At 49.3% G+C, this 143,533-nt stretch overlaps 4 long non-coding RNA genes across 5 annotated transcripts; 3 read left to right on the top strand and 1 right to left on the bottom strand.

Annotated features, from left to right (window-relative positions):
* Positions 1–45,211: 45,211 nt before the first annotated feature.
* On the bottom strand, positions 45,212–47,525 carry LOC140691152 (uncharacterized). The gene is made up of 2 exons (XR_012066658.1): positions 47,474–47,525; positions 45,212–45,413 (listed from the first exon to the last, which is right to left on the bottom strand). It is a non-coding gene; the product is annotated as an uncharacterized lncRNA (long non-coding RNA).
* A 1,260-nt stretch (positions 47,526–48,785) lies between these two features.
* Positions 48,786–56,542, top strand: LOC140691149 (uncharacterized). The gene is made up of 4 exons (XR_012066654.1): positions 48,786–48,860; positions 54,096–54,206; positions 54,888–55,065; positions 56,275–56,542. It is a non-coding gene; the product is annotated as an uncharacterized lncRNA (long non-coding RNA).
* Positions 50,158–51,568, top strand: LOC140691151 (uncharacterized). Its single transcript, XR_012066657.1, has 2 exons — positions 50,158–50,365; positions 51,229–51,568. It is a non-coding gene; the product is annotated as an uncharacterized lncRNA (long non-coding RNA).
* A 5,877-nt stretch (positions 56,543–62,419) lies between the features above and the next one.
* On the top strand, positions 62,420–103,325 carry LOC140691150 (uncharacterized). 2 transcript variants are annotated; one of them, XR_012066656.1, is made up of 5 exons: positions 62,420–62,522; positions 63,020–63,306; positions 73,724–73,843; positions 96,784–96,876; positions 102,832–103,325. It is a non-coding gene; the product is annotated as an uncharacterized lncRNA (long non-coding RNA). The 2 variants fall into 2 exon arrangements; XR_012066655.1 differs by lacking the exon at positions 63,020–63,306.
* Positions 103,326–143,533: the final 40,208 nt, after the last annotated feature.

Here is a 143,533-nt window from a genome sequence, read left to right as displayed (position 1 = left end):
CGCACAGGAGGACTCAGTTCCTATGGGAGGCTGTTCCTTGTTCCCATCACTCCTGTGGACGGTCTGAGCAAGAGTGTTGAAAAGTGCAGAGTGTTTTGTTTTCTGTTGGCTGGAGCCAGCGGGCATGACGGTGATCTGGAGTGAAGGAGCGGAAACCTGACGCTCCTGGTGCAGAGGGGCTGGAGGAGGAGGGTGACCCTCCAGGTCCAGGGCGGGGCTACAGCTCTGAAGGAGGGGTGATAGATAGTAGGGGGGAAGCACCCAGGACCCGCTTATACAAAGAGGGTTCTGCAAAGGTAGCTTCACTTTCCTTCCTCTGTTGAATGTGAAACATGATGAGAATGGATGGAGTCATTTTTTAAACCATGGAGCACTGCGAACACATTGGTAACATTTTTCTCCTGGGCCATGGGTAGTATTTTTTCTTTTTTTCAGATTCTTAGCTATTTAGCAAACACAGGCTATCTTCCACCAAATGTAATTTTGTGGATGGATACATTTAAAAATGTTCTGCTCTGGTCAAATCTGTAATGGCTATTTTTCTCTATTGATAACTTCTCCTTTCAGTGGTTCACTGCCAAGAAACCTCACCTGGAGGCCAGGACTGTCTGTAATAGCGAGTCCAAGATGAGCATTGCAGCTTGAATCCTTTTCTCCCAGGCCGTAAACTGCCTGGGAGCAAGGACTGGGTCTCCCTCGTCTCTTATCTCGAGGGACTGGCAGGGTGTCTGACGCAGGTGGGCCCTTCAGGGACAGCACTGGGGATTCTGGGTCTGGAGCTCTACCACTTGCTGTATGAACTTGGGGGAAGTTATTGCATGCCTTTGGGTCTCAGTTTTCTCATCTGTAAAATGGGACTAATCCCAGTAACTTCTTTTTATAGGGTGAGTGTGCTGATTTCTCCCTCCCTCCCTCTCTCTCTCCTTCCTCACTCTCTTTCCCATCAAACTGAGCCCAAATAGTGGGTTTGGGAGGAAAAATCCCATGTGTTCATAGAGCACCCTGCAGTCCACAAGCCCCTCTCAAATATGTTATCTCATTTTTTTCTGAACAAAATAAATATTAGCAACTCCGTCTTCCAGATGCGGAGACTGAGCTTAAAGACCTGGCCAGGAACACAGAGTGAGCAGTTAGCATAGCTGGGACTCAAACCAGGTTTTCTGACACCAAGACTAGATTCCTTTGGATGAAAAGAAACCAAGCAGTGGTTCTAAAGTAAATGGCACTTGCTTGGGCTCGGTCTAACACAGCTCTCAGATAGCCCGTCAGGTCAGACGGGAAGAAGTCAGTCAGACTGGGTGTTTGACATCGAGGGAAGCAAACATCCAGTTAAGAGGCTGAATTTTCCCTTTTTCCTCAGGCTGCTTTTGGTGGCAGGGATGAGGGGGGCAGCTGATGGAGGAGGAGGCTCAGTTTGATGTTCATCAAGAAAGAGCTGTGGGTATGTCTGCGAGTGACCTCTGTGGATCCGCTGCCTCCGGGTTCTGGGTCCTTTGAGATGAGTCGGTGAGGGAGGGGCCGCTCATTGAGGGATTTCCCTGTGCCAGGAGTGTCCCCGTGTGTGAGGGTCCCTCACCACCTCAACCACTTTCTAAAGAGATAAGACAATCACTGCTATTCTCTTTTCCCCATTTTTAGGACGGAGAAACTGAGGCTTGTACTGTTCAAGGTCATGCAGCTAATAAGGAATGGCACTGAGATTCAAAAGCACAGCTGTCTCATTTCAAAGCCCGTTTTCTTTCCACTCAGCTAAATGAGGTGGCACTGGGGACAGCAGAAAGAGATAGGAGGCTTGGGGAGGGAAAGTTAGGAGTAGAAGGAGAGAGGCCCTGAGCGAAATATCAATTAAGAGAACCAAGTTATATAGAAAACCATTTCCACAGTGAGACAAAAGGCTATTTTTCTCTTTTTATTTATTCTAGCCTGCGTGTTTCTTATTGTGATAGCTGGTCTCCAGTGACACCTGCTAGCATTCACGCCCTTGGGTTGTCCCTCCCCATGAATCTGAGCTGGCCCCGTAACTTGCTTTTGACCAATGAATTATGGTGGGTGTGATGCCAAGTGACCTCTGAAGCTGAGTCATAAGCAGACTTGCAGATTCCTCTGAGCCTTTTGGAGTGCTCCCTCTGGTGGAAGCCAGCCACCTTGTAGGTGGTCTGAGCCCCCAAGGCTGCCATGCTGTGAGGAGGCCCAAGCTGGCTGTGTGGAGAAGCCTAGCCGGTCCCCAGCTGTTCCAGCCTTCCTGACCAAGACACCAGACACGTGACTGAAGGAACCGTCTGGGATGGCCAACTCCATCCAGCCTCCATCTGATGGTAACTGTGCGAGAGGCCCCAACAAAAGCCATCCAGCTGTTTGCTCAACACACAGAACTATGAAGCTAATAACAAATTGTTTTAAGCTGCTAAATTGTTCTCTGGGTGAGATGTGATAAACGCTTGCCATCCATCTCCATGCATCTCGACAACTCTCTCGACCTGGAGAAGTTCAAGGACACCCTGCGTGGCTGCTCCACAGCTCTCAGCTGGACCTGGTCCTCTGTGCCCTGAGAGCTAGCCCTCTGCCGAGGGCCCCGCGTTTGCTCCCTGGTTCCCCCATACCAGCCGTGTGATGTTAGACAGGTCAGGGCCCTCTCTCTGCCTAATTTTTCTTATCCACACAATTAGGTTGTGGAGTCAATGAGCATGAAAGACTCGCCCACTTCTCTGACTTGTGAAATAACACTCTGCCTGAGAAATGAACTTACCAGCCCCGAGGTGCATCCTTTCTCGTTCTGCAGTAGAAAGGAGCTCCTCCTGGCTGTTTCCGGGCTTTAGAAGGGGCCCTGTGGATGCCACGTATCTCCAGACACCCAGCGGGTCTGCGAAGGGCCAGGCGTGCAGGGCGGGTACCCAGGTTCCCAGCCCCCTGCCGCCTCAGCCGATTTCCAGCACCCCAGCTGTAAGACCCAGGTGGTCCTGGACTCCTAGCTCTCCCTGAGTAGGGGAGCCCCAGCCTGCAGGGAAGAGGGAGCTTCTAAGAGGAGCAAGCTTCTGGGGTGGCTGTGAAACGTCTGGTGACAATATTTGTGTCTAAAAATACAGCAGCCGAGAACCAGTTAATTACAGCCTCTGGAGTCATTCATAACTTGGCGTGTCCCCGTCATACCTGCGCTCTCCCAGCATGCCTAAGCAGCAGCCACGAAGGAGGCCACTTGTAGGTGGAAAGCCAGTCAGGAGGGCCGAGGACTGGGCCTCCAGTCCAGCCATCCCTCTGCCCCGGGAGCCCACTGGTACCTGGTGTGGAGTTGGCACCTGTGAATGAAGTACAAGGGAGTGAGAGTGTTGGAATCAGCCAAACCACCCCCCCACACACACACACACATAGATGCCCTTGGCCACTGGCCCCTCAGAAATCCATTCAGACCTGCTGGGACCCACCAAAGGTCAACGGTGCAGGTGTAAGCAAGCTCATGATGGTCATTTTTTCAGGAGAGAAGCTCAGGGCCCAGGCATTCAGTGCTGGAAGGGCTTCTCCCCTGGGGAGGTGGCCACGTCCCAAGGCTCTGGCCAGGACCTCTGCTGGGCTGGAACCTGGACTCAGCAGGCACTGGGAGGACCCCACACCTCCCTGCTCTGGACCCTCCTCTCTCCGAGGCCCTCTCAGATGATTCGAGTCTCTTCTACCAGGAGGAAGACTGTGACTCAAGGTTGCGGGGAGGACTGAATGCTCTAAATGCTCCCATGGCCCAATCCCTACTGTCCCCTGTGCCCCCGTTCCTGCCTGAACACTCACAGTGGACAAAAGTTGTGGCAAAAGTGGGAGAAGGAATCCTGCCTGGGGGGGGGGGTCTCCCTAGTCCAGGCAGAGCGATTTTTTTTAAATCAGGAAGGTATTTTGAAAGTACAAGGCTTAACTAACATTTGGATAGTGTATTCCACCTGGCAAAGTGCTGTCACATACGTAGTGCTGTGTGGTTTCCATATTAATTAGACAAGATAGTATTTATTATTAAGTCCACTTTATAGATAATTAAACTGAGATTTAGAGATGCAAAGTCATTATCTCAAGGTTGCCCAAGTAATGACAAGCCTTGAACTCAAGGCTCAATCTCAGCTCCAGGAATCTTCCTGCTGAGTCAGCAGACCCAGCTTCCTCCTCCCAGGCCCACCTTCAAAGCTTGGATAGCGAGCTGTGGCAGGTCCCAGAGTGTCAAACATGCCACACTTGCTCCTCGCTCCATACAGCCCAGAAGTCAACCTAAATCCAACCCTGTCTGGCTTCTGAAATATATTTTAATCTCATGCTGAATCGGAATCTATTAGCCTTTGACCTGCAAGAAATAAGTCAGAGCCTAAGAGAAAGCAGGCAACGAGAGAATAAGCAGGGAGTAAAATGTAGCAGTTTTCCAGGGTGAGGAGTGTCTGCTTGCTGGTCAGCACCTCCTGTGCACCTGGGCCAGGTCAGCGGGAGCTGCCGGGGGCCGAGAGAGCACCGGGCTGGCCTCTGGCTGCGAGAAGCCGGGCCCGGGACAGGACCTGACAGCGCATCTTCACGTCCATCTCCAGCCCTGCACCCAGGAGAGCAGCAGTGACTGAGAGGCCATTCTGCACTTTCTTCCTAATCACTGCCGGGCATGATTGAGCACCTTGACATTCTCTAGAGAAAGTTCAGCTCAGCGGCGACTCAGGGTATTGCACGAGGAATGAGGTTTATGTGGAATCCCAGAATCACAGAAATTAGGGATGAAAAAGGACGCTGAGGTCCAAGGCAGCCGGTCCTCGGGGTCTGCGCCATAGGTTCTTCTCTGTAATAGACTCTCCCTTATTCCTGCAGCCTGACGTACTTACTGCCTCCCTGAAGGCCACTCTTCGCTGTTTCCAGAGAAGACATTGTTTATAGAAATGAGAGGTCTGTGCAGATCCCTGCATGATTTGCTTTGAAATTTATTAATCATTCAGAAGCCGGTGAAGAGGGGAAAGCTGAGAATTTAAAGTCACTTGTAGGCAGCGTGCCTGAGCAGGGAAGGGAGGAGGCTGGAGCGCTCTGGAGCTGGCTGTAGCTCTGAGGCAGTGTGGAGTGTATCTGACCACTTACTTGCTGTGTAACCTCTGGCAAAATTTTAACCTCTCTGAGCCTCAGTTTCCTCATCTGTAAAATGGGAGCTAATGATGCCAATAAACAGGGCTTTTGGAAAATTAGGGGAATTGATGTAGGAAGAGCATCTCACTTTGTGGCTGGCCCAACAATTAAGCCTCAAATTATCATTATCTTTAATCTTCCCTCTTCAAATCCATCTCCCTGTTTATAAAACAGAGCTTAAGCAGGTTTTTTAGCCACTGGGCTTCATCCATTCAGCATTCCACCAAGATTTGCAGAGCCACCCCTGCGTGTCACGCTTACAGCTCGTGATGACCAGGACAGGGTCTCTAGCCTCACTGAGCTTACTGTCTTTGTGGGTTTCCCAGAGGAAGGGTGCTAAGAGGTTAACAAGGCTGCTTCTCATCTGATCTGATAGTTCTTCTGCACAGGTTGGGACCCTGTGACTCCTTGGGGACATAAGAGTGGTCATAGAAACAGGATGGCATTCCACAGACAATGAAAGATATGGTGGTGCAGTCTCTCCCCTCCCAGGGGCACGATCCAGCCCCATCTCATCCCACCCGGCTCCCCTTGGGTCCAAGGTCACTGTCTTCACTGGCTGCGCCTGTGCTGCGCGCGCGCACACACACACACAGCATCTAATAGCATCTAAATCAGTCACTCTCAAACTTGCTGCACATTCGTGGTCCCTATGGATGGCTGACACCCAAACCACACCCACGTCAGTTGAGTCAGAATGTCTGGGGGTGAGACCCAGGCAGTAGAATTATTTCCATCGCCCCAGGCTGAGACCCAGTGCTCTGAGCAGACGTAGCTGTGAGGGGAAAGGGCATTGAACTCCTGCCCTTCACTGATTTTTTGGTATCACTGGACAGCCTCAGTTTCCCTGTCTGGGCGAAGAATGTACCAACGCCTCCCTCACCAGTCTGCAGAGTGGGTGCGAGAAGGCTTCGTGAGACGGTGGGTGTGAATGTTTCCATGGGGGCAAAGCTAAGTGCTGAATGCACAAGGGTTTGCTCTGCTGAGGGGGCACCAGGGGGCTCACCTTGGTGACTGTCGCATGCAGAAACCCCTGTCTCACCCTGACAATTGTCCTGAAGCTGAACCGTCAGCCTGGCACCTCGGCTCCCCCGCCCTCCCTCATCCTTTCTCTCCTTCTCCAGCCGGCCAGAGTCCTACTATCTCTAGACGCTGCATTTCCAATACCTTCTGCCCGATAAACATTTGGTGCTGGCAGGTGTCAAGGTTTGAAAAGGGCCTGTATTAATCACTGAGAGATGCACACCTGTCAAGAGTCCAGCCAAAGTCCTTCAAAGAGGCCTGGAGGAGAGCTGGACCGGCTCGGGGGTGCTTTCCACGGGCCGGCGTGCTGAGGACTGAGGAGAGGCCGCAGCCCACCTGACGGTGCAGGGAGCCTTCCCTGTGGGCTCAGGCCTGAGCTGGCAGCGCGAGGGGCCACGGAGACAGTATAGAATGGTGCCTGACCTCACCTCCTTGGTAACCTATATTAGGAGCAACACACACCAGGCTTTAAAATGCTTGCAAAGCAACATACAGACAAGTGCAAAGCAGTGAATCAGCGTTGAGGGAGTGGGTGAGGAGAAAAAAAGTCAGGTGAGAAGCAGACCTGAGAGGTGGGAGAAAGGGGTGGGAAGAGCCCCGGATTTGGAGTGAAAGAGGGGGTTTGCCCTACTGGTGGGGAGAGAATAGACAGAGAATGAGGGGAGGGGAGGGCAGAGGAGGGCAGAGGAGGGCAGGGGAGGGCAGGGGCGTGGGGAGTATTACATGTAGTAAGAGAAGTATTCTTTTATGAAATTTTGTTTCAGTTTTGTGGGGTGTGCGCGCATGTGCGTGTGTATTTGTCCTGGGCCTTGATATAAAATTGATTTCTTACTGTGAATCATGGTCTAAACAGTGTGTGCATCACAAGAGTCAGAGCTCCGTGTCTGAGATCAGCATGGTGCCTGACGTCGGCCCATGTGACTCGGGCAAAGACACTTTACCCTTCAGAAACTCTCTCCACCGTTAGAAAAATGTGAATGACACTCCCTGTCTCAGCCCTTTACCTTCCCGGGTTTGCTGTGCGGCTGAAATAAGACAACATATGTGAAAGTAAACTGAAAATTCCAAATAAGGGTAATCCATTCTCATTAGGGGAAGTCAATCAGGAACCTATTCAGAAGGGGTGAATCTCGATCTGGATTTTGAAGAAGATGATGATGATAATGGTGATCGTGACAGCTGACGCTTAGGAAGGCACTTGCTAGGTGCCTGGCACTGATCTATAAGGGGACAGAATACGGACCGTGGGCGAGGAGGGGGCTGCCCTCATGACCAGGCCACTGGGACCAAGCTAGGTAACAAGAAAGCCTGGTTGCTAGGCCAACAGCATATAACAAGTCACACCAAACAGAAATGGTAACGTTGGGTGCTGGGGGCTCCCTGGCACAGGGACAGCTAACCTGGCGTAAGAACCGCCTACACTTGGGTGTTCCCAAAGTCCCCAGCAGAGATGTGCTGAAGTGGCCCATGGGGTTCATTTCCTGCAGGAGAGAGGAGCAGCAGCCTCGCGTTAAAACACGCTGTTGCGTACATGGATGGTAAGGCTATGAATGCACTGCATACGCAGACGTTAAAACTATAAAGAAGAGCAAGTAAATGATAAAAAGCAAAACAAACAAGCCAGGATGTTATCCCTCAGCAAGTGGGAGATGACTTGGTAGATGTCAATCTACCTTTACCCAGAGTCCATGCTGAGAGGTACCAACCTCTCCCATCCTCAGAAAAATCAGAGGCATTGCTCTGGACAGATGGGCCCATCTGTGACCTTGGAGGCCCCCTTCTTCCTCGCCAGAGGCCCCTGCCGGCTTTGGATGGGCCCGGGAACCTGAAATCCCAGACCCTCACTGGAAGGTTGTGATTAGGGAGCCATCGAAGACGTGCTGCAGGAAATTGAAGCTGCCAATCTCCAAGCAATTGGGATTTTTTTTTTATACTGTGCATTTCATAATGTATGGTAAGTGCCAGGGAATCACAGAGGTCCTATGAGTGCTTCGTATTATAAGTCAAATCCTGTTACTGCAAGTACCATTGCAATGCGACTTTCCGGACGACAAAAGCAATTTCCATGTCCTAGTCGACGGCCCACTTATTTCAAACAATATTCAATATGCTGACAGTGATAGCTCCCTTCTCTGAGCACTTCGGCTGGCTGATTGTCCGTCCTGCTCGCTCTGTAACGCACACATGCACCATCTTGTACCATTCACCAGTGTTTGATGCTTATTATTCTTGCCTTCCCATCCAGAAGAAGTCCTCAAGGACAGGGCCAGCCCTGCCCTGGGGACCAGCATGCATGGACATGAAGCTTGCTAGGCCTTTGTTGGTTCCTGCACTAAATGTTTCCTGCTCGCCTCCTATGGATGTTCTACCAGATATGAGACGACCACGCCAGGAAGATGCAGGTCCTGCTCTCAAGAGGCTCACAGGATAGCAGAGGGAGCAGGCAAGTCAAATGCCATCAGGAGTCAGTGTAAGAGGTCCATCCTGTAACAGGCTCAGAGCAGCAATGCATAACTGAAGGGGCCCTGGAAGACTTCCTGGAGGAGGTGACATCTAAAGTTAGACTTGAAAGATGAGTGAGAAGTATCCAGGCAGGTGGGAGAGGGGAAGGCCCACCCAAGGCAGTAGTGGGAGCCAGATTAGAGTTTCAGGTGGATGTTCAACAGACATTATTGCATTTAAGCCTCACATCAACCCTACCATCCCCCTTCTACAGACGAGAAAACTGAGGCTTTGAGAAGTTAAATATTTTGCTTAATTAATTTGCATAATCTGAGCATTAGCTGTCATTATTACTATCATAATCATCACTGTTTCCTCAAACTCCAAGTCTAAATTCACCTCTGCTGGACAATTAGGTTTCTGATTAACGGCATCCAATGCCAAGGTCGCACTGCTAGTAATGGGATTTGAATGCAGTGCCTGACACTTCAGAGGTGGGAGAACGTCATGGGGAGAGGGGATGGCTCAGTCTGGCCCGGGGCGGGCAGGAAGGGGTGAGGTGAGCAGAGTGGGACAGGAGCAGCATGAAGGCTGTGAAAAGGCAGCCACCTAAGTGGTCCAGGTGGGGAAGGACACACCAGCCCGTGGTTTTAGAAAGATTCCTCCAGCTTCATTATAAAGGATGTATTCCAGGGACATGGCTGGAAGCAGGGAGACGTGTTAGGGGCTGTTTTTCTTTTTCCCTTTTTAAAAAAATTATTTATCTGTTGAGGGGAGAGGTAATTAGGTTTATTTATTTATTTCTTGATAGAGGTCCTGGGAGTTGAACCCAGGACATAGTGCACACTAAGCAGGCACTCTACCACTGAGCTCTACCCTCCCCCAGGGGCTATTTTCTCATCTAAGCAAGAGATGTACGCAGCCTGAATTCAGGCTTCGTGTGCATCAAGAAGTGAAAGATAAGACCATTTTAAGAGGTGGACCAGATGGGACCCCAGCCCCAGAGGCTTGTGGGCAGGAGAGGCGACTGGGGCAGGCAGGGTGGGGCAGGGAAGGGATCCAGTTATAGAGGCTGGCTCTGGGGGATGGGGAGGGTGCAGAAGAGGCAGGAGGAAAGGAGGAGCTCTGGCGGCGACGTGGTGGGTGTTTGGGTGGCAGGCGATGCTTGGAGCCAGGCAGCAATGGCTTGGTGGTTCAGTGGGAGCAGCCCCGTCACTGCAGGTGAAGCACCGCCCCCCCAGGAGGGGGAGGGGGAACATCAGGTGCTGCCTGGCAGGCTGGTTTCCAAATCATCGTCAGGAGTCAGAGGGTTAGGTCTGGATCCCGTTGGGCAGGTTGGGGTGGGAAGTGTTAGGCGTGCAAGTCCGGGCTTTCAGGAGTGCCTGGGAGGCTCCACAGGGAAAGACTTTAAAAGTCATGACGCACCTGGGCCAGCTGACCACCTTCCTGAGGACCAGGGCACCAGTGACTCCATCTGGGGTGGGGGTGGGGGGCTGACATTGCAGCATCCTTGTTCTGAGCTGTCTTACTTCCTTCCCCAAGGCCCAGCCCAGAGGTGGGAATGAACTGAGCCCTTGGCAAACACTGGTTAAAATTGGAGTCCACCACCATGTTCCAATTTACGTCCCAGCCTCAACTTTTGAAGTCTATGCTGTTGACACTGCGTAGAGTTTGGAAATCCTAGAAGGAGACAAAGTGCTCAGGGTAATGATTCTAAAATAGGTCGTGATGCTCCCCAGCCAATATTTTGTGTGTTGTGGGAAGAGAAATATTTCCAGAGATAGTGACATCAGAATGCTACAGGAAAGCTCTAGAGGATTTAATGCCTCTACGCCTCTTCTCCCTCTCATTAGGAGAGAGCAGTGATGTTTTAAATTCTTCAAAGTGGCTCTTCAGTCAAGGAGGAGTTTATAAAAATCATTTCTATGGCAGAGAGGACAGAGGGTGCCAGGCAGCAGCTGGGCGTGGGGTTGAGAGGGCCAAGAAGGGAAGCCAAGGAGGTTGGAGGCAGTTGCTGTTGGATAAACAGGGCAGAGTCCCTAACACCAGGGTTAAACAGAAGAGGTTCCCCCACATGCAGCAATAGGTGGCTAAGAAGCCTGGAGCAGGGAGAGGCTCAGCAAGCTGATGGCTGGTAAGTCCCCACTGCTGGCCTCTCAAGTCCTCTCAGGGCCAGAACCAGGTATGGTCACGCCTGATCCACGCAGACCTTCTGCAGGCATCAGGGCAAGGAGAACCCTCTGGGCAGATGCAGCTCTGCCCTAGATGCAAGGCTCAGCAGGCCGGGCAAAGCAGAATCTAAGTACCCACCCCAGCCAGGTGCCCTGGCCCAGCAGTCTAGGGAGAGATGGGGATACATCCTGGTGAAGCACTAGAGAGCAGGGCCTGAGCACAAATCTGGAAATCATGCAGCCCAAGAGGAATGAAAACATTTTAAATGGGGGAAAAAAGTATATTTTAAGATCCAGCAGCAGAGAAGGCTCCTGATTGGCCAAGGCAACACTGAGGCATGGTATGGGGCACCGGGAAGGCCATAGCAATCTTTTCCCCTCTGCAGCAGGCTGGCACTGGCCAAGAGCTTTTCCATGCATGGTCTCACAAATCCACGATCGTGAAAGCTGGTGGAGGGGATGTTAGAGAAGAAGGAGCCATGACCTAGAGGTCTCATGACTTGCCCAACTCTCAAAAGGAAGGTGGGAAATGGGACTCAAAATCCAGTCATCTGACTTCAAAACTAACTTCTATCTCAGGCAGCCTCAGTGTGGCAGACTGTCTGCCAAGGTGGCCATCAAAATGTGTCCCAGCCCTGAGTATACCTGCCTCTCTCCATCAAGAGGAGAGGTTTATCTCCCCTCCCTGTGACCTGGGCTGGGTTGGTGACCTACTGTGGCCAGTGGAATGCAGCAGAGGTAACCCCGTGCCAGGTCCCATCCTAGGATCCAGTAGCCTTGCAGGGACGTGCTGGACCATCGGCTGCCAACAAATCACACAGTTCAGTGGACAGGACGAAGCGGGGCAGCCCTCCAGGCACGCCAGGTGCCCGACATGGTAGTGAAGCCATTTTGGATGATCCAGCTCCAGCTAAATGCAGCCTCACCTCAGGAATGAGCCAATCTGGCACCACATGGACCAGAAGAGCTGCCCAGTGGAGCCCAGCCACCCCAGGGGATCTCTGAAGCTAACATCTCTGCTGTTTCCTGTACCACATTGCATCACTGAGACCCCCAGATAGTGCCACCCTCTCCCCTGGGGTCCTGATATTGGAAGGACTTGCCCAGGCTGCCTTCCTGGCTCTGATAACTGAATGACACCCACCAAGATTGATCTATAGTGACTCAGCTGTCACTCATCATGTCCTGGTTTATCTGGAGAGACCCTGCTCTGCATCTAGGACCATGCCTGCCCTGCCCCTTCTCCCTCTACATCCTGTCACCCTTCCCAAGGACAGGGCAGTGCCCTCCTCGAGGACAGACTTAGGGACAATTCTCTACACACAAAGCGTGCTTGGTCAGGATGTTGGTCCCTCGTTCTGCCCGTCTAACTGGCTACTAGGTTAAATGCCCAAATCAGACTCCACTGGAAGCAGCTCTCTAGTGGGTGACTTATTTCTGTGGGCTAATTTGATTTCATTTTGTATTTCGCTGTTAGCCAGGAGAGGCTGGTCCTGCTGAATCGAGCAGGCTTTTGCCTTTTGCTGTATTGGCCTTTGCTCCATGGAAGCCATATTAGGAAGCTGAGAGGTTTCAGAACATGCCCCCACCTCTACCCGACCATCTCCTAGCTAGCTGTACCTTGTCATGCACACTGTGGCCCTGCTAATAATATGTTGTTGCGTAAATTAATTACTAAATGACTCATGTCAATTTCCCTTTCATCAGGAGAGGCAGAGGATAGGGGACTTGAGGGGAGAGAAAAGGACTGTAAATGGAGACACATCTTTTCCATGGAGGAAAAAACGCCACAGGATCTGGGCACTCCCTGCATTTCTGTACCTCCAGCCACCTCAGTGAGCCTCTGTAGGGAGATTTTTCTGAATAATGGAACATTTTCCTGTTTTAATCAGATGCAATTTTGCAAGCAGTTTTTATGATTTAGCAAGTCCATTAAAACTGGCATTTGTTCTGCTCTGACACTCGAAAGGGGCTCCACAGAGCATAAACATGGGAAATTACTTGTAGGGAAAGACAATATTAAAATTCCCCAGCCTGGGCCTGTTGTCTGAGAAATTCTGTTGTCAAGCATCCTGCCAGCTACCATCAGAGGCACTTGAGATATCTGCTGCTTCCTCTTTACGCACTAGCTGGGGGCGCTGGAACTCGGGCAGCAATAAAGACTGGATGCTGTTCTCTCTCAGCACTTTGGGCTTCAGGAGGCAAGTGGGTCTTAAAGGGAACTCGCTGGAAGGGCAGGTCACAAAGTGCAAAATCTCAAGGAAGAGGGTGGGTGAACGCACGGCATAAGGGCAAGCCCGAAAATTGCCTTCCTGCCCACAGTGAATGGGAGGGTGTATTAGCACATAACTGAGAAGGTCAGTTTATCAAGTTCACTTGGAGTCAGTTCTCAATTATCCATGTACCGACAGATGACGGGGGTCAAATGAAAACTATGCTGAAACTCTCCTACTGCTCGCTCTCTGCTTCCTGCCAGGGCCTTCTCTCCCCAGAGACCCAAACAATAGGAGCAGGCGAGTTTGGGGGGAGCATTGCCACTCTCCCAATCAACGTAGGAGCAATAGAAGAATATCACAAAAGGTAAAACCTGGCAGACCAAACTACATACAATTAAGAATTTATGTGAATAACAAACTAATAAAATACTTTCATTAAAAAATGAAGACCAAAAAATATGTATATTTGCTTCCAACCTTTTAGGCCAAGAATTAATGTTTTAATAGAAATAATTGATACATAAATTGAAGCAAATATCTTAAGAGTTAAGATGGGGTGGGGGTGAGTGAGAACAACAAACACAAAATCGGTAAAGAATTCACATTAAGAATGACACAATAAGTTTTTCAAAATGGACATCTGTCAGAAAGTGCAACCTGGCTTTGGATGAAAGAAACATGAAGTTACGATACTACTTGGACTTTCTGCTAAATGTGGAGGATTGAACACGTGTTTCTTTCCTCTCCCTTCCAAATCCCCACTAAAATGAAAATAGAGAGTAAAAGAAAGGCATAAACTCATCAGAACCCAAAGAACAGGAGAGGAGACAGCAGCATAAGAAGACATTGACCAGTTTCCATAAGACGGAGAGCAGGTGGAGGAGAGGTGGCTGGTGGAGAAAGCCAAACATTCAGGGTCTGCGGGAGGACTAGCAAGAGCCTGGAAGTCCACCAGGAGCCCCAGAGGCACAGGAACTAGAGGGCACTGGGGCTCAGTAACAGGCCGGGATGGTCTCAACTGCCAATCAGAGGCTTCGTGTGCTGGAGAGAAGGATGTAGCCGTTGTGTCACGGTGGGATTGGAGGCTAAGGAAGAAGGGGCGGGACTTTCAATTCAGCAGTGTAGTGGCCTAGATGACATGCCCAGGACAAAGACCTAGAAAGCAAATATCTCTGAAGTGCTTAACTGACCTTTAAGAAAGTAAGAACACTCACCCAGGAGCCAGACACCAAGAACCTGTAGCAGGAAGCACTTGGAGTGACACTGCGGCCGCCATATGACTTTGCAGTTTTGGTGACCCAGGCACACGAGGTTAGTGCTCATGAGGGGTCCAAGGACAAGGCTTTAGGTCTTCTGAGGAACAAGTTGGAACTGAGATCTTTGCATAGAGCCTTGATGCCAAAATGGTTACATTCCCACCAGAAAGGGATCGAAAAAGCCCACGGCTAGTCCAGGAAGATGACAGGGAAGTTTGTCTGTCTCAAGAGTGGGATAAAGGTTATATCCAGTGATTTATAACCATAGACCAACTCCTCATGCAGAATCGGTCTTTGACTTTACACTAACTTCACTGTACAGAAACAATTTGGTAATTTTATCTTAAAAAGTGGTCCTGGGTTAGTAGACACATTTGGGACTCCTAACATAAGCAAACACAAGATGTCCTTAGAAGAACATGTTCTCATCTGTGTTTGTCCAGGATTCTGGAGAGAAAATTCTGTTGAATGCATTTACAATCCAATTTAAAAACACATGAAGAACTTAGGTTGTAAAAGAAGGAAGGAAAGGAAAGATGGTCACTACTGAAGTCAGGACAAAGGGGAGTAGCTGTGAAAAAGAAGGGCATGAGGAGGATTTCTGGGTTCTGGAAATATTCTATTTCCTGAAATAATTGAAGACATAAAAGAAGGAATTGAAGACATAAAAGAAGGAATTTAAAACATAAAAAGTCAGCAAGAAAACATGACAGGTAGATTTGACTCCTTAAAAGTTCTAGAAATGAAATACATAGTTATCGAAGTTAAAAATTCAATGGAGAGCTTAAATAATAAATATATTAGACATAACTGAAGAATTAGTGAACAAAAAGTAAATCTTAAGAAGTTATCCATAAGACAACACAGAATATAAAGAGATGGAAAATATTAGGGATTGAGAGACACAGAGACCAGAATGAGAATGCTCAGCATATGTCTGACAGTTAAAGGAGGACAGAATGGAGGAACTAGGGAAGAGACAGCATTCCAAGAGATAATGACTGAGAATTTGCCAGAGTTGGAACCCTCGTGTTCGTGAAGAATCTCAGTAAGATAGAGAAGACTGAATGCACACCTCGAAACATTGCTGTGAAATTTCAGCACACCAAAGGCAAAGAAGATCTTTGAAACAAGCAGAGATAAAAGACACAGATTATCTAAAAGAACGTTTGTACTGACTCCAGAAAATAGTGGAAGAATATGTCTAAACGTCTGAGAGAAAATGCCTGTCAACCTTGAGTTTTATACGTAGCTAAATCAGTTTTTCAAGACTCAGAGTGAAATAAAGGCATTTTTAGATATAAAATGATTGAGAGTTTTTAACTCCAGAGCTTTGTTAAAAGTACTACTACAGGATAAATGTAAGAAAATGTAACAAAACCAGTAAAATCATGGCACATGTCAGTAAATTGAAACATGCCTTGGCTGTTCTTTAAAAGAAAAAAAAAAAAGACCATATACAAAATAATGGCAAATTTGAGGTATCAATAAAAGTGAAATTAAAATATGAGCAAGAGAATATACAATTTGGAAAAATGATTATGGAAGTTAAATTGAGGAGTCCTGAGATCCCTGCTTTATTTGAGAGGAAAACAGAAACACTGATGAAATTTGGATTTCATCTTACATACAGATACAAAAAATTGAAGAGTACATACTCTAAAAGGTTGACATAGAATGTATGACTTCCAAAGCTGTCAGCAGAATAAGAGAATAATTTTTTTTACAAACCTCAATTGTTTCGATAGGAGGCAGGGAAGAAGAAAACGAAGCAATTAAAAAGCAGAGAGTATGGTAGATCGTATTTTCTGAAAATGCCCACAGCAGTATTTCTAATCCCACGTGCTCTTCCAGAACTCCCCACCAAGAGATAAAGTGTGTTCTTCCTCCTCTTGAGCCTGGGCAGGACCTTGTCACTACTACCCTGACAAATAGAAAGAGGTGGAAGTAATGCTGTGTTTTCTGAGGCTAGATCATAAAAGGCAATGTGGCTTCCACCTGGCACTCTTGCCCTTGGAATTTGGCCACCATATGGTAAGGAACCCCCAGCCAAGTAGAGAGGCTATGGTAGGTTGTTTGGACCAATGATCCCAGCTAAGGTCCCAGCAGACAGCCAGCGTCAACATCTAGACATGTGAGTGGGTGAGTCTTGAGATGCATTCCACCTTCAAGGCCCCAGACAGGGTGGAGCTGTGCCCCATCCAGTTCCTGACCCACAGAATCTGTGACCATATTAATGCCTGCTTTGTATCACTAAGTTTTGGGAAAATTTGTTATATAGACATAGTAACTGAATCCAATTTAAGTGAAAGAAGCACAAAATAAAATGGTAGCATTAAATCTAACATATAAATAATCAACAGAATACAAACTGACTAAACTCACTTGTTAAAACAAAGATTGCCAGATTAGGTTTTTTGATTATAAGAGATAAATCTTAAAAGAAGGACACAGAAAAATTGACCATAAAAAATTGGGAAAAGTTAACACCAGTCACATACCAATCCAAAGAACACTGGGGTAGGAGTCTTTTGTTGTATATCAACATAGATTTTATTACTAAGAACAGAGATGGACTCCACAAAATATTAAAAGGAACAATTTGCCATGAATATATAGAAACTCTAAATTTGCACAAAGCTAGTAAAATAGCCTTAAAATATATAAAGTCAAAACTGACAGAATTCTGAAGAGAAATTTGCATATCGAAAATCATAATGACAATTGTAACATAGCTCTCAGCAGTCAATAGATGAAGAGATAAAAATGAGTAAGGGCAAAAGGTTTGAAAAATATAATCAACAAAATTGAGCTGCACCTAACAATTGGAGGAGAATGCACATTCTTTTCAAGAACACATGGCACAGCTACAAAAATAGACCACGTACGGCACCTGAAAACAAGTCACAACAAACACCAAGGAACTAATATCATAAAGATTATGCACTCAATCCACAGTGTAATTAAGCTAGAAATACAGTTTGAAAATCTTTCTAGAATATTCCGTACAGTCATAAATTTTAAAACACACTTTTAAATAACTCATGGGTCAAGGAAGAGGTAATAATGGAAATTAGACAACATTTAGACCTCAAAGATGATAAAAATAACACCTCAAAACATGTAAGGTACAACTACAGTGGTAATTTGCGGGAAATAGAAACCTCAGATGCTTGGATCATGAAAAAGAAAGATTAAAAAGTTAATGAGCTAAGAGTCCAATTCAACAAGTTGGGAAAGGAAGACAGGGTAAATCCAAAAAACAGGTAGAAAGAAGAAGATAATAAAGATAAAGGCAGAAAATAATGAAATAGAAAATGCTATAAGGGAAGAGTTCAATAAATCCAGGACCTGGTCCTTTGAAAAGACTAATATAACAGACAAACCTCTGGCAGGATTGATGAGAGAGAGGCGGGGAGGGGCCCACAAGTGAGCGTATTAGGATGGAAAAAGAAGATGTCACTCCAGATAGAGCAGAGAATTTTAAATTCATGAGATTAATGTGAATACCTTTTTGTAAATACATCAAGAACCATAGATAAAACTCACAGTTTTCTTAAAAAAAAAACTTATTCAGAAGAAAAGAAAAAATTAGAATGGGCCTATAATCATTAGAGAAATTGAATAAGTACAAACTTACCTACGTCAAACACAAGAGCTATGAATAACAAGACATCATTCTTGGGTGGTTGTATAGGGAACTTTCTACCAAACATTCAAGAGACAGAGAAAATGTTCTAAGTCAGTGCTTCTCAAATTTAAATGTGCGATCAAATCTCTTGAATCTTGTTCAAATGAAGATTCTGATCCAGTGGGTTTAGGGTGGGGCTTTGAGATACCACATTGCTAACAAACTCCCACATTATGCCAGATATAATGACTTCTATAACTCATTAAGGTAAAGATAACCCAAAAGAAAATCGGGCAAAACATATGTACATGGAATCCACAGAAGAGGAAGCTTGAATGCCAATAAAAAGATGCTCAAATTGATTGCTATAATCAAATGCAAACTAAAAGTAAGATATTGTTTCACGCTGATCAGATTAGCAATCTGGTTTGCTGACAGTATGGACAGCTAGCAAATACGTGGAGAAATTAAAACCTGCTAACGTTGCTGACGGATGGGAGAATAAATTGATGTATCTACTTTTTGGAGAGCAATTTGCCAACATGTAGTGAAGTTAAAGAAGCGTATATATTCTGACACAGCATACATGTCTAGAGAAATTTTTGCACATATGCTCAAGGAAGAAAAGTACAAGAATGTTCAGATTAGCACTGCATGTGACAGTGAGAAACTGGAAACAATCAAACTTTTTATTAACAAGAGAACAACTGAATAATTAAACACCATACAGCAGTGAAGCTCCCTGTACATTGACAGACCTCGAAAAAATGTTGAAAGAAATAACTGGAAGGTTAAAAGGTATACTTTGATTCCTCTATATAAAAACGCAAGACATTCAATGCAATAATATATATTGTATATCACATATACATAGCAAAAGTGTAAAAACTTGCAGGAATGAAAAACACTAAAGTCAAAACAGTGGTTACAATTGGGGAGGTAGGGAAATAGGATGAGGTAGGGGTGTATGCCAACTGAATCTATCACGTTTTATTTTTTAAGGTAGGAAGCAAATAGAGCAAAATGTTATGAATGAATGATAGGTATATGAATATTCTGACACTATTCCCCATCATTTCCTATATGTTTGTAATAATAATAATAATAATATAATAATAATGAAGGCTTATAACAAAAAGAATGAAAGAAAGTATATCAGCAAATGAGATATATCTTTATAAATGTTTTAAAGACAGCAGACTGATGAAGCTAAGAAAGGAGGAGGCTGCTACAGAGAATGCAGCGATATTTGGACCTAAATTAGGGAGGTTGGTTGAAAATCCACGTACCAAACAGTAACTACCTATCCCCACATTGCGTAGAATTCCTGGCAGCCATATTTTTACCCCCACACTAAAAACAAGAAAAAGATAAAAATAAATTTCTTCTAAAAAAGAAGCCACATAACCCTAAAACAAAGATTCTGCTTTATTCTGACCCTTAGGTGACTCCCTGTGAAATGGCTGGCTCACACCCCAATCACCCCAAGGTGAAGTCCATCTGTCAGCCAGTCCTGCCTATGAACACATATCTCCTAAGTGGCTTTTTAGCCTCTCATTCTTATATATGAAAAGATATCCAAGAATTCCAAGTACTTCAGATTGAAAAAAAAAAAAAGAAAAGAGACACTGATCCCAGAAGAAGATAATTCAGGCAACTAAAGGTAATTGTAAAACAAATACTAAAAAAGACTCTAATTAGTTCCTCAGGGAAATTAAGAAGACATTGTATACATATAACAAGAACAAGATGCTATAAAAAGGGAAAAAGCAAAGCACAAAGGACCTCTTGAAAATTTATTTATATGTATTTAATATTTCCTAAATTTAAAAATTTAATAGAAGATAAAGTGAAAGAAATAGTCCTGAAAGAGAATGAAAAGACATGGAAAATGTGAAAGAAAAAATAACAGACATATTGGATCGATTTAGATGGTCCATCATCTGGTTGAGAGAATCCCAGAAAGAAAATCAGAGAAAATGGAGGAAAGAAAAATGTCCAAAAACACTACAAAAGAATTTCCCAGAACTGAACAGAATATTCAGATTGAATGGTTCTATGGGGTACTCAAGAAAATGAATGCTGATTGAGAACCCTAAGGCCAAAGAAAGATGGGGTCGTGAGAACGGTGAGATCGGTGGGAGGAGAAGGCGACCCATTGTCCACACGAGACTAGAGTCAGGCAGCACATTTTTCACCTGGAACATTGGCTACAAGAAAGAAGACATTGGAGTAAGGCTTCAAAGATCTGAATGAGAATAATTTTCAACTTAGAAGCCTAGAATCCTATACTTAATTGAGTACAACAACAGAAAAATATATATTTTCAGGCACACAGGACTCAGATAATTTCTCTCATGCACTCTGTCTTGAGAACTTACTGACGGTACGCTCCTGAAATACGCTATAAATCAAGAGACAAGATACGGGCCGAGGAAGACATTGGCTAACTTAAAAAAGCATTAAGGCACAATCTCAGGACTGATCCCTGTGCTGGTCGTCCAAAAAGCAACAGCAAGTCTAGACTGGAACAGGGGGACTGAGGCCCCTGCAAGCGGTTTTCAGGAAAAAACAAGCGAGGCTTATAGAATGCCTGATGTGATGAAATACTAGAAAATAAAAAACATGAGGAATTCTACAAAGACAAACAATGCAATACAAAAAGAAAGGAATTAGAAAGTCTAGGGAAAATAAAAAGCTATCCAAAAAAAGATGCTCAACTAATTTGATGAGGCAGGAAACAAAATTTCCATAAGGAAGCAATAAATATTGTTTATTGATTTTCCCCCCAAAATAGTAATAGTAGAAGCTATTCTTCTGTAGGGAAGGGTAGGTGTGGGTCAAGTAAGAAAATAAACACCCAACCAACATTTCAGGGAATCAGTAGATAATGTGTAAAGTACATAAAACAAGATGTATCAGTAAAAACTTATTTAGAGATATGAAAGTAATTACCAGAATAAATCAACTGAAAAGATAAAAATGGTGGGCCCTAAGGAACAGGACTGAAATTGTCGAGAGGGGTTGAATCAGAGACTGCTGCATTTCATTATAAGCCTTTTGGTACTTGCGGCTTTTAAATCATTTGTCCTATTTTTATTTTTAAAAACAGTCTCTTTTTTTTTCAGGCCTTGGCAGGCTTTGAATGCTTCCAGACGAATGAGATTGCATTCTACTCTGTATGCACAGGGGAGCCATGGGAAGTTTTGGAAGATTGGAGGGGCTAATCAGATCTAGACCCCGGTACAGCAAAGTCCTTCTCAGAATGGGACTCTCAGGGCTGACCATGGTCACCCAGCGTGTCCAGTATACAAACCAAACGAATCCTTAGGGCAAAGCAAAGACTCTAACTTTTTCTAATACGATCTTTTACGCGTTGAATGTGGTCAAAACAGTTTTCATGGGGGAAAGTAGGATTTTTCTGGACCTACTCTCATTTTGGGTTTACTATTGACTTGAGTTACGTAGGAGAGTTTGGGAGTGGGTGCACCATTACACTTTTAGTGCTTAGGGTCTCATATATAAAGTTTCAGTTCAACTCTGTCTCTAGGCAACTCTAGGTCGTCTTTACCTCTTGTATTCTCAGTCCTATAGTTCCATTAACGAAGCCTAAGATTGTATTGACCTCACCAACAGCCACACCCATTACTCTATGGCTCAGGTTGAGCTTGTGGTCAGCTAACACCTCATTCTCCCATTTCATGAGCTGCTACCAAGTCATATCATCACCGTTCTGTTCTTGCAATTCCTTTTTAAACTCAAGTATGGGATTATACGTGCTACTGTAAATTTACTCCTTGGCTTCTGTCCCGTGTTATAATCTGGTCAGATTGTTTAAAATTTTGACACTATCATCCTTCCCTTCAAACTTCAGTCATTGTAAACCAGACACACATGTTTTCTAGGTTTGCATTCCAATCATTGATAAACATGCTAAATAGAATTGAGTTAAAAATATGCCTGAGACTTCCCTAAAAGTCAACTTTGCCTAACAAGTTTCCACTGGCATGTCTGTTCTGACCTTGGTTAATGGCTGCTTGGAGCCCTATGCTGAGAAGGATTCTGAAGCTCCATCTGGATTCAGAGAAAAAGAGTGATGCAGTTAACTAGCAATGTCATCCTAGGCTGGGGTGGGGACAATGGTGGTATGAGTGTCACAAATTGCCATCCCTGCTCCAGAATAGCCTTGAATCCATTAAACTGCATTTTCTGCATTTGTTGCTCAGTCTCCTTTAAGTCCACCTTACACTGCTGTCTTCTAGCCCACATTCTTCCACCTCGTTCAGAAGGACGAGAGAGGCTTTGTCAAATATACTGCAGAATCAATCCGATTACATCAGTAACAGTCTCCTTATCTACCAGTCTAGTAACCCCATCCAGGAGGAGAAGGAGGTGAGTTTGAAATGCTTCATTCTTGGAGAACCCAAGGCAAAGTTCCTAATGACCACCACTTTTTTTTTTCTAAAATTGGGTGCAACACTTTAGATTTCCTGTCTCCTGGATATTTCCCCAGCTTCCAAGAGTTCTCCAGATTTTTAGACAATGGCTCTAACATCCTATTAAGAGTTTTCAGCACCAGAGAAGTAAGTCATTTGAACCCAGAGCTGTGGACTGTGAAAACAATTAAGAATTCCCTAAATAGCTCCATGGCTATTGACAACCATTTTTGTTGCTGCCCTATTCATTATAAAAATAATTCATGTCTATTATAGGAAACCTGGGGATTATGGAAAGATGGAAGGAAGAAAAACATCCACTGTCTCAACTTCTTTTTCCTTGCCTGATTTTTAAGAGTTTGCTTTTGTGTCATTTTATGCAGCTATGACCAAAATGTATGTGCAATTTTGTATTTGGGGTTTTCCCATAACATTATAGCTTAAGAATTTTTCAAGTTAGTATTAAATTTTTATCAGCATAATTTTTAATAGCTGCATAATATTCCATCTAGGGGATGTATTATAGTTTATTTAACCATTTTGCTACTTCTGTTGGCCACCTAGGCTTTTCCCTTCATTTCCCTACTTAAAGTAAAGTGCTCATTCTTTTGTGTACTCATTATGTAATAAATGTAGATTATGAGCCAGGCTCTATGATAGATGCTGGAGATGCAAAGATGAGCAGAGCCTCAGGAGAAAACAAATAACAGCAGTCAAAGGAGAACATGTGCAGAGGGCAAGGGGGCAGCAGGCATAACCCCCTCCCTATGGGCAAGTGTGGTGGATGCAGATCACTACCAGCTTCGGAAGCCCTGGTAAGGACTTGAGACTCAAATGTGAGGGAGCTGTTGAAGGACTTCCAGCGGTGGTCAGAAGACCCCTTGTGACTTCTAGCTCTGCTCGTACAAGCTGAATGCCTTTGGAGCAATCACTTAACTCCCAAGCGTCCTTTTCTTTTTCTGGGGAAATTAAGGATGCTAATTCATCTGCTCCCTGCCTTTCAATGTTACGGTGAGAATCAAAGAGAAGTAATCGATATGAAAGAGCTTTATTAACTAGAGACACCATAGAAAATGGGAAACACTATGGGAGAGGCTGGAGAAATCCTTCTGGAATTGAATTCAGTTCTCTTGTTTTCAAAAACCTAGCCAAGAGTAGGGTGGGGAAGGGGCGAGAGAGTTCAGGGCACAGGTGGGCAGTGTCTGCTCCTCTTGGGCACCTTAGAACACTGATGAAATGTTAAAGGAATCTTGGTCAAAGTAAGGCAATGAGTCGGAGGGCTCCTCTCCAGGTGCACCTTCTAGACACAGTCCCTGCCCTGCACCTCCCTTCCCAGGTGTCAGAGCCCGGCGACACCTCTAGTGTCTCACTTTCCTTTCTGATGTCAGGGTGGAGTGAGAATATATTTCTTCAACAGCTGGCCTTCCTCCTGATCCTCTTTCTACCCCAATTAATTTTCACCAGGAGGTATTTAAGCTCTTCTAACATCTCCAGTCCCCAGGGGTAGCAATTTACACAGGAACCTTGGACAGACACCTTGTGGGAACCGCTTCTCTCTGCCCCAGTGGATCATATATGGTACACACACACACACACACACACACACCTTAGAAACTTTTGAAGATAGGGCTTTTTATAGGCATTATCTCATTTGATCCCCCCCTACCACCGGGGGAAGAGATTAAATGAGACTATTATCCCCATTTCACATAGGAGGAAACAGAGGGCTCAGAGAACTGAAACACCCTGCCCAAGAGCATTTAATAAGCAGTCTCCTGACAAGATTCTGTGAGTTTTCTTTGCTCCCCTCCATACTACATCTGAGCAGGCAGGACTTAAACCAGGGATAAAAGGATGCTGGGAGATCAACCCCAAGCCCAGGTCAGCAGACTCCCCCTGCATCCTCCTTCTGTTTCCCCGCCACCCCTGGGATGAGGACTCTCAGGATGATGTCCTGAGTATGATAATCTTCCTGTGGGAGCCTGGAAAGGTTTGCAGTGACCCCAGCAACCCAGAAAGAGCCGTGCCCCCCTTCTCTTGTGTTGGACTTCGCACAGCACAAGAAGCCAGCAGAGGAAAGGGAAAGCAGGATATCTGGTGTGTTGCAATAGCAGTGTAAGACTCCAAATTGTCTTGGCAAGATCAAACCCCAGGGCTACGTAGGTAGCTCCATCCCGAGGAACGTCTCTTGTTTCTTTGTTCTGGTTTTCACTTCTAATTTGAGGCAATAGGATAAATAAGCAAACAAAAGCATTCATGCAAATCTCAGAGTCTTATGGAAGGGGAAGCCTTGGGCTCTGACATTCTCTGCATTTTTGTCCCTCAGCTTTTGGAAGCCACAATTGCCCACTGAGGGGACTTGGGCTGTAGGTTCCAGAAGGCCAGACTGCCTTTGTCCTGAACAGAGCCATCCCTGTGGGGTCTGAACTCTGGTCAGAAGTACTGGGGGTGTTGATGGGTTCTCATTGCCACCTCTGCCCAAACTCCCTGCTCTGATTGCCTCAAGGGCCAGATGGGAGCTCTGGGGCCCATCTGTTCTCTCTCCCTTCCCCACAGGTGCGGTGGGAAGGGCACCTGGATAGACCAAAAGCCCTGGGGTCCTGTCCAGCGCCCCACATTCACATCCCCTCTTTGCCCACGTCAAGTGGTGGAGTATTAAAAAAAGATCACTGTAACCCTCTGTGCTTCAGCATCTATTAAAAAAAGCTACCCTTGGTCAATGACTGGATTCATCATTTGCAGGGACTCTGTGCTGTTGCCATAGGGTTAAGCTGTGGGGGACACGCGTTAAGAAGGTGGAATCTCACCAGGAGAGGGTGGGTAGTGCTGCTATCAAAGAAAAAGATGGTCTTCCTGCAGGAACCCTGTGACTGTGAGGGAGACTTAGGTACGTGAGATGGGTCTGGATATTGAGGATTGTAAATACCCTACCTGGGCCCTTCTGGGTTGATGGCCATTAAAATGGTGTCTGCCCCGTGCAGGCAAATCCAGAGATATGGAACTCTTGGGACCAGTGAGGATGGGGTAGAGCCTCCAAGCCCTGGCAGGCCAGTCACAGCTGGTAAACCAGATGGCCCAGCTGTATCTCATTTTCTGTATTTCCCCCTCTGTTATTCCTTAGCTTCTTGTGAAATATTATTTGAACCAAGTTCCAACTTTGTCATCCCTATGCCATGGGGAAGAAAGGAGAATTCCATTCCTCCCTTGAGGCGGAGTGTTAAGAGAAAGCAAGCGAGTGTCAGCAGAAGATCCCAAAGGGAAGATGGCTCTTAGACACAGAGTCAAGGCTCATGGGCCATCCACCCATTGTATCGAGAAAAGCCCTTCCCATAGCCACTTTGGAGGTTCTTCGCCATATTTTTATTAAAGTAAAATGGCATTTCTTTATTGTAATAAAATGTATAAATTGTCCATTCAGAATGATTTTGTTCTTGAACAAAGGAACAATGGGAGGTAGAGGGGGTAAGGGTCAGAGATCACCCCAGCAGATATGCTGGTTCCCAAACTTTTATGTTAGCAGCAGAAACCTCTCTTCTTACAAAAATCTTCTTTGGGGTATCAATATCTAAAATTGACAAAACTGGTTGAAGAGGGAGATGAGGAAAAGTCTTTCCCATGTGGACCCCTTCATCCCAAAGCATCTCTTGAGGCCCTTCCCCAGCATTAATTTTGGACAAAACGGACAAGCATTGATTTTACTCAGATTCTCCATTTATAGATGAGGGAAACTGAGTTCAGAGAAGTGAGGTGACCTGCCCAAAGACACAAAGCTATTTAGCATACTAGTGGGAATCCAGCCCAAGGGTTCCAAAGGAGAGCTTCCCAAATGGTGGGCCATGCCGCACTGATGTGCTGCCCTTGGATCTCAAAGCTCTGCAAACTGACAGACGAGGGCGGGGGCTGTTGGACTTCTGTTGCCAAGGTTCCTGGGAGAATAGCAGGAATGGAGCAGGGTTATGATGGTGTGTCCTATGGTCCCCTTGGCAGTGACCCTGAGCAAGTCCATCACACTCTGCTGCACTTATGTGCTAAACATGGTGCAGGAGATGCTCCTGCACCTGGGTGTCTACTTGAATTGCCATCTCAGAGCAAGCCATGGCCCTATGGTTGCTGGAGGACTTTTGGCTCCGAGTGCCCACCTGCATGGTGCTATGTTGATGGCAGGGAGCCTGGGTGGCATTGCTGGTAGATGCAGCTCCAGGAAGTGGCCCAACTCTCTGTCTTTACGAGTGTCAAGTGCTTCTAAACATTTACAGCTCCTGTGCCCTTTTAGTGGCATCCAAGCTAGCCGCAGGGTGACTGCTCTAACAATGCACACACCTGCTACAAATTAGAGCCTCAGCATTATTTTAAAATACTTGATATGAAAAAGCTGATAGCATTCAAATCCATTAGCATTATCACAAGATATTTTAACATTACATTTGTCAATAAAAGAAAAGGAAGAGCTCTGAGAGTCTTTAAATATAATTTCAACTGCTATAAAATTTTGAATGTGCTTCTGACTTTTGCATATGAAGTTTCTTGTCAATGGAGATTATCAAGAATTTGAAGAGATCAGTACTGAAAGCTGGAACAAGAATTACATGGAGTCATTTGAAACATAAAACCAGATATTAAAACTTATGTTCATGGAAACAGTATTAAGTTATTGTCTAAAAATTAAGATGTTTTCCAATTTCCAAAATCTAAATTCTATGCAGATTGAAATTTTTAATATTATCCTTAAGATTTTGTATTTTTATTCACTCCTTTAACAAATATAGTTTGAGAGCCAGGTAATATTCTAGCTCTGGGGAATATATCCCTGAACAGACAAAGACCTCTGTCCTTGTGGGGATGATAGTCTAGTGGATAGAGGCAAAGAATAAATAATATTATAGCACATGAGGTAATGAACACTATGCGAAAGACTGAGCAGAGTGAAATAGATTGAGAAAACAGGATGGTCAAGACAGGCCTTACTGAGAAGGTAAGCAAAGACTTGCAAAAAGAAAAAAAAATTGAGCAAAGACTTGGAGGAGGTGAGCAACTAAGCCATGAGGACATCCAGGGAAAGGTATTCAGGCAGAGGAAAGAGCAAGTGCAAATGTCCGGAGACAGAGCAAGCTTGGCATGTTCAAAGAACAGCAAGGAGGCCTTTGTGGCTGGAGAGGAATGAGCATGGAAGAGAGTACTGGAGGTCAGGGAGGTGATGGAGACCAGACCGTGAGGGGGGCTTGTGGGGCATTTTAGGAACATTGCTCTTTACTCTGAGTGAATTAGGGAAGCCATACAGAGTTGGTGGCAGAAGAGTGATGTTATCTGACATGCTTTTTAAGGCTTACTCTGGCCACTGGATTGAGCGAAGCCTGAAGGGGTGGAGGTGAGGACAGGGGAACTGGTTAGGATGCTACTGTAAGAACCCAAAGGGGAGGTGACTTACGGAGCGTATTCTAAAGTTAGAGGTCAGAAGATATTCTGATGTAGAATGTGTACATACCTATTGCATAACACATATGCAGAATATAAAAGAAAGAGTCAAAGATGAAGCCAAACGTTTGAGTAACTAGAAAGATAAACAAGGCATTAACTGAGTTGGGAGAGAGTGCAGGTAAAGCAAGTTGCTGGTGTTGATGGGGAGACCAAGTGTTCAGATATAGATACGCTATTTTTGAGATATTTGTTATACATCTAAGTGGAAATGTCAAGTAGGCAGTTGGATACAAAAGCCTGGAATTCAGGGGGATTTTATTTTTTTTATCATAATAATATATAATGTAAAGAAAACATAATGGCCTTTTCTCCTCCAAACCATGTATCTTTTTATATATCTATATCCCCTCCCTTCTCTCTCAGTTCTCTCACATTTACCCTAGTGTGCCATCAAGCATTAACATTTTCTATGGAAAAGTTTGGGAAGCATGGTCCTAATAGCATGGCCATTGGCCTGGGCAGCAGTGAGCCCTGAGTTCTAATTTTGCTTTGTTGTGTGTAGAGGCATCTGATTGGCCAGAATCAGTGGTCTACCAGTTGCTGATATTTTGGACTTTACCCCTGGCAGTGGCAGGAAGAACATGATTTGGAGCCAGGAAGACCTGGCTTTGCACTTGCTCAGATTCTCACCAGCTGTGTGATGGTTGGGAACGCTGGTCTTGTTTGCCAGTTCATTGATTCTTGGCCGCCGATGTTGGGACCCTCTTCCTGTGTTAGGGAACCCATCAAGTGATTCTCGGCAGGGCTCGGGAGCAAGGGTGTAATGGGTACATGGTTCATTTACCTTCAGATGGTACCACCTGGGAATCTGGATTTTAAGACAGGGATGTAAAGACACAGGAAGAGTCTGGAATGCATTTGGCAGTAGTGGCCGAACTGACATCCAGTGTCCGGTGTGGTCTCCTAACAGACGCTTCCGGGTGTGGTCCTGACCCATGCTCTGCCATCCTGGTTGATGCACGTGTTCTAAGCTTCATGTACCTTCTGTGAGCTATCACTGTCTTTCCCCACATTTCCTTTTCTGTTTGAGTTAGCTAGCCTCAGCTTTTGTTGCTTGCAGTCATGAATTCTGACAGAGAAAAACTGACCGAGGGCAGGCTGCTTGCTTTCTCTGAGTTTGATTTCTCTTGTTCTCAGTTATGTCTAAGTAGAGATAATACCTATTACACAGAATTAAATAAGAGAATAAAATGTCAAGCACCTAGCCTAGTCCTTGGCAAACAGCAGATACTTAAAGAATAATAGAATTCTCTTTCCCTTGGCTGGCCTTGGCTGCTTCGTCTTGGAAGTGAAGATGACAGAGAATGGTAATTCATCTCATTCTCTCGAAACCTCTTAGGAAGACAGCAAACCGGTACATAAGGTCATAAGACACGGGCCTGCTTAAAAAGGCTAGAGAATTGGGTACAGGGTAAAATTAGGGCAGTCGAGGGCTTGCCGGTGTCAGAAGGAGTCTCATTAGCTAGTCCATAACTCAGCAGATCACAGCGTATGTGCCCTTGGTTCCTGAGCCTTCTGCAGCGCGGGGGATGCGGCCTCATCCATCAGCCCGCCTCGCCGGCGCTCAGACAGGAGCTACTGCAGTTGACGGCCTGCGTCAGCGGCCGAGCAGTTAGCTCTGTGCTGGAGGCTGAGGCGGAGTGAGGTGTCGGTTCCACCAGCACCTGGCATCTCCAAGGCTGTATTAGCAGGGGGCTGTCAATCTCCAGGCAGAAAAACAAGAGACAGAAAGGAGAAGAAACAATCAAGAATCAGACAGCAACAAGAGAGAGGGAGCGAGAGGCTAGAGGACTATTTTAGGTAATGTTTGATAAATTACCTGCCTGTCTTGGCCTCTCCATAAAGGAGATGCTGTGGAGTTGATGTTTGCATTTGACAACTCACCAAAACAGCGAGCCATGGGGAGAAGACAGACCAGAGCTAAAAGAGACAGCTGTGTGCTCTCTGAGCCGGGACCTGGGTGGGGGGCCATGTCCACTGGTCACAGGTTCACATGTGACCACACATGCAGCACTGCACACACACAGAATTGTCTATCCACACAGGGAATATGACAGCCATGCTCTTTTTTATGCACAGGCACACATAATGCCCATAGGATGCCCAATCCATGCTCCGTGCACTGCACATGGGACCCTGCCCTACCAGTTAAAGGACAATGGCAAAATGCATTCATTGGCTACGGTGCTATTTCCAGGGAGGCAAGAGAAGATGCCCAAACTGTGAGTAGGCACCATAACTTTTAGGGAGAGAAGATGGGAGCACTGCAATTTTCCAGACGTTAGCTGCTCCCTCCTGCATCTTGTCTATATCTTTGTGGTACCCTGGGAAACTCTCCAAAGCCTATTTAATAAAGATAATTAATTAATTTGACAGTCTTTCATAAAAGGGGTAAGATTGCCATAGGAAGGGCTTTTCTAAATAAGGTACCTAGGTCTGGCTGGATGCACAGCTTCTGAAATCTCTCCTGTATTTCCTGCTATCTTACCTGCCATCCCTGCCTCCCCCGAGAGCACTATCTGGGCACAAGGTAAGCATGTCAGATTCTCCATCTGTAAAATGGGGATAAAGCCACCTAGTTTTGTTTGCCTCACAGGATTGCTGTGAAATGAAAACAGGATCAGGTCCATGAATGTGAAACACACAGGTTGACTATTACAAGAAGCTTCAGGTTGTCACGCAAAATTGGAGGACCTTGGTTGGAGGGCCCACTTTCTTAAGACTTAGGCAGAATGCGTAACCTCTCCTTCTCAGTTTTCTTGACACCCGCTCCACTCTGCCTTGGTGTCACGAGGATCCAGTGAGACCAGGCATGTAAAAATGGTTTATAACTTGTAAAGTGCCTGCCAGGCAGGACTGCCCTGTTGATGAGAAGGGATCTGGAGAACCCGCCTTCTTCTGGGTGGTGTCGGAAATAACTAGGGCATGGCTGACAGCTGGGGTGCTGGCAATCTAAGATTCAGGGATGCCTGCTGCCCAGGGGGAACCACGCCCTTCTAGTGGAATCTTTAAGAAGTCCAGAGGCAACTAGTCTCTGACATTTTGGAAGAGGCTCTGTGGGGTTGTGGTGTCCATTTCCTGGACTTCATGACCAGGAAGGCAAGGCTGAATATCTCTTCTAGAAATCCCACCAATCCCAGTGACTCTACAACAAATCTAGTGCTCACCTTTCCTTCCCTTCCCGTAAGTCTTGGGATTCCCTACAAATAAGATTCAGGAGATTTGGACATTCTTGAGGAATACCAACCCTAGCGCCTCTTGCATCACCAAATTTCCAACCGCAGGACGCCAGGCGGTGCTTCTGTTGCCCCATCTGTTGAACGAGGACAACATCCACGTCTCCGGGAAGCTGTGAATGTTCATCAAGAAAGGCCATGCTAGACTGAGAGGCAGAGCAGGGCCTGAGCCCGGCTGCCCCCCAACCGGGGAGCTTGCCGCTTCTCCTCAGCCTCACAACACATGAGATTCACTTTCCTGCCTCAGCAAAATGACAAAGGGCTACATGTGGAGGGCCTCTGGGGATACTCACAAATGGCTGAAACGAAAATGTTAAACCCAGGAATGCCATCTGGAATTCCCACATGACAAGTAATCCGAATGGGAATCAGAGGCCTTGACTCAACAGGGCTCAACTCCAGAGCATCACACAGTCCATAAGACCGTATCCATGGACCAGGAACCAAATGTGCCTCTGCTGTCTTCCGGCCTCCGCTGGCTTTTCTGACCCACGAGACTGAAAACCCTGCAATGAGAATGCCTGGGAAGGTAAATGAAGTGATGTAAAGGAGGTTCCAGGAGTCTGGCCAGTTTTTCCTAGGCCCCATCCAGCTGAGGGGAGCAGGGCAGTTGCAAGGTGGGGCTGATATGTGGAGGGGCAGGCTGGGGAGGAAGGAAAAAATGTGCTGAGCTGCTCCCCCTCATCAGAGCTGTGGCAGCCAGATGTGGGGTCTGGCCAGGGGTCCCTCCTGCTCTCTTCTCCGAGCCCTGCCGACACAGATGCCTCTGCTAGCCGGGGTTACCGAGAGGAGATGACCCCTGAGTCACCAGGGAGATGGCAGGAGCGCTATCTTTTATCTTGGTTCTGCTCGCTGCTGTCTTGCCCATGGGGGAAGGCGGTCCAAGCATTTGTTCTTTCCTGAAATGCTTGTTGAGATCAATGCTCAGGCAGACCCAGAGGGGAGCCATGTAATGAGAACACCGTCTTCCAAGTTCCAAGCTCTCTCCCAGGACTCCAGAAGGCCAGCCGTGGCTGCCTTCCCGGGGAGAGCGCCACACAGATTTCTGCCGTATTGTTGGGATTTCCACCATCAGTGTCCACTTACTCTTCATCTGGTGGACACACAAATCTCTAATCAGACTGCAAACGAACGTCTGATGGTGGGAAGAATGCTGAGCTTGGGGCAGGGATCCTGGGTTCTAGCCCACCTCAGCCCCTAGCTCTCTGTTAGTGACTCCTCATCTGCAAAATGGAATGAACAGTATCTCCTGCTCATACTTTGTGGGCTCAAGTGAAAAAGTGCAAAATCACTTTGAATGAAGGAAGAGAAGACATGAGCATCGAACACCTGCCCCATGGCCTCCATGCCAGGTGCTTTACTGCACGTCTTCCCCTACTTACTGGGCGCTTTACACACCTGATCTCATGAATCCCCTTGGCAGCCCTCTCACCCCCATTTTACAGATGAGGGCAGGAGCCTTGGAGAGGTAAATAATGTGCTCCAGGTCTCACAGCCAGTAAATCGTGGCGCTACGGTGACCTGGGCCTGCAGCATCAGCACCGCCTGGAAGCTTGTAAGAAATGCAGAGTCCTAGGCAGCACGTCCGACCTATGAATCAGAATCCACATTTTATCAAGATCCGCAGCAACCTGTTCTACACTACGCTGATTTTTTTTTCTAAGTATTGACATGCAAGCCCCAGTACGAGATGTTATGAATGGTAATAATCATCTCTGGAGGCAAATTTTCCCTCCAGGAGAGGTTTCTGAGAAACTCAGGTTCCTGTTTCTTGGGATCACATCCTACCCTCCCTGGCGATTTATTGGGACATCAGAAGCCACGGGGCCAACTGAGCCACCTTGAAGGACGTGGGCAGCCTGGTCAGCCAGCAGCCCATCCTGCGCTTGCGGCCAATTCTCCTTCCAGGAAGTGAGGCAGGAGAAAGCCTGCCCTGCTAGTTCTGGATCTTGTTTCCCCAGGTGAATTTCTAGCTGGGAAGGAGTGAGCTAGTTCCAGGCCCCAGGCAGAATCTGAAGTGTTGTTCCTCCCCACTTGTTGCTGCAGGCCTCCCACAGGGCAGTGATTGGCCGTAAGGCCGTCTTGCTTGGGTTTAGAAGCCGCTCCTGCCAGGATGCCCCGTAAGTGACTTGACTTTGACACTGGCACGCGGCTGGGCTGTCAGAGCTGCATCTACCTTGGCCTCGCACACCGCCCTCACAGGACACTTCCAGGGACTTAGCTCCACCACCGACTCCGAGCCAAAATTAATGGAGTCTCCTGGGGGCCCTTAAAGCTCTCTACCCACCCAAACATTCCGGCTTACTGTCCTTCAGCAGATGAGCAGTGGGAGCCGGCCTTCGCCCACCGTCCCTTACCCGCCTCCAGGGCCTCGGCTAGGCTGCTCCCAGCCTTGGCCTGGGGTGACAAGACTTCCCTCTGCTGTTTGGTGTAGGCGGCTTCTGACACAGAGGGACAGCAACCCAGAGCACCACAGAAGCCAAGCCTTGGCTAAGGGACTTGGGTACCTGAGCTTCCTCCCCAGGGGCTAAGCCAAGTAGAGTAATCCGGGGGCGGGTGACCATGTCACCCAGTGTTCAGTGTCTGAGCATTTGAACTGGACACAAGGGTTCAAAAACAGGCATTAGCATTTCACCTCTTTGAGCCTCAGTTTCCCTATCTATAAAATGGAGATAATAACGTATCGCAGCATTTACCTTGAGTAATGAGGATTTAATGAGATAATGGATATTTAGCAGATGCTTGACAAATAGGAAGCACTCAGTAAATTATGACTGTCATTATTATTCAGTAGGCCTGCCCCTGCTGCAGAGCATACAAGGCGCAAAGAAACTTAAAAATAGAGGAAAAGCTTATAAACAGGAGCCAAAGAATGCAGTTGTTTATTCAAAACGCCTATTCTGAGAGCCTACCGTGAGCAGGGCATTAGAAAGATGAGAGGCATGAGATGTGGTCCTGCCGCGTGCGCTCCCAGAGGGGCCGGGGGCTGGGAGACACATGCTTAGAACACAGGTTGGTACGTCATGTCCTCAGGCGGTATGTATCAGGTGAGGAGATTTGGGAAGACTTCTTGGGGGAGGTGATTCCAGAACTCATCTTAGAAAGGCATTAATGAAGCCAAGACAGCTGGTGGAACAAGGGGCAGAGGCAGAGTGTCACAGGACAGGGCTGTGAGAGTGCATGGCACCCTTGGGGACCTGCAAGCCATTCTTGTGCCCGGAGCCTGGGGTGGGGCCGGCACACAGGCAGGGCCAGATCGCCAAGGACCTGGTATATTGGCCCAGGAGTCAGGGCTTTACCCAGAGTGCCCAGTGCACAATAGGAACTTGATAAGTGTTTACTGCCACTGATTAAAGTATTTACTGCTGTATCTCTAAAGGATTGTAAGCTAGGGGGTCATGGGGCCGGTTGTCATCAGACAGAGGCAGCAGGGAGGGGCTGGCTAGGAGGGGACCACCCTGGAGGCCCTCCATCCAGTCCAGGAGAGAGTCAATGGGAGGGGGCAGGGGCACAGAGGGCAGGGAGCTGCCATTGTCCCAGCCATGGGCACAGGGGAATGGTGTGGTGGAACTGGTGGGGTGGGACAAGACAGGGCTAAAACTTGGTTATGGAGATGTAGAAGAACACCAGCTTGATGGAGAAGAGAAAGCAGGTGTCTGCAGGTCTGTTGCCCAGGAAGGGGAGGGAGCAAGCACGTGGGAAAGGCAGGTCTCTTCAACTCGGGAATGCCCAGAATAGGAGGACCAGCGAGAGAGACACAGACCAGGGCAGGAACGAGTGAGTCCTTCAAGTCTGTAGAGTACGGGAGTGCCCACAAACTCCCCCAGGAATCAGCTTCTGTGCCCCTCCCGATAATCCTTCATCCAGTCCGCGCTCACCTGGGCCAGGTGCTGTGCAGGGACTGGGGGAGCAAAGAGGAATGGCCCCGGTTCACCAGGCACCCCCAGGCCAGGAACACTGATAGAACAAGTACTCCTATATGGCCCTATGTTACAGAGGGAAAGACTGAGTCTCAGAGCTTGTGTCGAGTCCGGAGAGCTGGCTGGGGGCAGAGCCGCAGTTCAGAGTCAATGTTCTGCTGATAAATACTGTAAGGCTTTCAGTACATCACCTCTCACTTTTCAGGAACAGGTGGCTCCTATGAATTCAAGTTCAAAACCCGTTTGGTGCATTTCATCTTCAAGTCTCCTGCTCGAGGACTTCAGCCTCTGAACAGCTCCCCAGAGCCGCCCTGCCCTTCAGGAGGTCCCTGATTTTCTCCATATTGACCCCCAGAACAGTTTGAAACCCGTTCCCAGGAGACAGCAGGGTGAGAGAAGCAAGCAGCACCGTTCCTCTGTGTGTGCAACCTGGAGGGAGATCTCGCGGGATGGGCTTCGGTGCTTCAGCCTTGGTGGCAAGCATCCTTTTCATGCAACTGGCAGGGACCAGCATGTGCCCTCTTCATCCTCCCAGACCCAGACAGGGGCCCAGGAGCAAAAGGAGGCCCAGATCCCTCCCACCTGCAGCTGGTCAGAGAATGAGGGTAAAGAGTGGGAAGGGATGAGGCTCTGTGCAGACCAGAGCTGGGGTCAGGGGGACTCAGTGCTGGACGGAAGTGGGGTGCCCTCACCTCTGCCTTCTGCCTTCTGCTCCTTCCTCCTCCCCACTCCACCCTAGCCACCCCCACCAGGACAGATTCCCCCCACCGTCCCCCCCCCAACAGAGGAGGAGATTTGTAACTCTTCACATTCTGGTGTAGAAGCCAGAGTTCCACAGCCCACCATGGAGGCCCAGGAGGCCCAGGAGGCCCAGGAGGGTGACTGTCTTCCTTGTAGCCATCCCCAGGGTCATGGCCCCTCTGTCAGAAAGGATGGGCACTACTGCGCCCTCGAGAGAACAGGGTCAGAGGGGAGAGACTGCTCCATCTAATGCAACAAACATTCTTCATTCATTCACTCTTCTAACAAATTATTATTTAGCACCTACTATGTGCCAGGCATGGGGTTAGTCTCCAGGAATGAACCAGACAGCCTGGGTCCTGCCCTTAGGAAGCAAGCACTTCATGCTATTACACACCTACTATGTGCCCTTCTTCGAGGCAGGCAGTGAGACAGGAGCCCTGCCCTCAGGAGCTCGTGCTCCAGTGGGAGACGGGGCACACACGCAACCCCACACCAGGCTGGTAAATAACCCGGCCGCCAGCAGGGGCCCAGAGAGGCCGTGCCCATACGTCACGGAAGCCTCTGCATTCTGAAAGGAGAAAGGTCTCTTCGGTCCCGCTCAGCCACCTACCTCCCTTCTTCCAGTACCCTTTCCAGCAAGGTGGTCTTCCTGATGTCACACTTGGAATTTTCTAGCTGTGTTTTGAAATCATATGCTGCTATTTTCAATTGCAATGGCTGTTCTGCTGCCTCCAGGGAACTTCTACTTATGGATGTATGCCAAGGAAAGGGTGCCGGGCCAGGGGCTGGAGGGGCCTGGGGCTGTGACCCGCTCCACCCTCTAGAGTGTGACTGTGGGGCAGCATTTGACCTGTCCAGGCCTTCGTTTCCCCGTGGGGACAATGATACCTACCATACAGTCCGACACAGGGTTCTGGGGACCTCATAAGTTAATAAATGCAAAACAATAACAATCATGATACTACCTGTCCGTTATTGAGTGCTTGCTGCATACCAAGTTCTAGACAAAGGGCTTTACATGTGTTTTCTCAGGGAATTCCCTCCTGGGCTTGGAAAGGCTGACTAATCGCCCACGATCACACAGGTAGAAGGTAGCAAGCTTCCGATTTGAACCCAGCTTAATTCCAGAGTCAGATGTCCCAAACCCTCCCCAGCTCCGGCTGTCACCAAAGCTCTTTACAGAATTAAAAAAGTGCATGATGAGGACAGGACGCTCCTTAGAAAATTTCTGAGTGAGAACACTTTAGACAATGAGTCCGAAAGCTCACATACCTCTTCCTTCATCTCGTTCTGGGTGGCAGCCCCTCTGTCACTCTCCTCTGCCCGCTCCCCATTCCCTCTGCCACTGAAGACGGGGTGGGACGTCCAGGACAGCCAAGCTGCTGTTGTAAGATTGCTTTATTTTAATCGCAGTTACATCTCCTCAGCTACATTTCCATCCACAAACCATCAATATTGCAGGACTATTGCTCAGCCCAGGGTGGCAGAGGTGGCCCCCTCCGCATCTGAGCGGCAGCTTCCAGTTAAAAAGTTCACCACAGAAAATTTGATGCTTAATAAATTGGAGCCTTCCCTGCTTTAAGTCATGTTTAAACCACGATTGCTGCACAAAATATAATTATTACAAACTGGTCGTTTATAACAGAGAAATCTCATTAAAATGATTCCATGCTGAAAAGGCAGGTGGGAGGGGGAGGCGAGGGGGTGGCAGTGGTGGGGGGGTGGGGGTGGGCTGGAGGAGCGGGAGGCCTGGGGAAGGCTTGGAAAGGGTTGGAGGATGCTCTTAATTACAGATTGATTATTTCTGGTGATTGAACACAGAATATAATCAACTCAACATTTTCAGACCAGAGCAGAAGGGGTGGGGACAGGCCAGTGACAAAGACTGAGGAGTCCTCCAGGTCTTTTTTATTCTGAGCTGAGCAGCTGGCTAAGGGGTGAGCCTGTGGGAGGACTGGAGGGGCTCAGGTGGAGTGGCACCAGGCCTCCCCCATGGAACTCCTGGCTGGTCCCTGGCCCAGAATCGGGGCTGCAGAATTTCCTGGGGGCAAAAGAGCTGCTTATTCGTCTGTACGGGAGAGCGGCCGCACTGCTGCTGGAGCTGGAGCTAATTGTCATGGAGACAAGATGCTGGACTTAAAATCAAAGGGTTCAAATCCCAGCTCTGACCCTTGGGAGCTGGTACCCATGGGGAACTGACTCCCCCTAAGCACCCAAGCCTCAGCTTCCTGGTGACTGACAAGGGTCTGGTCTGGCCCTCCCAGCCCTGCAGGGCTGTGGTGAGGCTCACGCGAGACAACGTATATGTAAATTACTGTACCTGGCAAAGAACAGACTCTGGAAAATCTGTCCAACCTAAATTTCCTGACAAAGATTGGGAGATATGGAAAGAGCTGGCAGAGTGACATTTCCTTCCTGGGAGAATGTTGGAACAAGACAGTGACGCCTCTCTAAGGAAAGGTGTGGGGAGGCCCTGGGTGGTCCTCCCCGGGCGGGGGCGGGAGTGCGGGCCTCTGGGAACGCACTGTGTCGGCTGCGCAGTCACTGCTCTGGGGCCGGGGCTGGACTCCAGTGTGTTTGTGGGGTTGGCACATTCACTGCCAGAGGCTGCTCCCCCGCCCCGGATGTTCATCCCTCTTCTGCCACCTGTCCAGTAGGTGTGGGGGGAAGCCACAGGCCCAGCTCCTCTCTGCTTGTCTGGGAGGCAGCCAAGGAAGCCTACCTGGGAGAGCAAACAGAAAGTCTGAAGCAGCCTGCCTGTCCTAGATGCCAGCTCCAGGCCTGCAGGGACAAGTGCCTTAAGCCCTTCCCCAGCCCAGCTCTGTGGCTGTGCTCAGTGTGGCCCAGGATCCCCCTTCCAGTCTCTTCGACTTAGCCTCTCCCCTTGGGGTCAGCTGAGCTCTATTCTTGGAGATCTTCACTAGGAAGCTCCTTGCTCCTTCCTGGCTCTGGGGAACCCCTGCTGGAAGGAGCTCCAGGCTCCTGCACTGGGCGGGGAGCTGCAGAGAATACGCGTGGAATCTCGGGCCATTGGGGCGGCTATGACAAAACAGCAAGGACTGAGCGACTTCACAAACATTTACTTCGCACAGCCCCGGAGGCTGACAAGTCCAGGATCAAGGTGCTGGCCACTTTGGTTCTCGGTGAGGGCCCTCTCCCTGGCTTACAGATGGCCACCTTCTTGCTGTGTCCTCACATATTGGAGGTAGAGAGAGAGCTCTATCTCCCTTCCTCTTCTAAAAAGGACACTAGTCTCCCCATGGAGGCTCTACCCTCCCGATCTCATCTAAACTTAATCATCTCCCAAAGGCCCCAGCTCCTAATACCATCACACTGGAGGGTGGAGCTTCAACACACGAATTCAGAGGTGGGGACACAAGCATTTAGCCCATAGCAGGTGGCCTCAGTCCTCCTTAGAGTGTTCTTGAGAGCAGGGTGAAACCCAATCCCAGGGGACAGCTGCATTCACACTCCAGCCCCCACAGCGGACAATCAATTCCTTTGCAAGGAAGGCCTCCCGACCCCAGCCGTCTGTGTACCTCCACAACACGGGCGGACAGCATGAGGTCATGCATGTGAGCCCAGGTGTGCACACACCTGCACGTGTCCTGCACCTTCTCGAAGCTTCCTGAGGGCAGGGCCACATTTTCGCTCACTCCCTGTCCCTAACGCCCACTCTGCCTAGACACAGTGTGGGCAAAGATCTTCCCAGGCACTCAGACCAGACCTTCCCCAGCCTTGAGAAGGTCTCTTAATCTCTCTGGGCTCATCTTCCACTTCCATCAGTTGGAGATGATAATAGTAACTGTTTCGCTTACTTAAGGAGGATGAAAGACCTGCAAGGTGGGATATTACAGTCGTGCTCAACATCATCCTTATTGCTGACTGGCCCAGGGTCATGGGGGGAGCAGTGGAGTGGGAGGGCATCCTCCCAGTTAGAGCTCTTGCCTCAATTTTTTCAGTCCTCCTTGAGGATTGAGAAGGAGGTGTTGAGTCTCTGCCAGCCCCAAGGGTCCCTGCCTTCCGCATGTACTCCCCAAGTGTGGCTCTGTGATTGGCCGGTCAGCCCAGCCCCCGACAAGCTGTGCAGGTTCAGAGTGGGTGCCGTGGGTGGATGGGCAGCCAGGAGCTCATGAAGGGGCACCTGTGTGCGTGTTGGTGGGATGGTGGGTGGCTAGGCAGGCGGAGGCCTCTGTTGCTGGAAAATAACTCGGCCGCGCAGCGGTGGCGGGGACATACCAGCACGTGCAGCCTAGGGTGGGCTGCCGCCTGAGGGTTGCCAGGGAAACCATGGCTGCAGGAGCCCCCAGCCATCGCCTCTTCGCCATGGAGACAGCGGGCTGGAGGCAGCAAGGGTAGCAGAACAGGTGTCCCCCACCATGAGCTTCGGGGAAGCAGCAGCCCCCACACCTATTACGGGGGGAGGGGGGCAGCCTTGGGATCAATTTTCCGATTATACAACCATGTTCAAATGTCAATTCCTCCTCTCCTGCTTGTGGGTTTTTCTCCCTCACTTTCGTCAATCTATTCCCCTCCTCTCTCCTATTCCTGGCTTGCATTTCATGTTAGCACAACACTGATCTTTGAAGAATGAAATCTGGCAGCAACTGAGTGTCTAATGTGACCTCATCCTGTCAGGTGTTTTCAAGAAAGGATACCTCCTGAAAGGCAGGGATTTGGGGGCTGGGGGCCATGCACAGGGTGAGAGGCCAGGAAACCAGCTGCGGTCCATGTGGGCTCTCCAGATTTAAATGGGCTGCCACCCATATGTGGGCGTGCGGGGGTGCAGGGGTGCAGGGTGGGGCAGGGAGCTCAGTAAGACCTCTGGAGCCCTGCTCAATACCATCTCTAAGGAAGACCGTTTGCATGGGCCAACTCTGACAGTTTCCAACAAAGTCTTCAAACTTTCTCTCATAGCATCAGCATGCAAGTTCCTTTCTACTTCTGGGGCCCCAGGAGGTGACTGGTTAAACACTGGGCTGGGAGGACTCTGTTGGAGGTTACCCTTCTCAGCCCCAGTCTGCAGGCAGGTCTCCCACTCAGGGTCCAGGACAAATGGCTCCCCCTCTCCAGGGTCCACCAACCCTCTCGCTGCAAGGTAAGCCTCTCTCTAGGGAGAAAGGCATTCACCAGCTCCTCAAAATGAACACCCAGGCTTGTGTAAGAAGAATGACCCTTTCAGCCTTCTCCCCATCCCTGCCCTTTACTCCGGTCTTTTCTTGTTTCCCATACCCCTAAGACTTCGTTCATCTAGAAGTGGTTTTTGTTTCTTTTTGTTTATCATGAGTTATTGGCTATTTATCCAATTAAGTGGAGAATTAAGAGCCATTGACTCTTAAAACCCACCGACTTACAGGCGATGGTTCCCCTCATCAGCTCCTAGGTTCCAACCTCTCAGCTGTCACCAGGCCAAGCCCACCACCTCCTCCAGCATGGCCCCCACTCCTCAGTTTGGTTCCTCACCACAGTAGCATCCATGCTCCTTCCCTCTCCTACTCTGGGTACAAGGTTGCTGGCCAGCACACCCTGCCCACTGGGCCTGCTCCACCCAGCCCTGGCCAACTGTCCTTCTGTTAGGCTCCCTGACTTGTCTCTGCTGTTTGATGTTCAAACCTTCGTCTGTGACAATCATATCTGATCATTAATAATGCAATAATGGAATAGTGACTGGAGAGACACTTGGATAATCAGCTAGCACAGGCTCATTAGTGGCACAGAACAATCACAGCGATGTAATAACAGATCCCAGGAAATTTCAATTAAACCTGGAACTTTGTTAGGGTTTCATTTTATTTTCAGCACGGCAAAGGACAGCGTAATTGCAATCAACTAAAGCCAATGCAAATCTCTTCCAAAAGAGACCCCTTCCCCTGGGTATGCAAGGGAATTAAGTCCCGCTCTTCCTTAGCTGCTGCCCGTCTTAATTCTGAGCCATTTAATGAACTCCTTCTCTGCCCTGAAGAATGTTCCAACTGAGTCGCTGCCTCCTCTTAACAACAGGATCATTCTGGCTTCTGGCCGTAATGGTAAAGATGACGAGGCTAAGAACTAGCATTTAGTGAGGGCTCAATGTGTGCCTGGCACTGGGCTAAGCTCTTTATATGGCTCATCTCATTTAAAACTCACTACAGTTTATTGAGGAACTGATGAATATTATCATCATTTTACCTATGAGGTCACTGAGTCTCAAAGCTGAGAAAGATGTTCTGAGTAACGCATCTTGTAAATATTAACGGTGCAGCCAGAATTTAAGCCAGATCTGCTTAGGACCAAAGCCCATGATTGTTTTCTCATTTACACCACACACACACACACACACACCCCATCTTCTCCCCTCCCTTCCTCCTTCTCTTTTTCTCTTTCTCTCCCCTCCCCTCCCTCTGCATTAGGTATTGGGGGAGGCTAGAAAAGGCAGAAGAAGGATAGGGTAACTCAAGGATGGTCCTCCTAAGCATCTCCACGTCGGGTCCTTGGTGTCCAGTTTAGGGTGGACAGCTGCAGAGATTTTTCCAAGAACAGCTTCCCTGAATGCTGCCCCCAAATCAAACCACCTGGTCAGAATCTCTGGGAATGGGGCCCAGGCATGTTTCCAAAGCTCCTTAGGTAATTTTGAAGCCCACTGTGCTCAAAACCTCACCCTGTGCTTCTCCACTTTGCTGGTGGGGACACGGATCTGGGCCACTGTTCTGCACCCCATGGGTTTCAGAGGGAGAGTGAATCAGAACAAGGCTCCTTCTGAGAAGGTATGTGCTAACTCCCCTCCTATGACCTCACTTCCAGCTTCCATTTCCTCATCTCTGACCTGAAGGGTGGGGTCGGGCCGTCTCTCAGATGCCTTCTAGCTCTGGCCGCCTTTGGCAGGAACAGTGGTTTCCCAGAATGGGCGACATCCTGTCCCAAGTCCACGAATTGCCACAGGCTTGCAGGGGAGGGAATTCTGAGTGAGGAGTACTTTCTCAGAATCCCTTAAATCAGTTTCTCTAAAGTCAGATCTCATCGTTTCATACTTGCCTTTAAATTGACTCACTTTATCTACGTAAATGTTTTTTAAAACTAAAATTTACATCATTACCATATATGGAAAGCCATCTCCCCTGCCACAAATCGAAGGTAAAAGAAAAACTTTACCATCTACCTTCATCTCCTACATCATCAGCGATGTACAGACCACACTGGCTCCAATCTTCTCTCCCAGTCAGCAACTCCTTTCTCTAAGCGTGATCCTGACAGCTAACTGCCTCTTGCCAAACTGCCGGCCCACGCCACTCACTCCTTCAAGAAAGAATCCAGGGAGGGGCTGAGTCTTGAAGGATGGAATTGTCTTTTCAGTCTTATGGTTTAGGAAGTTTGTCCTTTCAGGGGGATTAAGTTCTAAGACGGCAGCATTACCCTTCTCTGGACCTCAGTTTTGACACCTGAAAAATGGGTATCATGAGACAGAAGGCACAGCTTCAGTTTCACAGTGGGATGAACTTGCTTTCTCCTCCTTCCTCAGCTATTATTGTCACAGGGGCAGGGGCAGAACTTACGGAGAGCAAGAGAAGAAAGGATATGTTGTGGTTACCAGAGGAACTTCAAAAAGGAAGTCTTTGCACTTCAAAATAATAACCTCTCCAAAGTACCACGAGACACCTGATCTGCCACCATTGGCAACTTAGTGTTCCTGGGTTTAGAGTCCACTTTGACTATTAGGGGCAGATTTCCTCATCTGTAGACACTTGGTAAACCTCAGCTGGGCATTAAAAGGGCTCTGGCTGTCCTCATGGAGCACTGGTCCAGTCACGGGCAGCCATATGACAAAGGTGCATGATACACGGTGCTCAGTGCCAACTCCAATAGGTGATCCCAGGGCAGGAAGGGAGGCACTCATTACAATTTCCCTCCGCAAACTCCCTCCTCTCACTCCTCAACCCTAACAGTGCCTGTACCCACCCTGCCTCAAGTGTGAGCACTCTGTCTTGTCTGTTTGGGGTCCACTTGTGAGTGGCAGCTTGCTAGCAGTTAAAAGCACTGGCTTTAGGGCCCCAAATTTAAGATTTGTGTCTCTTGTGCAAAGTATGAACCTTTCTCAGCTTCAGTTTCCTTATCTGAGAAATAGGGACCCTCTAAGGATTATGTGAGATGCTGTCTGCATAATGCTCAGCAGAGAAAATGAGAGTTAGCCCTCCAGAAACATTACTTGGAGTTATTAGTTTTTTTTTTCTAGTAGACATTCTAGTTTTGGAACAGGACAGACTTGGTTCAAATGCCATATCTACACCTTGTTATGAGTATGACCTTTGAGCCTTGAGTTCTCATCCGTAAAGGACATTAATGGTGGTCTCTCAGGTGAGGATAGGAAAGCAAAATCTTAAGGGCTGCCCACCTCCATCCACCGTCTTGGGCTAAGGGGAGGGCACAGGCCCAGCCAGCAAAGGGCAAGTCTGGACTAAAGGTTCGGGGTTTTTCCGAATGCTCCCTCCCCATCTACTCTGCCCCACACCCAGCCTAGAGTGGCCCTTCTGAGGTGCTCTTGCTTTTTGGGGGTCATTCTTATCATCACCCTGAGCCCCATGTCACTGAAAGGACAGACCAGTCCTCCACTGTAGGATCAAGGCTGGCCACCCAGTGTGGACAACACTGCCGCTTACTGTGACAAGGGGGCGTGTGCAGTCTGGTGAGGTGGGGGCAGCTGCTCCATGCGAGATCAGGGCGGAGGGTGGTGGGAAGGAGAGGAAAGGAAGAGAAGAGAGAAAAGTTCCCCTCCTCTCTCCTTCTCTCCATCTGCTTTCCCTCCCTGCTCATCTAAACCCCTGCCAGCTCCTCGAAACTCTTCGAGGGGCAGCCATGGCACATAGGAGAGACTGGAAACTCTTCATAGAAAATGTCTGTTTGAATTCTGTTTCTGCCATTGCCGGGTGAGGCTGGAGGTCCCTACTCAGAGTTGCTCCATTTATAAAGGGGGATAGTGACGTCTCCTCCAAGGGCCACTGCGTGGAGTGAATGAGAAATTCGCAGAGGTGCAGACTTCTCTGCTTCTTCCCTTCCACTTCGTTTGAACCCACAGCTTTTCAGGAGCTACGAGATTTTCCCTCCCACCTCTGGGCCCCTCTTTGCCTCCCAATCTAAGACACCCCTGACACCACGCACTTGGGCAATGCAGAAACAGAAGCAGATTTCAGGTGTCATGAACTCTGGAAACACTAAGACATTGATGATGTCATTAATCAGCCCTTCTCCAGTGTCTCAGGTCAGGGTAGACCTGAAGCCCCCTTTCATGATGATGGGGGAAGGGGGAGGTGATTCTTGCCCCAGGACCACTTACATTAGAGCACGTGGACGAACACAGGGTGCCTCTGGAAGTCACACCACCTGCCTTGTGCTCCTGGGCCAGGACATGCCCTCTCCTGCCCCCGCTGGAGCCACAACCCCGAGCCTGACATTTCTGGCCAGAAGCTGCCTGTTCTCACTCCACCCTGCAGCGCCCCACACCCCATACAAGCAAGAGCCTGTTTGAAGCAAAAATCCTTCAGCAATTACCTGTAACAAGGAGATGGAGAGTGCTGAGGACAGAAAGAGGAATTTATTTATTTGTTCTCCGTGCTTTGAGTTAGTTTTTGAATTGTCCTTCTGTAGATAAAGGCATCTCTCCAGCAGCTCAGCCCCAGATCACGGCAGCTAATCTACATCCAGCGAATCAAAATAGCCTCCAAACCAGATGGAGACCCAGAGCACACCAGGAAAGTGGAGCTGGTTCTGAGTGCTGAAAGCGGGGATTTAAATAGAGTCACGTGAAGCCTTCTTGGGATTTTCTGGGGCGAGAGTGGGGGACAGGAATTGCCAGGACTAGGAAGATGCAGGGAGGAGGGAGGCAGAAGTTAAGGAAGGGACGCAAGAGTTCACTCTGGCAACTTCCCTGTAATTTTCTTCAAAGCCTTGAGTGGGAGCAATCTTCCCTGGGGGTCAGGGTGCTCCTGTGTCTGCAGTGCTCAGAATGGAGCAGAGGATGGAGGTTTTGCATGTTTCCCAGAGACAGTATAAGGAAAAGCATGGGCTTAGGAGCCAGACCCAATTTCGTGCTACCCATGAAAACTTTGCATGAGGTCATTTGCCCCCTTGAGCCTCAGCTTCCTGGTCTGTAAATTGGGATTATGGTATTTATGGTTTTGATGAGGCTTAAGATAAAGAATGTGAAGCATTGTGCTATAGACTGAATGTTTCTGCCCACCCCCCTAAATTCGTATGTTGAAATCCTAACACCCAAGATAACAGTATTAGGAAGTGGGGCTTTTGGGGGGTGACTAGGATATGAGGGGGAGCCCTCAGGACTGGGATTCCATGTTTTTATAGAAGAGTTGCCAGAGAGCGCCCTAGCCCCCTCTGCCACGTGAGGACACAGCAAGAAAACGGCCGTCTATGAACTAGGAAGCCGACTCTCACCAGACATCAAATCTGCCAGCACACTGATCTTAGACTTCCAAGTTTCCAGAACTGTGAGAAATAAATTGTTGTTTAAGCCACCCCAGTCTATGGTATTTTTGATACAGCAGCCTGAACAGACAGACACACCCGACCTGGCTTGGCATTTTGGGAACTGAACAAATTGTCCTCTCTCCCTAGACCCCTTCTCCGGAATCCCCTTGAGGGGGAGGGTACTTGGGGGGCATTGTCAAATTTTGCCTGATGGAGGAGAAGTTCAGTTTGGGTCGCCACACAGTCTGGACACAAACTTCAGCCTCAGCCTTCTCTGGGCCAGCCTACCCCATCCCAGAGCTCTGGTGTGGTTCCAGGCTGACAAATGAAAGTTCACTACTGGTCTCAGAGTCCACTAGAGGAAAGGGGCCGTGTCTGTATCCTCACCACCGTATCCCCAGGGCTGAGCACAGTGTGCACAGTAGGCACCCAGTAAACACCTGCTGACGCAGTGACTGAGTGAGTGAGTGATTCCAGAAAAGGAGGAGGAGGAGTGTCAGCATGGGTGCAGACCCTGACCACGTCCAATGACAGAGATTTAGAACAAGGGAAGTGACTCTTATGGTGCATTGCGGGAGTTTCCCAAAATGCCCTCATAGGACAGGTGCCCTAGCCCAGCCCCAGCCCGAGCCCCAAGTTTGTCTGAGTCCCTGGCTGAGGGGTCCCTCAGAAATGAGCACAGCCTACCTGCCCTGTCTGAGGCTGTCTCCCCTGTCTTAATATAATCATCTTTTTTGTTTGGTTTTGCGGGGGCTCTGTGCTCCTAGTGGGATGGGGGGTCTGCGCTCCTAGTGGAATGGGGGGGTCTGCGCTCCTAGTGGGATGAGGGGTCTGCGCTTCTAGTGGGATGGGGGCTCCTTGAGGGCAGGGAGAGCCTTGGGAAACTCTCATCTTGACATAAGGCTTGCCAGGTATTTGGGGAAGGACAGTCAGGAAAATGGCAGGAGTGGGTGGGTGCCAGGGGATGCTTCAGCGGGAATAGGGTTCCTGCTGGTCCTGGGCAGGGCGGCGTGGAGGGTAAGGGTAGTCTGAAGCCCGGCTCCCAGTACAGCCATAGCATGGCCTGTCTGGGGTCTCCCTCCTCCCTTCTGTATCCACATCCAGCCTGATGCCTCACTCCGCCCTGCTCTCCCGGCTGCACCTGCCCTCTTGCCCCGGTCTGGCCACCCGCTCACATGTTTATCAGGCCCAGTGCCCTGAGACCACCGGGACTTAGTGAGCTGCCCAGTTGCTGAGGCCATCTTTGATCCCAGCAGTGTAGCCGAGGAAATCAATACAATTAACGGAGAAACTCTGGGTTGTGATGGGAGATCCGGGATGGACCTGGCGACTATGGAACCGCTTGCCCACCTGCTGGGGGTGGAACCGCGAGGGCACAGCAAGCACCTTCCTCCTCCAGGACTGAGCCCTGCGGGGGAGATGAGAGGTCAGTCAGGTCCTCAGGGGGCTCACAGGCCAGGGCTGGGCTAGAGCCAGAGATCAGTGACACTCTAAGAAGGCACAGAAATGCTAGAAGGGAGAAGCTCAGCCAGTGCAACATAGTTGAAGTGTACTGGGGAGCGAGAGGGGGCAGAAGAGAAGGAGATGGGAGGGGCCGGCTGGCAACAAGAATTTGAGGAGGACACTGGCATTCAAGAGCCCAGGGACAGGAGCAGCAAGATGCCTGTGAGCCAGACGGCGTGGCTTCAGCAGACTGGGAGCTGATGAGCAGTGACACGCTGAGAAGTCTGAAGGGATGGAACCCAGCAGGGGGCATGTCGGGGCCTACTGGGGAGAAGAGACTGAGAGAAAGGAGCCACAGAGTGACCTGCCAGGCGGTCCTGTCTCGTTCACCCCTGCCAGTGCCTGCTTGCCGCACTCCACACTCGGCTGATGCATTCTGTCCCCGTCCGAGCCCCCCACCCACGGGCAGGAGCAGAGCAGGACTCGGTCAATAGTTGCATCGGCACCACCTGGCTCCATTTTCCAGGCATTGCGTTCCTGCCTCCCTGCTCACTCACCAAGGCTCCTTGTCTCCACTTTATACCCAGCCACCTCCCACCCAGCCCTCTGGCTGCGAACCATCCGGTGCAGGGGCCTCCTGCAGCTCCGGGCTCCTTGGAGGCCAAGGCCGGCACAGTACAGGCTTCTCAGCGCCCCAGCCCTTCCTGTGGGCTCAGCCTGGGCACAGCTGGTTCCCAGAGCCCATACGGGAAGGGGAGCCTGTGATGGCTGCACAGGGAGGCCTGGCCTGCACTCTGGACCTGCTCGGGACCTGACTTCAGACAAGACCCTGCTCCCCCCAGGTCCTGGGTTTTCACTTACAAGGTACAGCGTGGTAAAAACACTTGCCCTGCCACCTTACAGGACTCAATGGAAACCTCGAGTGAGAAAACAGATGAGAAAATCCTGCGTAAGTTGCTAGATCTATGTAGTTATTAAAGTTGTGTGTACACACTTGGCATGGCTCCTTACTCCAGCCCATTACACGGGAGCTCCATCCTAGGGGCCAGGAGGACCCTGGATGCTAAGGAAGAGGCGCCCTCTGACCCTGAGAGCATTCATGGGTTGGGGTAAGGGGCAGGGTGGTGTCAAAGTAGAGTCATAGCAGGAAACATCACAGAAACACAGAGAAATACATCAAAGGGCTCTGTAACTGCCGCCCCTCCCTCTGGTCCGTGAGTGGGGGATTTCATGGTCCCAGCTGAGATCCTGGACCTTCGTTGGAGGTTGGTGACCCAGCCTACGGGGGCGGGAGGTAAGCTCAGCAGCCTCAGCCCCATCGGTCCAGGGTAGGGAGGGAGCAGGCTGGGAGGAGGTGGCCCTGCATTAGTCGGAGGACAGGGCCCCTCTGTCCCTGGTCAGGCCCTCAGGCAATCGGGGCCAGCTTTCTTATGGTCTGCGGGTGTCCTGCACCGCGGCCTGGAGCTCCGAGGGTGAGTCACATCTGGGCTTGCAGGCCACCGGCCCTCACACCTGGGAGTAGCAAGAGCTCAGCGCTCTGGGCACCCTGACAACAGCACCACGGAACAAGTCTGAGTAGGCAAATGATCTCCATCCTTTACTGCTTTCTCCCCTTTCCAGCCACCCCTGGGCCCCTCGCTAATAAGCAGGAACCACTACCCCCCTGTGGGGGGAGGGGAGGGAACAGGTGTTCTGAGCCCTGGAGCCAGGGAGGTGTTCTCAGAGGGGGCAGGGCAGGGACCTGACGTAGGCAAGGACGCCAGGCGAGGGGGGTTCATGCCAACAGGACTTACTGGAGGCAAGTCTGGGCAAGGCTATTTGCTCAACTGCCTGGAAAGCAGCCCCAGCCTCCTCCCCAGCTCTGCTCCCTTGGGATTCCCAGCCAAAACCCCTCACTCTTTGTGGGGATCTGGGACCCTGGGCTAAGTAATGGCCAGGCGGCAGCCACTCCCTATAACACACTCACATCAGATGTCCCTGCAGTGGCCTCCATCCGGCCTCTGACCATCTTCAGCCTCATCTCTGGGCTTCTGGATCGCCACAGCCAGAAAAATCTGCTTTTCCAGTCAGCAGTGAGAAGGCAGAAAGATTTTTGAAAATGCTGTTTTCCCATTAACTACCAGAATCAGGTTGGGCTCATGGCAAAAGTGAGGCTGTCAACCCTGGAATCATAGCCACATCAATGCTGAGAAGATCTTCCCAGTTATCCATTGCACATTCCTCGCTTCACAGACCAGAGGGACAGACATACCCAAGAGTGCACAGCTGGGACAGGGCCGATGCCACTGGGAGCCCAGCCTGTCTCCAGCCTCCTCCCGACTTGAGGCGCCTCTTCCTCCCCAGGGTCCTGGGATGGGATCTGCAAGGGCTGAGTGTTCAGGGGCTCCATCCAACGCTTTCCAGGAAAATATGCCTCTTCAAGGGAGTGGGAGAGTCCCTTGGAGACTGGTGACACTGGCAAATCTAGAAAGAGGCCAGCTAGAGCTACCTCAGCCCTGGCCAGGGCTGTCCAAGCCATCCTCCCATGAGCTGTGATGTCACAGAGGGAGTCAGGAGACCTCATCTGCTGCCAGTTGCTGAATGACCTTGTAGCTGCAAGTCATGGAATTCCTCCAAGCCTCCATGCTCATCTGGAAAATGGGCATATACTAACCTCCGCTTCACTGGGAGGCTGGGCAAGTACCCAGATGTGGGTGTGCAGTGTGGTGTGTGGCTCACAGCAGGCACCCGAACCCTGCTCACTTCTCCTCTTTGCTCCTCCCATTCCCTCTCTGGGCATCAGTTTCCTGAACTGAAAAGGTAGAAGTGAATTCAAATGGTTTCCATTGTACCTTATGACCCCCTTCTCTAACCCCCAGGTCACTTTTTGAAATTTCTAGTGACTAGGTGGCGCTAGCACACACACACGGCATGAGGGCCCTTTGCCAGCTACACACACAAAAGACAAACTGGGCACGCTGACTCTGTCACAAAATAAGATTTCAGTCCTGAGTTACATATGCCCTGTGAATATGGTATTCATAGATTTTTCAGAAACAGTTCTGATTTATGACTGTTTGTCATCCAAACAGTGACATTTATAGAATGCAAGTGTTGCCAGGACGACAGGTAGAAACCAGGAATGCCCGGGAATCCTATGAATACTCATCAGGGCCTGGGTCTCGTGGGGGAAAGTAGCTTCCCACCCCACGCCCCTTCCCGGGTGCTCACCGCTCTCTGGGTCTCTGCTCTAGGAAGTCTCTTGAACCTCTAGGCAGGCTCTCTGCTCCTCCTTGAGCATCTCAGCCTCTCATATTTTCTTCTCTCTTCGCAATTATTTCTGCCCTATCATCACCTACTTGCTTCTCTGCCTCTCACACCCACCATGAGCAACTGAGGCATGGGAACCCCAGTACCGAACCCTGCCTGGTATATAGTAGATGCTTAATAAATGTGTATGGGGGTGGAGAACAATGAATGCCTTGCTAGGAGAGGGAAACTAGGCAGAGAGTAGGGGGTTAATGCAGCTCCCAGTAGAAGCTGGAAAGAGTCAGCTTAGCAATAAAAAAGAGCTGTTTCCTACCAGGCAAGCCAGAGCAGCTCTCCCCTCCATCCCCCGTGCGCACATCTCTGCAAATGGCACCTGGTGGTTGGCCAGGGAGCTGACATCTTCATGCCCGCAGGTGACAGGAGGAGAGGACAGCCAGAGCTTTGTTGAAAGGCTTTCAGAGTTGGAGTCTCTGCACCCAGAAGAGACAAGGCAATACAGAACCCTCTCCAGACAGAGCCCGACCCGGCCTTGGCAGCTAGAGTGGGTCCCCTGTGCATGCTAGCGGGCTGCCTGGGTGCTGTCACTTGTCACCTGACAATGGAGAAGGATGTTTCTCTATTTTCCAGCTCAGACGAGCTTTCGAAGACGCTATCTGACTGTGATATAAATCCATTGAGAAAGCCCTGGAGGGAGCCCCTTCCAAAGCCCTAAATTGGACACTAAAAACAGATAAAAGCCGATGGTTTAAAGGCTTTATGTGAGCTCCATTTGGGGGAAGGAATGAAAACAGGGATTTAGTTTGTCCTCTCCCACCAACACACTTTGGGCTGAGATTTTAAATCTTTTGCGTTCCTGGTACGTGGATCTAAGTGGCCAGTGAGCTGGAGTGGAGCCCCGGAGCTGAAACAACCTCAAGCGTCTGCTCCCCTGGCCTCTTCGCCACGACCGCCCGCAGCCTGGCCCAGAGGGCCAAGTGCAGGGCTCAGGGTTTGAACCCTGGGATGGATGAATCCCAGCCCTGGCCCGGCCCAACCGCTGTCCCAGCGATTACCCAGGTCCGGGTCAGCAGCATTTCCTTAGGGCAGGCCAGTCAGGTCTAGACCTGCCGGTTTTTGCAGCCCAAGGCCTGGATGCTGGGATTTTAAAATGCTTCCTCCCCCCGCCCGGTCATAGGAGGGGCACATTAACCCACAAGGGGTGTTACCTGCCTGGACGTGGCCTTCTCCCGCACCTGTGTCTTCCTTGGCTGTGACCCTATAGCCAGCACACTTGGCATCTAGGAAGATGAAGATTTCTGGAGGGGGTCTGACCCAACACCAAGCATACAGTGCAACGTGGAGTGACCAGGGGCGCACAGCCATCTTGCAGCCCCTCTTTGGGGTAAATAATGAAAGGGTAGCTGTTCCAAGCAAAAGCACAGGCCATCACTTTCTCAAAATATCGCCGTGGGGGGAGGAAGTAACGCTAATCTTGTCCTAACTCTGTGGTTGTCAACCTGCACATTAGCATTACCCAGGAAGCATTTTAAAATCCCTGCATCCAGGCCACACCCCAGACCAATGAAATCAGACTCTCAGGCGTCAACAGTTTTCAAAACTCCCTGGGTAATTTCAGTGCATAGCCAAGTGTGGAACCGCTTTTCTAACTGGTTAGACTTGCTAATGGACATGTGAAGGCTGCGGTGTGGGCAGGGGGGTCAAGGGCACCCATATTTCTCAAGACTCTTGCCTCTCCTTCCTTCCTTCAGTTTAGACCTGAAGTTAGGGGAAGGTGGGCTAGAAGGATGGCTGGAGATGAAGGTCAAGTAAAGAATGCCATTTCTTTCCCCCAGGCATGGTGAACCTGACCTTGGAATGGTCTGTACTGGGATTTGCAGAGTATGGAAATAGCCCACTGAGGGCTGGGGAGGGATGTCATACGGGAGGGATGTTGGAGGTCTTATGGGTCGACTATCCCTCCAACTTTACAGGGGAGGACACAAAAGAGACTGGTGTGACCTAACCTGGGTCACTGAGCACTGGTCTGAGTCTCAGGCCCTGTCCTTTATATAATAATGCCTATCTTGGGCCTTCTGGTTCTGTGGGACTTCCAGTTCTGCCACTGAAATGTGGGGGCCTAGGACAGCAAAACATTTTGGCTTCTGGCAACCTCTTCCTGAAGGCATATGCCAAGATAGAGAAGACAGGTGGAGTAGCATCCAGGTGAGCAGACCTGTTCTTAAATCTCAGCTCTGCCATTTAGAAGCTCTGTGACTTGGAGACACCCTCACCTCTCTGAGCTTATGTTCCACTTGTCTTTAAGGTGGGGAAACTAGTAAGTGTCAAGCAAGGCTGTTAGGCAAAGGTTAAGTGAGATAACGTGTCTAAGGTGTCTGAGCTGCACTAGGAGTTGAGCGGAAGTTACTTTCCACCACCTCTTCCCTCCTCTGAGACCTTTCCTAGAACTGAGATGATGCTTCTTGCAGGCAGGATCACTACTCTCCACCCCTGGGAGGTGTTCTGACCTGGGCCAGTGTGGGATGTGTGTCCTCAAACATCCACAGGATGGAAGCTTGAGGACTTTGATCTTTCTCCAAGAGAATCCTCTGGGTTATAGTAGAAAGGGTGGGCCAAGTTCCTTCAAGTTTCGTAGGAACATTCCAACAAAGTCAAGCCTCTGAGATGGTTTAGTTCCCCGCTGGCCCTCTGTCTCCAGGTGTGACATCCTTCATGTCCACTGACTTGGAATTAAGAGAAAGAATTAATAGATTTGTCAACAAGTACCAACTGAGTACTTATTTTGGGCCAGGGATAAAAGAGAGACAAGACAGACATTAGACAAGTAATTTAGTTCAGGAGGTAGATGCTGTGGTGGGGGAAAGAGAGGGAGATCTGGGACCACCAATGAGGAGACCTTACTCAGACTCGGGGGAGGTCAGGAAGACTTCCTGGAGGAGGTGACTTCTAAGCTGAGACCTGAAGGATAAGTGAAATTATCTGTGAGAATGTCTAGGGAGCTGTGTGATGTTCTAAAAAAGGGGCAGAACAAACATAAATGTTTGAGATCGTGAATGAGAGAGAATCCTGTGTATCTGAAGATCTGATGAATTGTCCAGAACTGTTGAGACATAACCAAGCAAGAGCCAGATACCGAAAGACCATCTAGTCCAGTGGTTCTCGAATTTGAGCACACATCAGGGTCACCAAGAAGGCTTGTTAAGCACAGACCACTGGGCTCCCTCCCAGAGCGTCTGAGTCAGTGGGTCTGGAGTGGGGCCTAAGAATCTGCATTTCCCACAAGCTCCCAGATGATGCGGGTCTGCTGGTCCCAGCACCACACTGCTCGAGGCCCTGTTCAGTAGAGAAGACTGTAAGAGAAAAGAAGAGCAAATGAAGCATTTTCAGCTGAAAGGTAATCAGACGTGCCCCTCAGAGGTCTCACCTGGCCGCAGAGCAATGAGTGTTGCAGGGTGAGTGGGTGCCTGCCGGGAGCTGCTGGGACCCCAACATCGCCGGTCTCTCCACACTGCAATTAGGGGTGGACTCAGCTCGGAAGGCTTTCTGCTCTGGTTCGAGAGAGCGGTCTGTGGGAAGATGACGTTCCATTTGCCTCTTGGGTTTCGGCGTGTCTGGCTATTAACTCACTTTGTTCTGAATTATCTTTTCAGGAATGTTTGTAGAGCAAACAGCCTTGGAAGCTAGAGCGTGTCTCTCGGGAGCAAAGGAAAAGTTGGCTTAGCGTCCAGTGTAGTAAAGGAGAATGTCTCCTTCTGGGGCAAAGGTCAGGACGGCCTAGTTCTCACTGTAAAAGACTCAGGTCCCCTAAGCTCAGGATTCCTGTCCTGTAGCCCGACCCACTGCATGTGCAGATGTCACCCGGCCCTCTTCCAGTCACCCTGTGCAAAGAAGTGTGCAAAGACTAACACTCTGGCTACTGCTAATGTTGTCATGACCTTTGTGTCTGACCCAGAACTCTCATGTATTCTGCCAGCATCCAAGAGACTATGTCAGGCTAACTTGTTAGCTTGCAAGTAGGGGAAGATACCAAACTCTTCACAGTTCTCAACACCCTCCCATCCTTTGCACCCCCTAGCTTCTTCAGTGGCTTCTCCTAGCAGCCTCTCCTGCCCCCCAAACCCCCAGACCGCCCCTACATAAAACTGCACCGGCCCAGCCTCCAGTTCACGTCCTGGAATATCCAGCTGTCACATCCGTCTCTCCAGGACTTTGCAGCAGTGTTTTCTGCATCCACTCTTCACGTTCATCTGCAGGTGGGTTTTCTCTCGTAGCCTCCCATCCCCAGGAATCCGGTGCTCAGGGCAGCAATGGTATTTTTGTAACCCGACTTGGAGTTGGCCTCTCACAGATCCTCAGGTCCATTTGTATCTGACCTTCCCAACAAGACTATGGGGGAAGGCTGATTTAGTCCCCACTCTACAAATTGAGAAACTGAGGTGCTCCAACATCAAGACTCATCACTAGCAGGGCAGGACCAGCTCCAGATCCCTGCTCTTTCCACAACACCACAGTGGCTGCTCTGTTTCATGTTTTAATGTCAACCTGACCAAGCATGATTAGGTAGGTAAGGCCTGATAGAAATACAAAAAAAAAAAAATCTACAAAGCTAAAGAGAAATGGTTCAGGAATTACATTAGCATTAATAATTGCCGGCTGACTGTACCTTTAAACATTTCCAGGCCTAGCTTTTACCCAAGGCTGGGAACAAGAGCCTGGGCCCTCATCACATGCCATTACAGGAGGATGTGGTTGTAGGTAGTGGGTTTTTCCCTCTTAACAGTCCGGGAGAGGAGGCTGAGCTTCCCAGGTGGCAGGGGGGCACAGGCAGCTGGCTCACTCCAGGCAGCCCGCTTTGTTTTTGAATTGTAGATTGCCCTGTTTGATTGGGAAGTCAGAAGTCTGGCCAGGCCCCCTGCAGACCTATTTATGTAGAACCGCTCTCCTCTCTGAGACTGGATAAACATCAGAGACTACCCAGGCTGTTGTCAAAGCAGGTGCCAATGTCAAGCTCCAGCTGAACATTTGGGGAGCGCTGGAGCCCAGAACAGCCCCCCCACCCCGCCCCGTGTGCTCTCAGAATTTCCTTTTCCTTCTTCCCGGCTGCATGGAGGGAGCCACATGAAACTTTTAGTATCTGCCTCCTCCTCGGCTCCTAAGTTTAGTCCCTTCTTTCTCCTCCACCACTTCCGTTTCATCTCTAAAATGATCTAATATTAATGTTCTCGTCATTATAGTGTTCAGAGGGAAAGAACGGGTTTTGTCCACAGAGAGAGGGAGTGGGGAAATTAATATAATATTTGTTCAGGATTGATTTCAAGCTGTAATCCCAGCTGCCAGAGAAACCCATCTGTTTAAAACTACCCGACACTAATTACCCAGAGCTCGAACACAATAGTGGGACTGAGGAGCGGTGTCCTGGTACTCCCACACACACTTGCAATTTAGCATTGTTATTTATTAAGGAAAAAAAAATCTCTTCGTGAAGATGGATCTCCCATCCACTTGACTGGCAGAGGTTCCCAGAGGACCGAGCACAGCAAGGAAGAAGCCTGTGGAATTTCTTGATCAAAGACTGCCAGGAATCGCATTCATCTGGCTCGAAGGGCCCTATTCATTCCCAGTTCTTTCCCCGCTCTCCGCCCCAGTCAGAGTCCCCACCAAACCAGCTCTTTGGTGATAGGTAACGGAGACACCATCGTCCTCTGGGTAAAGCAGGGTTGGAACCACTGATTCATCTTCGAATGTTCTCTTTCTTTCCTCCTCCTGAGTCATCAGATGCCAAGTCCTGCGAAGTCTGTTTCTACCACTCCCCTCACCTCTTGACACTGCTCCTTAATTTTCAAGGCTAACACCCCAGTACTTGGAAGTAGTAGGTGTCCAGTCCTGGTTTCCGGCTCCTTCTAATCTATGGTATGCTCTGTTGCTACTGTGATCCCTTCCACCAGAGAGGGGGAGGGGGAGGGAGAGGAGGAGGGGAAGGGATGGAGAATGGGGAGGGAGAAGAGGAAGGGGAGGAGAGGAGAAGAAAATTAGTTAGTAGAACAGCTAACTAAGTCATTTACCCATTCAAAAACCCTCAGTGGTCCCCCTTGGTCACCAAATAATGGATATTTAACACCCTCCAAGCTCTGGCCTCAAGGCATTTCCAGCCTTCCTCCTTCCTACGGTTTTCATTCTGTCAACGTGTAATCTGGGTAAAGGGGGCTGCGCTAGTCTCCACATTCACTGTAGCTTTTCTTGCTGCTTCTCCTTTGTCAAGTTCACTGTGACTCTCTGAAAGGCCTGGCCCAGCTCCCTTTGCTCCTCCCTTCTTCAAGTCCTCCCTTATTCTACGGCTGGATCCCTCTCCCTTCTCTGATCCACTATAGTGTTTTATTCGGGCCATGCTTTCAGGCATACAGAACTTGCCTAATATATGTATTAGTGTCCCTGTCAAACTAGGTTCCTAGCAGACTGAACCCTCCTTGAGTTGGTAACCGATGTTTATGGAACTCCTGTCTAGACCAGACACTGAGCATGGCACTCGGAAGTCGTAGTAAGTGAAATAGACATAATTCTTTCATGAAGAGTACAGTCTGATGACGGACAGTAAATTAACCATGAATGCAGCATTTGTGAGCACACAGACCACCACTGAGGAGGAGTTCCGGGTGCTGATAGAGAGACGTAACCAGCCGGGGCTGGGGAATATCTCTATGAAGAAGCAATGTTTAAGGTAGGTACTATTTAGGCAAAGAGAGGGGGAAAAAATGTCTAGTTTCTACTTCTTATCTGGAAGCAAGAGCATGTATTAAGGCCCTTCGGAGATCACACATAGTTTCTCGAAAGTTCCCCTTCGAAGCAGTAGAGGATGGATACTAGGGAAGGCTTTAAAGAAAGAGGATGGGAATGTGGGCAGGGCAGTAAGACTGGAAACTGGTCACCCAGTCAGGAGGCTATCATAATTGCTCAGATCTGAGGGGGAAATGACCTAAAAGAGGCTGGAGAGGAGGGTTTGAATTTAAGAGATGTTAAGGAAAGAGAATCACCAGAATTTAATTGCCAGTTGGCTGTTGGTGGAAGAAAAAGGAAAAGTCCAGAAAGGCTCTGAGGTTTCTGGCTTCTGAGTAGAGGGAGAGGATATGTCAGGAGCAAGAACACATTGGAGGTAGGTCAGAAAAGGAGTTCCACTGGGGTTTACCAAGTCAGAGGTACAAGAGAGGTTAGAAGGAAACTTCCAGCCTTTCACAGGACCCACAATGCTTATTGAAACAGCTTCACTGAGGTTGAATTGACATAAACTACTTATATTTTAAATAATGCAGTTTGATGAGTTTTGAAACAGATCTACACCTGCGAAACAATCACCACAGTAAAAAACAGTGAACATAACCCCCATCTCAAAATTTCCTCCTGCCCATCATAACCTCCCCCTTCCACCCCTCGCCACCTCTTCCTCCCAGGCCGGTTACCACTGAGCTCTTTTCTGTCACTATAAATTAGTTTGTGGTTTTCAGAGGTTTATGTCAATGAAAGTACACAGTGTTCACTCTTTTTTGTGTGGCTTCTTTCGTTCACCATGATTATTTTGAGACTCTCCGCGTTGTTGCATATTTCACTAATTTGTTCCTTTTTATCAGACAGTAGTATTCCATTGATTGGATGTACTACACTTTGTTTATCTATTCACTTATTGATGGACATTTGGGTTGTTTCCAGTTTGGGACTGTTACAAATAAAGCTGCTGTAAACATTTGTATAGAAACCTTTCATCTCGTGGAAAATCATTTATTTCCTTTTTTCTTGAATAAAGTCCTAGAATGGAATGACTGGACGATATATACGGTTACAATACTGCAATATAGCTCTGCACAAGATGTCTGAATTCAGGCAGACTCCACAGATTAAAGGGCCAGTCCCCAGTAAGACTGCCCTCTCTTCAAATGCCAGCCACAAGTTTGGGGCTCCCCAAGCCACTCGAACTTCTAAACAACTGGCAGCAAATTGTGAAGTTCCTACGACTTCCTTGGGTTTGATAATTCACTAGATCAACGCACAGAAAGTACTATACTTACCATTATAATTTGTGATAAAAGATATAAATCAGGACCAGCCAAATGAAGTGACACGTAGGCGAGGTCCAAGAGGGTCCTCAATGCAGAGCCTCTGTGCCCTCTTCTCCTGGAACCAGGACATGTGGCTCTCCTGCCAGGAGGCTTCACTGAGCTTTGGTGCCCAGAGTGTTTGTTGGGGTTTCATTATGTAGACATGATTGGTTGAGTCATTGGCCATGTGACTGAACTCAATCTCCAAACCCCCTCCGTCTCTGGAGGAGATCAGGCCAGTATCACATAACTTCAAGCCCCACCCTCTAATCACAAGATTTGTCTCCCAGGCAGGACCAACCCCCATCCAGAGTCAACTCCTTAATATAAACTCCAGCGTGGTCCAAGGGCCCTCCATGAATAACAAAGGCATTCCTTCTGAGGGTTTAGAAGCTCTGTCCCAGAAACCAAGCACAAAGACCAGTCAAATTCTTTGTTATACAACAGTGGTGTTTTAGAGTCCATAGATCTTTGTTAAATACATTAATGATGAAATTAATAAATGAAAACGTCAAAAAATGAAGGGCCAGGAATAACTCTTTTCAGTTGCACACAAATGAAAACCATCTCAAACTGGTTAAGCAAAATGTTGGCTTGTAAAATGGAAAATAACCAAGAGAGTGCAGAGGATGGAGCACTCTAGAGATCCAACAATCAGGAGCCAGAGTCAGGAGTCAGGGCCATTGGAAATCTGCCTCTCACCATCCGTATCTCATTTCAGTTTGTCTGTTTCATCTGCATAGAGGTTTTTCCTCTTGGTGACAGGGAAGATAGCCTTCAAGCGTTCCGATTCATAAACTTTTTCTCCTCTTAGCACAAATATACGTTTCAAGGAAGAACTCTAACTGGCCTTATTTGGATCATGTGGTCAATTCTTGGGCCAATCACTGTCCCAAGGGAGGGGATGACTGTCCAGGCCTGGGTTGCATGCCTGTCCCTGGGCCTGCTCTTGCAATTAACAGACCAATTAGAACCATGGTCCCAAAGAAACAGAGGATGCATAGATGAACATCAGGTGTCTACTATACTTTATAATGTTTGAAACTTTAGAGAGGAGTTCCACATATATTATCCTATGTGGTCCTCATAGTGACACTGTGACAGAGGGTTGCATTTCCCAGATAAGGAGAGGAGGTTTGGTGAGATGAAAGGTCCAACTGAAAAATGTTAGCAATGACCACGACTTGGTCTTTCAACTGTGGGTCCAGAAAAATATGTGTCTACCTTGTATTTCAGAGAGGAGACAAAAACTTTTCAGATTCTTTAATTAACTCTTCAACCATATGTTAATTGAGCACCCGTGATACACCAGGAGCTACAGCAGTAAACAAGACCATGCCGTACTTTGCAGAGCTTACATTCCGCTGGGAGATGGGTACTCAATTAGGTGATTAGCTATCAGTGCTGTAAAGAAAATAAAATGGGCCAGTAGGATGGGGCTCTTTGTGTACAGTGACCCGGAAGGCCTCTCCGGGGAGAGGTCATTGATGCTAAGCTGAGTGAACTCCATAGGCCATTCCTCCTTCCAGCTGCAGCTGGAGAATATTAACTCCTTTCTTCCAGGCAATGATCTCAATGGCCACCAGCCCACTCAGAACACCTTCCACTGACAGCTCCCTCTCTAACTCCTCAGTGGGGAGCCTGCCAGGTCTGAAATACGGAGGAAACCAGAAGAACAAATGGGGAAACATCTAAACTGCAGCTTGAATTATTTAAATGTAACTAAGGGCGCTCTTTCAGAGTCCTCTGGCAGGGAAATCATGGATTCTCTTTGGCAGTAGGATCTCTTCACCTGGCTAGGGTGGTCCCCCGAGGACCTTGTAGGGTCTTTTCAAAGGCAGAAGCATTGAACTAACCAGGGTCTGTTCCAGTGCTAATCTTTGAAGCTGTGATGAAAACCAAGCTCGTTTCTGGCACTTGATCCAAAGAGAACATAAAGAGAGTAGCATCTTTACTCCTTTGGGAAGGCAGACCTGTCTCCCTGGTAGTCAGGAAGCCATGTAATATGTCCACGTCAGAACTGACGACTCTTCTGGGAGACCATCAAACTAAGACCCTTCAATCAGAAAGCCTAATGCTATTGATTAAAGAGCAGACACCAAAATCAGGGCTCCCCTGGCCTTGGGGCTGGACGGGTTTATGTTCTCCCAGCCTCTAAATCTTGAGCTCGTACATACTTGGCACCCCTAGGAACTCAGGACTCAAACAGTAAGCAGAGCCCTCTCCCCCTTTCCTGGAAGATGTTTGCATTAGTGAGGGGTAGAGGGCCTGTCCTGATGCCAGACCCCACTGCCTGGCTCTCTGTGTGGCCTGGGGTCCTCCATCTTTGTGAATAGCAGCTAATGCCACATGCACAGAGCGGGGCACAGGGAAGATAACACTACTAGATTAAAAAAATCAATGATACAGTTCATAATTTCACAATCTCTGCAAGTTTGAGGCAAACCCCATGGAAAGCAACGGAAAGTGCCCTGCTGGTCTAAACAACATAACATCAAGTCTTCTCTCCACCTTCTTGACTGTCCATAGAGCTCCCATGTTTCCTTTGAAAGCACAGTTCGAAAAGTCATCTCCTGTGTGATGCTACTCCTGAGTCCCCAGGCACAGCCGCTGTGTTCCCACAGCACTTTGCACGTGTAATCACTTATCACATGACTCTGTAACATGTACACGCATACGTCTTCCCCAAGACTGTGAGGGCCTAGGGAGGGGAAACCACGCTCCCTTAGCTCAGTCTCCCTGTGCTGTGCCCATGACAGGCTGGGGTTAGAGAGTCAAACCGTGTTTGTTAAATGAATAATTCAATGAATGGATGAACAGGCTACTTAAGCAAACCAGGGCCTTTCCTCTTTTAGAAATCTCTATGGCCATGGATTACAGGTTGGGAAACACTGATCAGAATCTCAGCTTAAGTGAAATTAGTATGATGGTCTCAACATCTAATAAAGAGTTGCCCCACAGAGCTGTGCCTTCTCTAAGAAGCTGCCTCAATTCTGTCACTACTGGAAATTGTGTGTGATGCAAAAAAGATGCTAACGAGAAAGTAGCCATTGCGTGGAGCTTGAACCAAAGCTGGAGATGAGACTGAGAGGGATGCACAAAGCCATGAAGGCGTAGGGACACCCCATCCCCCAACGCTCACCCACTGGACCAACTTTGGAGATCAGGGGAATGAGAGGTAACACAGCCAGGTTGGTCACTTCTAAATGCAAACTCCTTTAAAACTATAGTGGGTAGGAGTTAGATAAGAGCAATTCATTCCCACAGGAAGACCCCAGAGGTGGGAGAGCATGGAATCTAGACAATAGAATATCCGTTTTTGCAGTTCTTAAAAAAAGGCTACTACTTCTCCCACACCTCAACCCCTCCTCAACCAGGCAAAGTGGCCGTGGGACAGTCCTGCCTGGAAACACAAGGAAAGAGACTGGGATCTCCACCAACCAGAGGATCATGGGGATATCCTAACATTCTGTTGCCAGGAGACTGCGCAGACCACAAGGAATGCTGTGGAGCCTTGGCCAAGCCCCCATTCCAGGCACAGCAGTGTCAGTAATTAAAGCTCACTGCCCCCTGACACCAGCAGGAGCGAGCAGAACTGGAGAGGCCCGGGTCTCACGCAGAGGGAGGTAAAGCAGGGGCTTCGGGCTGCAATCCTTCCCCTGGTTGGTTTGAGGCAAAGCCAGGTGCAGGAAGCAGCTGAATTAAACAATGTCATGGGGTTGGGAGGAGGGAGGAACGCTTGAGATACGAAGGAAATGCTCATTCCGACAAAGGAAAATCAAAGCCCCAAATGATCCCACAGGGAGGAAAGGTGAGCGAGAGGGAAATGAAATGGAAAACGCCAACAAATTGGAAATCTGGCGCAGAGGTGGAAGAAAGCAATTGGGACACCCTTAAGCAGGGAGACAGCTCCCCAAAGGGCTATCTTTCTGGAGAGGACCTGAGATCCAGTGGGTCTGAATCAGATTTTCTTGGAGCGAAGGGGAAACCACAGTGTTGCTCCTGCTCTAGCAAAGAGACAGCCCAGGCGGAGGCATCTCCTGTCCTGGAATTCTTCCTGTTTTACGTGAAAGTTAACTTAGCAGATCCTGTCGCCTCTAATGCCTGGTTGATTCTCTTGCAGATAGGGATTTCCTGGCAAGGTGAAGGGCTGCTTGGGTACTCTTGAAAATACTGCTTATCTTGACTTCCGTGAAAGTGCTGGTGGCCAGACACATCTGTATAAATGTATGAAGAAGCCAGAGTGCAGGCGTGGGTTCCACAAAGTTCTACATCTGAAAGGTCCACGGTCCTTTGAGAGTCCTCTGCAGCTTTGGGGATATGAGAGAAAAGGAGCATCCTTGCTAGAGGAGTGTTTTCACAGGCGTGGATGGGGCTCTCCTCCAAAAGCCCTCCATGCTGGAGTCAGCTGTAAGTCCTCTCTCACTCAGCCCTCTAGGCTCTCATTACTCCCAGCACAGCCCTTCAGCTCCCTCCGGCTTTCCAGCCCCCTTGTGTGACGGAGTCTGGCTAGCAAGGGCCTTCGTCTTCCCTTTGCTCTCAGCTCCCTCCTGCATGGTGATGCCTTTCCCCCAAAAAACCCTGGGACAGGGACACCTGGGCAGTGCCTCCACCATTCGCACTTTCTTCACTGCACTCCTCTGGGGTCCTTTGTGAATGTTGTTAAGTCTCTTTCTCCTGTTTCTTCGAGCCTGCCTTAATCTGAGAACCCCGTAGAGCCGGCCCGACTCTCCTCTTCCTCTGAAACCCTCTCTAAGCCTGAGGTTCTGGGCAGACTGAGTGCTCCGCTAGCTGACTGGCTCCCCGGGGTCTGGACGTCACCAGCCAGACAAGGTGCGCAGGGCTAACTTACTCCAGGAGCGGCAGTTACGATGTCGCTTTTATAAACCCAACACACGGGGCTCAGAGCTGGCCACGTTACCCATAAATCCCCCGGAAGGAAAACGTCTGAATCGGAATGGATTTCAGATGTTCATTTCCAATCAGAGGGACATAAAACAATACGCCTCTAGGAGCAGTTGAAGGAAGCAGGGCTGTTCTCCTGGAGGAGAGAGGCCTCAGGCTGACGTGACAGCCACCTCCCAGGGTGAGACAGGCTCCCGTGGGGCTGAGAGATTAGACTCCACCTTTGTGCTTCGTGGGGGTGAAGATCAGCTCCTTGTGGATCGACTTACGCTCAATGGAAGAAGAGCCATAGAACCATCCAGGCGGCCCCTGGGGCCTTAAGATATACACGCTGAGGGAGGGGATAGCTCAGTGGTAGAGTGCCTGCCTAGCACGCACGGGGTCTTGGGTTCAATCCTCAGTACCTCCACTGAAAATAAATATATAAATAAACCTAATTACCTCCCCTCACCAAGAGTAATAATAATAAGAAATAAAATAAAAGGGACAAGGAAATTTTTTTTAAAAGAGACACACATTGCTAGAAGGATACAAGTAGGGTGATGACCAACTTGCAGAGGAGATGTAAGCATGGAAAGTGGGGAGAGGGAGGCAGGGAAGTTGGGGGAGAGGAGAGGGAAGCAGATGACTTTTAAAGTCTTTCCAGTCCTGGTGAATCTGATCATTACCATAGAAGGACAACAGCTTCAAACAGCGAGGGACTTCAAAGGCCTCTGGGAACAATCGTCCTAATCGTAGCATCATAAAGTCTGGAGCGAATTCCAGGGGTCATTTTCTACAACTTCCCTGTCCCTAGGCGGCCCTGTCCAGCAGGGAATTTATCACCTGCACAGGAATTTTCACTGGAGCTAGCTGGAATTTCTACAAGGCAGCAGCCAGCCGTGGTGGATGACTCTGTGGTGGCAGGTAGAGAGGAGACAAGCTCTCCTGGCTGGACATCAAGCAGGGGACACCTTGTCCAGGGCCCCACGCTCAGCCGTAGATGGACAACAGCGGACATACAGATGCATGCTCGGAGCTAGGGGGAGAGAGGAGGGAGGGAACTTCGCTCAGTTGGAGGCAGTGAAACAAGCTCACTTGGTTCCATTGTTGAGCTGCCTCACCAGCTGCTGACAAGGGAGGGCTTTGCAGACAGACTGAACCTCTGGAGGGATGAAAGTCACTTGGAGACAAACACACACACTCACAGAGTTTCCTGCGCTTAAGCTGTTTGGAAGCTCCTGTCATACGTACCTCGAGCAGAGAGAAAGGAAGTGACGGCTGCCGACGGAAGTTGGACATGTTTCCCCAACGCTGGCACTGCTCTCTGTAATTCTCCTCCTTCATCAGGAAGCTTCCTTTCAAAATAATTGGGGAGTGGCGTGATTCATGACTGCAGCGCCTTCACTCCCCAAGGAACAAGACGCTAGTGGCCTTGCTGCAGGGTGGTGTGTGAGGTCTGCCTCCCAAAGGGGATATTCCCAGACCCCTCTGGGGCTGTCTTGTCCTGGCGAGGCCTCTGTGATGCCAACCCTCTGAGCTTGGGAAGCATCTGGCGGGCTTTTACTCTCTGTACAGGTGGCTGGTGTCCTGTGGGCACAACCGTAGGATCTCGGAGCGGGCACAGGCCAAACTGATCTCCTGACGGCAGAGCAAGATTAACTGGGCTGAGATCCCACTGCAGGAGAGTCCACGATGCTGGTTAACTCCTGCTGGTTAATCCTTCAGACTCCACTCTTTCCACCTCCTTGGCCCCCCTCCCTGGCCCCAGCGTCTGGGTTATACGCTGTCTTTGGGGCCTCACCACCCTTGGCTTACCTCCTTTTCTGATTATCACAGTGCACATTCTGTGTTCACTTTTCCGCCTCACCCAGGAGACCCTAAGGACTTCTAGGGTCCTCTCTGGGATTTGTTAAACTAGTTAAGTCTGTGCCTGAGATTCCAAATTGCTGAAGAGCAGGGCAGAGCTGAAACTAAGGTGAGCAAATGAGGCCCCCTGGGTGCCGAATTGAAGGAGGCGCCCACTCTGGGGCACCTGAATGCCGGGGTCGGCACCTGAGAAAGAACGCCTTCCAAAAATGCCTTCAGCCACCAGGCTGGCCTCACTGCTCCTGGCCCTGGGACACAGAAAAGGGGAGAATATTAATTGTGAGCCAACCATATAGAGGCAATACATTATTTCATTTACTCCCCAAAGCAACCCTGTAAAATAGGTACTGACATCCTCATATCAAACATGTGGAAAGGGAGCTGTGTACCTTGCTAATGGTCCCGGAACTAATATTGTAAAGAACTCGAAGCCCAGGCCTTCCCAGTGCTGAGGTCCCAGCTCTCTGCACTGCCTCCAGCAGCGTCTTCTGTCCCAGGCCGGGTAATAGCAGCTCCAGAGGGGAGCTGTCTGGCGCTTTAGAGGTCCTCGCTAACCCTGAGGGGAGAGGCCTCACCCCTGAAGAGGGCAGGTGTTGCTCGGGCCAGTGCCCCCAAATCCTGGCTCCGTAGGTCTGGCTGGAGACTGGGGAGCTCTGTGTTTACCAAGCACCTCATGCGTGGCCTGGAGGTGAGGCCACCGCACTTCCTGAAGCTCCCACCGCAGCACGTGATGGCATCTCCCCGCTTCAGTTCAGGAAGTCATCCCTCGGGTCTGCCCTAATCTTCAAGCCTTGTAACTCACACCCTTCCCCTCTCACCAGGCCTCCGTGGAGACCGTCTGCAGGAGCTTCCTTCCCCGGGCTGTACAAGCTACTAAGTTGTGCTGCTGCTCAGGTGGGACCCCAGGGGGAGCAGCTGTTTTGCCTGTTGCCCGGGGCGGCAGGAGCCGCCCTGGGAGGGGCCTGGCGCTCCCGGGACTCAGCACAGACTCAGAGACAGCGGAGCAGCAGGCAGGATGGACGGAGGTCTTTGTCAGCAGCCCTCCTAGGCCTGGGGAGTTCTGCTTTCCTGGCCTCACCCCTCTGGCTCCTGCCATTCCTCCTGCACCCCCTTCCACCAGGCACTGCCACCCAGAAGTGGGACCAGTCAGGGAGCAACAGGGCGCACAGCAGACACCACTGAGGGGGAGAGGTGCCGGGCCAGCCCGAGTGGGTCTCATGCATCCCTGTACGCAGAGCCCGTGGCTGGCAGGGCACCCAGCCATGCTCCAAGTTTCCAGAGTGGAGAAGGAAGGATTCCAGGGTGGTGAGATCAGCAGGTGGTCCAGCGTGGAGCCAACCTGTCTACCCTAATGGAGAGACCAGAGGCCCATCTAGGAAATAGGGCTCAGGAGAGGATTTCCTAGCCCTTCCCAGCTGCCACCACCCTCATTACCTCTCTTCTGACCTTAGTCCTCAGGTGACGGTCCTCATCTGACCTCCCTGCCCCACTGGCTGCCTCCAGCCCAAACTGCAGAGCTTCACCTGTTAACCTTCCCAAGCACAGCTGGAGTCAGGGACTCTCCCTGCCTAATCGCTGGCCCTGTAGAATTGGGGGCCTGGTGTTCCCGGGCATCCATGGTCTGGCCCCATGGACCACACGCTCCCCAAACTAATCCATATTAGGTTTTTCATTTGGTTTTGCTTTTCTTTGCATTACCTCCACACTCTCCCCAAACTTAATCTATACGTTCCTTGAGGGCAGAGACCTTTCCACCCTCATTATTGTATTTTTCCTACTCCCACCCGAGCCCTGCCATTCCCACAGCTCCCCCAACACACAGGAAGTCATGAATCAGTCTTAGTCGAATGAATTCCAATGTGGAACGGTCCTTGGCTTTGTGATGCAGCTTTCTTCACCTGACCTTTGTAGCCAGGAAGTTCTGCTTTGTATCTAGCCTAATTCCATCCCGCTTGTGGTTCATTTTCTTTCCTCAGTGGAGATCGAAAGCAGTGGATTATCTTCCTGTAAATAATAACCCTTCTTAGGCTTTAAGACTATTATTAAATCACCTTTGAGCCACCTTTCTCCTTCAGGCTAAATAATCCCAGTTCTTTTACTGTTACGTTCAAAAAGTTACTCCCTGCCCTGTAATTACCTTGGCAATGCTTCTGAATTCTCTCCAACTTCTCCGCACCCAGAAGGAAGAAGCATTTGGGAGGCGAATGGCAGGAACTGAATTGAGAACCTACTATGTGCCAGAGACTAACCTGCATCTCCCCCAAGCCCCCACCCCACACACACTAAACTTGATCTTCCTAGGAGCCAATGAGGTAGCTGCTCTTTACCCCATTTATAGATGAGGAAACAGGCTTGTTAACGGGGCTTCTCAGTCTAGGCACTATCAACAGCTTGGGCCAGGTGACTTCTTGTTGTAGAGACTGTCCTGTGCACTTGTAGACGTTCAGCAGAATCTCTGGCCTTTACCCCCCTGTCACCTGTAGCAAACCTACCCTCCTCCTTGATTGTGACAATCAAAAGTGTCTCCAGACATTACCAAATGTCCTCTGGGGGACAAAAATCATCACTGGGTTAGGGGAACTTTCCAGAGATCACTCAACTTCTAGATAACGGAGGTTAAATTCAAATCTGTCAGCTTCTAAGAATTTTCTTTCTACGACCAGCATACAACCTCCTAAGACAGGATCTTATCCAGGAAAATGGAGACTGTCATTATGTTTTTTCTTCTTTTCTCATTCCCTACCCCAACACTTAATCCTTTACATGTGTCAGTGGGATCAACTTATAGATTACCCTGCTCCAAATCGAACCCCACACTCTCCAAGTTTACCTCCACTCAATTTGAAAGCATTAACTTAGGTCCACTGTGACCATGGGAACTTTTTTTTTTAAGTTCTATTTCTTGGTATCACTAATTTCAGGCCTGCTGCAGGCACTGGGGAGCTAAGAAAATAGGAAATATATCTTCCTCCTCCATGAGCAAAATGTCGAACCTGGAGCTGGAACTACACGTGAGCAGTCCCAGTCCTTACTAAGAATGCACAGTCCACTCTCGCACCGCCCTCAGCAGGCTGTTGGAAAGTGGGAACACTGAGTCCACTGAGCAATTGCTTAGATTAAAGATGCCAGGCGTTCAGTCTAAGGAGTCAGCCGAGACCAGGCTTTGGCACCGAGAAGACACTGCCATAAACTGGAGCAGACGAACATCGTGGGCTGCAAGTTGTGATGCGGCCGTGCGTGCTGATGGGAGGCAGGGTAATGGAACCAGGTGTCTGTGTGCCGAGTTTGCTATTTCTGTCCTGCAGCCCAGCCTGGGCTCCACGTCCTGCTCTGAGGCAGGTTCCCTATCCCGCTTTTACCGCCACTGCTCCAGGCGCCCGGGGTCGGAAGAGCCCCCAGCTTTGTAACGTGGTGAACTTTTTCACTCGTTCTCCTGGGCGTTCATCTGAAGCTACACCGGGTCTTACGGCAGCTCCTTCATTTCTCTCCATCTCTCAAAAGCAAAATCATTCTTCAAGATTCATTTAAATGCTTCCTCCAGCCTTTCTCCTCCAACCCCCATCGCCCACTCTCTATTCTGGCCAAATCTGCCCGTCTTCCCCAGACATACCTTACACCTTCCCACGAACCTTCCGTTTTTCTCATCCATTCTTTCAACATGTATCTTTTGAGAATCTACTCTGTGCCAAGCCCTATTCTGGGCCCTGAGGACACAGCAGCTTACAAAACAGACGGAAGTCCCCACCCTCATTCTCACGGGGAGAAGCTGACATTCTAGTGCCATTATATCTACCTGAAGGCTTTGGCCTCACCCACTCCAGCTTAAACTTGAAAAGCCCAGCCCTCCTTCTAGCTGTAGGTCCTACCTCGGCTCCTCTGTGAAGCCCTCCCTTTTCACCCCAAGCAGCGTCCCTCCTCACCCTGGACATCTATTGCCCGTCCCCTGTGAGCTGCTTTTGGCACGTATCAGACACTGTCTTTTATTATCATGTGTGTCCTACCTCCCAACGATGATGGAAGCTCCCCGGAGGGCAAGAAGTGAGTTTGTTTTGCCTCTGGAGCCCTGCAGCACTCAGCAGAGTGTCTGGCACAGAGAAAGAAAACCAGCGTTTAGAAACATACTAGTAATAATAAGGACCAAATGCTGTTCTAAGTACTTGATAAGTATGAGCTCGTTGGATCCCGACAACCAGCCTGGGGGGCCGGCGGGGGCTCGCTCGGGGGTGAAACGCAGGTGGGGGTGGCTGTGGCGGTGGCAGCAGCAGCAGACTGACCATATTGCACGCCAGGAGGGGCAGAGCTGGCGGACCGAGAATGTGGGTTCGGAGCAGGACCTGGACTGGAGTCCTGGCTCCATCGCTTACCTGCTGGGTGACCTTGGGCAAATGATTTCTCTTCCCTTGGCTTCTGTTTCCCTTCCAACGGCTGGGGACAATTGCAGCACCCAGGTCACAGGAGTTCATGTTGATGACATGAACTAACGCAGACAACACACCTCCGGCCCAGTGCCTGACACACCAGAAGCAAGCGTGTGCCTGTTTGTTGTTGTTGTTGTTTCCATCTTCCCAGAATCGCCCGCTCCTGCTCCCTGTCCCGTCCTGCCGCAGCCCCCCATCTCCCACCTCACCTCCGCACACACCCCTCCTTCCACATCCCCAGCCGAGCAGAGGAAAATTCGAGTGTAATATACCAAGAAGAGACTCTTCAGTTGCCACCTTATTCCTCCTCTTCCAATAAATGAGCCCTGAAACAAATAGATGCCAGAAATCATGGCTCATTTATAATAACCCAGACCCTTGGGACCAGGGAGAGGGTGGAAGCTCTGCTCGGGTGTTGACAGAGCATCAAGGACTCAAAAATACAAGAAAACAGGGGACAGCCCAGAAGCCAGCTCATCTCTTCCTGGACGGCTGCAGCCATTGGCTGAGCTGTTTCATCAGGAATCTGCTGCTGCTGCTGCTGCTGCTGCTGCTGCTGCTGCTGTTGTGTGAACAAACACACACCAATGGGCTCAAAATGTGGGCATAAAACGGCCTCCTGGGGGAATCAGCTCCACCATGTCAGCTCCTAATACCAGGGGCTTGTTCATCCAGTGCCTCTTGGACTGTTAGGTCCCGGTACACGACCTTTGGTCAATCTGTGTTTTGCAGGGTTCCAGGAGCGCTAAACCCTCCATATTCCTCGTACTTGACAGCAGTTGGGATCAGTGGTGGCCTCCTTCTCCCTGGCTTTCGTCGCCACACCTCCCCCACCTCTGCCTGCAGCAGTGAAGCATCAATTATACACTCCAATTATGTGATTATACATATTTTCCCTAATTAATAATAATTCCTGCTACTCATCCTGCCAACTCCTATTGGAGGACCCCAGAGGGCATTTGAGAGGATAAGTCACAGCTTCAACACTCAGAAGGGAATGAGCGAGGCCTATTGAATTCCTGCGATGCAAGAGAAACGGAGGTACCACAAGGCACCTCCCCCAGGTCTGTGATAGACGTTACCACTGACTCTAAGACTTGGTTTTGTCTTCATAGATTATTTACCCAAATGGATGGGCCTTTCTGGGTGGTGCTGCTGCCTGGAGAGGTGGCAGGAAGAGGAAAGTAGTTTGGCCCAGGGGTAGTATTTTGTAGGTGTTAAACTGACTGCCTTGAAGGTTAAAAGTTTCTCCTATTTGCAGAAACTGGGATTTTCTGGTTACATAGCATACTGCGTCCTCTTGTCTTGAGACATCACATGCTGTGAGGAAAAGTTACTTCAAGATCTGGACCAGAGCATCACTCTTCCCCAGAATCATATGTCAGAGCAGGACGGCCCTGGAACATCACCTGGTCCCACTTACTCACTTTTCAGAGGCAGAAGCCCTGAGCCCGTATGAGCTACACAATAGCTTAGCATCATGTCCGTTGTCAAATTTAATTATCAACACAATACAGTGAGGTAAATTTTACTCCCCCCATATTACAGAGGAAACGAGGGTCTAAGGGAGACTTGCCCAAGTTCTCACTGCTTATAGGTGACAGAGCTGTGACTAAACCCAGGTTCCAGTACGTTCCAAAACCACTGACTTTTTCACTGTGTCCTGTTGATAACACAGCCAATTAGCGGCAGAAGATGTGAGTACTTTTAATGCAGATGACAAATCCATGAGCTCTTGGACTAGAAGATGAGCCAAACTGACAAAGAACAAGACATTCCATCCTTAAGCTGAGTCTTCCTGAAGCCAAATTTCATTTTGATTGGTGCAGTCAGATAGCAGGCCTACTCACTGAAAAAAAAAATCAATGAAAGCAGTTTTCACACTGAACAGTCTGGTCAGCAGGTGGACCTGATGAGTTTAGGTCCCACAGTTCATCCAGGCTGAGTTAAAGCTTTGAGTGACGTCAGCATTCAATCTGCCCACCCCCTACCCCTACCCCCCCCCCCCGGCAGAAAACCTCACAGAACTGGGTCCAGTCACCCATGCTTGGACCCACTCGCTTGCTGCCCAGCTGCCTGGGGCCATGGCCAGCAGGGTTGGGACCTGTTTGCTTTGGCTCTGCTGGCTTCAGTGGGCTTGGAGAGTCCAAGTAGGCTCAGAACTTATGTCCAGGAACAAGCAAACAGATCGAAAGGAGGCAAGGCCCTGGGTCTGCCACTCCTTCTATCAACCTTCTATCCCACAGCTACCTGCCCAGCAGAGAGGTGGGTAGCCACTAGCCATGCACTGCACCATCCCTGCTGCAGGTCTGAGAGCCCTGCCTGTCACTTGCCCTAGCTGCTTAGCTCTGGGAAAATAACAGAATCTCAGCATTCCTGTTCCAGCCCAGAGATCGAAAGTCAGCTCTCCTCTCTCTCTCCCACCTGCATCTTTTTTATCAATCCTTTTCATAGAACTGATTTGCTATACTGTGAACTAGTTTTCTGTATAATCTTCGAGTGCCTCTATTAGAGGTGGAGAGAGTTGGTATTAAGATGCTATTATGTACCAAACAATATACGAATGGCCAATAAGTACATGAAAAGATGTTCAGCATCATTAGTCCTCAGGGAAATGCAGATTAAAACCACAATTAGATACCACTGCATATCCATTAGAATGGCTAAACTCTAGAAGAACAAAATTCCGAGTGTTGGAAGGATGCGGAACACTACACGTGCCCTACTGTATGGTCGCGTGGAGCGGATCCTTATCCATCACTGCGGGAGGATAAAAGGTACAACCACCACTTTGGAAAAGTAGGTAATTTCTTAACCAGTTGAACATACACTAACCATAGAGCCAACCATTCCACTTCTAGATATTTGCCCAAAAGAAAATATGCTCATAGCACATTTGTTTGTAATACCAAAAACTGGAAACAATCCAGACATCCATCAACAGGTGAATAGATGAGCAAAACACAGTGTTGCCATACAATCAATGGCATATTATCCAGAAAAAAAGAATAGGAAGGAACTTCTCATAAATGCAATAAAATGGGTGAATCTCAAAAAAAGTTATTCTGAGTGAAATAGGACAGATACAAAAGAGTATATAGTATTGATTCTATTTATATGAAACTCTAGTAAAAAAAGAAAAGAAATCTGATCTATGGCAACATGAAAGCCAATCAAGGATTGACTGGGGCGAGGAGTGGTGGGGATTGACTAAGGCACTTGGGCTATTGGGGGTGTTTATAACTTGATTGCGGTGGTGGTTACATGAGGGCAAACATTTGTCAAAACTCATGGAGCTTTATACACTTAAAATAAGACTGTAAATTATACCTCAGCAAAGTTGGGGAAAAGGCTGTGTGCGAGAGTATTATGAACAACCTTAATTTTGGATTTAAATCACACCTATAAGCTAATGACATTGAAATCGAACTCAAACTTAGAATGAAAAGAAAAGATGTCAAATAAACATTCAAAGAACACACACAGAAATAGGCATATGCACACATTTACACGCTCATGCACACACCCCCAAAGATGCTATTACGGTGGGTCTGAAAGCTGCCACTAAGGAGATCCCTCAAAGAGATGCAACGTATACAAAGGAGGAAAGAAAGACAAGGAAATAAGTTTTTTTTTTTTTTTTTTTTTTTTATCAGCCATTGCTTTGTCACCAACCCCTACTGCAGAAGCCTGGAAATGGAGCATGTGGAAGTTTCCATTTGCTGGTGGCCTCGAATGGTGTGAAGCCCCTCCCGCCACCGCCGCCTGTATGCTCAGTAAGTATCCTGTGAATGAACAAACGAGGGACGGACCCTCTGGACAGAAGTGGGAAAGTATTCTGGAAAGAAAGGACATGTGTTTCTTCTTTCTTACTCAAGGACGTCTGAGCCAGAGAAAAGCAGTGTGTCCTGAGAATCTGTTCACTTTAACAGTGAATTCCCAGTTATCTATAGGTGGCAGATTCTTTCTGGATTCTCCAGGTCACATGTTTAACCCTAGGCCAGAGCCCCTGGCACTGCAGGGTCCTAAGAAGAGCCCAGAAGCCAAACTAAATTACTCTCAGATTCCCTTCATTCAGCAGGACTTTGTCCCACTGCTATAGACTGAACTGAGTCCTCCCCAAATTCACACATGGAGCCTTAGCCCCCAGGGGGACTGTGCTTGGAGACAGGATCTTTGTGGACGTAATTAGTGTGATCAGACGGGTAGGGTCCTGATGCGATAGAATTGGTGTTCTTATTTAAAAAAAAAAAAAAAGGGAAGACAGCCCAGAGCTTGCTGTCTCCACACACACCTAGGAGAGGCCATGTGAGCACAGAGCAAGGAGGCAACCACCTGCCAGTCGGGAAGAGCGCTCTCACCAGGAACCCTGCCGGCACCTTGGTCTTGGACTTCCAAGCCTGCCAGGGTCCCCCGTATCCCTCTTACGACCCTATGTGTGCCCTTCCCTGCTCAGGATTACCAGGTTACTAACTTTGAGTTGTTTCCCTCCAGCACCTCCACCTCACTCCCCTCCCGCAGTGCTGGTCTTTCCTTGGTTCCATGGACAGCTCCAGGCTGGAAACAGGGGTGACTGGCCCGAAATCACTCTCCCACCCACCCAGCCCTAGCCCAGGCCCCAGTGAGCAGGGTCCAGCACTCTGATCTCCCCTGAATGTGCTGTTCTGCCACCGCCTCCCCCTCAGCAGATGGATATAATCCAAGTTCGCTTTCTGTATCCATCACTTCACAAATCATTAAGCATATTGACATAGAGTGGGGCCGGCCTGCATACTGGCAAAGGGGCGGCTGTTCTTCTTCTGTTGAGGGGGAGAGGCCCTGTACTGCTCCCAATGGTCAGGAGTCCCAGCCGCTCCAGGGGCCCAAAGCCAGGGGCCCCACCCTGCTCCTTAGGCCCGCAGGATGGACAGAGTTTCACCTACATCCCTGTAGGGCCCCTGTACAGACCACAGCTTTCATCCACCGATCTTCAGAATCCAGAGACAGGAGGGCCTGCCAGAGGGCAGTCAGTTCTGAATTCGCCCCAAAGTTGCTTGACTCTACACTCAGGGCCTCAACATGTGTAGACTGGGCCCCACCTTCAAGGAGCCCACAACCTACTCCAAGGTCATCTCCTCCAACCCCTGCCTCTGGGCAGGACCATACTTTCTGATGTCATGACAATCTCAGCACCTTCTAATGCCATCTCATAATTCTCACAAAAATCCCATGCAGTTCATATTTTTATTGGCATTTTATAAAGGGGGTCCAGAGAAGTCCAAGGTCACACAGCTAAAAAAGTAGCAGGGGCTGGGTTTCCAACCCGTCTGTCTGGCCGGGCAGTCAGTGCCTTCCACCACCAAGCTGTAGTCCTTGCCTTCCAACTGAGGCTCCCCCTCTGTACTCCCGTGAGACAGTCCTCCATATGAGTGCTTTCTGGTATCTACATTCGCTCCCTCTATTTGTGACTTAAACCCACTTCCCCTCTCTCTCTCATAGAGTCCACCTTTACAATAAGCTTCATTCACTAGGAGACAGATGTTTGCTCAGCCAACTGCCTTGCCTTTTCCAGATGTACTTTTAATGTTGGTTTTAGTGCACGTAGGGGAAGAGGGAAGGGGAGAGAAGGGGTGAGGATTGTGTGATAGACAGATATGGACACTTTTAAAGGGGACATTATTCTGTCTCTTACGGTCAGAAGCCCTGACCCCCATCAGCTGAGCTTGACCTTGCAGGCTTGTACCTCCGTGCAGTCCAGCAGCAGGTGCATGCCGTGGTCCACAGGCAGAGTATCTCTCTCTCACACACACACACACACACACACACAGGCAACACCCCCTTCCCCTGCAAAAATTCAAATAGCTCCCCAAGCCATCCCTACCTCCTCCTCCAGGAAGTCTTCCCAGAGAAATAGAGGAGAGTCATCTGCTGCTCAACTTTACCTTTCGGGACAGGACACTGCCCTGCTACCTAACCACACTCACTGTGCTCTGCTGCCCATTCTGCACATCGTCCCTGCATCTCTTGTCTGCATCAGGGTCTGCTGGGGGCCTGGGAACTAGACCCTAAGTCCATGGTGCCCCCTTGGTACGAAACACAGCCAGCACCCTGTGCAAATCAGGACCCTCTTGCACAAACCTGAGAGTGAGGCTTCCTTCAATTTGTCCCCCAGGTGCCTCGCCTGCCTCACCTTAGTCCAGGCCTGGGGGATGGCATATGAGCATGTCCCCATCCTCTTGCCATCCCTCAAGTCCTCCCCACGCTGCCCCAGCTCCGCTTTTCCCTGATCCCTCCCACACAGAGCCTTCCAGCCCGCAAGCCAACCGCCCCCGCTCTCCGCTGAGCAGCCTCACTAACACGTAACCCTCCTGACACCCTCCCCGACTCCGGGTCCCCGGGTCCGAGAGCAGAATCCCACGGCTCCTGCAAAAGCCACCACGGGAGAACTGTGTTGTGATTTTCAAAGGAAATTGAAATCCCCTCTTTACTGCTTTCTACATGAACCTCATCGTTTGCCCCGGTCTACAGTATCCCCACGTGGTGCCTCCTCTGTGTGTGTGAAAGAGAGTTGAGCTTGGTGGCAGCGCGCAGCCAGGCGGGGCGTGCACCTCCGGTAGGGCAGATGAAGGACAGTCCCAGGACGGGCTGAGTATGTGCTCCGTGGTGAGGAGCCACAGCCGCACAGAGCAGCATCTCCCCACCCGACCTGGATCCCTCGGGTTCACCGGGGGATGGGACTGGCCCAACCTTCCAGAGAGAACTCAGGTCTCGGGGGAAGAAGAACAGCTCAGGGAGGGGGATCTGGAGCTCTGGAAAGTAATGGGAGTGTGATCGAAGGGTGGGAGGAAAGTCTGGAGGCCAAGAACAGAGGGTGGCCTTAGCAGAAAAGTCACAGAAGGATCTAGAAGAGAAGCCTAGGGGCTGAGGCAGGAGGAGGAGGAGGATCCCAGGCAGGGCAGTAGGGGTGATGGACACGCCGACTACACCGGCAGCCTCTGGCTCTCTAGAATTCCCCCACCTCCCCAGGTCTTGCTGCTCATCCAAGGAGGGTGGGAAATCAGGGGCCTTTTTGATGCTCAGTAGAAGGAAGGAGAGCTGAGTCCAGGCAGAGGGTGAGCCAGGGCCATCGCTGCACGGTGGGAGCCAGCGGTTTCAGGCGTTTGGGCTGCAGAGTCGAACCCTTGCTGCGACCCCAGAGAGGGAAACTAGGACCCAAAGCTGAAAAAAGGAGGCATCAAGACCCCCACATCCTAAAGCAACTGGAGACTGAGAGAGCCTGCAAGAAGGGGACTCTGGTGCCTCACTCTGGCAGGAGGTGGTCCGTGTGGGCAGCAGACTTGCTGAGCCCCCTGCACCTCCTGGACAGCGGGAAGGCGACTGGAGATGGCAGGTGCAAGGGACAGCAGGAAGGGGTCTGCACTCTCACCACGTGGTGTGGCAAAGATGGATGAATTCTTCATGGGTCTAGGGGCACTGCAGAAGGTAATAGCTTAAGCTGCCTGGCTGGTAGCCCCCCAAAGAGGGCAATGTGCTGGGCGAGGGGACCCCCTGCTAAGAGGGGCTGGGGGCTTAAAGGGGTTTGGGAAACGTGAGCTGGAACAGACCTACCACTTTAGAGAGAGGACATCAGTGTCACTGTCATCGCCGTCCACCCTGCCCCCACCCCCGTGCTGGGCGGTCTTCTCTCCTGGGGAGCAGGAGTGGAGAGCAGAACGCCTCCCGCCCCCCTCCAGTCCCCAGGGTCACGGGCAGTGAGGAAAGGTGAGTTTCAATCAGATATGAGATTTGGAGTCTTAAATTTGATCTGTTTAATAACCAAAAGAAGTTATAAAATCTGCCCAAGACATTGTCAAGGGACATAAAAGGAAGATTCAACAGATTACTGTTGAAAACACTGACTTGAGGAAAAATTTTAAAATAAATATTTCATGTTTGTGCTGCATTGAATTGAGTCTGAATGATAAACCAGGTACACAAAGGACAGATCCCCTTACTGAGCTCAAGGATGCATGCGTGTGAGGGGGGAGTCTATGTAAAGAGACATACAGACATATGGTAAATAAAGAACCCCCAAATCCCAGGGAAATCCTAACAGTGGGGCCAAGCCCCCCACATAGCAGAACCAAGGTGCTGTTTAGAAACTGTCCAGTCTTCCAGCGAGAACCCAGGACACAAGCAGAGCTTTGTGGTCAGGATTCAAATCCTGACTTGGCCACTAACTGGCTGTGTGAGTTTGGGAAAGCCATTAAACCCTTCTGTGCCTCAGTTTCCTCATCTGTAGAATGGGAGGGTAGTGCCTGGTTATGAGGATTCCCTCTGGTGCTCCATTTCTGTGGCTTAGTGCCCCTCCAAGCACCTGTATCTCTCTCTGCTTCTCCCACTGCCCCCTGCTCACATCCCTATCCTCTGCAGGGTCTTTTCTCTACCTCCCAGCCTCTCCTTCTCACCCATAGTGGGGGCTTCTGACCCCAGCTGGCCCAGAATCTACATCAGGGCCTCTTGCCCCCTGTGAGGGCTTCAGCTTCTCCTTCCGGGCTGTGACGCTTCCTGGACTTCCCAGTTCAACTTCACGAGAATAAGAAGCTGATTGGCCCAGCCCTCCCAGTTCGAGTAGAGTCAAAAAAAAAAAAAAAGAAGAAGAAGAAGAAGAAAGAAGGAGAGGAAGAAAGGAAGAAGAGAAAGAAAGAAAGAGAAAGAAAGAAAAAAGAAAAAAATAGCTGGCTCTTCACAGACCACTGAACCGCTGTGGGCAGGGAGGATTCATATGATATAAAACCTGGCCGACTAGGGCTACCCCTTCAGCAGGGGCTGTGAGGTGGGCGGGGTGCAGGCAGGTCCCATGATTGGCACAAAGGAGGACACTAATTCACTTGGTCTCGAGGCTACAGAGTTGATAAACAGAGGACTGGAAAAGAGATTAGGAAGAATATTAACAATAATCTGTCAGATCCCATCCATGTGCTCAGGACAGCCTGTGTGACCAGCAGTTCAGGCAGTGCAGGGAAGGAGGAAGGGGGTGAGGCAGACTGGGTCAGACACGGACCTCTTGACCCCAGGAGCCGCCAGAGCCATGACGGGGACCCAGGGTGGCTCCCTCCCTCCCTCCCACTTGCAGTAGCTCACACTTCCCCAGGTCCAGGACCCTGAGTGGACCTGCCTCGCTCAGACCCCTTCATCATCCCTCCAGCAGATGACCTCCTCCAACGAGCAGGCGTTCCTCCAGGATGACCTTTAGAGCATCCTTCGTGTCCCAGGACTGCTTAGAGTCTTATTAGAGTCACTTTGCTCTAATAAGAAGCTTTTCCTGCTCCCCCGCCCCAACAGTTGCTCAAACAGTTGCTTTGGGCCCCATGGTGGCCCACCTTTGTGTCTTAGTTTTGTTGGCTTATTTACATATCAGTCTAGCTGAGTTCCTTGAAGCAAGGATCTTGGATCATTCATCTCTATACTCTGGCCCCTTGTGGCTTAAAAAAAAAAAACAACTTTGTAAAATACATGATTGACTAAATAAAGGCTGAGGTTGTCTGGGAAAGCTTCACGGAAGATGTGGAGCTTGCATAGGGGGAAGATTCACACCAGTAGAACTAGGAAAGGGAAGATGTTCACAAGGGACATGTGGGCAAAGGAGGGAGGTGGGAATGAGGGATGTGAGCAGGGGCGAGGGGGTCCCTGAACAGAGACCTCTGACCTGATGAGATGGCAGGGGTGCAGGGAGAGCAGGGGAGCGTCACGTCCCCCTCACACACACCCCCTTTCCCTGACCCGCTCACCCCTTCTCCCTCCCTCTGCCCCCTCTGCCATCTGCCGCTGGGCTCCTGAATCCCCTACCCCCGCCCCCACCCAAAGCCTTTCCCGAGACCCCACCTGCAGTTTCCTGGAAGCCCGGGTGGATCAGGCTGGTCCATGTCAGGACTGATGCTGGGAGATTTTCCTAGGGAGCCTGCGCTCTGCTCGCTGGAGCAGGCCTGCGGGTGGATCGGCCATCCTCATCTAGACAGAAGTGGGATGGCCCTGGCCAGGAGCCCTGCTGGGAACTGCCTCCTGACCTTGTCCTTCCAAGCCTAGGGGCAGCTGGAAGCCCTGTCCCTCTCTGAGCGCCCCCCACCCAACTCCTCCTGAGACCTCCAGTGTTATTCTGGCTCTTCTTTGATGCCAGTGTAGGGGGCTCACCCCATGGAAGGCCTCTTTACTCCAGATCAGGAAACCAATTTTGTCACCGGCCTCAAAGAAAAGAAGCCCGGAGCCCTCATAGGGGTTTCTGTGAACTGCCATCACTCCACCCATTTCCTCCTTGGAAGGTATTTCACGGTGCTTTGCCATATTTCTTAGTTCTCAGATTATCTCTTCTGCCCCAGCCACTCAAGGAGGGACGCTGTGAAGTGAGAGAGGAGAAGGTCCACGCTGACTGAGCTCAGACGGAATGCCGCGGGCATGGCAGCATCCTCCGTCTCATTTAACCCATCAGTGGGAGGTCTGAATTTCCTCAGGTCACCCCTCTGAACTTGGATGCTTTCACAAAGAAAGTCCTGGGATTTCAGAGGTTTCAAGAAAGCCTCTGTCTCCCCTGGCATTCCTTCCTCACTGCCCATCCCCTGCTGCCTCTCGATCATCAGCCACCCTGGCTGTAGGCAGAAGCACCTGGGGAGACGTTTGCGTAAGGAGATGCTCAGGCCCTGCCCCTATAGACGGGGTTGGGTAAGCCTGGGGAGGGCCAGGCATCCCAAAGGTTAAGAATCTCTACTCTGGCAGGTCCTAGAAAACCACCTGGATGGATGAGGACCTAAGAATCAGGGAGGAGATGTGACCTCCCCAGGCCCCCCTGGTGAGGGACTCTGGCTTCTGGCCCAGTTCTTCCTTAGCTCCTCCACAGGGGCTCAGCAAAGGCTGTCTTCTCCACGCCAGCGTGGCCCCATCAGCCCTCTGCGCAGAGGTAAAGTGACACACATGGTTCCTGGGCACTGTTTCCTGCCCGCTGCCCCCCATCCCCCTGCCCAGTGGGCACCCTCTCCCCGCCCAGCCTCAGCCTCAGCCTCAGGCAGGTGCAGAACAAGACAAACGCTGGCTCCCAATTTCAACAGCAGCCTTTGTGCTTCTCACTGTAATTGCTCACCTGCTGGGCCCACCAGGGACTGTGAAACGCGGGGGGAGGGGAGGTCTAGCTGACTCTATCCGCAGAGCCCAGCCCGGGCCTGGTCACGGGGAGGTTGCTCCTTAAGCACAGGGTTTCACATCCGTGAGATCTACTAACCGATGAGCTGAATCCTGGGATGCAAAATGCGCGGATAATGTGCTGACTGCGTTTGTTGATACAGTCTGTTGAGGGGCTGGGCCGGTGACTTCATTCTTTGCTCTTTTAAGGATATTTTCCATTTGTATAGGCCACGCTTAATCCAAAGGCATAACATGGAGAGAGTGGGATTTTGAGCATACTCAGGTCACCAGTGAGCAGGGCTCCGCCTGCTCCAGGAGTTGCTCCTGGTCCTCCCCTCCTGACCACACCATTCAGGTGGGCCTTCCATTTCCTCTGAGAGCTCACCAGCCTCCTCACGGCATCCCTGTGGTCCTGGTGCTTCTCCTTAACCAAGGAGCTGCTCCCCTCCCTCGTCTCCTTACCCCTGCCCCCTCCTGTCAGCTGCACACAAACCCAGGCTCCATTCATTTGTGACTCTGCGGCTGGTGGATTTCTAGATTGCAGGCCAAGCTAGGGATTCGACAGCCTCAATCAGCAGCCTCTCTGGGGGCCTGGCCAGGCCGGCGGCCGCCCCTGGCTGAGGTCTCCAGGAGACTTCTAGGGCGGAAGGAAGCAAATGCCCTTCCAGGAGTTTTGAAATGATGAGTGTGTTGGAGCATCTCACCCGCTCTTTCCATCTGCAGATAATCTCGCCGGCCATCGAGCTTCCTGGGACAAGAGGGAGGCTTGGTTCCATAGACAGTGGTGGGCAGGCAGCTGGTGTCGGAAGGCTTTGAGTGATCTTCTGTAACCCGGCCAAGCCCCCTCCTCCCAGGAGCTGGATGTCTGAGAAAGGGAGGGGCAGACAAACGGAAGAGGGATGTTCCCTGGTGATCCCGAATGGAAAAGGCCATGGAGATGTTTTCCAAGTGATTGATCCCAAGGAAAGTTGCCGGTGAGCAACGGAAAAAGGAGAACCATTTCCCAGGCCCGCGGTCTGCCTTGTGCCAACGAGAGCACCTGTGGCACCTGCCCATGGACTACCCCTCACCCCGACACCTGCCGCATCCCTAAGATGAGCAAGCTCTCTGGCCTCCTTTCTCCTCTGCTCCCCGGAGTCCTTCTGCCCTGCCTGACATCCCTTCGAGAGCATTCAGGATTCCAGGACCTGGAAACCTCGCACTCCTGGACCTTCACCTTCTCCTTCTCACCCAGCCTTCCCGGAGCTCCCTTGCTACTCATGGCTTCTAACCCCTCCCTCAACCCTGAGGCAGGTTATTCTCCTCCCCGACACTCAGGCAGCTGAGGCTCGGAGCAGTTAAGAGCGTGCCCGGGAATCCAACCCGGGTCTGCCTGAGTTTACACCCAGCCACCTGCCTCCGTGCGACCAGAGACCCAGGCGCAAGTCAGCTCTGGTCCAGCCCCTTCTGCCTCCTCCCCCAGGAAGCAAGGCAAGGGCTGGAGGCGGGGCCGGAAGCCACCTTAAATCTCTTCCCGAACAAGATGGGGCATGAACCAGGCAAACCCTAAAGCGTCAGGATGAGAAAAACTGAGGCATTTTTCATGAGACCTGAGGAATGTAACAGGGGTCATCTCTACGGGTGAGATAGTTCCACTCAGAGTGATTCTTCCCTCTTTACTTTTTTCTGTGAAAAGACTTTGCACATGCAGCAGATCTCAAAGAATAAAACCATAATAGCCCACATGCCCACCATCTACATGCTACAATTAATATTTTGGCAAATTTGCTTGATATTATGTGTTTTTCTAGACTGAGTGTAAGTTGCAGACATCAGGACAGCACACTCCAGCCTCTATCTCTTAAAAAGAAGGATGTTTTCCTACAGAACCAAGATGTCATTATCACACCTAAGAAAAATTAACAATTTCCTAATATCATCTAACACCCAGTCCATATTCAAATTTCCACAATTGTCCCAGAAATGTCTTTTATAGCTGTATTTTAACAGCAGACTCCAAAGGTCAAACGTTGCATTTGGTTGTTATGTCTATTTTGTCTTCTTGTACCTAAAATAGATGTCCCCCCACAACCTGCCTTTTTTTTTTTTATGACCTTAACTTTTTGAAGTGATTGAACTGATGGTCTTGTAAAACATCCCACTTTTTGTCTGGTTATTTCCTTATTTTGCTGTTCAACTTGTCACTTTATTCTCTGTATTACCTGTAAACTGCACATCGGTTCCTGAGCTTGAGTAGATTCAATTTAAAGATTTGGGGCAAGGAAACATCAGTGGTAGAAGCTTCTGAGATGGCCCCCAGTGCCTCCTGCCTCCTGGCATTCATACCCTTGGGAAGTCCTCTCTCCTTGAGCCTGGGCTGGACTTTGTGACTCACTTCTAGTAAATAGAATATGGTGGAAATAATGAGATGCCACTTCTGAGATTAGATTATAAAAAACTGTGGTTTCTGTCATGGCTTCTGTCTGATGCTGTGCCCTGGGGAACCCTGCATGGCGGGCCACATGGCAAGGGACTGGGGCCTTCCAATAACCATGTGAGTGGACCTGGGAGTAGATCTCCCCATCCCACCCACTGCACGAAGCCTTCAGGTGAGACCATTCAGGTGACAGCTTGACTGCAACCTCACGAGAGACCCTGAGCCAGAGTCACCCAGCTAAGCTGTGCCCACGTTCCTCGCCCACAGAAGCTGTGAAATAATAAACATTTGTTATTTTAGGCTATTAGGTTTTGAGGCATTTTGTTACGCATTGCTATGGACTAAACAGTGTCCTCCTGCCCCAAATTTATATGTTGAAGCCCTCACCCTTAATGTGACTGTATCTGGAGCTAGGGTCTTTAAGGAATAATTAAGATGAAATGAGGCCATAAGGGCAGGGCCTTAATTCAATAGGACTATGGCCTTGTAAGAAGAGGAACAGGAGAGATCTCTCTTTCTCTCCCCACCGTGTGAGGACTCAGCAAGAAAGTGGCTGTCTCCAAGCCAAGAAGAGATTTTTTTATAATCTAAACCAGAAACCAAATCAGCTGGCATCTTGATCTTGGACGTCCAGCCTCCAGAACCATGGGAAATAAATATCTGCCGCTAAGCCACCCAGTCTATGACAGTTTGTTACGGCAGCCTGAGCAGACTAATACCTAAATCAATAGATAATTAATACAGCTTCCTAGGGGACGCTACGGACTTCATGTTTCATCACATCAGAAGGCACGTACTGCCAGGCTGTCCCACTAATTTTCATCACCTGGTTAAGGTGGCCCCTGCCCCATCTGGCCATTGAAAAGAGTCACTTTCCCTTTTCACAACCAGCAAATAATATGTGGGACACACCTTGACTCCCGGAACACCTTGTTCTTCAACACCGTCATCTGATACATTTAACATTTATTGATGATCATTGTCGGAGTCAATTATTTCTTTAAATATTGAAAAATGATAATTTTTAAAAATTCTATCATTCTTTTCATATTCACTGGCTAGCGTTCTTTACAAAGAAGTTTTCCCTTCTCAAGAGGAATTAAGAACAATTCTTCCTTAAAAGGCAGGTAAATTCTTAATTCCTTCTTTTAATGACTAATTTCCTAAATAAAGAATTGGTTCAGTAGTCACTTTCAGTGGCGATAAACGAGTTTCTCTGTATCTCTCAACTCGGACAGTTACTGACTTAGTTACTTGCTTACCTGTCCATCTACCATGGTCTGATGGGTATCTATCTGTTCAGTGTTTTACAATCAGTTGTCCTCGTTATTCTTTTCAGTGCTCAGATTGTCCCTGATTCTGCCAGTGGGAGCCCTTCCCAGCTTAATCCCAGGTCTCTAAGGAAATGTTTGCAATCACTTTGGATGAGGAGGGGAGGTGAAGGGAAAGAGCAGTGAGACAAAATGGGCAGGGGTTACCTGAGCACTTTTTCTAGTAGAAAATGAGATGTACTGGAAAAAGTCGAAACTGGGCATCCAGACCCCTGAGTTCTGGTTCTAGTGGCCTTATCAGTTTGCTCGGTCTCATAAAGACCAGGGACCTGCTTCTCTGCTCCCCAGGCACACAAGTTCGCCATGAGGCTGAGAGGACACGCTCCACGCAGGGCAGCGGAAGGCAGAGAGCACTGGAGACAGATAAGACGGCATCGCTAGGACCTGTGCCCCAGATATCATGTGCAGGCAGGAAAGCAGGCAGGAAGAGAAGAAACCTGGTGTTTGAATTTTCTTCCCCACAACTGAGGGTTGTTAACTGGGAAAAAGTTACAAGTCTTAGCACTGCAGCATGGGAGAGAGGAAGAAATTGGGCTACCAAAGTTCCCGACCTCCTCCAGGGAAATGGGAGATGGTAAATTCAGGTTCCTTGGATCCATTCCAGCCTCTGGGACTCTGAGACTCCAGGCTTGCAGCACCCCCTCTGCAGCCCAGGGGGGAGGAGATTAACTAGCAGGAGGAAAACCAGCTCGATGCCCCCACGACCCCTGGGGCCCAGGTCATGCCCACTCGCCACTTGGAATATGCTGACTTCTAGGCTCACTCCCCAGCCCTCTCTCCTTCTGCCTGAATCTATTCCCACCCCTGACTTGAATTTGCTAAAAGGCAATGAGTGAGTGTAAAGGCCCGATCAATGAAAACCGCTCTGATATTATTGCATTGCAAGAATGCTGTCTGGGCCTCCACCGGAAATAACAACACGACCCTGGGCCCAGCTTGGGAGGCACTGGAGGCTCCTTACACATTATCACTCCCATTTTTTCCCTTCTGCTCAGGCTCAGCCCTCCTCCCCCAGCAATCCTCCTTTCCTATTCCTCTTGTACTCCCATTTAGACTGGATGTCAAAGTTCTCTAAGAGCCCACAGATTGGCGGCAAAGCATTTCACATCTTTATTATATAGATGACCAAGCTGCATCTCAGGGACATGCTTTCTCAAGACCCTACTGCTCCACGCCCACAGCAGAGCAGAGAATGGACAATGTATGAAAACCTAAGAGAAACCCAGGGATGCAAGAGAAATGCTAGGTGTTCTTATACTATAAGCGCTTCCCAGCAAAGGGGTTCGCACCTGTAGGAAAAACAGTCGTCACCCAGACCCACTTAGCTCCCCTGGGTGATCGGCAGTAATATTCCCTGTATACACACATCTCTCTATCCTCTCACAGGTGAACCCTCTTGTGCATATTTTTCTCTCTCTCAACCACCACTCACACAGAAAGAAAACAGCCCGCACTGCCCTCTTGTCCCTTACCAGGCCCTCACTTGACCTGAGGAAGTCCGGTTAACTCCTCAGACCAGCTCGGGCTTGCCAGGCACTGTGCTGCTGCGTGTCAAGCCGCTGATGCTCAGCTGTGGCAGCCTCATCTCTCTGCCTCTCATCTTCCACCAGATGCCAGGCAAGCGCTCCTGCTTTCTATTCAGTTCAACAGACAGTACTTAAATTTACCTACAGACCCGAACATATGCCAGGAATGTGAAGATGAATAAGGCATCTTTAAAACGGAGCTTAAAATATAATAGGGAACATATAGATCGATGGGATAAAATTGACAGTCCAGAGACAGACCTTCACATTTGTAGTCAATTGATTTTCAAAAAGAATGACAAGACAATTCAATGAGAAAGAACAGTCTTTTCAACAAATGGAACTGAAACAACTGGATATCTACAATGAATAAAGTCAGATTACTACCTTATACCATCTACAAAAATTAACTCAAATCAAAGACCTAAATGAAGGAAAACTAAAAGAAAATATAGGCGTAAGTTTTCATGACCAGGGCTTAGACAGTGGTTTCTTAGATAGCACAAACAGCAAAAGAAAAAATAGATAAACTGGACATTATCAAAATTCAAAATTTTTTGTGCTGCTAAGGGCACCATCAAGAAAGTACAATGACCACAGAACAGAAAAAAAATCTTTACAAATCATATATCTAATAAAGGACTTATACCTAGAATATATAAAGAGCTATTACAACTCAGTAATAAAAAGACAAATAATCCCATTTAAAAATTAGCAAAGAATCTGAATAGATAGTTCCCAAATGAGATATACAAATGGCCAATAAGCACATGAAAGATACTCCACATCATTAGTCATCAGGGAAATGCTAATCAAAACCACAACGTGATACAGCTTCACACCCACAGGGATGGCTATAATAAAAAAACAAACAAGCTACAACAAAAACAGATAATAACAGAGTATTAGTAAGGATGTGGAGAAATCGCAACCCTCATGCATTGCTGGTGGGAAGGTAAAGTGGTGCATCCACTTTGGAAAACAGTCTGACAATTCATCAAATGACTAAACATGGTTGCTGTATGACCCAGCAATTCCACTTCTAGGTAAATATGCAAGAGAAATGAAAGCCTATGTCTAAAAATAAAAACATGCACAGAAATATTTATAGTGGCATTATTCATAATGACCAAAAGGTATAAACAACCCAAATGTCCATCAGCTGATGAATGGATAAATAAAATGTGGCATATCCATTTAATGGAATATTATTCAGCAAAAAAATATTTTTTCTGCATCTTTTAGAGAACATAAGATTTTCTCCTTTTTAAATCTATTAATTAGATGAAATACACTGATTCTTTCTACCTTGTGTTTCTATAATAAATTCCACTAGTGATTATATATTCACTGGACTCCATTTGCTAATATTTACTTAATGAGCTTTGCATCTGTATCTGTGAGAGAGGTTGGTCTGTCCTTTTCTACTCTTCTAATTCCCCTGTCACATAGTGGTGTAAAGAAAAAGTAGTAAGTTCTGATATATGCTAAGATATGGATAAATCTTGAGAATATTATTTTAAGCAAAAGAAGCCAGTCACAAAAGGCTATATATTATATGGTTCCACTTAAATGAAATGTCCATGATAGGCAAATCTATAGAGACAGAAGGTAAATTAGTGGTTACTCAGAGCTGGAAGAGGAAGGGGGTGGTGGTTAATGGCTAAGGGTACAGGGTTTCTTTTAGAGATAATAAAAATGTTCTAAAATCAATGGTCATAATGATTGTACAACTATGTGAGTATAGGTACTAAAAACTCCTGAACTGTATACCTTAAATGGGTGAATTATATGCAGCTAAAAATATAATAGGGGGACCTTTTGCTTCTGGGAAGACAGAGGAAATCTAGATGTGATTCTTTCTATTCTTCTTACTAAGCACAACTGGAAGCCCTGGGCATTATATATAAAACAAACATAGGAGGACTTCTCTCCAAAGATGGAGAGAAGGCAGATTTGCCAGGGACCTCAGGGCCCAAGGATTGACATAGTGGTGAGTTCTCTGGGTTTCTTTTTGCTTTATATATCCCAGACTTGGAGATGAAGAAGCAAGCTGACACTCTGGAAACACCAATGGATACAGACAAAACAATAACAACAGCAATAACAATAACAATAACAAAAGCCTGCTCTCTCTAGTGGGATAGAACACTTTTAGACAATGACCGCTCTGCTCCAAACACCACGCATATACAAAGGAACCTTGTGGCTCCACACCCACTCATGCCAGCAAAGGCCGAGTGGGCAACCTAGACTTCTACCCTTGCACAAGTGTAACAAAGTGTCCCAACACTCTTGCTGAGGTTGTGCCAGAGAAGGCTGAGTAGGAAGCTGGGACCATCCCACCAGCCAGTACCAACCCCCTCATCCCCCAGCCACCACCACCAGGCAGTGTCAGTGGAGATGACATGGGGAGCCTGGACTCTAACCACTCTCGTTCAACACAGTGCTGGAAGAGCTAGCAATGCAAAAAGCCAAGAACAGAAAATGAAATAATCAGATCAGAAAGGAAGAAATAACACTGTTCCTACTGGCTATGTTGAAATTCCCAGGAAATCTACCAAAAAACCTCTTAGAACTAATAAATGAGTTTAGCAATCTTGCAGGATACAAGATAAACATACTAAAAAAAAAAAACAAAAACCAGTTGTATTTCTATATACTAACAATGCACACGTGGACATCAAAATTTTAAATACAATACAATTTACAATAACTCAAAAAATTTTACTAACCTGTAAATCTAACAAAACATGCACAGGACTTGTATACTGAAAACTACATAACACTGATGAAAGAAATCAAAGCTCTAAATAAATGGAAAGACATACAGTATTTTTGGATTGGAAAATTCAACATAATAAAGATGTCAATTCTCCCCAAAAACAATACTGAAAAAAAATAATAAAGTGGAAAGAATCCATCTACCCAATTTTAAGACTTATTATATAGCTGTAATAATCAAGACTGTGTGACAAAAGCAGAGGGACAGACACATAGATCAATGGAACAGAATAGAGAAGCCAGAATTAGACCTATACCAATATACCCATCTGCTTTTGACAAAAATGTGAAAGCAATTAAATGGAGGAAGAATAATTAAGTCTCACACCTTATACAAAAATCAACTCAAAATGTATCATGGACCTAAATATAAAGTGTAAAAATATAAAACTCTTAGAAAATATCATAGAAGAAAATCTTTAGAATCTACAACTAAGCAGAGATCTAAGACTTGACACCAAAAGTACATAAAAAGAAAAATTGCTAAGTTGATCTTCATCAAAGTTAAGAACTTTTGTTCCATTAAAGATACTGTTGAGAGAATGAAAAGACAAGCTACAGAGTGGGAGAAAATATTTGCAAATACATATTGTCAGATATACCACTTATCCGACAGCAGACTGGTATCTGTATCAACGGAACAGATACCAACAAATAAAGAACTCTCAAAACTCAATAGTGAAAAAGCAAACAATCCAATGGAGCCTGGGCGAAGATATAAAGAGACAGCCCACCAAAAAAGATACACAGATGGCAGGTACACACATGAAAAGATGATCAACACCATTAGCCCTTAGGAAAATGCAAATTAGAACCAGTAACAATAGACACCACTTACTATGCATCTATCAGAGCAGCTAAAATAAAAAATAGTGAGAATACCAGATGTTTATGAGAATACAGAGAAACTGGGTCACTTCTATGCTGCTGGTGGGATTGTAAAATGATATATTGCCACTCTGGAAAACAGTTTGGCAGTTTTGCTAAAAAAAAAAATTAAACATGAAATTACCACATGATCCAGCAATGAAACTCCTGAACATTTATCTCAGAGAAATAAAGATTTACAACCACACAAAAACTTGTACATGGATGTTATAGAGGCTTTATTCAGAGTAGCCTCAAACTGTACAACCCAGATATCCTTCAACTAGTGAAAGATTAAATAAACTGTGGTATATCCATACCATGGAACATTATGCAACAGTAAGAAAAAGAACAAACTGGGTACACGTGACAATGGAGAGCTATGCTGAGTGACAAACAACGAGGGATATTTTGTGGTGATGGAATCAATGGCAGTGTCCTAGGTGTGACATTGCCCTGCAGTTTTGCAAGATGTTACCTTGAGGGGAACCCAGGTCAAGGGTACACAGGGTCTCTCTGTATTTTTTCTTATTACTGCATGTTAATCTACAATTATCTCAAAATAAAAGGTTAATATTTGAAATTCCCTTCTGTTTATAATTTCATAGTGCAAGCTCCAGAAGATTATATGGGCTTTTTTAAAGTGTAAATTATGTGCATATGTATATATACATATAGATAATGTGTATACACACACACACACACACACAAAGTATGCGTGGGCTTTTTATTTTTTAGCACCTTTATTGTGGTATGGTTCCTGTACGGTAAACTACACATACTTCAGATGTATGATTTGATGAATTTTGATAGATGTCTACACCCATGAAACCACCACCACAATCAAGATAGCTAACATTTCCATCACTCCCCAAGAGGTGCAATTTTTGTATTCCCAGTTTATCCTTTCCCACTCGCTTTAACCATTGGTAACTGTAAGTTTGTTCTCAAAGTCTGTGAATCTGTTTCTGTTTTGTAGATAAGCTCATTTGAGTCCTTTTTTTTTTTTTTAAGATTCCACATATAAGCGATATCATATGGCATTTTTCTTTTCCTCTCTGGCTTACTTCACTTACAATGGGCTTTTATAAGTGCTCGACCAAGGCTCTCTGCGAGCCCAAAGGAGAGAAGGTAGAAAACCATTATGGGAAAGATTGTCTAGACTTAGGGGTTAATAAGATCTCATCTCCCTGATGTCCCTGAAGAGGGCATCACACATGGACATTTGTCTGCCACCTCCAGCCATACACAATGTCCCTGTTCCCTCTCTTGCGTTTCAATTCCCCTTTGTCAGTGTCCTTCACTCACAAAGCCGCTAGAGAACTCTGTTAGTTAGGATAATGAATGGTAGCTGCTAGAACAAACAACCTCCAGATCCCAGTATCTTTACATCATCAACATGACCTCCTGCTCGCAACACGTATTTGGGATGTTCCAGATGGGGCATCTCTTCAGGGAAGCTCTTCTCTTAGTGGTGCTGTGAGCTTTTGCTGCCACCATCATGTGGCTTCATGTTCACCCTGGCATCGTTCAGCCAGTGGAGGGAAGAGAGAGTAGAGAAGCTGAACGGAATGAGGGGGAGGTGAGACCTAGGAGTGGAGCACATCATTTCTGTCCACATTCTTGGAAATATGGTAACACCTGCTAGGACCTGCTAGGGGGCTGGGACATGTCATCTCCCTGGGTCGTTTTCTGCCGTAAGGACCCTTCCTGGTTGGCCCTCCCAATGGTCCCCACCGTGAAAGCACTGATGTCCACACCAAAGATCTGTCTCCTGATGCTCTCCACCACCCATCTCTGAGATGCCAGAGCAGAGCCAGCTCCTTTAACAGCAGGGAGGAGGGCCCTCTGTACCTCCATCCTGCACTCTGTCACTCAGGCCTGCGGCAGCTCAGCTGATACCCGGAGACTCTCACTGTGCCCATGGAAACAGCTCCCTCAGCTTCACACCTCTCCCTATCAGAGCTCCCACTCCACTTTCCCATTCCCCCCGTTGCCCCAGTCACCTTCTTCCACTTGTCCTCTTAGCCTCCCTGAAGACTCATTTAAAAAAATAATAATTCTTTCCTCCTCTGTTAGCATAAAAACAAAAAGCCTGGGGATATCACTTTATGAGAATGAATACCCTCACAGGCCCCCAGCCCTCCAACCATGCCAGCCACTGAGCCCTGCACCTCAGCCAGGAGAGGCCTGGGAGCCCTGTTCCAGGTAATGCTAATGCAGTGGACACAAGCAGGGTAAGGGAGGAGCGGACTGAGGTGGGAGGGGATCTAACGGGTTCTGGCTCAGGCATCTTGAGCTCACCATGCCGTGGGTGGAGACCTCCGGGTCCCACACTGCATGCATGGATTTGGAGCTCAGAAGAGAAATCTAGAACCAGGGTGCTCCGTACACCTTACATTTGATAGGATACAGATTCAGCTACTGTTACCAACCCCCAAGTAAAAGTGGCTTAAATAGGATGAGGTTTCACTCTCTCTCATAAGCATGAGCAACAATTCAGGGCTGATGCGGCGCTCGAAGGGGTCAGGGCCCTGGCCCCTCCTGTCTTGTTGTTTGTGTGCTGTCCAAGATGACTCATTACCAGCTGCATTCCAGCCAGCAGAACGGGGGCGCTGGGCAAGGGGAGGGCAAGCCCCTCCTTTTAGGGGCATAACCCTGAGACACGCACACATCAGCTCTGCTCACATCCCAGAAATTGGTCTCAAGCCTCTTTTAGGCTGAAAGGGAGGCTGAGAAATGTAGTTATTATTCCAGGCAGCCGTGTGCACAGTTTATTTCTATTGCTATTGGAGAAGGGAGAGTGAATATTCTGGGATGGCTATGGATCTCTGCCACATAGCCATCAGTAAAACATTTTTGAGCACATACTCCCCAATATGTGTGTATATGTTCATAATGTTAATATGTATGTCAATGTGTATCTTATATACTTATAAAGCTTTTTTTCTTTCTGGCTTTTAAGATAAAAATTGAAACAATATTATCTTCTAATACTTCAAGAGTTCGTGTAACACAGAGCCACTAGTCTAGACAAGAGATGTAGATTTAAAAGTGAACAGCAGGTAGGTGGTGGCTGGAGCTCTGCTCTTGGCTGAGATCAGCCGAGGAGAGTACGAGCCTGGAGGGAGAAGACCACGCCAAGGATGGAAGATGGAGAAACACCAACATTTCAGAACTGGGCAGAAAAAAGAGAAGCGGGAATGATCTGAGAAGCGGGAATGATCTGAGAAACTGGGCAGGAATTGTGGAGAGGTGGGAGGAGAAATGGGATTCTTTGTGGGCCTAAGAATGTCTGGAGAAGAGAATTTCAGAAAAAGTGAGGACTGAAAAGGGTGGTTGATTTGCACGGGGAAGGTCATCGGTAACCCGGCTGAGAAGAGAAGAAAATTAGATAATACGTTGGCTTCTATGCACTAGAATAGAGGGAGCCATGGAAGGTAATGAGTAGGGGAGTCACAGGATGACAATGCCAAGAAGACTCGTTTGGACATTTGTATGACAATTGTATGAAAAGCGGATTAGGGGGCCCAGAGTGTGAAGTCCAGAGGCCAGCTAGGATGGAACCAGACCAGGCTGACCAGAGTGAGAATGGCCTCAGACACCTTGCTTAGGAGAAGTAGAAATGATCCAGTGACCAACTTGATATGGGACATGGAAAAAGAAGAGAAATTTGACTCCGAGGTTTTGGGCCTTGGAAGCTGGGAGAAGGGAGGTTTCACTGATATCATTGCTTGGTGAGGTTCCGACGGGTAAAGTATATCTGGTGGCGTTGTCCGGGAGGGCTTCCTGGAGAAGGTACTGTGAGAATGCCAGTCCCAAAGTGCCTGGTCTCCTATCCCAGGCCCATCTCATACACCTAGGCAAATTCTCAAGTTCAAGGTTCCTGGATGAATGTTGTCCCAGTGACATTCTAACTAGCCAAGTCAAGTTTAATGTGGTGCTCAGGGGCTACAGAGGTTGTCACTGAGGGCCAAAGGAGCTGCTCCTTCCCATGTAGGGTCAGGCTCCAAGACATGGGCGGCAGCAAAGGCCCTGTCAGCTTGCATGGAAGCGGGACACACAGGGCCACAGTGTAGCTCATCCTCGAGGCAAGCACACACACAGCTGACAGTCAGCACTTGCTAGAACCAGCCTCAGCCGTGGGCATGGCCTTCGTCTCTTGCCCACCTCCCATTGTCAAGAAACAGGTCAAAGGAAAGAGAATGTTGTGAATCTTTGGAAGCACTTGAGGAAGGAGGAGGCCGATCTCAATAGCAACAGTGCCTGTGGCTAAGGAAGGACCCTCCACTGTGGAGGGTCTACCCTCAAGGGCCCCCAAGGACCCCCTACAGGATTCCGGTCCACTCGGCTTAGTGACTACCTGAAGCAGGACTGCCCCTTGGAGCCCTCCCTGGGGATGCTGCGTGACTGCTTCTCAGGCCCCTCATGGGTTGGATGGGGTTTGGATGAGGGTTGGATTGCAGGATAAGAAGGGTGAAAGGATTTGAGAAACTGCTCCCTTGGACTTGGATGGATCTGGGCCCCAGAGGGCAGGAACACCATGCTCACAGGTCTCCTGGGCCTTGCTTCAGTCTAGGGGACTTCAGTGTGATTGTAGCTGCCAAGGAGGCCTCCCTTGGGGGGTCAAGAGAGACCCCTGGGCTTGGATGGTGATTCTCACTAGAGACAGTAACGAAGGGGATCCACCCACCTCCACACAAGGAACAAAGGCTACTGGCTCAGCTGCCTCTGAATTCTCACGTCCTCCATCAAATTGCTTTAAACATAAAATAGGAAACTATGAATCTCATAAAAGGAGCTGATCAGGTGCTGATATTTGAACTAAATCATACTAAAAACGTCAAGGATAAAACAGCTATATGGTAACTTGGATATACTTGTGGGGCTAATCCTGAATTTGGAAGGCATCTCAGAGGGTGGGATTCTCTTAACACTTGGTGAGCGTCCACCATGCAGCAGGCCCACCCTCTGAATCTTGAAGGATGAGGAGGAGTACAGGCAGGTGTGGAAGGTGTTCCAGGCTGAAGGAACAGCAGGTCCAAGGAACCAAGTGAAAGAAAGCATTCTACACTGCCAGCAGGTCAAATTCTAGGTCAGCCTGGCCACAGCAGAGGGAGAGGGGAGAGAGGTGGTCCGGGATAGAGAAGTAAGAGCTAACTGATCATGGATCATGACATTCTTATGCGGTGGAGGGCTTGGGTTTTATCCAGAGGGCAATGGGGCATCATTGAAAGATTTTAAGCAGAGAGGAGACATGATGAGATTTGTTTTAGAGATGTAGCAGGGTGGTTTGTTAAGAACGTATCGTGGCAGAATCACCTGTTGAAAGGCTAGCTGTATCTTGCTTTCTCCATTGTTGGCTCCTTGGTAAAGAATGAAAGGAATTTCCACCCCTCTTCCTCCTCACTCCCACTCCAGGGGGAGCAGCCAAGCCATTGTATCTTTGAGGTCTGGGCTTTTTATAGCCACAGGGGGAACTGACAATATTTTGGGGTTTTATGGCAGAAAAAGAAGTTGCCAGGCTGGTCTGCCTCTTTGTTTTAGAAGGCTTTGGTCCAGGGAGTGTCGAGGTTGTGCTGAGCGTTAAGGAGGGAAATGACTTGACTCAGAAAGGTTATGGAATGTGGGGGGGCTTCCAGACAGGCTGAGGTTTCTAGCCCTTGGTTATGGGGGTAAGGAGAAGACAGACCAGCCTTGTGTCCCAGGATTCCAGCAGGACTAATGGGAAGATGGATGGTGGGACTAGTCACTGAGTGGAGGAGAGGATCTCCCGAAAGATCTGGGCAGCAACCAGCTGTGAGCACAGAGCTGGGACTCCTACTTCAGCTGGGAACTGACAATCCTGGGGAGGGAGGAAATCTCCTGGCTGCCCCGCTGCCCACTGCCCTGTTGGTCTCTCCTGCCCTGGCATTGACCGGTGGGGGGATCCCCATCCAGGGCTGGTGCTAAAGGGAGTTGACCCCTCTTTGCACTGATGGGAACCAGCCGAGGGAGCTCCGACCTGGGACTCAGGTGCAGTGTGAGACGGAGCCCATCCCGTGGGCTCTCACGCCTCCTTGGCAAAACGAGTGCTTTGGACCTGATGTTCCACGCAGCTCCTTCTGGCCTGCACATTCTGTGTGGCTGCGAGGACACACTCCAGTGCCAGACGGAGCAGAATGTGTTGTCACAGCACAGTGACAAGCGGACGGATCTGCCTGGGGAGGTGGCCAGATCCCTCCTCCCCCATCCCAGGGGTCAGGAGGGAAGGATTCCTAGGGGCCTGGCAGGGGACCCCTGGGTTGTAAGTCAGTTGAGGGCAGCAGCCAATCTCTCTACTGCCTCCCCTTCATCTCCTCTGCTGGCTGTAGGAAGGCTGCCTGGCCCGGGGCAGGCATGGCAGACACTAGCTCCTAGTTGCCGACTGTCCCAGAAAGCAGACCAGTGTCACCACCCCTGACTCCAGGCTCACAATTCATTCCCTTCTGCTGCACAGCACTGCTTCTTACATGTCCTGCCACCTCTCAGGGATGCTCTAACAATAAAAAGGCACTTTCAGAGGCTGTGGCTCATTTTCCATTCCCTTGTCCAACCAATTCTCCTCTCCCTCCCTATTCTATTATCCACAAGTCTTTGCTTTCTTGATTGCTGAATTCTTCTTTCCTGATTACCTTCCCCAGGGACTGAACTCCACTGAGAGAAAAGAGACTAGTTGACCTGTGCTCTGAGGCCCTGGAGGGATGGGAAAGGAAGCAGTTAATGGCAAGAGAAATGTAAGTAACTTTATTGAGCGAAGTCCCAAGGGCCAGGCTTTACAATCTCCCTACATAGGAAAGTCATAAGAGGGATCATATCCCCATTTTACAGGTGAGGAAACTGAGTCTCAAAGAGCAAAATAACTTGCCCAAGATCACAAAAGCAGTATGGAGGAAAGGAAAAACATATTTTTCTCTACCCATTGGTTCTCCAGCTGCCGGACACCTGTAGCAAGACTAAGATTGAGAAGAGGAAAACAAACAAAAATGTATTAATGTGTGTACCATGCATATACACATGGGAGCTCACAGCGATGAGTAATCCTCAGGGGTGGTTAGAAGTTGGGCTTATATACCACCTTAGGCTAGGCAAAGGAAAGGGGGCTTCTTGGTGGGGGGCGGTCAAAGGAAGCAAGTTATGGGAAGCTGAGAAGCAAAAGTATGGTAAACAAGAGTTGTTTGGTAAGGTGAGTTGCACAGATTTAAGTTGGTGCCTTCTCCATTAATAAGAATTGTTAAGATTCCTCTTCCTGCTACAGAGAGGGAGACACTTTCACAAATGGAAACTTCCTTTCTAAAAGGAAAACTTGTTTCCTGTTTTTAGAGCTTTTCCTCAGTGGATCTTAGCTCTTAAATAACCCGTATGCCAAAGAAGCGTATTACAGGGTGGCGTATTCAAGTTCAAGTCAGAGTTGAAGCCCACATACCCACATCTTTCTTTGTATTTTCCTTCCATTCACCCAAAAACTGTTTACCGACCATCTGCTTTGTACCGAACACTGTCCATGCACCAGGGAGTCAAAGAACATGACGCTATGTGTGCCTTTTAAGCATCTGCAGGCTAGAGAGGAGACAGACACGTAAGCAAATAATGTGATGAGTGGTACTCCGAGCATGTACAAAGCCCCATGGGGCCTCGGAGCAGGGACAGGCTAAGCAAGGCTTTTCAGGAGATGTAACATCAGGGTCCCAGAGGATGAGTTGCAGTCCAGCAGGCAGAATAGGGGTCAGTGTGTGTGAAGGCACCTGGGCGAGCGCGACAGCACGCAGCCTAGGTAGCTGATGCCTTTGCACGTCCTGAGCACGGATGCTCTCCGCTGACATCCGTGAATGCCAGGACCAGCGTCAGGTTGAGATGCCCTTCCTCCCATAGTTCCTTCCCAAGAGGCCTGGGGCTGGGGACTCTGCCCTAGAGCCTGGCTTCCTGGGGGATGGCTCTGCCAGTGATGGTGCCAGAGGCCCTCCTGACAGCTGCAGCCCCCCTCCTTCAGTGCATCTTCAGTTTAGCTAAATGGCTGGATCCCTTTGGGTTTGATATCATCTAATTGGTTGTGGCTAATCCCATATTAACTCTCCCCGTGGAAGCTAGAGGGCCTCTCCCCACCCTCCTTCACATCCCAGCCCCTACAGAGGCTTCCGTTATCATGCTTATGAGCCTCCACAACCACAGACTGGCACATTTGCATATAAATAACCTGCCAGCGCAGGAGGCTGCAAGAGGCACCTGGTAACGACTCTGTTTATTACTCCGGAGAGAGAAGGGGAGTAGGAAGGCCTTGTGCGCTGGGTGGCCCAGGCGGGACGGCTACATTGCCACCCATTGATTAGCCAAGAAAGAGTCAGTGACCCTCAGACTGCAGAAGAGGAACAAATGTGAACCCTCCCAGCAGCTCCTCTTCGGGAACGCTGGACCGTGCGGCCCAAGACCTGAGATTGTAGGACCCACCATGATCACCAAGGCTGGTCCTGCCTGGAAATTCACTCAAGTGGCCAGGTGTGGCCCTGGGCTTGGTGCAGTGGGGGATGTACAGTAAAGGGAGATGGGCCATGTCCCCAGGGAACTGCACACCGCAGAGGACACGTCACAGACCAAGGGGGAAGCGCTGCCCGAACAAAACGGGGAGATGAGGGCCAGGCACGCATGGTGCGGACGGGAGGTCCAGGAATGAGTCCTTCAACAGAGAAAGCTCGCAGGAGGAGGGGCATCTGGGCTGGTCCTTGAGGAAAAGATAGACCTTGCCTGGGTGGAGAGCAGAGAAGAAACATTCCAGGCCAGAGGGAATGAGGTCAAGTTTAATGCGTGCGTTGTTGAGTGGACTGTGGTGGGAGGGGCCGCGGAGCAGGAGAGCAAACCGGGAGAACAGCAGAAGGTGAGGCAGGAAGGGTAAGCTTGAGTGGGCCTGTGAGGTCCCCGCGTGGCTGCGTTGTGGCTTTACCTCCTAGACCTCCGAGGCTTTTTGAGTAAAATCAGAGGGGGCATCTCTGGGCTAAAGCTCTGGCTGCAGAAAACTCCGCTAAAATGTGGGATGGCCTAACGGTTACCTAAGGAGGCCGTGAGGGGCCGCCCTTAGCTGTGGTCTGACATCTACCAACACACCAGCAAGATTTAACTGAGATCAGAGGCCACATCCCAGAGAATGGGAAACTGGAGGTCAGGGGGAGCGCGGAGCCTTGGAGGGGTTGGGGGTGAGAAGAACGGACTCAAAAGACAGAAATCTACGAGTGGAAAGGCCAGGCCAGGCCAGGCCAGGCCAGGGGGCTTCTGGGAAAACAGAGTTAGAAACACAGATCTTCTCCCAACCCAGAAAACCTCCCCACAATGGTAGTAGAGACAGAAAAAGTTTTCTTCTTGAACAAGCACTAAACCAGCGGCAATGTGCACCGCAGGCAATCCGCTAAGAGAGGCAAAGGCGGAAGGAAAGTTCACGCCTCACACAGAGTAGGGGAGAAAACCCGCCCTCCGCCTGCCCGCCTAGGTTCAGGCTGGGGCCTGAGAGTCAGACCGATAAAAGACAGATTAACAGTTTGTTCTCTATGTCTGTGAGTCTGTGTCTGTTTTGCAAATAAGTTCGTTTGTCTTTTTTTTTTAGATTCCAGAAATAAGTGATATCATATGGTATTTTTCTTTCTCTTTCTGGCTCACTTCACTTATGGTGAAAAAGAACATGAAAACAAATATATGTATGTTCATGTATGACTGAAGCATTCTTCTGTACACCAGAAATTGACACAACATTGTAAACTGACTGTACTTCAATAAAAGTATATATATATATATATATATATATATATATATATATATATATTAACAGAAGAAAAAAGTTTTAAATACACATGCTTACTAAGAAAATGTGGCTTAAAGAGGCATCCAGAATTTAGAGGCTTATGTATTATGTTAGGGTAGACAAAGGAAAAGGGGTTTGGGCCTGGGGCAGGGGAAGGGGGAGTGGCGGGGGTTCGGAGGTGAAAGTTCTGGGAAGGTGACTAGAAAAAGTAGGGTGAACAAGGCTTGTTTGGTAAGCTTTGTTATGCAAATTAAAGTCTCTGCCTTCTCCTTTGATAAGAGCGGTCCAGAATCTCCTCTTCTGCCTGCTGGAGTGAGGGAGACACTTTTACAAATGGCAGTTTCCTAGACAAAAGGGAAACCAATGTTGTTTTTAGAGCTTTTCCTGCATCTGTTGTTCCTTTATGGTTTTCCACTCAAAAATGATCCATGTTGCAAAAAGACATGTTGGGGGGGCATATTCTGGCCTCCTTCAATAGCCATACAGATATAATCCATTACACACAGAGCCATTGTTTGGACGCCAAAATAAACAAGAACTAGTTCTTCAGTAAGAGGTCTTGTCCCCACCATTTGTCACATATATTTCATCCTGCCTTTTCGTAGTAATGGGGTGATATCTGCGTTAGCTTACTGGCTTTAATTCAGAGGAAAAACAAACTCCTTATAACTTAAGACAGGAGGTAGTTTTGCTAGTGGTAGGAAGGCACCACCAAATTTAGGTTCCTCCCACAGGAAGTGGAAGAGAGAGGGCGCTATCTCCCTTGCTGTTTGCATTTCAAAAAGATGGTCTCGGTCCTTGAGGAAACAGTTGCACTGTGACACTGGTTAGAGACTTATTTAATCCTCATAAAGGTTTATGTACATTTGAAAAGGACAGAGAAAGAAATTCGGAAGTAAGAGAGAGGGTGAAGGATGTCTCCTCCCTAATTTTCAACTGGGAGAATTAAGCTCTTTATTTTAAGTTATATTCATCCTTCCAGGACCAGTGGGCTGCCAGGTAGCTGGGTCCTCAGGGGAAAAGCACTGACAGCATCTGCAGGTCTCTTCTGATCCACTCTGCATCGTGCTAGCTGGTGGACAAGTAAACCCTCATCTCTAAGTTGGTTTTCTCATCTTTGAGAAAGAGGACTATAATTGCTACCTCATAAAGTCTTGAGGAATAAACGAGGTAATATTTTAAAGTCACCTAGAACATGTCAGACACTCCAAAATGTTCATCTTTGAAATTAAAGTACATGATATCATGATGGTTGGAAGGGTAGGGAGAAGAGTAGTTCACCAAATCCCCAGACACTGAACTTGGGGGATTCCTTCAATACCTACATCGGATGGTTACGAGGCAGATTGGAGGGGAGTGCTCCTTGGAGCACCTGGGAATAAATTTGGGGAGCTCATTTCCCTAAGAGGTGTCCCAGTCTGAAAATATAAATAGGTTAGGGAAGGGTTTAGGCCACCATGAAATCTAGCTCTCAGAGGGCTGTTAGGGAAGTGGCAGGTGTTGGGACAGGACTCTGAGGTCGACAGCTTCTAGGGTAAAGCCTTTCCTGTGAAGTGAAGACGACTAGTGTCTTGGCAACACCGTCTCAGGCAAGCTCTGGCCAGGCAGATGTTTCACAGGTTTGGACTTAGAGGATCATTCTTCCATTTCTGTGCTCCACATCCCATGGGTCCCACAAATCCTCCAGGATGACAGGCAGTGGTACCTGTCTACTGCTCCTTGCCAGTTCTGCCAAAAGGCAGCATCCTTCAGCCTCCCTCAGCGCAGCAGGACACCTGCCCACTTGTGTGCAGGACGGACAACTTTCCTTGAGATGGGAGAGGAAGGCACAACACAGAGAGCAGTAGTGGTCAAGTTTCACATCCCTCAGCCCCCCTACATCTGTAGGGGCTGCCTTCCTATTGCCATAGAAACCAGATTCCCAGGAAGGGTGCCTGGGGGCCAGCTGCCATCTTGGGGAGCTGCTGGCGGCACATGTTCTTAGGAGCGCTCTGTTTCTCCCAAAGCCAGATGGTGCAGCCCCACGTTGAGGCCTCTAAATTTAGCAGGAGAGATTGTCCTGTAGTGAAACCACACTCTTTGGGGTTTTGACTATTTGAGGCTGGGGAGAGACTGAGAAGAGCAATAGTCCATGGTGGCCCAAGGTTCCTGGGGATTTTCCCAGCTTGCTTTGTGAGCTCATCCCCAGCTTGGCCAGCCCCCGAGGAGAGTCTGGAGGCTGAAAGAAGGAGAGCTGCCCCTCCCAACTCTCCCATCTTGCTACCACTCTTCCCTCCTGTCCTCACCCAGAGTCAGACAGTGGCTCGGATGGGCCAGTCAAGCACACTGATGTGAGGGAGGGCAGCTCGGGAAAGAGACCAACAGGAGTGACAGCAGGAAGCCGATGTTCATCTGGGGTGGCTGCGGCAGGGGAGCGGGGCTGGTGGAGCAGATGACAGGATCAGGGCAGGGTGAGGGGGCGACAGAGCCCACTGGGACAGCTAGAGCAGAGCTAAGCCGGGTGCTGGGCGATGATTGAATGGCAGATCGGGAGGGATTGAAGCGGGAGACGAAGGATTTGCCGCAGAGCTGAGAGCCAGATGGAGCACCGGGGACACTGATGCAGGAGATAGCCAGCCGCGGTCCCAGGGGCGGGGGCCAAGGGATGATTTAGCACCTTGGAAGACAAGAGTGGCAGGACCGGTGCTTCCAGGACGGAGCTGCAGGCTAAGCCCATCCATCCCCGCCAAGGGCACAGTGACAGCAGGGATGCGCTGAGCTGGCTCCGGAATGCAAGCCCGCGAACACATTTTCACATTTTGCTCACAACATTCAAACAAATTCCAGGGCAGCTTTTCTCCAGGAAAGGGAAGCGTGGTTTAAAGAGAATGTAGTGAATTGGCTGAAATAAATCACTAATTGGTTCCAGATAGCATCGGAAGCTCAGAGAGCGCACAGAGCAGCGCATCGGGCCGGCTGCCACCTCACCACAGCTGGACGAGCCCTTTCCCCGGGGCAGGGCAGCGCCGGGCTCAGCCCCGAAGGCAGACCCAAAGCCAGCAGCCTGGGACAGCAGCCCGCCCAGACACTGCTCCCCAGCTGTCGCGACAGCCCCCATGGCCATCACTTGGAGCCCTGGTGGCATGAGGGAAAGAACAAGGCATCTGGAAACTGCACCTGAGGGATTCAGTCCCGGCTCTGTCGCTGCCACCTTAAACACCTTGACTGGCTTCTCTGAGTGACAGTTTTCTCAACTAAAAAAGGTGATAAAACCCAAACAAACGCCTGTCCTGGCTGTTCCCAGGTTTATGTGTTTTTTTCTTGTTTTTTCAAGGGCGTCTGTTTTGCTCACTCTTGCATGCCCTGCATTTAACATAATGCCTGGCACAAGGATTTGTTGAATAAAATGTGGACTATTCACTACCCCTGTGGTACCCCCAGTCATTTACAGGTGGACTGAGCCCATGAAAGTTGGGAGTCCAACCTCAGGATATTTGGATGTGATGCTGCCCTAAGACAAACCCAAATGTTGCTTGGGGTGGCCATCGTTTTGAATTAACCACAGCTCTGTTGTCCAGGAAGACAGAAAATGGGGAGTTATTTAAAGTTTGATGGAGGGGGTGGGCCATGAACTAGATTTTCCCTCCTTGATCCAGGACTCCTGTGTCAAGAACAGAGCTGGACTGTTGCCCTGGGAGCTTCCTGTCTCCTGCCCTCTTCAGCTTCCGGATTCACAAGCAGAGATGGGGAGGGACAGGGTGACTTTATGACCTCCATACTCTATTCAGGCTGACATTTGGGGGCCCCACAAAATATCAGTCATCTTAAACTGCATGCACATATTATGTTAAAATAATTTAGATACATCTAGGAGTTGAGTTAAGTGGCACTGGGCTAGTTGACCTGTTTTATAGACATGTAATCAAACATTTATTTATTTTGATTTGCAGTTTTCTTTTGGCATCGTGAGGCCAATTAATTCTTTTTTTTCAGGTGTCAGACTCTTTTGGAGGTCTTTGAAAAGTTCAGAGGACCCAGGTACCCAAGTGGCTGGGGAAAGGAGGGGCGGTGGAGATGCCAAGACACAAAGTGCTCTCCCTAAGAAGGGAGAAGTAGTGTGGCCTGTGGCTTCAACACTTTTCCAGGAAATAGGAAAGCTGCATCTGTGCCCAGCAACCGTCACTATATGCTGTGTGACCTTAGACAAGCTGTGTGACTTGTCTGGGCTTCAGTTTGAGAGCCCTTGGAGTAGGGCTTGAGAGGTGGGGATGGAGACTATAGGGGAAGATGGTCACCAAGACTTCTCTGCAGATCAGAAGGTTTGCTCAGGGCAGGGTTGTCTGGACACTTGGAAACTGAGCCGAGGGCATGCTTGTTTCCCCGTGGGCAGCAGACACCCTTTGCCGCGTGGGGTGAGTTAGCCCTCTCCCCTGCAGTCCCTGCAGACCAAGAAGAGGCCCAGTCAGAACCCAGCCCCATTACCCTAGCTCCCAACCGCCCTCTCCCCGCCACCGTAAGTCAGTGAAAACAACGCGAAGGAGAGAGTGGTTGCTTCACAGTGGCTTGTCCCCAGAACTCTGGGGTGAGAAAGAGGAGGGAATAACAAAAGACCACACTTATTCACTGGGTATTGTGAACCAGACTCTGCTCTAAGCATTTTATGGATGTTAATTAACATGTTTAATTCTCGCAACAACCCTGAGATGCAGGCACTATTATTATTCCCATTTTACAGAGGAGGAAACTGAGGCACAAATGAGCAGCAACTTGCTCAGGGTCACGCAGCTATAAAACAGCACAGTTTCTGCTTTCGTGGAGCTCATAGTTTAAGCAATGCGTAAGAGTGAGTTGAGCACCTGGTATGTTCCCAGCCTTGTACTAGGTGCTACGGGAGATAAGAAAGAAGATAAGACATTGATCCTGTCTTTCTACGGAGTCTAACTTGGAAAGTGAGACAGTCAGCCCTTATGTTCCATGAGGCAGGGACCCATCTGCCTGATCATGACTCCCGTCTCCAATGCTGGCAGGGCAGCCTCAATAAATATTTCCTGAATGACTTATTGGAACAAATATATGTTCTAGTTTTCTCTTGCAATGCAGTGTCTTCTTTCTGACACCAAAAATATGTGATTTTCCCACACCACAACCAATTCTGCAATTTGGACACCAGCTGGGTGTCCTACAGTTTAATCCTCTTCTGACACTAATTACTGAGTTAGACCCCACAGTTCTAAGAGTCTAGTCCCACAAGAATGCCCCCACTCCAGATGCTAATCACAAGTCCTGGGGGCCACCCGTACTCCCTACTGACTGGCTGTGAATCAGGGTTTTCACAACCTCCTCTCAGGTGCAATGATTCCATAGAGCAATTTGCAGAATTCAGAAACACTTTATTTATATTTACCAAATTATTATAAAGGACAAAACTCAGAAACAGCCAAAGGGAAGAGATGCATAGAGAAAGTTATGGGGGGAGAGGTGGGTGGCGGGGCTTCCATGCCTCCCCAGGTGTGCCACCTTCCTAGCACATCAGTATGTTCATCAACCGAGGTGCTCTCCAAACCCTATGGGTTGGGGGTTTTCATGGAGGCTTCATTATGTAGGCATGATGGACGAAGTTGCTGGGCATTGGTGGTTGAGTTGAATTACCAGCCCCTCTCTCCTCCCTAGAGGTCATTGGGATGGAACTGAAAGTTCGAACCTGATGATCCTGGTTGGGTCTTTCTGGCCATCAACGCTCATCCTGAAGCTATCTAGTTCTCCTCCCCACCCCCCTAGCCCAACTAGAGTCTTCCAATTAGCATGCAAAAGACACTCATCTCTCAGAAGATTCCATGGGTTTTAGGAGATCTTTGCTAGGAACCTGGGACCAGTTATGCATTTTTTTTTATTATACCACAGGCAACTTGCAACTTGCAGTCTCGTCACCCTGCAGTCCTTAGAGGGAGGACCAAGTGTGGGCTGAGCTTGGGTTTCTCAAAGATCCCCCAGTGCACATCTGTGAGCCACCTGCAGACCCATGCTTCCTTCACGTGGGCTGTTTCCTAGGCCAGCCCCATTCTGCACACCACCTTGACTAGCAGGCCCTAAGGGAAAGACCCAGAGAGACAGAAAGGAGGACAAAGATACTCTCCACCATCTTTTGAGTCCTTTCATAGAGGATGCAAGCATCTGTTGCCCTCCATTTTCCAGACTGAATCTTTGTGTCTGGAAAGCAAGACCCACACCCTCTAGTTCCGGTTTTCCCAGGAGCTCACCTGGTCTGGGCCTGAGAACTGCATGATGAGAACATCTCTCCCTCCTCCTCCCACCCAGACAGGCAAACACTCCATCTCCCCGGAGGGTGGAGAGGCCAGAACAAGCCTCCGGGAGTGTGTGGACAGGGAGATGCAAACAAACTCTCTGGATTTTATAAGCCAGTGCAGTTTTTGAGTGAAATCGGATCCATGTGGTTCTGATTCATTTGTACATTGGGAAAGGGTTTATGCATAAGAGAGACAGAGATCCCAGAGGCCCCTTTTAGTTGATTTAACAAATCCCCTTTAAGCTTTCAGTTTTTCATTAGGAAGCAAAAGTTGCTTGTTCCCAAACCACACACAAACTCACAGGCACAAACACCCCACTGGTTTCAGTACCTCTCCATGCCCTGAAGACTGGGATGGCCCCGTGAACCGAGAGCTGGGGGACACTTTTCCATCCTCTCCATTTAGCATCTGCTGGGAAATGGCCCAAGAAGGGAGTCTAGGAAAAACCTGCGAGAACCGGGAGAAAAGAGGCTAAGTGCGCCTCCTGTCCTAGGAAGCCAGCACCATTGCAGCTTTTAGGACACTGGTGGCTCCAGGCCTACCTCTTGAGTCTGGGTTTAATTTGGGTTTAGGTAGAAGGGCCCTGGTCTAAGAATAAAGACCCAAAGGGAATGGGGGAGCTCTGAGACAGGTCATTGGTTTCCCATCCTCTCTGCTGGGCAAGACCTTCCAGAGGCCTTTAGAACAGCACTTCAAAGGCAGTGCCAGACACAGCACGAGACAGATGAAGAAGAAACGGAGCCCGGAGGGCCCAGCCATGGCCCCGGCTCCCCAGTTACTTCCTGTGTGACCTCGATCAAGTTACTTAACCAATGGGCTTCACTTCTTTGCCTGTGCAACGAGTGTAATGGAATCTGATACCTCACTGGAACCAATGAGGATGGATTGAAAATGCTTTTAACCTGCCAGCTCCTATGGAAAGTGAGTTTTAGCGGCACGTATCTTGGATGGTGTCGTTAACGGTCCTTCGCAAATGTCTTCAGGGTGACAGACCCTGCTGCCTCCCCCAGGAACAGCTGCCATTGTCTCATAACTGCTTGGAAGGACTTCCTAGCATCCACCGGCATTGCTTCTGAGACAGCTTATGTTTTATGTCATAAGTGGACCTGAGCGTGTTTTCCTGTGACGGCATAGTTGTTGTTACTGTTTTGTGTATACACTACAGGAGGGTGAGCTTGGCGAAGGGGAGGGAGGTGGGATCTGGGAGATTCTGCCCTCTGAGGCCTGGGCCATAAGGAGCTCGGAGCAGCGCAGCACCTCGGTTGCCCGAACAGTCACAGAAAGGAGTCAGGCTGTCAGAAGTGTCTCTCCACTTTCCTTATCAGAAGGAAAAAAAATCTGAGCAGCTTTGACTGTTTTTCATATCAATGGATGTGAAAATCCACCCAGAACTGGGGTTATGAAATGTGTCATTTTTATCTGTGAAATTTGCACCCACTGACTTCATATCCTCCCTGAAGATGGGGGACTTTCTCACCTCCTCCCTCCAATTTATTGTGCATCTGATATGCGGGCAGACCTCAGAGTCATCTGCAACTCTTGGAGCCATTTCCTTCAGCTTAAGGGTAAATGATGGTTCCAGGGAGCTGGGATGATGGGAACAGCATTCACCCCCAGTGGGAGGACTGCTTCTCTCCCACCCTTTCAGGACCTCACCTGGCAAACACAGAGGCTCCAGTGCGCCGAGATTTGCAGCCTGCCCCTGTCTGCATCCACAATTCAATCACGCCACCCTGCCTGTGAGCATAAAAACGGATTTTCTCTCCTAATGACTCCCTTGACTGAGCTGATGGCTGCCCTCCCTCAGGGCCCCGTGGGTAGGAGTGCTGGAGAAAGTTGACCCCCTCGCCTCTGTATCCCCCCACCTCCTCCCTTGTCTTTTCGAAGCCGAGGTGCCCAGATAGACATATTCCTCAGATGTGCCCAGAGCTGAGAAAGAGGGGTGAGGAGGCTGAGCGGCAGGAGGTGGGTTGTGTGGGCCCCACGGGCTGTCCCCCTCCTGCCAGCTCCATCTCAATTCCATTAACCTCGCTCTGCATGCACTATGCTAATGGGCTGCGAAGGACCGATCAGCCCACTCGCCTGCCCAGAGGAGGGAGCTGCCACTTGTTGCCAATCCTGGCACCAGCACGGGTGCTGGGAGGGCAGGACTCAGGAGCCTCGCAGGCCCTGGCTTGTGGCCTGGCTCCCCCACTGCGCTGCCTGACTATAGAAGGAAAGAAGCAACTCCCACCCACCAGGGCTGCATGATGGCCAGCCGAAATGCCGGCGGGGCTGGACGGACAACCCCTCATGTTCAGTCTCCTCTCCATTGATCCGCAGTGTCTCCTCAACAGCTAGGGAGACTCAATCATGGAAACTTCCTAAGTGAAGCAAAAGGGTCTGTGAATAAGAATCCCTTTTGTTTTACTGACTTTTCCCCTTCTGGTGTTGGATCTCATAATTCACCTGCATGCTTGCGAGGAGGAGGAGGCTGTGCGGTGAGGCTCCGTGAAGGAGAGGAAGGAGAGACTTGGCCAGACTGAATGTCATAGGCCGGAGCAGCATGGAGACCTAACCCCGTTGGTGCCTCTGTGGCTGAGCCTTGTTCGCACTGTCCTGAGTTGGAGATTTCTTCTTGCCACATGCATCGTGCCATCTCCCAGAGTGGGACTAGACACGGACTTATTAACTGAAGCAGGATGGTAGACAGGGGCCCAGAGTCCGGAGCAGAGCAAGCTGGGGCTTGACTTCAGGCTGTCTCCTGTTTAGAAAGACATCACCTACTTGGACATGGGGGTGGGCACCGGACAGGGCAGTCGGTTTGTAGGCTGCCAGGGGCCTGTGAAATGGCCTGGGGCAGGAAGCAATTAGCTCATCCTCTCAGGTTCTCTCTGTCTTCCGAAAAGAAAAGAATAAAGCCATTGGCAGGGGCAGGAGAAGTGAGAAGCCACAGAAGAGAAGGCAGATGAGTCCTGTGGGTGGCAGAGACTGGAAGGGAGAGTTGCAAATGCTGACTGTCGTGGGCCTCGCAGAACCACGGTTTTGGACCCCCACCTCGTCCCATCTTCCTGCCTAAGCCCCAGGCCACGGCTTCTGTCCTGGGATGTTGCAGCAAATCTCCATGTATTAGGCAGGTTCCGGAAAAGCTGGGGAAACAGCACAGGGTGGCTTAAATTTACCTGAGTGAAAAATCACACGGGCAGTTTACAGACTCCCAGGTTCCTTCCCTGACCACTGAATCTGAATCTTCAGGTTACACACTTTTTACAAACACCCAGAGTGGATCTTACGGCAAGTTAGGGAAACACTGGCTTTTTCCCATCCTCTTTAACTCATCCATGTGAGTCAGTTGAATTGAGTGTGCAACACTACATGGCTTACAAGAAGAGGAAAATTGCCGATTTAGGGGTACAGCCAGGCAAAAAAAAAAAAAAAAAGAAGTCATACAAATTTCTTATCTCCTCCATTTGTGTCCAGCCCCTAGATGAGACGTCCTAACAGTTGGAGCAGTTTCCCTCGGGATGGATATAATATCAGTGACACTTCCAGGGCCTTGAATCAGCCTCTGCTAGGCTACCATCCTCAGTGTTAGAAAAGAGGAGAGTTATGGTTCTGCACTAACCCTAGTTATTCCCAAATATTTAGAACTTTTAGCTGGACCGCAGAGCAGCCCAAAATAAAAATGCACTTTCCAGCCTCCCTTGCAGCTAGATGTGTCCATGTGACTAAGTTGTGGCCAATGGAATATGGGCAAAAGGAGTGTACACAGCTTTTGGATCAGGGTTATGGAAAAGATGTGTGCCTTTTCTATCCCCCTTTTTCCCTTTCTACTGATTGGAATGCGGAGCTGGTGGTGAGGCATCTTGGGCCACGTGAACAAGGGTTCTCCAAAGAAATAGAACCAATAAGATATATGTGTGTGAAGTATGTATATATTATATATTTATTTTTATGTATTTATACACACCCATGTATATAAAGAGATCTAGTATAAGGAATTGACTCACACTATTATGAATGTTGAAAAGTCCCAAGATCTGTAGTTGGCAAGCTGGAGATCCAGGGGAGCTGATGGCACAGTTCCAGTTTGAATCTGGTTCCAGAATCTCCTGAGAATGAGGAGAGCCAACCGTGAGATTCTAGTCCAAAGGGCAGCAAGTTCAAGGCCCAGGAAGAACCAATATTGAAAGTCCAAGGGTAGGAAAAGATCAATGTTCCAGCTTGAAGGCAGCCAGGCAGGAGGAACTCCCTCTTATGTGGGGAATGGTCAGCCTTTTATTTTAGTCAAGTCATCAGCTGATTGGATGAGGCCCATCCATGTTCAGGAAGGCAATCTGCTTTACTCAGTCTACAGATTTAAAGGCTAAACTCACCCAAAATCACTGTCACAGACACGCTCTGAATAATACAGACCAAATGTCTGGCCACCCCATGGCCCAGTCAAGGCAACACATAAAATTAACCATCACAAAGAGCAACTCCATGGATGCTGGAGAAACAAGACAGAGGGCCTGGGTTCCTATACCATGGAGCTACCATATCAGTCCTATTGCAGGAGACAGAAATAAACTATTTTGTATAAACCACTATTCTTTGGGATTTTGTTAAAGCATTACTTTTGCTGAAACTGTATCTTAACTACAGGGTCTTAGTGCAATTTTCAGCTAGGGGTATGGTTCCCACAGTTGTCCCACATCACGGCAAGGCTCAACCCCACCCACCTAGGAGAGTCCCACACATCCCTCCTGTCCATGAGAGCAGCCGGCACCTCACAGGTCCTTGTTCCTAGGGGCAGGACACCCGAAGCAGGAGTCGACTCCCACTGGCATATTCAGTGGTGTTTTAGCATACTCGACACTCAGAGCAGATTTTTAAAAAATTTCTTTCCTCTATTCAACAAAGTTATTTTCAGTAGTAATCATGAAATAAACAAATAATAGTAACAGCCAGAAAAGAAACACAGTGAAAATATTCTTTTATTATTATATTTATTATAATATATTATTGTATTATATTTCTTATAATACATTATTATATTATATTATTCTTTATATAGCCATTCCAGTAAAAATAATATTTTAGGTAAATAATTTTCTAGTAACTAATAAGTGAACTTTAATAAAACCCCAGCACTTGCAAATGACACAATTTAAGCAATATTAAATTGTATTTTATCTTTTGGAATCATTCTTTAGCTTTAAAACAATTAACAATACTTTTAAAGGAATAACAAACTTTCATTTTAAAGATATTTTTTAAACGAAACAAAATATTTCACATATGAACTAAAATTTGTTCTCACCAGACAAAAACATTACATTTCATGGCTTGCACTTTGATTCGTTGTTTTAAATTTTAGACACAAATAAAAATTCCAAGTGGTCACGTAGAATGACAGAATGGAAGTAACTCAAGATCTGGGTTGCGTCTTTAAGTCATTGTGCTGTCACTGCTGATTGAGAGTCTACTGTTTAAATGCAGGCATATGTAGCACCTCAGGGGTTGAAGACGAACTCCACCTGAAGCAAACTCAATCCCAAACAATTATGATCTGACTTGTAAAACTGAGTCTGCGTGTGTCAAGAGGCAACTGAACACTAGGAAGTCTCCAAATTAACTTTCGTGAGCATACAATGTTTATTAATGAATAAGTAATAAAATTGTGCTAATTTGTAGCTTATTATATACATTGAGATAAAACTGACATACAACAGAGAATTAGTTGTAGGTGTACAGCATAATGATTACCAGAATAAGTTTAATTAACATCCATCCCCGTACATAGTCACACATTTTTTCCTTCTGATGGAAACTTTTCAGATCTACTCTCTTAGCAACTTTCAAATATACAATACACACAATATTGTTAATTATAGACACCATGTTGTATATTACATTCCCAGATTCATTTATCTTATATCTGGAAGCATATACTTTTTGACTACCTTCGCCCATTTTGCCCACCCCAAAACCCCAAGCCTCTGGTAACCACCAATCTGTTCTCTATTTCTATGGGTTGTTTTTTTCCATTTTTATGGCTGCTAATCAGATGCATGGTTTGCAAATATTTTCTCCCATTCCATAGATTTGCCTTTTCATTTTGTTGGTGATTCCCTTTGCTGTGCAGAAGTTTTTAGTTTGCTATTGTCCCACTTGTTTATTTTTGCTTTTGTTGCCTTTATTTTTTATGTCAAACCCCCCAGATCATTGCCAAGACTTACGTCAAAGAGCTCACCAGGTATATTTTTCCCCTAGGAGTTTTATGGCTTCAGACCTTGTGTTTAACTTTTTAATCCATTTTAAGTTAATTTTTGTGCATGGTTTAAGAGAGTCATCCAGTTTTATTCTTTTGCATGTGGCTGTCCAGTTTTCCCAATACCATTTACTGAAGAGACTATTCTTTCTCCATTGTATATTCTTGGCTCCTTTATCATAAATTAATTGACATGTAGGTTTATTTCTGGTCTCTCTACTCTGTTCCATTGATCTATGTATCTGTTTTTATGCCAGTACCATAGTGTTTTGATTACTGTAGCTTTGTAATACAGTTTGAAATCAGAACATGTGATGCCTCTAGCTTTGTTCTTCTTCCTCAAGATTGCTCTGACTACACTGGGGCTTACATATATATTATTATATTATTAACACCCAAGAGTGATGGTCAAAATTATTTAGAACTTAGACCAACAAGAGACTGTTTGGGGAGTATCTTATCACCAATGTTTAGAATTTCTAGTCCATGATGATAATAGAAAGCCAGCTGACTGTTAGTTGGTGCTGGTATTTCTAAATTCTCCACAGACAGCAGGCATCCTATTGCTGGCATCTGGGCTGACCACTACCGTGCTGCAGGGTTTTTCTGCCCTTAAGTCTCCTCTTTAGATGTGGGAGCATAATTACTTTTGTCTCAGCTGCATTATCTTTCTCTGGAAGACAAAGCTTAGACACATGAGAACCCAAAACATTCTAATTTTCAGGTCTTGCCAACTAAAGCACATTTGTTATTTCTACTTTGTTTTAAATGGTAATACTTGCATCGTATGAATGAGCTGACGGTTAATTGCCCTTTTTTATTAGCCAAGGGGAAAAACCATAGCGACGTGCTATAGAAATGATGGCACACATTCTGGCAGAAGCTTGAGTGAGTTTTTGTTAGAAATCAAAGGAGCGTCGGGAGGGTAAGAGCCTTGATTCAGACTGAGAAGCCTATAGTGATGGGTGGGGAGCAGTGGAGGTGCACGGAAGGGCTGGAAACTGATGGCAGAGGGGCAGTGGGACATGGAGCCCACAAGACAAGTGAGGACAAGCAGTGTCAGGGAAGCCAGTCACTGAGAAAACAAAAGCTACTGTTTAGCCTTTTTTTGCCCCTAATGTTTCTCTTTTTCTCTCCCCAACAACTCTTCCAGATGAGCTCAGGAAGTTAATGCATATTGACTAAGGTCTCTCAGCTAGAGAGGTATGGTTTGAACCCACAGGCTTGCCACTTCACTACACGGCGTCCAACACCAGTTTCTACGCTGTCCCCTAGCCCAGCTGAGGCGCTGGGACTCAGAGGTGGCTTCCACAGGCTGGGAACCTGGATAGGGTCATGGAAAGCGTGAGTCTGGCATGACAGTCTCACTGCGTGTGCCACACCAAGCATGAGATTTGAGGACGTGCCGAGGCAAGTACCCAGTTCTCAGAATTGAGGGGCAGGCTGGGGCCTCACTGCCACCCAGCACAACTTAAAGCAGAATCCCTGAGCACCAAGGAAGAGCTATTAATCCCCTCCCACTGGGATCAGGATGCTCCTAAGGGAGCAGAGTGCTCCCCGAATGCTGAGAGGGGGCACTGGTGGGACTTGGAGGGACACTGAGTCCTGGGGCCAGGCTGGTCCTGATCACCATGGGTCTCTCCCCTCAGGAACACTGTTGAGAGTGCTGGAACCTCGCAGAGCTCCAGGTGAGGCCCCAGGTGTGACAACCAGGTGGCCAAGAAGCCCCCTCCCCAGAGTGAGACAGGGCTGAGGAGAGGAGGAGGGACCTCCTCCTAATGAATTTCAAAATCACAGAACACTTCTAAATTGATTATTTGAAAACTGAAAAGGCCAAATGCATGAATTTCTTTGTTTCTGGCAATGAGGGCCTAAAACAACTCAAGAATCTTTCACCGTTGGCGTCCTTATCAGCGGCACCAGCGTTCTATTCATTCAGCAATGATCTGTTGCGGGCCGGTGACGGGCCCAGCACTGTTCTCGGCGTGGACGAATAGCAGTGGACAACACAAAAATCCCTGCCTGTGTAGAGCTCAGTTCTAATGGGGGAGAGAGACCATAAGGAAATAGGTAAATATGGGTGTGAAAATTGCTAAACCTAAGTCAGGTAAGAAGGCGATGGGTGCAGCCAGGGGTGCTGTTTCCATGGGGGAGTCAGGGGAAGGCTCTGTGAAGAGGGAGCTGGAGCCAAGTACCCCATTTCCTACCCCCCCAGCTCAGGTGCCAGACCGGATCTGAGCACCCGTCACTCGCAGTGGTGAGCAAAAGGGCCTGTCTCTGAGTTCAGCAGCATGTTGTGGGGACACGGGGAAGTGAAGAGACAGCCACTGCCTTCAGGGGAATGGGGTGAGCACACCAGAAAGGGCATGAGGCATGCACACAGAAGCAGAGAAGCAAATGACAGTTAGCATGAGGCACACTGACCATCTGTCAGGCAGGCTGCCTGGGGGCGGGCGGAGCAGCAGTGCTCTCTACGGCAATTCTGTCACAAGTACATCCTGAATGTCACAGCCTTCCCCAGCTGGGTGGTGGAAAGCTGGTCCCACTAACCTTAGTGCCTGAATCTTGGTGCTCCAAGCACCCAGCTGTGTGGTGGCCGGAAGTCCAGTCTTTTAGGAAGTCAGTGCTCCCATCTACTCCTGAGATGCTTCAGGAAGGTCCCATGTGGACACAAAGCCTCCCTGCCCTGTTGTTTCCTCCCAACACCCACGTCCCAGGCCCAGCAGCATCCCTGAGGTGTCACTCCTAGGACCCCATTGTATCGCCAGTATCTTGCCACAGCCGAGTGCACGACACTGCAGTGAAGCCAGAGTCAGTGGCTGGGCACGCTGCCTGTGGTTTTGCCCCTACTGGCACTGTCACTCTTGCAAAGTACAAGGGAAATGCTCAAAACACAAAGGCTGGTACTTGAAATGTTATCCAGTTAGTTAAGCAGCTCTTCTCCCCTGGAGGGGCTGGGGGAGGCCCTCCATCATGGCCCCCATCCCAGGTGGCCATGTCAGAGTTTCCATAGTCCAATACAGGCAAAGCTCCAGTGAGCCACCTCCTGCTTCTACCCCGACGGCAGCTCTGACTTTGCAAACAAGGAGAATGCTTCCTCTTGTGCAGACAAGTGCATCACACAGTGAGGAGTTCTGAACAGCCACATGGTCCAGATTTTTCAGTTCACAGCCACTCAAAGCCCCTGGATCTCAAACCACATTCACGTCACCAAGGGGCTGAGTCTGGAAGATGAGATGTATCAACACTCCCCTGTGAAGGGTGGGGCCAGCTTCTGGGTTTGGCTTCCTGTTCTACAAACTTCTATCACTCAAGTGAGTGCGCTTTGAGTGCCCCACCACTCTCCCATATTATCTGCTTTCCTTTGGCTCTCATCCCTCCCACTGTCCCCCTCCAGGCCCCCAACAGTAGACAAGGTTTGTCTTTTAATCCCAGGAAGCTCCCTGGTCTTTATGCAAATCAGTGCACGTGCCAGGAGAGGTACTGCCCAATGACTCCAGTTGTCAGAAACACCCAACCCCAATATGAAGGGAGGTGGGGCTGAGTCCCAGCTTATGCGAAGATGCTGAGAACGTCCTATGGCACATAATGTGCATTTAGTTTGTTAAGGCGAAGGTTTCTGCAGTGAATGTCAACATTTTGAAAAATAAAATGTCTTTAGAGGCAATTAGCTGAATATACTCTGGTACATACACACAGCAGTATGCAAAAAATATCAGTGTCATACAAGACAGAGGAAGTCTGTGGGAATGTTTCAGATTAAAGGAGGCTAAAGAAATATGAAAACCAAATGCTATACCTGACCCTAGACTGGATCCTACACTGGAGCAAAAAACACTATTATTAGATCAGATGAAAAAATTATGATATGGCTAACAGATTAGGCAATGTCAATTAGCCAAGTTGATAACCAGTGGTGACGTATAAGTGAGTATTCCTATTCTTAGAAAAATACACTGACTGAGCTGTTCGGGGATAAAGAGCTATGATGTATGTACTCTATCACAATGCTCAGAGAAAACTTACCTATAAACACACACAACTATGTGTATGAGAGAGAAGATAGCCACTGCAGTAGATGGGGTAAGCTGTAAACAGCAGGTAAACCTGGGTAAGGTGTATAGAGACGGACTTTGTGCTATTTTAAGTTTTGCAACTTTTTGTGAGTTTGCAATTCTTGCCAAATAAAATGCTTCAAATGCCTTTCTTTTTTGAGATAAAATATTAAGATTTTGATTTATTTTCTCTCTCTTTTGTATGCATTTAGACATGTATATGAAGCTAACATACCACAGGCATTTTCCAGTGGTATTAAAAATGCTAAAAATGTAAATCTTCCTGCCCTTTTTTGGACATTTACTCTGCTGATTTTTTTCCTATTATAAATAACACTGACTAATAGCCTTCTGATAAATCTTTTTATCTCTATCTCTGATTAATTCCTTAGAATAGATTTCTGCACATGGAATTGCTGGATCACAAATGTGAACATTTTTAAGGCTTTTGGTATGTTTTGCCAGCACATCTTCAGGAAAGATGTTTCTGTTCAAACTCTGTACCAGCAGTGTTTGAGCACCTGTGACCTGTGCACTGGGTGTAAACTTAGCACAATACTAGAATAAAGCATGTTAGATGTGGCTTTTGATATATAGGTTTTACTCAGTCGGGAATGATAAAGCTATTTTTTTTTTTTTTTTGGTGGCAAAAATGCCTTTCTATTCGCCTTGCACTTGACCACTTTCTGGCACATTCGTTTGCATTGGTACCTTTGATCTTCCCAGCAACCCCCTGAGGTAGGAAGGACAGGCGTTGTTACTACAATTCTCATTTTGCAGATGAGGAAGTTGAGGCACAAAGATGTTGAGTAACTTGCCAAGTATCCCACCCTGGACCCTCACCTCCAGACGTCAGGTCTAGACTTCCCACGTACATTCTCCCATCTGATCGGAATCCGTTTACACTCCCTGCTAGTCATCTCTCCAGGGGATAATGAGTTCCATACTTTTATTTCCAGGAGTTTATTACTCAGCCTTTGAAACCCAGCTCAAGGGTCAGCTTTGTCACTGATCCCCTCCCTTAGAGTCACAGCAGGCCCTCCCCAGCTTTGGCACAAACACTTCAGAACCGATTGCAGATATAATTTCCTATTTGTTACTGTTTGTCTCCCAAGAGGGCAGGGACCAAGTATTGTTCCTCTGAACCCCAGCCTCAAGCTCTGAGCCTGGCTCTGAATGTTTGATGAATAAATGACTGTGGGGCTGAATGAAATTTCCTCTTATTTGACCTAAACTCACCTCAATCAGCTCTCAAAGTGAGCCTTGGAATTAAGTAGGATTAAAGTTAACGTCCTGTACCTCTGTGGCTTCTTCCATTTTTTTTTATGAGGTAGCAGAGTAAGAGAGAGGACAGGTCATGGGGAAGTGGTGGGGGGGCAGCGTGGGGTCCTAATACAATTAGGGAGAGCTTCCTGTGTAAGTAGCTTACAGGGGAGGTTCCCAATCTGGCCAAGAATTAAGAAGCAATGATGCAGCCAAGTTTAGGGGAGGGAGTGAACGGAGGAGCCGAAGTCTGGGGTCACAGTCAAGGGTGGTTAGTAGAAAACTACTCTTGAGTCACAGATTTCAAATCAAGATTCAGCCCTTTAGGGAAACAAGAATTCGAGTGCAGTGACATTTAACACAGTTTAGGTGACTACCTCCCCGGGGTAAGTAGCCCAGAAAATAAGCAAGGAAAGGACATCGCACACCGGTCTCTGGGAACCAGATTGACAGCCACCGTCCTGATTCATCACGCCCAGGGGAGCGGGAGCAATGATCTTTCCAGCACAGCTCTGTATAGAGCGTGAGAAGATGGAACTTCCGAATAAACCCGTGGATTTGAGGCAAGGCTGAAATCTTATTTGAAGGGATTTGCTTTCGATTTCATTTTTTTAAAATGCATTTTTAATAACAAGCCTATTCAATCAAAAGGTGGTATTAGACCGCTTGGAACAGCTGTGGGATCTTCCTCAATGTAATTTGGATCCTTTCCTAAACCCACGGCCTTTGATGCTGCCAGCTCAAATCTCTCTTCAGCTGGTAACTCACAAAGCCTTGTTGTCAGTGGCGAGGAAGACATGCAGTTAGGAGCATCCCTAAATAAACCTCCAAACCCTTCGCTGTAGAGCAGGAGAGTAATTTCCAACTTACTAGTCAGGCCTAGGGTTAGGGCAAGGGTTAGAGCTAGGGCTAGGGTCAGGCCAGAGTGAGGGCTAGAGACAGGGCTAAGGTTAGGGCTAGGATGAGGGCTAGGTTTAGGGTTAGGTTTAATCCTACCAATAAGTGACATGACACACATGCATTTAAAGTGGTTTGGGCCTGTTTTATATCGGCCCAGCCTCTCTCATAGTATTGAGGTCCACATGGCCATTCCACTAGTCCATCCATGCGGATTGAGATGTTCCATCTCATGTGGCTGACCTGTCCTTCCTCTTACAGAGCAGGAGTCTGGACAGGAGAACACAGCCCTGGGGCCTATCACCAACATTCCTGGTTTTCTGAATCATGGAAGAAGCAATAAGGAGTAGTCAGGTCTGGTGAGTAGGGCCTGGGACTCTCGGATTAAAACTCCCAAGGAAACCAGGGAGGTGGCAGGTGCTGCTCACCTCTGAAGCTGGGATGCTCCAAGTGGGCATGGAGGTCACGCTAAGATCAGAGAGCCGTGATCCCTGGCCCTCAGACAGATGTGAGTTAGACACAGGGAGGTTTTTGCTTACACTCCTGCAGTTCAGAAGCAAGAGCTATAATCCAGGCCTGTGTGGTGAGCAGCAGCCCTGAATGGGGCACCGCGTGGTGGCAGAGAGACGCACCACGGTGACCGGAGGTGACTGTGGGGCACCAGAGCACAAGGGGGCTTGGGCAGCTTTGACCAGGGCAGGAGCCTGGGTGTCAGAACTGGCCATGTTGGCACCCCTAACACCAGGCCAGGTAGAAAAGGCCAAGGTCATATCCAGATTGGGCCAAATTGGCCTCTCTTTAACTTTGCCCATTGGTACAAATTTGCGACACATTCAATTCACTGTTTTCCTAGAAGTATTCCAGTTCCAGTAGAGTTTAATCTGATAGTCATGTAGACCTTCTCCAGTCCAGTGATAAGGACATAGTGAAGACCTGATCTAAGGAGACAGGGTCTAAAATTTAATATATTCTCAACACGGAAGCCAGAAGGGTCCTGTAAGTATATCTACATATCTGTAGATATGTAGAGCCTGTAGAATATATCTACATATCCCTCCCCTGTCAAACCTCCCCGTGGCTTCCCATGGCATCCAGAAAACTCTTACAGTGGCTACAAAACCCCAGTGATCTGGCTCCCTGTGACTTCTCAGACATCGTCCTCTGTGATTCTCCCCTTCATCACCCCTTTCCAGCCATGCAGGCCTCCCCCGGTCCCCCCAGCACTCCGGGCCCGTGGGCTCTGTGCCTGCTGTTCCCTCTGCCTGTGTCTTCTTCTCCCAAGCACCCCTATGGCTCTAGCCCTCACTCCTGTACTTCTTCACTGAAGCACCGTTTTCTCCGAAAGTCCTGCCCTGACCACCCTGTTTTAGGTTGCAGCTCCCCATACTCCCTCTGCCCTTTTCCTAATGTAGCCTTATTACCATCTGACACACCAAGTGTTTAAATGATCTGCTCACTATATGAGGCCCCCAGTGGAAAGTAAGTCTCTATTAAGGTTGGCGTTTTGGTCTGTTTCACTCACGACTCACTCAGTAAGGTCTTAGAACAGTGCCTGGCACCTTGTAAATACTCCAAAGAGGTTGTGGCCTGAATGAAGGTGAAGAAAGTGAAGACTACTGGCTTTGAGCCTGACTGCCTGGCAGCCTGGGCCCCGAATCCCACCACCTTCTCACAGGGCTCCTCGTCTAGGTTTGCCTGGCTCAGCCCAGGCTTCTGACTTCCCTACCTGCCGTCTGCCCTCACTCATTGCCACTGAGCCAGCAAGAAGAGCCCCTCTTTGAGCCTGCTCCTTAAATCAAAGGAACGTTTGCTTTCAGAATCATAAGGTACATGTAGACCTGGAAGGGAAATTCAGCAGACACCTGTCCCATTCCGTCAAGGCAATTCTTTCGAGGCTCACGGATGTTAACATCCAGAGCTGGTGCCTGAACAGCCCCACAGAGACGCAAGGATTTCTCAGAGCGATAGAGCAAAACTGAAGTGCCGGTCCTCTGTCTCTTGACGTTTTCAAGAAGGGGGAGCCCCTTAGCTGGGAAGACGCATTAAGGCAGTTTTCACATCTGAAATACACAAGCCAAGCTGGGGTAGCAGAACTTTCGAGAGGCATTCCGTTGGATGCTGTGAGTGTGAAGAGGGCAGACCTCCCACTCACGGCCGGCCCCTCCTCCCCCAGTGGTCACAGAATTTCTGGAAACCCAGTGGAGGGTAGGAGGATGCTGATGACAAGCCCTGCCAAGCAATGTTCCCAGTCACTCTGGGCCAAATGTAATTGAAATCAGACATTTTTCAGAAACAATTTCTGAGTAAGTGGAGAAAATAAGATCACCATGAACATGTGGAGGAAAAGAAAGAGCAGTGTACCCCCCCCAACACCCCGCCCCCTCCCCCGTGTGCAGAGCTGGGTCCTCGTCACAGGTGGGGCAAGCCAGTGAGGTTCATTCTTCACACACCTTAGCAAAGAGGCAGTGGCTGGGACAATGACTTGTGCGGGTTGTCATGACGATGAAATTGAAACAGGGATAAACAATAGCCACTCAGCCAGCCACCTAACCTCAGAGCTGACCTGTTATTATGATGGCAGCCGCCTGGGCCTCACACAGACATCAGGAGATGAGCATCTCTGGGCAGCTTTCATAACAGGTGGCAAAACAGGAGGCTGGAAATCAACTGGGTCTTTTTGCCCTTTCTTGAGCAAAACTAGGGAATCGAGCGGCATCCTATGAAAGAGCCTGTGGAGGAATAGCAAAGCCCTGAAAGCTAATGGAATGGACCCGGAGACCCACAGCACATCAGCAGAAAAGGCTAAGCACCGATCCTCCAGCCGAAGTTCGATCCCTCAGAAACCATTGCTCATGGAGGGCAGCACTTCTGAAGCCCAAAAGAGGCTTCCTGGTGTTTCTCACCAAACAGACCAATGCAAAACCGAACCATCGTCTCTGTTAGAACTTGAACAGGCCTTTGTAGCTCCAAGTCACATGCAAATTGCCCAGCTCCTGTGGCACTCCTTCCCACCCTCCCTTCCATCTCTGCTGCTTCAGACGTGGAGCCTACGCCCTCTTCCACAGCTGCAGAAGCAGAGGACCAGGAAAGAGAATAGAATATGCCCCAAAGGGCTCAACTTGGCTTTAAAAAATGGTATTGTTATTTATATTTAATAGCAGCTTCAGAAAAAGCTGCAAATCCTAGGGCATGGCAGAGATGTAAATGCTAACTGATTGTTATTCTTACAGAAACTTAGAATTCAAAAGTTTAATCATCCTCATTAGCATAATTTGGGCGACTCTGGTCCATAACCTTACCCTGGAGTTGATTATTTATGACTCCCTGAACAGAAGACAAAAATTGACTTTGATTTAATGTAACAATTCCATCCTCAATATAATTCATAATGCAGATACGTTTGTCAAAAATAAATCAGGCTGCTTTGCCCATCTCAGAACAGGAAACCAAGAAAGGAATAGAAAGAGAATCCCTAATCTTTCGTTTCTGTGGCTGTTCCCGCTCTCCCTTCTCCGTCAAGTCTGTGCCTGCCCAGGGACTGGCTTTGGAGGCTGCTGAGAGCCTCAGAGCGCGGTGAAATCTGTGGATCAAGACAGACGGGCCAGGAGGGAGTGGGGTTCCCCAGGGATGGACTTCTTGCTTCTCCTCAGGGTTTTATTCAAGTAAGCAGCCTTCTAATAAAATCGAATGAGACAAATGATCACAGGGAGCTAGTCTGGTGGAAGGGCTGTGTTTGAGGTTTCTCAATTCGCCATCACCCGCATTACTGCTTTCAATCCTCACTACGATAGATGGGGCCCATGGAAACTGAGGATCGGGGAAGTTAAGCAGCTTGTACACGTCTCATGGCTTGTGTAAGGCGGTGCTGCCCTGGAAGGCGGGTCTCCTGGCTCCTTACAAAGTCCTTTCCTTCTGCCAGCGGGTGGAAAGGAAGGTGCCTGGCTGAGTAGTCTGTCTCCCGGCCAAGGAGAACAGAGTCCTTATGGACTCCATCAAGGGCTCGGGGTGACAAGGAGAGACAACGATCCCAGGACAGGCAGGAGACATCCTCAAGGCATCACCAGCTCACCAGTTTCCAACAGCTCAGAAATGGCATTCATCACTCCTGCTGGAAAAGCTCTGAAAGCGGATAGAATGTCCCAGAAGGAACCTCCCCAGATGATGAGGTCATAGCCATGCTGGGATTCTTTTTACCCCTCTTCACATACACTTGCCTCCGAGATGTACCAAGCTCTCTGCCAAGGGAGAGATCTCTTTCCATGGGCAGCACCAAGGAGCCAGACTGGCAATGCCATGCAGGCTCTTCCTCTGTGCTATATCTCTGTCTGGGCTGCAAAAGCCACCCAGACGTGCCAAGTTTTAGTGGCAACAGGTTTGTCTGCCAGGAACCAGCATCCTCTGCCTCCTCCCGCAGGCACCTACCAGCTGGGCAATGCCAGCTCTCCCCTCCCGCTGCCAGCAGAGCGGATGTGACTTCACGAGGGGCAGCAGAGCCAAGTGCCAGCAGCCAGAGGCTTGACCAGTGGCTGACAGGAGAGTGATCAAGCTCAGACTATGCCATTTGGCTCTTTGGCTTGCACCATAGAAAAGGACTGGCTGAGAAGAGGTAAAAGCTGTTGGCAAAAATATAAGGTTTGGGTTTTCTTGGTCCCAGCTCAGCAGGAATAATCATGAGCTGGCTTGGCTTGTGTGTGTGTGTGTGTGTGTGTGTTTGTGTGTCTGTGTGTGTGTGTCTTCATGCTCAATCACATATTTTTACCAGTTAGAAAATGAAGACAAAATCAGGCCAAAAGTTTCATTGTGAAAGAGAAGACATCCAGGATGTTGGATAAAATCATGGTCAATCTTAGATGGGGTCACCAAGATGCCGGAACAATGAGTTGATTCATCCAATTAGAACAACCAATTGGTTCATCCAATTTAAACAACCACCTGATCCCACCAATGGAAAAAATAAATGTCAGTTGTTAGAGCTTTTGTTGACCAAACACTCAAGGAGCTGGCTGAACTGAGGTTTTACCAACTAAAGGTTGTGATGCGGTACAGATACAGCTTTGGGCTCAACTCTTCCAGGTTGTCATTTTGCTGGAAAAAAAAGATCTCCTGCTTCTATTTCTGAATATGTAATATTCATAATAATAATAACATAATGCATATGTGGGTACATCCACCATGAGCCAGTATTCCATCGTGTATTTCCTATACTTTCTTTCAAGTAATCCTCACAACCCTATGAAATAATATTATCATCATCCTGATCCTAAAGACGAGAAAATTGAGGTTCAGCACAGTTAAGTAATTTGCCCAAGGTCACACAGCTAATAAATAACATACCCCAGGTCCAGACCCAGTTCTATCCAGTTTTTCCTCTTTTCGCTTGCTCACTTGTATGCAGTTGTCTCCCCAACTAGACTGTAAGCCCTATAATAGAAGGGAGCTGGATTCCCACATCTTAAACAGTGCCAGCATACAGGCACAGAAGAGACTCTCAATAAAAGCTATTGAATAAGTGAATGATTGAATGAATGAATAAATCAGCATCACCATAACTGTGTTATGAAACCAAACAGCTCTGAATACACCTCCTGACCTGAAGCCCCCAGCACAGAGAGTAGCCAAGGATGGGCGATGGGGCGTGGCACTCCCAGAGGGCAAGGGTGAGGTGTACCCAGGCTCTTTGCTGTCAGCAGGGTCCGGGAGAACAGAGACTGCCTGCCTTCCTGTCTCCTGGATGTTTACTTTACCTTATGCCAGTGCAAGTTTCCCATCAGTCACGTGTCTCCCTGATAGGCCCCTGTGCTGGGAACACCTCATGCCTCTGGGTACCCATTACCATGACATTGGCATCTATGCTCCATCTTGTTAAACAGCTATCAGAGCCAGGCAGTGGATGGCCTTGACAATTTTGGCAATCCAGCCAGACGAGTTTCTACCTGAACTTTGGCTCTGCCAGTGACTAGATGGAGGAGACAAGGAGATCTAGACGAAGGAAAGTGCCTTCTCATTTCTGATTCTCAACCACACAAGGCCAGGGGAAAGGGACATGCTGATGGTGGTGGGGAAACACCAATGAGAAGAGACATTCTTTGGGCTGATAGGAGCTCAGATCTCTCATTCATGCCCTGGCTGCCAGGCATGCCCGCACACAGCTCACCCGGGACAGACCTGTTCTTCCACGGCCCCCAGATAGGAAGCACCTCTAACATCGCATCTGATCTGCCACATTCAGAACTGCAGGCCCTCCCGATGGGCAAAGGCATAAGAGTGGAGAAAATCAACAATCTGATGATGTCCCAGGCACAGCACGGAGAAAGCACCGATTTTCAACCTAGCCTCTCAAATATACGTGCTGTTACTGCAGCTGTTTCCAAAGGCCCTGGCCCTATTTAACGCCTTGTCCCTTGCTCTTCCTCCTAGGACATGAGAAACTAAATAAATAAGAAGGCAGGCTTAACTGGTCCCTTGGCAGGGATCAGAACTTGTCAGAGGTGAGTAGGAGTGAGAGTTTGCAAGACAAATACCTCGGGCTTGCAAAATGCTTTACATTTTAGCATTTGAGCCTTATAGCTGTGATATAAGTAAACAGTATTAAGTCCTTATTACAGATGAGAAAACAGAGGCTAGGCCAAGGCCACAAATGTTATTCTGAGCTTCCTTTCCTCGCCTCCTTACCAGGGTTCTAGGTCCCTAGGTTCTAGGACAAGAGAAATGGTGGTGCTAGCAGGTCATATGACTGGCAGCCTTGCCCAGCTGGTGAAAGTTGTGTGTCACTCAGGCTGCTGCATCCTGCTCTCCCTGTGAGGGCTGGGACAGGTGAAGGGCCTGGGATGGTTCATTTGATATGTTGAACTGACTGGGCCACAGGGTGCCCGGATATTTGGCTAGATATTATTCTGATGCATCTGTGAGGGTGTTTCTGGATGAGATGAGCATTTGAAGCAGCAACTGAATAAGGCAGATTGCTCTCCCCAGGGTGGGTGGGCCTCACCCAATCAGATGAAGATCTGAATAGCACAAGAGGACTGAGCAAGAGGGAACTCCTGCTGCCTGGCTGTGGAACTGGGACACTGGGTTTTTTGGGTTTTTTTCTTTCCTGCCTCTGAATCTGAATGGAAACATCGGCTCTTCCTGGGTCTTAAGCCTACTAGCTTTCAGACTGGAACTACACCCTCAGCAGCCCTGGGTCTCCAGCTTGCCGATTTCAGGTCTTGGGACTTGTCAGCCTCTGTAATCACTTGAGCCGATGGCTTATAATAACTCTTCCTGTATCTATACAGCTACATTTATAGCTCTGTGTTTATCTATTGGTTCTGTTTCTCTGGAGAATCCTGACTGAGACTGGGCCCCAGACAGGCTCTGATTTGGGAGATGAGCTGGAAGCAGGCTGAGCTGCAGCAGGCAGGCCTCCCATCCCTGCATCAATCAAGAAAAGAAGGGTTTCCTGCTCTCTCGCACAGACTCCTCTTGAGAAGCTGTCTTTCTCCCACAAAGAATTTCTTCAAAAATATTTATTGACCCGGCCGTGTGGTAGGCGCTGTCTGGGGAGGTGGGTCTATCAGTGAATGAAAGAAAGATCCCTGCCCTTATGACACTCAGTCTCCACTGCAGATGTAATAAGGTAACTAGATAACCTATTACAGATGAGAAGTACAGTGAACAAAATGAAAAATTGCTCAGGGGGAGGGGGGTCAGATATATTGGGATGAGAGTGTTGAATTAAGGAAGGCCTCAGTGGGGAGGTGGGATTTGAATGGACTTGAAGGAGGTGAAGGAGCGATGGTTGGAGGAAAAGCATTCCGGACAGGGAACAGCCAGTGCAAAGTCCCTAAGAGGAGAGGTGCCGATGAGCACAAGGAGCCACAAAGAGACCAGCCCGGCTGGCGCAGTGACGGTGGAGAAGCGGGAGTGCAGGGGCTGGGGGCGAGGGCGCGGGAGGCTGGAATCTGCAGGGCCAGGGCCGTTGTAACGACTCGGAGGGGTCCCTGGCAGGGCTTCTGGCAGAGGAGGACGTGATCTGATTTAGGCTTTAACAGGGTACTTCTGGCCACCTGTTGAGAGTAGACGGCATAGGGGGTGAGGATGGAAACAGGGAGACCAGTTATGAGGCTTTTGTCAAAATCCAGACAGAGATGATGGTGGCCCCGCCCAAGGTGGTGTCAGCAGTCTGATTCCAGATGGAGTCAGGCAACATATGCAGACAACCCCTCAGAGCAGAGCAGGCAAGTTCCGGGGCCTCCATCTTTCTGCTCTCTGCCCAGGGGTGTTCTCTAAAAACACCTTCTCTCCTGGGACCCCCAGTGGGCAATGCCTAGGGACACAGCTAGGAATAGTCTTTCTATGGACAGGGTTGCAGGGGTGCAGGGGGGCGGGCAGGAAAAGGTCACATTCTATCCCCTCCCCATACACCTGGTACAGCCATTAAGGGCTGATGACACCATACAAGTCCTAAAGCTGGGGTGGGGGGCAAAGAGGAAGGGGAGGGTGGTCTCCTCTGTGAGTACAGTCAGTGGTGTCCCGGTAAATGCTTAACAACTGGCTCTCCAGGAAAAAAAATGTGCCTGAGTGTGTGTGTGTGATTTGACTGGTATAAAGGATGCATTGCATGTATTTGACAAACAATAATAAGATATTACAACACCTTTTATTGTGAATTCCATATAGCCAACTGGTCCTCACAGACTGCTTCTGGTGATTTTTGCAGAATTCTTATATCCATAGCCAACCCATGGATGCAATTGACAACAGGTGTAGTTCCCACGTGAATGTTGGTCGATATTTGCTTTTACATTAATGGGTAAAAAGAAAGTGAACCAACGGAGACACTTGCAGGAACTTCCTTCATCAACGATGTGAGTGACGTCTTCGCTGCATCAGATAATAGCCTTCAATTACTGCAGGAATATTTCCTCAATTTTGTGTGCTATTTACAATGTAATAGCTACACACACTGCATACTTTTAAGTTTAATCTGCATCATTAAGACTTTCTCCATCACTGTTTTAAGTCTAAACAAATAACAAAACAATAAATGAATTCCTGACTTAATGGCATTTGCCAATTTCCGTGTTACGAATACTCCCACCCTGGCTGCCTTCAAGCTACCAAGGTGACATCATTGAATGCGAAGTTGGGAAGAGATGCTTAGTAGCGAGGCGTTATATAGTATTTCCAACAGACAGATGCAATCGATGTAAATAACCTCAAAAGAAAAGATAATAGTAAAATAATTAGGATAAGTTTGTGTAATTTAATTTTTAAAAATAGCCTTGTTTATCAACCAGCTTGCTAAATCACTGAAAGTTTAACAATCGGTTCTTGTGAGCCGACACCAGCCAGCTCTGGCACCCCCACTTGCTGTGTGGGTGCTTTCACAGAAATCACCCATCTTCCCAGCTGGGATACTGGGTAGCTACATCTACCAAAAATGGGGAAACTGAGGCTCAGAGGGGTGAGGTGAGTTGCCCAAGGCACCTGGTAGCTGATGGCCTTGCAGGAGGGTGGCCTTCCGTGTCTGGTGTGGAGTGAGAGGAGGGTGGTGGAAACACCAGAGAGTCAGATGTCGGTTCATACAAGGGCAGGGAGGGGCGATAGAGGTTGTGGATGTGAGGAACCCTTGAGCCCACACCCGCTTCGCCACCACCAACTCCCACACCTGCCCGGGCAAGCCTCTCAGGATGGGACCTTGGTGGATCTTCATGGAAAGACAGCCACACCCAAGTTGCAGAGGCTGTGGCTGATTAACAGATTAGCTGAAAATCATTGGCCAATCGATGTAAGTAATGAGTTTGTCCCTAGGATGGAAGATGTGCCAGTCCCAGCCTCCTTGGTTGGGCTAGTTATGGAGTCAGCATGTGGGATCAGGCCAAAGGGAGTCAGGTGCAGGGTCTGGCCCCCCAGGCCCAAAGCACTAGTGTTTCGTTGTCCCGGAAATGAGGGGTTTCTGGGAGGGGCCAAGAGAGGCATTGAGAGGCAGGAGGTAGCCTCCAAGGATCCCAGCCTTTCATTACCTGCTTTCCCCCAGGATAGCCCCCCTTACCCTCTTAGGTCCTCAGAGTCCTGGGTTGGTTCTCCAAGTCCCTTCTCTACCAACCAGTGACTCAAAAATGCCCACTAGATCCTCTTGGTCCCAGAAATGAGAGTTCTGATAGGAAGGTCTCCCCGGCCTCCACAGGCCCACCCAGGTCCTGGACGTGGAGGGAGGAGTAGTGTGTAGTCTTGTACCCCAGGGAGGCTGAGCGGTGGCCTTAGTGTGGTCACTCTGAGGGCAGAGCAGGCCTCCTGAAGTTGGTGATGCTGTGAGGGGAGAGGGCAGCAGGGGGAGTATAGCCAGGCACTGGCCAAAGAGTGGCCCACATCCTAGAGCAGGAGAGAGAGCCCACCCAGCCCAGAGCTGTCTTTTCTGAATCTATTAGCTGTGTGACCTTGAGCAAGTTAAAGAACTTCTCTGAGTTTCTGTTTTCACCATGTTAAACAATGAGTTAACAATACCCATTGTTACTGTTAAATGGTTTTCATAAACTTACTATTCAGCTGTTTGTTGTTGTTTTTAACTGTTTAGTGATCTGCATACTTGCCTGGGCAGTGCCCCATCAGGGGCCCCGTTTGCCTTCCCAGAAGTTCTTGGTCTACTGCTCCACCAGCCCTGATAAGAGCTTGGAAAGGATCCAGTGTCTGCTTCTAGCCTCCTGTCCTTGACTTCTCAGTCCATAAGGGACTGGTGGCAAAGCAGCTGGACCTCTGCCCAGGGGTCTGCATGGCCCTGCGGGGGCAGCTCTGCCCATTGTCCTGGTGTCTAGGCTTTGTCAGTCCTGGGGATGGGGATCACAGAGGCCTGGGAGTCCCACAGACCGAGGCTCAGAGCTGGTTCTGCCACTGAACAGGTGACAGGAACAGAAGCCTCCAGGTCCCCAACCTCCTTTTCTACCAAGGGCCTCAGGGAGGCTCTCCCGGGACAACGGGAGGGGAAGGTGGGGGGTCAGCACTTCCCCATCGGCCCGCCCCACCCTCAGATCTCCCAGCTGCTAGTGACAGCTCAGTCCCCGAAAGAAGCTGAAATTAGGCCCAGCTCAGCCTTGGGCAACTCGGGGAGGGGAGAAACGGTAAGAGGTGAGAGGCAACTGGTGAGAACTGCACATAAAGGGGGTCAGAGCCCAGAGTGGGAGGCAGGAGGGGAGGGAAGAGCTGACAGCCCTCACTCTGCACATTGTTGCCGTAAATCACTCTCCTGGGAGGCCCGGGAACCCTCACAGCGGCAGGACGCAGAAGACATGGAAATCCCGGATTCTGAGCCCAGGGAATGTTCATTCCCCTGGAAACCTGGGGGACCTTGGGGACCCCTTTGTTCTTGCTGGTGAGGGGGCTCAGTTTACCTTACTGCAAAATGGGAGCATGACCCCCTCCTCTTAGGCCCTGTGCAAAGACTGTGTCCTGGGGACATTGAGGCCCCCACGCAGAGATGCTTGGACAAGCGATAGAATCATCATTAGCAATTATCATCCCTAAAAGTACTAATAAAAAATTGCATGGAGCCCTGGAACACGCCTGCTCTGGGCTGTGGAACAATAACTAATGTTTGCGTAGGGCCTCAGCATGAAAACCAGTGTGTATTTTTCTCCTTCATTTCCCACAGCACAGAAATAACGTGGGTAAGGTTCTCTTTGTTTTCAAGCCAGGACTTTCCAGTTCAAAGAGGCCCGGGGCTGCTCTGGGCCCCAGAACCAGGCAGCTGGGGGAAGTGGGAACTAGGCCCCACCCTTGCCCTTCCCGTGGGCTCACGCTGGGGAACGAGATCGCAGGGCTTCCCGGTCTGGCTCCCAGCTGCGCCACTTACGAGTGGTGTGGCCTCAGCTTCTTCCTTCTTATAATGAAGATAATGCAGTCCCCACCCCTAGGGTTGTGGGGGCACATCATGGGAGGGAATGGGTTCGAAGGGCTTAGCAAAGCTCCTGCCATGGAGTGAAGTCTCAGCACGAGCAATGCTTTATCATTCTTAAGGTTCCAGGAGAGGGGGCTTTGCCCTGCTGGTTTGCCTGCCACCCAATGAGCCAAGAGATGGACATGGTGACCCCCCAGTTCCCTCCCAGGGTGAGGGGCCCAGTCATTTCACCTGGAGTCCCCGCCCCGTGCAGCCTTTGGGGCTTAGACGCCCACAGCAACGGGCATCACCAGACAGCCAGGGGTCGTCACCAAGGTGATGGGTGTCCTAAGCCCCCACCAAAAGGCAGGGATCTGGAACCTGGGCAGTTAAGTGGGTTCCACTCGGATCTTGGGCTTGGAGCCCACCTGAGCCAAAGGCAGACCCAGGACAGATCTGTTCCTCAGCAGAGCCATGGTTTGGGAGGAAGCTTGGGGCTCTGGATCCCAACAGATCTGAAGCCTAATTTTGCCTGTTTCCTTAATGGTAAACTGGGGTTATAATAGCCATGGTGGGGATTAAATGTGGTTATCTGGGTTAGGAGTTCCCTGTCCCCTCCCTTCCCTCACCGTGGAGGCCAGAGTAAGGCCCGGGATGCCAGCCCACTAGGCAGAGCCACCGGACGTTCTCTGTGTGAACGCCCTGAGGTCAGGTTCCCTCGGGAAGCAGGACTCTCCTCAGGCAGGACTGGCAGGTGGGGAGCTGGTCACAGGAGCATCCGGACCTCTTCCTTTTCTCTAAGACTGGCAGCTGCCCCAGGCTTCCAGGATGTACCCACCAGCCACCTGATGCTATGGACCCTCAGGGACGGCCCCGTCTCCCTAGATGGCTGCCTGAGTGCCCTGGCCCCCAGCCCTCCCCCAGCGTTCCCTTGAACCCTGAGCCACACAGGAGCATCACACGCAGCCTCCTCCTCCCTGCCCTCACCCCTGTAGCGGGCGAACAAGTCAGGTGACGCGTTCGGAGGTTTGGAGGGCTCGGCTGTTAAGTGGTGTAATTTAGCCTGGGTTCTGTGTTTTGATTTTGCCCAGCTGCGTCTGTGTGCATTTAGATTAATCCCGTTAGCTAGCGGGAGCGGGGCTACCTGCTGTTTATCAAGAGTGCTTGTGCAATTCCTGTTTAATATGCAGCCACCTTCCCTGGGCAGAAAAGTCTCCTGTCTCCTTCCTCCCACTGGAGCAGGGAGGGGTGGAGGGGTCCAAGGAAGGGGCTGCCGGGGCCACCCACACTCGGCCTTGCACAGACCCACCTCTCAGCCTCTTGCCTCCTCAGTATCTCCCCTGGGCTCCACTTTTATCGCAAGGCCTTTGATCTGCTGCATCTTGGAGTTTAGAAGGCTCCAGGATCATGGGTGTGGCTGCTCTAAAGCCAGCAGGGGTCTGGGGGCTCTGAAAAATGTTTGGAGGCCCATCCCTGACTCTCAGTTTTCCCACCTGTAAGATGGGGCTAATGACACCCACCCTACTTGTGCAGAAGCTTGTCCTGAAGGCGAAATGGGAGTGTTTGTCAACAGTGCTTTGCGAGGCGTCGGCCCTGCTGCCCTGTCAAGTGCAAGGCATCATTGGAGGCTGGAGGCAGCATCCAGTTCTGCTCTCCCTCTCAGCAATGTGTCCTTTGATGAGCCACCAAGGTACATGGCCTCTGTAAGGCCTCCTAAAACCTGCCCCATCTACTCACAGGGTTGATGCCAAGAACAGCTGAGACCAATCTTCACCCATCACGTGAACTCTTACCACGTGCCCGCAACACAGCATCTAATTCCATGCAGGGCGACCCAGTGAGGGGGAAATGACCATGAAGCCCACTGACCAAGAGCCTGAGGTCAGAGAGGTCTGCAGCCTCCCAACTCATGCTCCCATCCTGTGTGCTCCACTGGTGCGGACGCTCACTGGGTCAAGTTCTGTCCCTCTGCACAAGGCCACATCTTTGGCAATGAACACCTGGAGGTAGACCAGTGGGCACGGCTACTGCCCTCAGAGCTGCAGGCGTTTCATCAGAACCCGAACTCCCCCCACCCCAACACCGACAAGACCTCTCCCGCTGGAGGGTTTGAGGGCTGCCGCTAGCTCAGTCCTCCCCACCCCCACGCCAAGACTTCTCAGAAGTGCACCCACCTGAGCGGCACCTCCTCCCCGGTGAAGGCACTCCCCCAGGTCCATCCATCCATCCCTTGGGAAATCCTTCCTAAGCAAGGTCACACACTCTCCTGGTCTCCAATGGCAACTCCCCAGTCTCTGTTTTGGCCCATACCTCCCCTCTCAGCCTCAGATTTATTTTTCTGAGTTTATTTCTCTTTTTTGAACAGATTTATTGAGACAAAACTCAAAAATCCTCTAATTCAACCATTTAAAAATCTGCAACGCAATGGTTTTTAGTTTATTCGCAAGCGTGTGCAAGCATCACCACGATTTACTTTAGAACATTTTCATCATCTCGAAAATAAACTCCATACCTTGTAGGCATCACGCCTTTATTTCTCCAGCAGCCTGGCCAATTCCCTAAGCAACCAGCCACTAACCTACTTTCTGTCCCCACAGATTTGCTTATTCTGGACTTCTGTAGGAACAGAATCATATGCTGTGTGGACTTTGGTGACAGACTTCTTCCACCTAGCCTAAAGTTTTCGAGGTTCACCCACGTGGCAGTACATGTCAGTACTCCGGTCCTTTTGTGGCTGAATACACACATTTTGATTATTCATTCATCAGCTGGTGAACAGCTGGCTTGTCTCTGCCTTTTGGTTATCATGAGTAAATGTTAGCGTACAAGTCTTTGTGTGGACCAATGTTTTCTAGTCTCCTGAGTACATACCTAAGAATGGAATCACTGGGTTATACAGTAACTCCACGTTTAACCATCTGAGGAACTGCCAGGCTGTTTTTCAAAGTGGCTGCACCATTTCACACTCCCACCAGCAGTGTCTGAAGGTTCCAATTCCTCCACATCCTTGACAACTCTTGCTCTTGTCTGTCTTTTCGATTATCACCATCCTACTGGGTGTGAAGCAGTATCTCGTGGTTCTGACTTGCGCTTCCCCCGATGACCAACGATGTGGGCATCTTTTCATGTGCTTATTGGCCATGTGTTTATCTTCCTTGGAGAGATATACATTCAGAAACTTTGCCCACTTTTTAATTGGGTGTCTTTATTATGTAATTGTTGAAGTGTTCTTTATATATTCTAGGTAGAAGTCTCTTGGTCTCAGATTTGAACACCTAACTGGGCCCAGCATTATGGTCCAGCGGCGGACCATGGCCTCTCGAATGAGACCAGCTTGGGTTCAAATCCCCATTCAGACACTGAGCAGTGAAGAATTTATTTAACTCTTCTACAGAATAGAGATAATGGCACCGGGGAAGTGACACAAGTTCCTTGTGTTTCGCTGGTGCCAGGCATGGGGCTGACAGTCCTTACAATGTTCCTCTAATATAGGTAAGGAACTGTTAGCATTTCTGTTTTGCAGGTGAGGCCACGGAGGCACAGAGACCTTGCTAAAGGCTAGGGAGTGGTCAGTGGCAGAGTGGGGAGACCCCCACAGCTGCGAGCCACAATGGTGGATCGCCTTCCCAAGGGAGACCATCAGCGTGTGTTAAATGAATGGGTTCCCTGACGGGGACCTCATTGCTCACAAAGCGGTCTGCTCTACTATCGGTTACTTCTAGTTACTACAAAATCCTTTCTTTCACTGTGTAAACATTGCCTGCCCCTCATCACAACCCTCTCCCATTGGCCCTGTTCTGCCCTCTAGCTGTCCTCTAGTCATTGCTGCTGACTCCAGCCCTGGTCCAGAAGAGGTCCCCTCTCTCCCGCACTCTAACACTCTCACACAAGTCCCAGCTCTGCCCACCAGACCCCAGGGCTGAGTCTGGGGAGTGACCACTCCCTCTGGTCTCTCCGGCCCTCCCACTGGGTGCAGAGAGCCAGATTGTGCCCCCCAGGAACTGGGGGCTCAGGCCTCCGCAGGAGATGAGGCCCTTGTCAAAGGTGATGTGGGAGCTGTTGGATGCTGGCTTTGGGATCAGGTCAGGTTAAGGCAGGCGCGGAAGCGTGAGAGCCGGAGGGGCCTGAGGCTGGCTGATGGGAGGGGTGCATGCAGGGGAGATGTGCTTTCTAGCAACCTGAGCAATCCCACGCTTGGTTAGCTCTGCAAGTGACATTGCTGCAGAGCAGACCCGTTGTGGCCCCGAGGCTGACCCAACCAGAGGGCCATGAGACCCAATCCAGACAGCCTTGGGGGGCAGTGAGGGGGACTTCAGTGCACCAGCCTCCCCCGCCCTCCCCCGCGGAGCACAATCAGCCTGCAGTGCAGTCAGGCAGGACAGCGCACCTGAATCCCTCTGCCAGCCCCCAGGCAAGCAGGGAGCCCCACCTCTGTCTACAGGAGGCACGTCCCTGAGCCCCTTCACCCAGCAGGGGTCCCAGGGTAGGGATCCTAATGGCTGCCCTTGAGAATGCAGGCTGGGCGGGGCAGGCTGGGTCTGTGACCCCCCCCCCCGACAATCCAGGACCAGGACCTCCAGCTGTGGATGTGGAGGGAGCCTCTCTGACACGGAGGGGCTGGAGGGCCGTCGGTTCCTACAATATCTGCCGGTCAGGGTTAGCTGAGAGGATGACCTGAGCTTGAATCCTGTGCCTGCAAGTTACTCACTGCTCTGGCTTCACCTTGCATTTCTGTGAAGTGGGATGGTGATGCTCACGTTGCCAAGGTGTTGTGAGGATTAAGTGGGTCCTTCAAGACCATCCCCAAAGGTTACATATCCTATGATGCCATTTATTTGACATTCTTGAGAACTAAATGCTAGAAATAGAGAACACATCAGGGTTTGGCAGGGGTCAGGGAAGAGGGAGGAAGGGGGAGGTGAGGGAGCCTATAAAAGGGTAACAGAAAAGACCCTTTTGGTGATGAAGATGTTCTTTACATCGCACATACTCTGTCCATACCCTGGGTGTGATACTATACTAAGGTTTTGCAAGGCGTTACCATGGGAGGAACTGGGTACAGGGTACATGAAATCTCTCTGCATGATTTCTTACAACTTAATATGAAACTACAATCACCTCACAATTACAGGTTTGATTTTTTTTTTTAAAGAGAGCTATCTGATGTCTGGTGAAGAGTAAGCATCCACAATATTAGCTATTTTTGCTCTCCGCTCTCCTGGGTTCTTCTGTGAACTGGTGTATGTAGCCTGCGAGCTGGCATCATAGAAGGCTGTCACAGCAAAAGAGGGGAGGGGGGTGACTATGTGTTAGCATCTTTTGTTTCTGTGTCTGCCATGAGTGCTTAATAAATGCACAGGTGAGTAAGGGAATGAGTGAATGGCCACTACAACCAGTGAAGCATTGACGTCCCAGGAAGTGAAATGGGCTTAAAGCAAGAGATACTTGGGGTAGACACAGGGCCAACCTCGCAGCCGCTAGCTTGGCCAGCCCAGGACCCTGCCTTGCCTCGTCACCCCGGGCTGAGTGGTGGGGTGTGTCAGGTGGGGGCAGGGACAGCACTTGAATTAGTGCAGGAGTCAGTCCCATCAGATGAGGATGCCCCAACTTCTCCCAGCAGCACGGGGGAAATGGAAGCCTAGCATTTTCAATTTAAGGTTTAGTTAGCTAATGCCTATTGGTGCCAGTAGATTACAGAGTGGTTATTAAATCCTGCAGGATTTGGAATCACAGCGTACAAATGGAATCCATAAGTAGGGGGAAGGAGCTGGCCCATCGTCCACAGCTAAAGCCTCTGTGTGAACCAGCAGCCGGCACAGACCTGGATCCTGCAGCTTTCAGCGACGGCTCCAGGACCGCGAGGGGTTGGTGATCACTGAAGATTTAGGGGCTGGAATTGCTTTCCTCACTGGCTCCCCGAGCGGACTCTTCCCATGTTTATAGACAGGAATGCTAGGGCCCGAATGCACACCCTGGTTTTGCAATCAAAATAGGAACTCACACTTCAACTCTGTCCAGCCCTTCCCTCTCCTCTCCATCTGGTCAACTCCTCCACTACCTTCAGAGTGGCCCAGGCCTGCACCCTCCAGGAAGCTCCTGAACTACTCACTGGGATTGCTCCGTGAGCCCAAGGGCTTCCGGGCATTGTGGTCTGTCATTAGCCCCCGAGACTTTCCTCGCTTCCCCTGTCCATTTTTTTTTTATTTAAAGTATAGTCAGTTTACAATGTTGTGTCAGTTTCTGGTGTACAGTATAATGTTTCAGTCATATATATAGTACATATATTCCTTTTCATATTCTTTTTCATTATAGGTTACTACAAGATATTGAATATAGTTCCTTGTGCTACACAGTAAAACTTATTGTTTATCAATTTTATATATAGTAGTTAGTATCTGCAAATCTTGAACTCCCAGTTTATCCCTTCCCACACCTTCCCCCTCGTAAGTTTGTTTTCTATGTCTGTGAGTCGGCTTCTGTTTCATAAATAAGTTCTTTTGCGTCTTTTTTTTAGATTCTACACATGAGTGACATCATATGGTATTTTCCTTGCTCTTTCTGGCTTACTTCACTTAGAATGATGATCTCCAGGTTCATCCATGTTGCAGCAAATGACATTATTTTACTATTTTTTATGGCTGAGTAGTATTCCATTGTAGAAATATAGCACCACTTCTTTATCCAGTCATCTGTCAATGGACATTTAGGTTGTTTCCATGTCTAGGCTGTTGTAAACAGAGCTGCCGTGAGCATTCCTCCCGCCCATCTTTGAAGGGAGTGTCAGGACTTACCCTCCGGCGTCTCACTCCCAGGCACACAGGGGTATCCAACAAACATGCGGATACAAACAGGGTTTTTACATTAAATTTGTATTTGTATGAACAGCTTTTTGAATATGTGATTCAGTCACATCGTTCAAGACTCAAGTGAATAGGAGGATTAGGGAGAAAGTCTCCCTCCACCCGCCTTGTAGCCCAGCCTCCCCCAGGGCAGCCAGTCTCCTGTGTATCCTCCAAGCAAACTTGTGACTCTCCCTTTCTTAACAAAACAGCAGAATACAACACACATTATTCCCCCTACACTATCTTCACTTCACCGCCTTTCTTGGAGGCTGTTTCTTATCCCTGCAAAGAGGATGTCTTCCTGTTCCCATCATCTTTGTACCAGACCCTGCAGCTTCAGGACAGGGAACCAGTGGGGCTGGGGGCTGCGAGGATGGACTCCCAGCTCCCCTTTTACTCCCAGAAGGTGGTGAGGTCACTTGGGCCCCTTGAGATGGCCTCTGAGGCTGACCTGGACCAGCAGGCTCAGAAGTATGGACTCAGGGCCTCAAAGCCTTGGGATCCACAGGACGGCAGTGGGGACCATGGGGGCTTCCCTGGGACCAGGATGACATCCCTGGAAGGCCCAGCACGAAGGCTCAGGCTCAGGCTCTGTAGAGAGGATATAGAAGCTTATTAGTTTAAGCAGGATGAAGTGTGTAAATTAATTACCCCGGTCACCCGTGCATGGAGCGCCAGCCCCGAGTGCCGGGAGGAGGCGCATTAGCCTCTATCCTTCTTGTAGGTTGCCTCCCTGCCAGATGCAGCTGGAGGACCCGCAGCTGCATGCTCACATGGAGAAGGAGGGGCCCAGGCTCAGCCTGTCCCCAGGAACCAGAGCAGTGGCTTTGAGGGATGCGCAGGCCCTACCCTAGATTGGCGAGGTTGGGTTCTGCCATAACAGCAGCAAAGGCAGGGTCAGAGGAGAAGAGCAAAGGCTGGTTGCCCATTCACCTATTTATTGAGGAGTACAAGGTGCCAGGAACAGTGGTGACACTTTCCTTGCTTCCTTTCCTTAAATCCTCACAAAATATTCAAGTGGTTGTGATTACTTCTAGCTCATTTTCACAGATGAAGGAAACTGAGGACCAGGAAGAATAAGTAACATGTTCTGTTGCCCCAGTTACCAACTGGCAGAGTCAGGATTCAGGTCCAGAAAGGCACACTGCCTCCCACGAATGCCCCCCTCACCCCAGTGAGGGCAGACAGACAAGGAGCAACTTCTGGGATCCTGTCACCCAAACGTGCCTTCCCTGCTTCCACACCCCATGACAGAAGTCCCCCCTCCAGAGCCAGTCCAGCCAGAGCCTCAGCCTCCCTCCCCGTGAACTCCGCCTGCAGCTGGGACCTGCTCTCCCCTCACCTTCCCCGCCCCCAGGCCCTCTGCTTTTACCATTTCCCAAACTGCCACACCCTCCTGTGCTTCTTGCCTCCGTGTCTGTGTCTCCGCTTGTCCCTCCACCTGGGATGCTGCCAGCATTTCCACATGCCACAGTCGACAGCTTTGTCCATACCTCCAGGGCCATCCTTGTGCACCTGGACCACCACTCCTGCTTCCCCCATGTCCATTCCAGAGCCTGCTTCTTAAAGCACTAATCTAATCTCTGATCTTCCCGTGGAGGCGGGCCTGCATTCCCAGGAAAACCCCACCTTCCTCTGGGACCCTGTGTGATCGGACCCTGCCTGCCTGGATGCGGGCTGTGTCCCTGACACACCACCCTCCAGCCCGGCTCGCCCCTGCCCTCCTCACGCACACAGAATTCACTGTCCGAGGCAGGTCCCTCTGTCCAGACATCCTCACCCCAGACCTTCTCACCACCGTCATCAGAGGAGTCCCCACCTCCCTGCCCCTCTCGCCACTTCACCATGTGCTGTGCTCTGGGTGGCACTTACCACCACCTAAGTCAACCCACGGGGTCCCTGGCAACTTTGTCCTCCCCCTCCCGTACTGGCTGTAAGTTCCATGAAGAGCAGTGACTTGTGCCTCCTGTACCCACCACGCCCAGATCTTGGGACACCACGAGTACTGGGAATGAGCGAAGGAGCCCCCTCCAGTCCTGCTGTCACAGGAATCCCTGCTCCCACCCCCTGCCCTCACCTGGGCCTGTGCGGTGGACCTGATCTTGAGCTCAGGTCATCTAGTCCAGTCCCTCCCTCTAGGCAGGTCCCCACCTAAGCCACCAAAGACCCACAGCCTCATCTCTCGAGGAATAACAGTGAATTCTATGCCTTCTGCTTCCAGATTCGCCTTTTGCAAGTCGCCAGTCAGTACTTAGGTTTGCAGTCCATTGAGAGTCTTCACATGAGGACGGAATCCAGTTTGCTCCCCAAGGCCAACTGCAAGGCCAGTGGGGAAACAAATTACCAGTCCACTTAGGATTAATTTCTTAGTAACTGTGAGCTAGCTAAAAACCAACTCGTCCTCCCTCGCCTGGCTCTTTGTCCTCCCTGGAGAGCCTCAGGGACGGAGGGCATCGTTCTCATCCCCTGACTTCCCCTACCCACTGCCTCATTCTCTTGCAAGAGGGTCTAGTGGTCCAGGGTCCTGACCCCACTCCCTCCTCCTTTGCTTTGTCTCTTCTCAGCCACAGCCTTGGTGAGGTGATGAACTGGGGACCAGGGGTTGGCACATCCACCCAGCAATTAGCCTTTCTCTCTCTTGTTTATGTGGCTGAACAACAGTTCATTTTCAAACTTAATTGTTAATACTCAGAAAGACCAAACTGCCTGGGTCACTCCTGGGAGGTGATGAGAGGGTTTGTTGGAGGACAAGGATGGGGCAGGAGCTCAGCCCACATCTTCGCATCAAAATGCCCACCCCTCTGCAGAGTTACTCCCAGGCCTCCGACCTCCTGGCACAGCCAATCAGGAGGAAGGTACAAATTCTTCCCATCCGTAGGCAGGAAATCTGAGGGTGATGGAAGTCAAGGGACTCTGCCATTTGCAGCCTCTCGGTTTTTCTCACTTTAGATTTCCAGGACTCTGACTTCCCATCTTGTACTTCACTTGGGATCTGCCTTGGAGTTGCCCCGCCTTGAGGGGCTGCAGGCCCACCCAGCCCCCTTCCTCAGGCCCACATGATCCCAGAGAGAGCCCAAGGGCAGCAGCGCCCACCTGGAGGGGACCCTCCCCAGGCCCCACCCTGCAGCCTCCGTGCCAGGGTGAACAGGGTTTGGTGGGGTTGACAGCAAGCCCCTCCTTCCTGCTCAGCAGTCGTCACACACTTCACAGCCTAGGACTACAGGTCTATTTAGCTAACACAAAAGGAGGGGAGAAAGAGGCCCCGCTTGTGGAAGGGCTGTGGGACCAGTCTTGACTGCTGGGCCAGCGGAGGGAGGCCGAATGCCCGATAACTGCGATGAAATTCTGCCACCTGCTGGCCATGCCTCAGAACTGCAGGGAGCCCTGGGGCTGGTCCTGGGGCTGGAAAGGAGCCAGGAAACTGCCCAGTGGCGGGGGTCCCTCCTGTCCAAGAGCGGAAGGTTCAAAGGACCGGAAAACCAAGCTTGGTCCCAGGTTTGGATGTTTTTGATTTGCCAACAATAATCATATTATCATGTATCAATTATTGAGCGCTTGCTGTGCCCGGAGCTTTGCACACATCCCTAACAGTCCTATAAGATGCCAAGGCGGGATTTACTCTCCTACAGGCTGGGTAGCTCCCCAAGGTCCCACAGCTGGTGAGCGGCAGTCAGGACTCTCATTCAGACAGTCTGGCTCCAAACTCTGTACTCCAAACTCAGAAGCCCACGTCTCAGTTCCCCACATGATGGAATGTCCCAGATACCCCCTCACTGGACCTCTCCCCAGCTCTCCTGTGTCTTTCACCACCACTCCCGCCACTCCCTCTCCCCCAGATAGCTGCTTCTCAGCCCTCATTCTTCTAGGAGGACAAAACAGAGTAACCCCTGATATCTGGGGGCCATATTCCACTGGATTCTGACGAACCAGGCCCAGAGAAGAGCTCAATGCTTCTGAGGCCCCCAGCCTCCCCTCTTCTGCACAGGGAAGGCATCTCCTCGGGAAACGCCCAAGCCCCCTACAGGCAGGGTCTAATTATGACATGCGGCAGTCGGGCTGGGTAAGGGTAGCCTCAGGGAGTCCGGAGTCCAATCCACCTGGCTCTGAACTGGGTCCTGATCACAGGGCCCCAACATGGGACCAAGCTCCATTTTCCAATCCCTTCCAACCACCCTTGCTGTGGTCTTTGCTGCACAGACTATCAGAGGTGGGAAAGGATCTCAGGATAAGTCAGTGAAAACCCCTCATTTTGTAGATGGGGAAGGTCAGGACCAGAGAGGGCAAGCAGATCACACAGCCCAAAGTGATGGAGTCAGGAATCGCCTAAGGCCCCAAGCTGGTGAGGACAGGACACCAGGGAACATGGACCTGAGAGGAGCAAGAACAGAAATGGAGTCTTTCTTCTCTCCTCCTCCCGCTCTGGGGTGAGACGTTCCCTGCAGTCGTCCTGATGTTTTCCCTCGTGCTGAGGAGGGAGTCATTCTAAGAAGTGGGAAAAAAGGATTCCCCTGACTGCTTTATAATCACAGCTCTGACGGTTATGGAACTGCTGGGGAGGGGTGGGGGGAGCACGGTGCTCAGGGGACATCCCTACCCCAGCCCCAGCAGAGGGCCAGGGCCCCCAGACCCTGCTGTCCTGTCTTCCCACCTTGCTGTCCTCCAGGCTTCAGGTGGCTGCATCCTGTGACACCCAGGCCTCAAACAGGCAGGGGCCCAGCTGCCCCCATGGCTCTCAGCCCGGGGAATTCAGCAGGACCTGCGTCTCTGTCCCTTCCTCTGGAGCTGGCGGCTTGGGGAAGTGCCCCACATATGGGGAGCCAGGGCCTTTCTCGGAGAATCTGGGCACCCCTGGAGCCCAGGAGAGCGACTTTCCTCACCATCTCAGCCACAGGGACTGCGGGTCCTGCAGAAGGTCAGGGAGGCTGCAGGGCACTGGCCGCCCACTGAGAAGGAGCTGCTAGGGATGAGGGGACACTCCTCAGGGGCAGTTGCTTCTGGAACCAGGACCCAGGGCTGCAGGGAGCAGGGCCAGCCCCAGGGACGCTGCCAGGTCTCTGGAGGGCTCCAGGGTTGTGAGGGGGGCTCGCCACTCCCACTCCCGATAGGCTCTCCTTCTTGCCGAAGCCGGAAGGTTCTCCACCTTCCCTTCCTTCCTTCCTCTGCTTCCCTCTGTTCCCATTCTGGGAAATCTGGCTGCTGGCTTGCATCTCCAAACTCCTGGCCTAGCAGGGTGGGGAGGGGAAGAGGGTTTTGCCCTCCGTGATGGACCAGCAGTGAGCTTATTAGGTAATTTTACTGGGGGGGGGGGGCGGGGTGCTGCTCCTCTGGTGTCATTTGGCCCCTGGCGGGGAGCAAAGAAGGACCTGAGAATAAAGGGGCCCCGGGGTCCCTGCCATACCAGGGGGAAGGGTGTGATTTCATTGCACCCTCTTTCCCTCTCTGCCAAGTCATGCTTCCTTCTGTCTTGCTTGCCTCTTCCAGGAAGCCTTCTCTGACTGCCCTCCAGGCCTCTCTGGTTTCCCAGGGACTGGAAGGCCTCGTCTTCTTCCTCCATGGCCCAAGCTCAGGACGGCCCCGCCCTTGGGAGCTGGGCTCTCCTGCTCGGGCTTGACTGACCCCCTTGCCCAGGAAACCCTCCTACTACTAGGTCTGAAGCCTCTGCTCGGCCTTCACCTCAGCCTCTTTGTAGCCACTCCTGGGCCCTGTTCCCCTCTGGGGACTCAGGGTAAGCTGGCCCGGGGGTCAGAGTTCTCACAGCCCTCAGGGTATTCAGCGTATCCCCCAGACTGTACCCCGCTGTCTTCCTTTCTGCTCACTGTTAACGGGGGCCTGTTTCAGAAAGGTCCAGGCTCCTGCACTGCCCCCAGGGATCAGGTGGGGGTGGGTGGGGAGGGGTGGGAGGGAAACCCAAAGGAGCCGTGTCTCTGGAGAAAAGAGGAGAGAGGACCACCTATTCAGCAGAGGTGGAAAAAGTGTGTCCAGAAGAACTGCAGCCGGTCCCTCTGGTGACCCTCCAGGAAACGCGTGTTCAATACAAAGAAGTGAGCGACCAATGGTTTATTCAGGAGGGGAAGCCCAAGCTGAACGTCTCCCTCCCCTCCCACCCCTCCCTCCCTCCCTCCCTCCCCTGCACCCCTGCTAGCTGGCCCCTCCCCCTGTAGCCCCCATGGGCCCTTGGGA

This window comes from Vicugna pacos, chromosome 33 (assembly GCF_048564905.1).
Source record: "Vicugna pacos chromosome 33, VicPac4, whole genome shotgun sequence".
NCBI lineage: Eukaryota > Metazoa > Chordata > Mammalia > Artiodactyla > Camelidae > Vicugna > Vicugna pacos.
This window is presented reverse-complemented; position numbering and strand designations above follow the sequence as displayed.